Here is a 121,896-nt window from a genome sequence, read left to right on the forward strand (position 1 = left end):
TCTTACTTAGGCTACTTACGTCCTACAATTATTTCGCTTTTAATGGTCAGTGCTACGAACAGACTAGTCCACAGCTCGTGGTAGCGTTCTCGCTTCCCGAGCACGGGGTCCCGGGTTCGATTCCCGGTGGGGTCAGGGATTTTCACCTGCCTCAAGATGACTGGGTGTTATTGTGTCGTCCTCATCATAATCATTCATCCCCATTACGGTTAGAGGAAGGCAATGGCAAATCACCTCCACTAGGACCTTGGCTAGTACGTCCCCTACACTCTGTCAAGGAGTAAGGGACCTCATTATCATCACAAACAGACTGGTGATCTGGCCATGGGCAATTATTTAGCAGTGATATTTTTGTTAATCATCTGGAATCTAAATATTTTAGACAGAACAATGTTCTCTCTCAACAGGTACTATTTTATCATCAATATGTAGATGACATTATTATTATTACTGGACCTTGCCGTTGGTGGGGAGGCTAGCGTGCCTCAGCGATACAGATAGCCGTACCGTAGGTGCAACCCACGGCCCCCTGTATTAGAGGCCGGAGTCGTCAAGCTGACAACGTCGTAGCCTGTGACGTCAGTAGGCCGGCTAGCGTGACCAGCTAGGCCCAGACTGAAGCTTAGATTTCGCCGATTGCAGACGACGTGTCAGATATAAATACGCAATCACTTTCTTTTTTTGTAGATTTGGTCCCTATAAATAACACAGTAACCTAGAAAAGCTAATTTCTCGCAGTATTACGCCGACTTTATGTCGGAATTACGCATTTTATTCTCGTTTCCTTGCAACGATGAACTTTTAAATAACTCACATGTGCTTCATAGCAGTATATTATGACGTTTCTTACCCGAGATTTGGAGATACAAGTTCAGCAAACAATTTTGTGAGGTGCCTAGTAACATTATTTGCAGACTTGCAATTATTTCAGTCTGTTATTTGAAATGTATTGTCATGTTCCTTCCTATATAAATGACAAACTAATATAAAGGTTTCTGACAGCTGCAACATATCTTTCACACCTTTATATATGAGGGTGGCATAATAATAATAATTTTTAACGAACGTTTTTTGTGTATTGTTCATTGGTATGTTAGATTTCTTTTAAAATCACAGGTGATACACAATCTATTTAAATACTTTCACACATCTTTCTGAGTCAGAATGAACTGGGGACCTTGCTGTAGGATTTGCATAAGAAGCATGACTGAAATTTATCAGTGCATTAAAGTTTATTTCATAGTGGCCACCTCCTCCTTGCCAGTACTAATCGGAGTATTTAAGGACTGAGGTTATGGGTAAGAAAGAAATTTCATAATTTTGTGTCAAAAGTTATGTAATGTTTTTAATTTTCTATTAACTCCCTCCTTCTTGGAACATATTAAATGATCATTTTGGAGTTTGGTATAATTATTTAACAATATGTTACACATAATGGAAACCAGCTTTTTGTAGATATCAGTAAGTGGCCTTCCACAGAGACATGAATCTGTTACAAATATTTGCAGAGAAACATGTGATTTAACTCCTTGGCCAACCAGATTGAGTAGTAACTGCTTTTGATTTTGACAAGTGAGGAATTTTGTTTCATACTCTTCAGATATTAAAAGCTGCATAACTGTATATACAAAAGTGCCAAGTTCCACAACAATATCTGATGGCACAGTCAATCCACTTCAGACAAGGTTATCAAAATATTTATCTGTGGTATGTGTGCCTAAAACAAAATCAGTGCATGTTGTACAACTGAGCAATTGTGTTGTTTTGTGTGCTGCATAACCACAAACATACAGAAGCACAGATTGGTGTACATCAACAGTTTCATTGCCTATGTAGTTCAAAACACTAACAAACGGATTCACGTCAACATCTGTAGACATTACATCTGAGATGCTTATGTCATTCATTATTTCTGGAAAAAATTTTACTGGGCCATATTTTGCAGACTTTATTCCCAAAACACTCATTATACGCAACTTCTTTTCAGATTCAAATACCTGGGTTACAGAAACGTTATAGTTTCCACCCGATAATTGACGATACCTACTAAACCTTGATTCCAAATTATCAGTTTGTAGTTTTCCCATGAGAAGATACTGCACACCTACACCACTGAAAGAATATTCAACAACTTCTGACATAACAGAAGTACTCTGATACAGTGCCTGATGTGTGTCTGTGGTCAGACAACTGGTAGTGTCCAAAGCCCTCCATCTCTCTAACCAAGCCAAAAATTTGTCAAGAAATTCAAGCCTGTCATCAGAAGCACTAGTGAAAGGCAGACACAATTCATTTTGTTTGTGAATTCCCTTTGTACAGTTCTTAACATTAATAATATTCCACCAACGGAGAATGATTTCAACAAAGTGTACAGTTCCTGAAATTTCACCATATTCAGCTTTTAAGCCTGCAAGTGTTGTCTCATTAAAAATATTTCAGACAAGACTGACATTTTGTCTTTCTAAGCTACTGGGATACACTGACTTGTGAGTCAACCGAGGAGCTAATTTCAAAAGCTGGTCGAGTTCCTTTTTGTATAGGTTCTCAATATCTGAAAATTTTGCCATTAGCAGATCATTGGATGTTGAGTCAAAATGGGGAAATTTAAATGTTCTGTCAGTGTCCCTCTGGTTCAACCAGTTGTTCCTAATACTTTTTAACAAATGAACTGTGTCAAACATTACAAATACAGGGGAACCACGTGACAGAAAGGAATATGGACTGCTGGAATTTTTTACCAATAGTGAAAACATATTCCTATTAATTCCGTTGTTATCAGATATAATAACAACAACAGTCAGACCACATGAGGAAAGAAACTGCAACACATTAAGTGTTAATTTATGGAGATCTGAGCCTGACCAAATGAACAACTTCTTTGAAACTGCCATATGAAGATGATGTGAGAAAGGCAAGCACAGTTCTTGCCTCAGATGGGGCATTATTTTCTGCATATCCACGGAGTTTCCCCCCTTTAAACTGAATACATGGCTTAACATAAATTTCATCCACTTGCAGAATTACAAATTTTTCTCTCTCATCTAATTTATCCACAACAATTTTAAGAAAATGGGCATTTTGTGATTTATTGGTTGGACAAATCTTCAGTGAAGATGAAAGCTGCTGAATGTGTTTCACATGTGGTAAGGTAAGCAATCCACTTGACCGGAGTGCTGCATAGCATGCTGGAGATTGGTTGTAGATGATAAATGCATGCATCATCATATCAACCAAATATGTCCGCTTCTTCATTGCTAACAAATCTATCTGTTCCAACAGAAACAAGAGTGTGGCACAGCAATTTGGATTAGCTTCTGAATGCAGAGTAAGTTTCTTTACAATATGCTTTAATTCATTTAAAAGAGAACTAAAGGTGGGTGTGTAGCTATCACAGTTGATAACTCTACTCAAAATATTTTCAATTTGTGACCATCTGGTTACTCTAAGTGAGGAAGGTAAAATCCAGCTGAGCTGCTCATGTGACAGAATGAAACCATTCACACACACACTTGAAATGAGTTTGTCATTAATTTCCATACTCGCTTTGACCTGAGGAATGTCTTCAGAAAAATCTATAGTATAAAAGAATAGCTTATTCTCTTTAACACTAACACTCCACTTTCCTACACTGTTTATTCTATCCTGGTACTCAGCACACAAACATTGAAAATTTGCAATAATGTCCTCATTTAGCATGGCTTCATTCTTCTCCTCCTCTTCATGGCGTGCACGCTTCCTTCTTATTTCTGGGTCACACCTTCTTGGAGGCTGCACCTTATTTAAATACGATGGTAACGCAGGGAGTATTTTTGGCACAGCTTCTGGTAAAAGCAATGGCCTTTGACGAGGAAACTCGTGACAGTTCCCATCAGAGTCCTTGTAAATCTCCACTCTTGATACATCACATTCTTCAAAATGTTTAATGCAAATGACACTTCTATTTGATGGAGTCCAGTCCTTTCTGGGGATATTTCTTGTCCACCGTTTTCTGTTTTCCTCTTCAGTAGGGAATCTGAACACTGAGATGTAACCCTCTTCCTTGCTGGATTTGTAGTTGCTGTTGCAACCAGGAACACAACATTTTTCTGGCATTTGCAAATAGAATGATGCATTAATTGCTAACATCTTAAATCAAAATACTATTATGTAAAAATAGCAAATGAGAATTTGAGTGGACTGGTTTTTTTCTACTGCTTGGATATCACGAAACAGAAGTCTACAAACAGAATCAAATGTGTAGAAATATTCATAATATTAACACAAAATCACTTAGGAGAAGATTCTGATACTAAACTTATGAATTCAAAACTTTATTTTCAAATTGTATCTAGAACATAGTAGAACTTTTCTTGCAATTGTGTAGACGAAAGTCGTCCACGTAGCACACTTGCACATATACATGTAAAAACACTACGAACTTCACAGAATTGTACACTTACATTGTGTTATATCTTCAACTGTAGCCACGACTACTTGCTATAAGTCCAGTATAGCGTAATTACACTGTAATTTCGGATAAAACAGACACCTTTAAAGTATGTAAACAACTACTTCTGTTCGCTACCTTATAGTCACAGCCATGCGGTAGGCCTTAACGTAACGTTGCCACATTTCAGTCCTCCGGCCTCTAGTACAGGCGGCCGTGTGCAACCACAATGGAGGGGTATCTGTTGAGAGGCCAGACAAACGTGTGGTTCCGGAAGAGCGGCAGCAGCCTTTTCAGTAGTTGCAGGGGCAACAGTCTGGATGATTGACTGATCTGGCCTTGTAACACTAACCAAAACAGCCTTGCTGTGCTGGTACTGCAAACGGCTGAAAGCAAGGGGAAACTACGGTCATAATTTCTCCCGAGGGTATGATTAAATGATGATGGCCTCCTCTTGGGTAAAATATTCCGGAGGTAAAATAGTCCCCCATTCAGATCTCCAGTTGGGGACTACTCAAGAGGACGTCATTATCAGGAGAAAGAAAACTGGTGTTCTACGGATCGGAGCGTGGAATGTGATCCAGTAATCGGGCAGGTAGGTTAGAAAATTTAAAAAGGGAAATGGATAGTTTGAAGTTAGATACAGTGGGAATGAGTGAAGTTCGGCGGCAGGAGGAACAAGACTTTTGGTCAGGTGAATACAAGGTTATAAATATAAAATCAAATAGGGGTAATGCAGGAGTAGGTTTAATAATGAATAAAAAACTAGGAATGCGGGTAAGTTACTACAAACAGCATAGTGAACGCATTATTGCGGCCAAGATAGACTACTACAGTAGTACAAGTTTATATGCCAACTAGCTCTGCAGATGACGAAGAAATTGAAGAAATGTATGATGAAATAAAAGAAATTATTCAGATAGTGAAGGGAGACGAAAATTTAATAGTCATGGGTGACTGGAATTCGGTAGTAGGAAAAGGGAGAGAAGGAAACGTAGTAGCTAGGTGAATATGGATTGGGGCTAAGAAATGAAAGAGGAAGCCGCCTGATAGAATTTTGCACAGAGCACAACTTAAATCATAGCTAACACTTGGTTCAAGAGTCATAAAAGAAGGTTGTATACATGGAAGAAGCCTGGAGATACTGACAGGTTTCAGGTAGCTTACATAATGGTAAGACAGAGATTTAGGAACCAGATTTTAATTTGTAAGACATTTCCAGGGGCAGATGTGGACTCTGATCACAATCTATTGGTTATGAATTGTAGATGAAAACTAAAGAAACTGCAAAAAAGTGGGAATTTAAGGAGATGGGACCTGGATAAACTGAAAGAACCAGAGGTTGTACAGAGTTTCAGGGAGGGCATAAGGGAACAATTGACAGCAATGGGGGAAAGAAATACAGTAGAAGAAGAATGGGTAGCTTTGAGAGATGAAGTAGTAAATTCAGCAGAGGACCTAGTAGGTAAAAAGACGAGGGCTAGTACAAATCCTTGGGTAACAGAAGAAATACTGAATTTAATTGATGAAAGGAGAAAATATAAAAATGCAGTAAATGAAGCAGGCAAAAAGGAATACAAACGTCTCAAAAATGAGATCGACAGGAAGTGCAAAATGGCTAAGCAGGGATGGCTAGAGGACAAATGTAAGGATGTAGAGGGTTATCTCACTAGGGGTAAGATAGATACTGCCTACAGGAAAATTAAAGAGACCTTTGGAGAGAAGAGAACCACTTGTATGAATATCAAGAGCTCAGATGGAAACCCATTTCTAAGCAAAGAAGGGAAAGCAGAAAGGTGGAGGGAGCATGTAGAGGGCCTATACAAGGACAATGTACTTGAGGACAATATTATGGAAATGGAAGAGGATGTAGATGAAGATGAAATGGGAGATACAATACTGTGTGAAGAGTTTGCCAGAGCACTGACAGACCTGAGTCGAAACAAGGCCCCGAGAGTAGACAACATTCCATTAGAACTACTGACGGCCTTGGGAGAGCCAGTCCTGACAAAACTCTACCATCTGGTGAGCAAGATGTATGAGACAGGCAAAATACCCTCAGACTTCAAGAAGAATATAATAATTCCGATCCCAAAGAAAGCAGGTGCTGACAGATGTGAAAATTACCAAACTTTCAGTTTAATAAGTCACGGATGCAAAATACTAACGCGAATTGTCTACAGACAAATGGAAAAACTGGTAGAAGCTGACCTCGGGGAAGATCAGTTTGGATTCCGTAGAAATATTGGAACACGTGAGGCTATACTGACCCTACAACTTATCTTAGAAGCTAGATTAAGGAAAGGCAAACCTATGTTTCTAGCATTTGTAGACTTAGAGAAAGCTTTTGACAATGTTGACTGGAATACTCTCTTTCAAATTCTGAAGGTGGCAGGGATAAAATAAAGGGAGCGAAAGGCTATTTACAATTTGTACAGGAACCAGATGGCAGTTATAAGAGTCGAGGGACATGAAAGGGAAGCAGTGGTTGGGAAGGGAGTGAGTCAGGGTTGTAGCCTATCCCCGATGTTATTCAATCTGTATATTGAGCAAGCAGCGAAGGAAACAAAAGAAAATTTCGGAGTAGGTATTAAAATTCATGGAGAAGAAATAAGAAAGTTGAGGTTCGCCGATGACATTGTAATTCTGTCGGAGACAGCAAAGGACTTGGAAGAGCAGTTGAACGGAATGGACAGTGTCATGAAAGGAGGGTATAAGATGAACATCAACAAAAGCAAAACTAGGATAATGGAATGTTGTCGAATTAAGTCGGGTGATGCTGAGGGAATTAGATCAGGAAATGACACACTTAAAGCAGTAAAGGAGTTTTGCTATTTGGGGAGCAAGATAACTGATGATGGTCGAAGTAGAGAGGATATAAAATGTAGACAGTCAATGGCAAGGAAAGCGTTTCTGAAGAAGAGAAATGTGTTAACATCGAGTATAGATTTAAGTGTCATTAAGTTGTTTCTGAAAGTATTTGTATGGAGCATAGCCATGTATGGAAGTGAAACATGGACAATAACTAGTTTGGACAAGAAGAGAATAGAAGCTTTTGAAATGTGGTGCTACAGAAGAATGCTGAAGATTAGATGGGTAGATCACATAACTAATGAGGAGGTATTGAGTAGGATTGGGGAAAAGAGAAGTTTGTGGCACAGCTTGACTAGAAGAAGGGATCAGTTGGTTGGACATGTTCTGAGGCATCAAGGGATCACCAAGTTAGTAGTGGAGGGCAGTGTGGAGGGTAAAAATCGTAGAGGGACACCAAGAGATGAATACACTAAGCAGATTCAAAAGGATGTAGGTTGCAGTAGGTACTGGGAGGTGACGAAGCTTGCACAGGATAGAGTAGCATGGAGAGCTGCATCAAACCAGTCTCAGGACTGAATACCACAACAACAACTATCATCTTCAACGGCCCTATTTCTAACATTACGTTTCTAGTTGAGGAATTTAGTGCCTTATACGAAAAGATGATGTTCACTCATGAAGCGATGAAGCACAAAAGGGCACTTAACTATTTTAGACCTACAACTTCAGCTTGTTGAGGGAACTATTCGGTTTGACACCTATTGTAAACCGATGACTAGTGATTTTATAATCCAGTTTCACCCTCATCAATACAAGTTACATTTTTTTTTCAAATCTATGGTGCACTGCTGTACTGAGATACCTCTCAGCCAATCTCCAATAGAAACAGAGTTGGCAAATTTGAAATGCATTGCTGTAAACAATGCTTACAGTCCTGCAGTTGTTGATAAGCTACATACAAAAAAAAAAAAAAAAAAAAAAAAAAAAAAAAAAAAATCATCAGTAACAGAGCATAGGGGTCTTCCCGTCTCATAGTTTTCGAGGTCCGAATCTGTGAAGATCCTGTTTGTAGGGAACCTCTTTTACGATTTAGCTAATTTCTTTAAAAACCAGGATATATGTGTTGTTTAAACTACTGATATAGTAGTCTCAGTATAATTATATTCACAATGACTGCCCCAGACAGATAAGTATGCAGGATTGAGCGTATATAAATTGGAGTGTAGCACTTCAGAAGTCATATAAGATGATGTTTTTATAAGACTGGCAAAAGGTTCAAGACCAGCTTCAGGGAGCACTTTTTAACTGAGAAAAGTCAGATTAAACAAAATTCCACATTTTCTGAGCATCGAAAGTCCAGCGGGCACCAGTCCCCCACAATAGAAAACCTGAGGATACTGCACCTTGCTTGGAAGGGGAAGAAGTTGAATCTACTAGAGGAGCTGGAAATTGTTAAAGATCTCCATGTTGACAAAGACAGGGTGCTGAATGGTGAACTGATTACAAGTAATCAGTTATGATACAATGTTACCAGTATACCGAATTTTGCTGCAATGATTATTTTATGTTGACAGCATCACTCTCAATTTGTTGGTTTTTCAGTGGGAAGTTGGGGGAACTATTTTAACAACTAAGAATATTTTTGTCTCTTGTTTGCAATGCTTAAGACTGCCCCCAATCCTGGTGTCCTTAAGTTTTATCGATTCAGAATGCATACACTATGAATGTACTCCAAAATTTAGCTGTTTTACTCTGTGTGATGGAGTTTTAAAAACACATTTGGTTTCGCTGTTTTTCATGTAATCATTTTACCTAATCTTAAGTGCTTTATATGGGGGGGGGGGTACTTTTATTTATTTTTTGGCTTTTATGTGTCTGTATTGGTTTGCTTATACGCATTTTAATTACTAGTTTTACGAACTTTAATTTTTCAAAAATGTGCCTTAAGCTAGTCATGTGTGCCACCAGGGTACTTCTTGCCACACCATACGTGGCACCTGTATCTCAATTTGTCATAGTAATATTTGTGTGCATGCCAATATAGACATTGTGCCATGTACAGCTTGTACAGCGTGGCCGTATCTTGCACTGCCACGGTGGAATTGGCTGGTGTGCTCAAGGTAACATTTGATAACTGTGCAAAATTTTTCCACTTTCTCGGTGTTATTCTGGTTGTTTCTCTCCTTTCACTAGGTCCATTGCATGGTTTAGATGTTTCATGACAGATGGATTATATATCAAGTTACTTTGGTTTTTACATTACATTATATGTGGTTCCATGAGTGATGGGTCACGTATCCAGCTACTTTTATGTGAGTTTTTAATGCTTTTAGTTCACATTGTCTGCGTAGCCATACAAGATAGAACCATGCCCTTTTCCTCCATTTGTATCTAATTGATTGATTTCTTATTTTCATAGACAATCTGATGATCCCCCAAAAGGGTAAAATGCATTATTGACATTAAATAATTTCACAACCAAGACTGTTTTTGTTCGGAAATGATCTAATTTATTCATTTTTTATGCTTATTTCAGATGGGAAAACAAAGACTGGAAACCTGAAGCAGTACTTCTGGAGGTGTGACAAGGATGGCTTTTCAGTTATGTGGCACACAATTAAACAAATCAATTTTGTATGGCAACACAAAAATCTGACTGAAAGTGGAAGAATTTTTTTCTAAAAAGGCATCTCAAATTTCGCATGAGAAGGGCAGAAAACCTGTATATGGCCCAATTTCAGAGGTTTACAAAGGGGAAACGTGGACACGTTTGTATTAATTTTAAAAGCAGAACTTAATAGAATTAATTATGATGCAATGAGACTGTTAAACATAGACAAGACTGGAATTTTTGTTATCAAACAGTAAGTCTAGAAGAGTCATTGCAGCCAGGGGCAAAGAGCAAGTACAAAAGCTTGCTTCTGCAGGACGTGGAGCAACAATCACTGTAATCACCAGCATGTCAGGTGGTGGGCAATATGTTCCACCAATGCTAATCTTCCCTCAATAATGGTGTGAGCATGAGCTACTCAATGGTGCATCTCCTGGCTCAAGTGCTTCCTGCTCAGAGTTCAGATGGGTCAAAGGCACTCTTTTTATCAAACTGCTTAAGCACTTTATTAACACCAAAAAGCCTACAAACGACAAGCCACTTCTGCGAATTCCAAATCGACACTATACACATACTCATAATATAATCATCAACTAAGTTTGTGCAAATGAAATTTCAATAGTTTGTCTTCCACCCGACTTCACCAAGTAAAAGCTTCTCTTTTTGCATAAGCCTGCAGAGATATTCAGCAATGTGGATTACCTGAGTCACTAGCAGGAAACTCAAAACCAAGTCAGAGTGGCAGAGTCAACACAAGAGGCCTTAATGGCACTTCTAGGCTAGAAATCCCTGGTCCAAGTGAATTCTCTGAGCCATCTGTTGTTAGTCCAAATGATAGGTTTAGGCCTATCAAAATTGTTAGCCCGCAACTACCTGCACACTACGAGGTTCACCATTTCTCGTAATTGACTCTCTACACAAAATTAATGTTCTGGAGTCAAATGGCAAACTTAATGGGCCTAATCCTCCCACATCGGTAACGGTAAAGATTGCAAAACAAGGAACAAAATGGAAGCTGCATATGGGAAAAACTGCAGCTGGAAATAAAACGAGAACTCCTAAACCTAAAAATCAAGATCTCGTAATAGAACACCTTCAAAGAAGGACCTAGAACCAGATTCATCAAGTGAATGTCATGTCCCCCGTGTGTCAACAGATGATGAGGATGTAGACTGTCATATGTGTGGTAAACCTTCTGAAAATATATATTATGCCACTTCTTCCTCTTCAGTCAGCTTGGCAGATAACTGGCTTCATAACAACTCTTTGTCACTATCAGGTTCTGGATCGTCCATAAGTTTTTCACTATCGCACAAGTCTTCTATGTATTCACATTCTTCAATATAGTCTATTGTATTTTTGTGATGTATATTATTGTGACTGGTTGCCACTGCTTCAGCTTTTACAGTTGCATTTCTCTCCTTTACTGTAATTTCTGCGGATCTTCTTTTGTGTTTGTAATGGCTAACAATCATGCTCACTATATTTGCAGGATTCATCATCACACAATTACGTTTACAGTGAGAATAATGTGACAGTATACCACAGTATAACAGATCGATTAACTGCCAATGTTGATGCAATACAGATAGGAGTCACTATTATACTGGTTTCATTGCTCTCATGTGTAATGTCTGTCTGGTTCCCCTAGATGCTGCATCGGACACTTCATCACACGACTTTCGGTACAGTGCAGTGTGTGTCAACCACAGCATACACTGCAAATAACTACCTTAGCTACTAGAGGGACACTGTTTACAATGACTACAGTTAGCAAAGTCACGATATCGTATCAGACGCAGCCCACTATGAGCAGAATATCACATCTCCATAGCTTACACTGTAACTGCAATCACAACTTCTGTCAACTGCCTTGCAAGCATTCATGATGGAGGCAGGTATATTAAAAGTATTTGCTGGGAAAATGGAACAAGCAATCGTGATACTCAGAGGAAAATAAAACAATAACAGCACTGTATGGTAAAAAATTTTATTGTGCATACACAAAACACACAATGAAACGTAATAAGATAACAGCTAAAACTTGGGAATGTGTTCAATCTGCAATAGGACAACTGATATCATTCATATTGCAGAAGGGAGAAATTTTGGCATAGTCTAGATTTCTCTGCAAATGCCTAGCACTGAATATTTGCACTGTAAAGGCCTTTTAGATGCCCCTCTTAACCGGTTTTGGTGAAACGTACACCTTGACAGGCTTGCAGAGGTCTAGAAGACACGGGTCAGCATCGGCAGGGGCACGGGCACGTCGCGCTGCTGTGGCAGCGGCAGTTCCTCCCTCCACAGCGGCGAGGTCGAGAGCTAGTCCTATGTGCAAAGCACACGCCTCACTCCACACCTGGTGAGACACGAGTGCACGCGTCAACAAACGTGAGGTGCCTGCAGTCGTCCCTGGCCGCAGATCTCCTCGTGGTGGGACGAGCAGGTGAGTCTGCTGGTCTGGATAGCGTACCTTGATACGCAACAGCTCGGGAGACTGGAGGTACCGCAGCTCTGCTTCGAGAGGCACACCTAGTACGAGCCCAGCAGTGAACTTAAGTGGTGCGTCTGCATCACCTCCAGGTTCACATGCCAAGGTCGCTGTAGTCATCTGAACCTGTGCAGATTTGACAATCTTCAGATTCATATTAATTTCACTCAAAAAAATAAATAAATAAATAGATCTAAAAATACAGATGTTGTGACTTACCGAACGAAAGTGCTGGCAGATCGATAGACACACAAACAAACACAAACATACACACGAAATTCAAGCTTTCGCAACAAACTGTTGCCTCATCAGGAAAGAGGGAAGGAGAGGGAAAGACGAAAGGATGTGGGTTTTAAGGGAGAGGGTAAGGAGTCATTCCAATCCCGGGAGCGGAAAGACTTACCTTAGGGGGAAAAAAGGACAGGTATACACTCGCACACACACGCATATCCATCCGCACATACACAGACACGAACAGACATTTGTAAAGGCAAAGAGTTTTCCCACGTGCATTGTTTCCCTCTATTATATTCATATAAATAAATAAATAAATAAACTTAAATGTGCAACAATATAATCTAGGACATTACTGATTAACAATAAAGCTGATTGATGTCAAATACTTGAGTAAAATCTTCCATGGCTGTACTACTTTCAACTGATAAAGTCATTCTAATAAAAGCCTCCCATAAGTGGTGACATATTCTGTTACAGCCTTGGGCCAAGAATTACCCATACTCTATCTGAAATGGATAATCAGCCAAATTCAGTTTAGTCATCGAAGATTTTATGTATGTATTTGACTGCAATAAACCTTACTTTTTTTTCCAACAGTACTTTTCAGCCAATTGTGAGGAAGTGGCGAATACAAGCAGAACTGATACTTGCAGACATACAGATTTGATTAATGAAATAAGCACAGGGAAATGGACAAGTAAACAATGGGGTAAAATTGGATCCAGAAACAAACAACACATTTCTGAAAGAGATGGAAATCACAACATTTCTAAGACTTCTAAAGTTTAGACAGGTTTATAAGCAATTTATAAAAATAATTAAACCAACAAAAATATGGTAAAGACTATCAATTACATTTTCCAATACTCACACTAGTCGTAGGCCTTAACTGTGGAACTGGAGGAGCATTCTGTAAGAGCGGCAGAAGACAGCGTGCCACAGGACCTGGCTTTGTCTCTTCCAACTGAGACATCTCCTTAACCAACGAGGCAGTAAAAGCCTCAGGAGCAATGCCTCGTTCCCCAAGATACCTATACAACGTTCGTAACAGGAAAACAATGACTATTTATATGAAAGTAACTAGCGTTTCCAAACAAATTAATTTTAAATTGAGGAAAATGAAGATAAAAATAAAAACATGCAATATGCAACAATAGCATTTCCCTACAGAATGCTAAAATATGAATAAGTAAAGCTGGATTGACAGAATCTCAGGCAGAAAGCGATATCCAAATACAAACTTAGAGAGTGAGAGAAGAAAAGGAAATGATGTATAAGCAATACTTTCTGTAACTTCTCTTTGGTTGTTTTCATTGTAACATTCGCAATGTGAAAAATTTACTGCCTTAGTTTACGGGCTTATAGTAGTATGCTAGGGCATACAGCCTGAAATAATTAACTACTGAAATACAAGCTATGTCACGTACCTAGAGGTATATACAGTGCCCTTAAATGGCCACTGTTCGCTACAGTCATTCAGCAATGAACTGGTATAAAGAGTTCTCATTTAGTTTCACATGCTTGCAGTTACAGCTAAAGCTTATAATACACAAATGTATACTTAAAAAGTTTTAGTTGTGAATAGCATGAAAAGGCTAAAAGTTAGCGAAATAGATCCAGCTGTGATCTTCTGAACACTATAGTTATCAGTGAAGTTACATGCAGAGATGATTCTATGTTTCTTTTGCGAATGTTACAATTCAGTGACAACTCTGCCAACATCAGAGGAGATGCATTACTCAAAATCACGAACATTCTCTATAAAGCTATTGCAACACTCTGCTGTGTATTTAATCTGCATCAGTAGCTTTGAGCTGACAAAAACCTATTATTATTGAAAGGCACTTTATCTTTCAAAACAATCATTCCATCAATACAGGGATAACAACAGAAACTGGGTTCTACAATTAGCAGAAAAGTGGTGATATATTGGCAAGTCTTATGAAGTCCCAGCTTAAACAAACACATGGTCTTTAGATCAACAGTTGGTATTCAAGCTCAGATTTTCCCCCCTGTCTTCACAACTATGAGACAAATGCATGTATTACTGTTCATAGGAAAGATCAACCTGCCAAAATTTCAGAAGTAGTTGAAATGAGAGATATTTATTTTATGTTCACTAATATTATGCTTTACATTACATTAATACTTGTTCCATATATCATGAGTACAACACTTCATAATGATGTGGAACGTGTCAGTTTAAATAAGGTTTTATAATTACTACTTCATATCTAAAAATTCATCTTTAGAGTAGAAGGATTTGTCATTCAGAAATTCTTTTAACTTTTTTTTTAACTGTTGGTGTTTGCCCACCCTTACCCTTGGTGACAGCTTCCACTCTCGCAGGCATACGTTCAATCAGGTGCTGGAAGGTTTCTTGGGGAATGGTAGCTCATTCTTCACGGAGTGCTGCACTGAGGAGAGGTATCAATGTCGGTCGGTGAGGCCTGGCATGAAGTTGGTGTTCCAAAACATCCCAAAAGTATTCAATAGGATTCAGGTCAGGACTCTGTGCAGGCCAGTCCATTACAGGGATATTATTGTCGCGTAACCACTCCACCACAGGCCGTGCACTATGAACAGGTGCTCGATCGTGTTGAAAGTGCAATTGCCTTCCCCAAATTGCTCTTCAACAGTAGGAAGCAAGAAGGTGCTTAAAACATCAATGTAGGCCTGTGCTGTAATAGTGCCATGCAAAACAAGGAGTGCAAGCCCCCTCCACAAAAAACACGACCACACCATAACACCACTGCCTCCTAATTTTACTGTTGGCATTACACAAGCAGGCAGAAGTGCTAGACGTCTCCATTCATGTTTCCACTTCACTATCACATCGGAAACAGTGGACCTTGGGATGTTTAGGAATGTGGAGATCTTGTGTACAAACATATGACACAAGTGACACCCAATCACCTGACCATGTCCGAAGTCCGTGAGTTCTGCGGAGTGCCCCATTCTGCGCTCTCTCAATGTCTAATGATTGCTGAGGTTGCTGATATGGAGTACCTGGCAATAGGTGACAGCACAATGCACCTACTTGGAAAAATGTATGTTTTAGGGGGTGTCCAGGTACTTTTTATCACATACTGTATGGTTAAACTGATGTGAAAAACTGATACATTATGAAAATTTATTTTTTCACATTGCTGACCTATTCATTTTAAATGCTTATGTTCTATATTGGTCAGTAACAGGATGAAAATTGTGAACAGCGCATTTAGCCTGTGGCCTGAATACAATAAACATTGGCCTTTGGAGGGGAGGGGTGGGGGGTGTATGGCAATTAGGTTCAAATGGATGTAGGATATGTAGAGATGAAGAGGACTGCACAGGGTGGACTAGCATGGACAGCTGCATTAAATCAGACTTCAGACTGAAGAGCACACCACCACCACCTCCATGAACAACAACAATAACATGCAACAGACTGCAGAAAAAAAATGGTTCAAATGGCTCTGAGCCCTATGGGACTTAACATCTGAGGTAATCAGTCCCCTAGAACTTGGAACTACTTAAACCTAAGGACATCACACACATCCATGCCCATGGCAGGATTCAAACCTGCGACCGTAGCGGTCCAGCGGTTCCAGACTGTAGCGCCTAGAACAGCTTGGCCACCCCGGCTGGCGACTGCAGAAAAGCCTGCAGGAAAGGATGCTGGGATGATAATCTTCTATGATTTTCGGGGATGCAATTTCCAAATGTCAGAACAAATGAGCACTCCATGAAAGATACCCTAATGGGTAGATGCATGGTTTGCTGGAAACACAAAGTGTGGCACCTGTTTTGAGCCTTACCACACAAAGACAAACAATTAATCATCAGAACAGGATGAATGAAAATAGAATAACAAGAATCAATACATTTCTTGGGGGGAAGGGGGGGGGGGGAGGAACAACCAAGAAAAAGATTAAATGTATTTTTAACTTCGCCATTGCTGGTTCAAATTCCAGATAAAAAAGAAGAAGGATGTAAAATATACACACTGCATGTAAAGATCTTTGCACATTTGCTTTAAAACTTTGGAGTTTGTCCCAAGATAATTACTGTGCTGACAAATACACATACTGCAGATGTCTCTTTCACTTGTGGAGTACATGTTAAAATATAGCCTACATTGTGTCAAATAGACAAAAATACTAAATGATCGTCTATTTATTATACAGAATTATTCATGTATTTACAAAACTTGTTCATGCAACTTGATTTCCATGACCTTGAAGATTTTATTGTACAACTGCAGATAACTTGTCATTCATTTCCAATCGACAAGAAGTTATCAGAACTTTACAAGATGCACTGCCAAATTCCTCGACAGGATAAGAGCAGTGCCATAAATGTACTGTTTACATAGTGTACTTACAGACAGGAAATCTGTCCTCCTCTAGTAACTAAGCACTCAATAGTCTTGAGAAAAATCATTCATGAAGCAATCAAATAAATCTTGCAATACAATAAAAGCATGTTCTTAATGTGATTCAAAACAAATACCAATATTTATATAGGGTGGTCCATTGATTGTGACCGGGCCAAATATCTCACAAAATAAGCATCAAACGAAAAAACTACAAAGAACGAAACTTGTCTAGCTTGAAGGGGAAAACAATATGGTACTATGGTTGGGCCACTAGATGGCGCTGCCATAGGTCAAACGGATATTAACTGCATTTTTTAAAATAGGAACCCCCATTTTTTATTACATATTCGTGTAGTACATAAAGAAATATGAATGTTTTAGTTGGACCACTTTTTCGCTTTATGATAGATGGCACTGTAACAGTCACAAACATATGGCTCACAATTTTAGACGAAAGTTCGGTAACAGGTAGGTTTTTAAAATTAAAATACAGAACGCAGGTACGTTTGAACATTTTATTTCGGTTGTTCCATTGTGATACATGTACCTTTGTGAACTTATCATTTCTGAGAATGCATGCTGTTACAGCATGATTGCCTGTAAATACCACATTAGAGCAACAAATGCTCAAAATGATGTCCGTCAACCTCAATGCATTTGGAAACACGTGTAACGACATTCCTCTCAACAGCGAGTAGTTCACCTTCCGTAATGTTCGCACATGCATTGACAATGCTCTGACTAATGTTGTCAGTCATTGTCGGTGGATCACGATAGCAACTATCCTTCAACTTTCCCATAGAAAGAAATCCGGGGACATCAGATCCGGTGAACGTGCGGGCCATGGTATGGTGCTTCGACGACCAATCCACCTGTCGTGAAATATGCTATTCAATACCTTTTCAACCGCATGCGAGCTATGTGCCAGACATCCATCATGTAAGTACATCGCCATTCTCTCATGCAGTGAAACATCTTGTAGCAACATCGGTAGAACATTACGTAGGAAATCAGCATACATTGTACCATTTAGATTGCCATCTATAAAATGGGGGCCAATTATCCTCCCTTCCATAATGCCACACCATACATTAACCTGCCAAGGTCACTGATGTTCCACTTGTCACAGCCATCATGGATTTTCCATTGCCCAATAGCACATATTATGCTGGTTTACGCTACTGCTGTTGGTGAATGACGCTTCGTCGCTAAATAGAATGCGTGCAAAAAATCTGTCATCGTCACGTAATTTCTCTTGTGCCCAGTGGCAGAACAGTATACGACGTTCAAAGTCATCGCCATGCAATTCCTGGTGCATAGAAATATGATACGGGTGCAATTCTCAACACCGACGCTTTTGAGATTCCCGATTCTCACGCAATTTGTCTGATACTGATGTGCGGATTAGCCGCGACAGCAGCTAAAACACCTACTTGGGCATCATCATTTGTTGCAGGTCGTGGTTGACATTTCACATGTGGCTGAACATTTCCAGTTTCCTTAAATAACGTAACTATCCGGCAAACGGTCTGGACACTTGGATGATGTCGTCCAGGATACCGAGCAGCATACAAAGCACATGCCCGTTGAACATTTTGATCACAATTGCCATACTTTAACATGACATCGACCTTTTCTGCAATTGGTAAACGGTCCATTTTAACATGGGTAATACATCACGAAGCAAATACCGTCTGCACTGGCGGAATGTTACGTGATACCACGTACTTATACGTTTGTGACTATTACAGTGCCATCTATTACAAAGTGAAAAAAGTGGTCCAACTAAAACATTCATATTTATTTACGTACTACACGAATATGTAATAAAAATGGGGGTTCCTATTTTAAAAAACTCAGTTGATATCCGTTTGACCTATGGCAGCGCCATCTAGTGGGCTAACCATAGCGCCTTCTGGTTTCCCCCTTCAAGAAGAGTTTCGTTCTTTGCAGTTTTTTCGTTTGATGCTTATTTCATGAGATATTTGGCCCCGTCACTATCAATGGACCACCCTGTATATGAGACTGATATCACAGACAAGCAGTGTATCTTGTTCACCATACAAAGTAACAGTATGCATTTGCTTACATAAGTACCACAAATAAAAATTATATCACAGATGGCCTATATCTCTCATCAACAAAGAAACAGCGTAATCTACACACCAATGGAAAATATTTCATAACATGTGCTATAGAAATAATCATTTAACTTAAATCAAATTTGTTTATTTCTTGTTTTAGTTGAGTGAAGAATAGATGCAAATAGCATATTAAATATCTCAAAAACAAAGATCAAAATATGAGTGCAACAAAAGGTATGTTTATTGTTAAAGCTGTAAGAATTTTGTCCAGAAGTTCGAAACAGTTCAAAAAACTGCTAAGAGATGGTGCTGTACACTGTGCGGCTCAAACGGTATCAATGTGTGTAATTAAACTCATGTAGCACATGCAGTCTTTGCAATTATCTCATAATCTTTTCGAAATGTCCACCACTTTCAGTAGAGAGGTTGCACAAACGAGCAATGAAATTTACCATAAAATCGTGTAGTGTCTCAATGTAATCGTATTCAGATGTCACACAGATCGCTGATGCAAGCTTGTCCATCATGTTGGAATGGTTCCGGCAAACAGTATCTTTCAATGTGGCCCCCTAAAACGTTGTTGGAGTCAGATTGGATGAATATGGATGCCAAGCCATCTGTGCACCAGTAAGTTTACAATAATCCAATGCAACAACTCTATTCCCGAAGTATTCATCGAGAAAGTAATGCATCTATTTGGTCCAATGTGATCTGACCCCATACTGCATGAATGACTCAGTACCTGGTTGATCCTCCAATGCTAGCTGTATGGCAGCAAAATGATCCAAAATTGCAATGGAACATTCACTACTGACCGTTTCTCACAAGGAAAAAGGGCCAATAATGCCTCTGCTGCATATCACATCCCAAACAGTAACTTTGAGAGAATACAGTGGTTCTGCTTCACACAAAAATAGAGATTTTCAGAACCTCAACATTGTCAGTTTTGTTTATTCACAACCCCATTCATGGTGAAGCTGTTTCATCTATGAACCAGATGCAATCAAAATCAAATCCTTCATTGTCAATCATTGTGAGAATCTGGGTTACAAAGTCAGCCCTTAGTCACACAGCTCATATAGGTATGTCCTGGTGGCTTTATATTTTGAATGGAAACTTGTAGGCTCTGTCTCAGTACTTTCTGCATGCTGGAATGCTTCAAATCAGTCTCTGCTGCATTTCTTTGGAAGGATTTCCTTGGATTTTGCTGAAAAATTCCAGAAACTGAGGCGATATTTTCAGGAGTATCTCTAGTTTGCCAGGGTCCAACACTACCTACTAGAACATCAGCCAAACTGCCTGTCCATTGGAATCTGGTGAAGAGCTTGCAAATGGTTTTCACATTGGGTCCTTTTGGAAGATTAAATTATAACTGAAAACTGTGCCTTGATGCCGTAGGACTTCTTCTGATCTGTGGTATTCCAGTACCAGAAAGACACATAGTTCAGTGGAAGACATGACTTCAACCTCTTCCCTCGATATGTTAACCTCCTTTCATGTTTCAATTGTGGAACTAATTGCTCTGAGTTGCAGTACACATTTACAGGCACTATATTTGCAATTACAGCCTATCCATTAGCAGCCTTCCAAACTATTTTGAAACTTCTGTACAATTACTGCTTAAGTCCTTATAGCTTTCCTAATAAATATATCATTTGTTGCACTCATCTATCACTCTTAGTTTTCAAGATATTTAATTTTGAAATCAGGGACTTCTTTGCTGGACAACCCATATGAAGGGACACCACACTACTGGTGTATATTGAAAGCAACACATAATTTTCTAAATGGGTTACCAGAATTGGATCAGAAACTATTAAAGGAAAAGCCATGTTTACATATCTGTGGATTTGTAACTACCACAACTTCGCAGTGAAGTTCAAAGCCCGAAACTAATTTTTATGCTAACAATAATGCTCATCTCGGTGGGGAAAAATCTTAGTGGCAGAAGAAGACATTGCAGAAAGCACTCTAAAATGTTCACCACAGAGCAAGGTAGGCTACTTTGGTAACCCAAGCCCTGGCAGAGGTCCAAACAAGTAGATAAGGATGCAGTGCTCAGTTCAGCAGCCAACGTTTTAAATGTCATATCTTTTAAAGAATGGCACTTAGCTGGACATTCAGGGATTTTATACTAGTTCAACTATCTGAGAAAGACAAAGCAAACATCTGTTTTTAAATGCATGTTATCTATGTTAGCATAAAATGACATCTTGAGACAAAAAACAGTCATATAGCTTTTTGTCTTTGATGTTACGCATCTCAGTGACAATAAGAAAGAAATATTAAGGTCACTGCAAACACAAATTGGAATGAATGAAGACCCCCTTTTAACACTTTGAGGCTGTTTCAAACAACGTCATCTTTTACCTCGCATGATTTGGAACAACTTTTGCTTCCATCTAAGCAGCCTCGTACTAATGAAACAAAGCTAACAACCAATAACAAGAGGATCCTTTCTGCACTGCCCACTTCAATGACCCAGCAACAATTATAATTCATATTTTACCTCGTATGATCTGGAACAACTTTTGCTTCCATCTAAGCAGCCCCGTACTAATGCAACAAAGCTAACAACCAATAACAAGAGGGATCCTTTCTGCACTGCCCACTTCAATGACCCAGCAACAAAACTGTGTTACTGTAACGGGTACTTCTGACTGTATCTTTAGTATCCCCAACCACAGAAATGTTTACCTGCAGGCAGCTGTAAGCCGAGCATCCCATGGATGTCTGCATGAGGGTTTGGACTTTCTGCTTCCAATCGATTGACTCACGAAGCGAGTTTTCATTTCTTCCCATGAGGTTCTGCTCCATGCCATTATTGTGCCACCATCAGCTAGTAAAGTGCCCAACTAACAGAGTAGAGTAGTAGCGTCCTCATGACAGTGCAGATATTAAAGTGTCAAACAACAAGGAGAGGTAGCAGTATGCTATCATCATGTAGATTTCAAAATAAAATCTAGTTTAATTCATTACATAATTTAAATTTTCAAATGAAAACTTACCTGTGTACATCCTCAACTTGCTCAAGGAAGTGGTCACAAAGAGCAAGTGCAGATGAATTACTGCAACGTACTATGTATACTAGCTGTAAAGCTAGTGCCTTCAACTTCAACTGCTTTACAAGTGCCAAGTCGTCTTCACTCACTCCTATGAAAAGATATTGTAACCTGCAATGACAATGGTGGTTAAAAAGACGAGTTAAAAAAATGTTTGTATCAATATTTTCAAGTGGTAGGTTCAATACATACAACACGAAACTTCCAATAATGTGTGCGCGTGTGTGTGTGTGTGTGTGTGTGTGTGTGTGTGTGTAGTGTGTGGGAGGGGGGGGGGGGGGGAGGGGAGGATGAGGTTTCAGCAGGCCAGTACCTCTCAACTCAAAACAGCATAACACAGGCATTCTGGAACTCTCCTTTTTGTCCCCGAGATTCAGTTTCTACAAAACTCATCTTGGAAGCAAAGGGGAACCAGTAAAATTCTGTAGAGCATAGGACACAAGTGTAGCTCGTTTCTTCAGGATCTCCACATGTCTCTTCATCGTATTGGCAAGCAACAGAAGAGAAATTGAAACATAGGAAAGCATATTCACATCAGCTTTTGAAATCAGAGTTTGTATGTCAAGGGACGAGCAGGGAAACTGAACTTGTCAAATGTTCAGAGGGGAAATCTATTCAGCATCCAGTATCATGTGAGAGGTAGCCAAATACGGTAAGACAAAGCAATAATTAATTAATGCAACTGGTCAGGTATGAAAATGTGGGATATTAAAAGTGACAGTGGGGCAGTCAATTATGTCAACTTTTGGGTCGTACAGACTGAGAAAACAGATTCACAGAGACACTTGATGAAGAGAACATGAAAAATGTTCCAGGAAACTACATACAACTAACTGCATTAAAAACAGTAAATATGTTTAATACACCACAACAAACTACGTGATGCTGTTCCTTACACAACAAAGTTACATTAATACTTTGTGAGTTTAGATTTCTACAGAAAAATCTCTCAATATTGCAACATATCAATTCCTTTTTCTGATTAAACTGTGTTCAGGCTGGTTTTCAGGGTAATATTCCTGCCTTCTGCAGAAAAGTCTCTTATCCTCATAACTACAACCATGACTTATGGCCCAGCTCAATCTTGCTAGGCTAACACATGTTGTACAAAGGTTACATAAAAGTGGCTTGGCCATGGCCAATTGCTGAAATGAATCTTTCTGAAAATAATAACTGTGTCCTGGACTGGGACTTGGAACAGAGAGCCTCCCACAAACCAAGAATCAATACAAGATGTAATTTAATTGCTTTATTCTAAACTCTAAACTAAAAGTTTCAACTTATCATAATAGTGGTTAAATTTATTTGATAATTCTGTTGTGAATAAAAATTTCTAAAACAGTTGAAAAATTATAATTAATGAATACACGAGAATAAATCATTACAGAGAATTTAACAACATAGATTCATTGAAGAAACAATACAAAGTCTGTGTCGATTTGCCAAGCAAACGAAAAAGTGTGTGCAGCCACAGCACATTGTTACTGCTTGTTACATCTCTCTCCATACTGGTAGGCAGTTCGAAAGTCAAGACTTAAGTTGATGGAACTGGATAGTGTTTCACAAAACAATCTTTTTTTTAAAGAAAGAAACTGTTGCTCACTTGCAAGTAGTGTATAAAAACAGAGCTTTTTGTGAGTGTGTGATTGGCAGTGCCAATCACTGCACCCATCATTGACTTATGCAAGTATTATGTCAGCTTAATGTTCATTTGAAGCAGTTTAAAGCCCATTATTCCCTTGAAATTCATAGGTGCACATAGTCAAGTATGCCAACTGACCAAAAACTGGAAAAATCAGTTATTCCATGTTGTTGCTTTAACAACAACAGTCTGAAAAAAAAGACTTGTAAAAATGTTTATTTGAGCCATGTTCATTACTTTCAATCCAGCTACGAATGTGAACACTTCTAAAGAAGACAAAGTAATTGTCATGCCACACTCACTGCATTAGATCGCAGAATCTAAACATGGTACTGGGCTGCTTCTCTTACTGTAGTGCACAGTTTTTTTCCCCACTGTCCTCGAGTTTCTCTTTCCTTCTTCCTTTTTGACAAAGCAACAGCTCAATCATCCTACAGCTCCTCTTTCACTGTCCCAAAGAATGAACCTGTGGTTCTGCGTCCTCAAATTCCTCAATCATTATACTTCTACTACCCAACAAGCAGTCCTCATTTTCATAAACTGTTATGCAATATATGTTTTTACAATATTTATGTACAACAAAGTTTCATATATTCACAGACAGTTGCTCACCTAAGACAGTCATGCAGGAGCTGTGTGATGTTTGTGCGGACAGCAGCGCCCTGCTGGCTGGCAAGCGCTCCTGGACTAGCCCACAGGCGAGACTCTAACACACGCGCCAGCATAACTTGGCAGTTGACATGAAGAGCTGACATACGAGCAGCATCACCAGCTGCACCACCAACCTGCAATAATACACATTTAAAAATAATACAAGTATACTGACACACTTGAACTGTGACTTTCAGAGTTTTACTTGTGTTAATTAATAATAAAATATTAGCAGTAACTGAAAAATAAAAAAAGTTCATAAATGAAACCAATGGGTTTAATTCCATGAACTTTCTCAAATGAATGAGAAGTAGCATGACTGATGATAGAATGCTCCCACAGCTTGCCTTATAAAATGCTTCTAAACTTTTATTTTATTGGTTCAATTCATGGTAAAGAGGAAGAAACCATAATTATTTACACTGCAGTATTTGCTAATGGCATAATGATATGGAGAGAAATTAAAGCAGAAGCCTAAAGTAAACCATAACTTTCAACAATGATTATTCCCAAACTGTCAAATTCTGATCATCTAGTTTACTCAATACATTTGCCTACTGACCATTCAAATCTTCATACAGGCAATCTTGACAAATCAAAAAATTTTTATGGGGTTTGAGCACTCAATAAATGAAAGTGATTGTCAAGACAGACCAACAGCAAACACAATACAGTTCAAAGTCATGGCTGTCTATCACTCAGTAGTGGTATTGCTTTGCCATTCACTTCTTTATTGCACTCAACAATGGTTAACACAATTAAATATATAAATGAGTTCAAAAGTATAGCTTTCAACTTGATACTTCTATGTATTCCTGAGAAAAATAGACAGACGGTTGGACAACAAACGATATTTTTTCCCCTATATAACTACAAATTAAAAATGTTCTAATTTTTTCCTTTAGCTGTGCTATGAAACCGCATTTCTTGCCACATTTTATGGTTCTAGGCCATTTGGAAGAACCTGATAGGTTCTGATGAGTGAGTTTGCTAGTATCAAAAGATGTGACATTCACGGCCATATCTTGTGATTGGGTTGACTTGGAAACTTCAATCTTTACACTGCCAAGGGGCCGTATATCTGTGACACAAATTTCAACTTGATATATCTACCCTTTCCTGAGAAAATGGGTTTTTAACAGTAAAACAGACAGACAACAAAGTGATCCTATATGGGTACCATTTTTACCTAATGAATAACAGAACCCTAAAAATTAGATAGACATGATACAACTTTTAAGAAAATATATGGAGAAGTTTTTTTTCTGTTCTTCAAAGATACAGATAGCCGTACCGTAGGTGCAACCACAATGGAGGGGTATCTGTTGAGAGGCCAGACAAATGTGTGGTTCCTGAAGAGGAGCAGCAGCCTTTTCAGTAGTTGCAGGTGCAGCAGTCTGGATGATTGACTGGTCTGGCCTTGTAACACTAACCAAAACAGCCTTGCTGAGCTGGTACTGCGAACGGCTGAAAGCAAGGGGGAAACTACAGCCGTACTTTTTCCTGAGGGCATGCAGCTTTACTGTATGGTTAAATGATGATGGCGTCCCCTTGGGTAAAATATTCCGGATGTAAAATAGTACCCCATTCGGATCTGTGGGCGAGGACTACTAAGGAGGACGTTGTTATCAGGAGAAAGACAACTGGCGTTCTACGGGTAGGAGCGTGGAATGTCAGATCCCTTAATCGGGCAGGTAGGTTAGAAAATTTAAAAAGGGAAATGGATAGGTTAAAGTTAGATATAGTGGGAATTAGTGAAGTTCGGTGGCAGGAAGAACAAGACTTCTGGTCAGGTGAATACAGGATTATAAAAACAAAATCAAATAGGGGTAATTCAGGAGTAGGTTTAATAATGAATAAAAAAAATAGGAATGCGGATAAGCTACTACAAACAGCATAGTGAACGCATTATTGTGGCTGGGATAGATACGAAACACACGCCTACCACAGTAGTACAAGTTTATATGCCGACTAGCTCCACAAATGATGAAGAGATTTATGAAATGTGTGATCAGATAAAAGAAATTATTCAGCTAGTTAAGGGAAACGAAAATTTAATAGTCATGGGTGACGAATTCGATAGTAGGAATAGGAAGAGAAGGAAATGCAGTAGGTGAATATGGAATGGGGGTGAGGAATGAAAGAGGAACCCGCCTGGTAGAATTTTGCACAGGGCATAACTTAATCATAGCTAACACTTGGTTCAAGAATCATAAAAGAAGGTTGTATACATGGAAGAAGCCTGGAGATACTGACAGGTTTCAAATAGATTATATAATGGTCAGACAGAGATTTAGGAACCAGGGGCAGATGTGGACTCTGACCACAATCTATTGGTTATGAACTGTAGATTAAAACTAAAGAAACTGCAAAAAAGGTGGCAATTTAAGGAGATGGGACCTGGATAAACTGACAGAACCAGAGGTTGTAGAGAGTTTCAGGGAGAGCATTAGGGAACGATTGACAAGAATGGGGGAAAGAAAAGAATGGGTAGCTTTGAGAGATGAAATAGTGAAAGCAGCAGAGGACCAAGTGCGTAAAAAGACGAGGGCTAACAGAAATCCTTGGGTAACAAAAGAGATACTGAATTTAATTGATCAAAGGAGAAAATACAAAAATGCAGTAAATGAAGCAGGCAAAAAGGAATACAAACGTCTCAAAAATGAGATCGACAGGAAGTGCAAAATAGCTAAGCAGGGATGGCTAGAGGACAAATGTGAGGATGTAGAGGCGTATATCACTAGGGGTACGATAGATACTGCCTACAGGAAAATTAAAAGAGACCTTTGGAGAAAAGAGAACCACTTGCATGAATATCAAGAGCTCAGATGGAAATCCAGTTCTAAGCAAAGAAGGGAAGGCAAAGGTGGAAGGAGTATATAGAGGGTCTATACAAGGACGATGCTCTTGAGGACAATATTATGGAAATGGAAGAGGATGTAGATGGAGATGAAATGGGAGATATGATATTGTGTGAAGAGTTTGACAGAGCACTGAAAGACCCGAGTCGAAACAAGGCCCCGGGAGTAGACAGCATTCCATTACAACTACTGATAGCCTTGGGAGAGCCAACCCTGACAAAATTCTACCATCTGGTGAGCAAGATGTATGAGACAGGCGAAACGCCCTCAGACTTCAAAAAGAATATAATAATTCCAATCCCGAAGAAAGTAGGAGTTGACAGATGTGAAAATTACCGAACTATCCGTTTATTAAGCCACGGCTGCAAAATACTAACACACATTCTTTACAGACGAATGGAAAAACTGGTAGAAGCCAACCTCGGGGAAGATCAGTTTGGATTCCGTAGAAATGTTGGAACATGTGAGGCAATACTGACCCTACAACTTATCTTAGAAAATAGATTAAGGAAAGGCAAACCTACCTTTCTAGCATTTGTAGACTTAGAGAAAGCTTTTGACAATGTTGACTGGAATACTCTATTTCAAATTCTGAAGGTGGCAGGGGTAAAATACAGGGAGCGAAAGGCTATTTACAATTTGTACAGAAACCAAATTGCAGTTATAAGAGTCTAGGGGCATGAAAGGGAAGCAGTACTTGGGAAGGGAGTGAGACAGGGTTGTAGCCTATCCCCTATGTCATTCAATCTGTATATTGAGCAAGTAGTAAAGGAAACAAAAGAAAAATTTGGAGTAGGAATTAAAATCCATGGAGAAGAAATAAAAATTCTGAGGTTTGCCGATGACATTGTAATTCTGTCAGAGACAGCAAAGGACCTGGAAGAGCAGCTGAACGGAATGGACAGTGTCTTAAAAGGTAGATATAAGATGAACGTCGACAAAAGCAAAACGAGAATAATGGAATGTAGTCTAATTAAGTCGGGTGATGCTGAGGGAATTAGATTAGGAAACGAGACACTTAAAGTAGTATAGGAGTTTTGCTGTTTGGGGAGCAAAATAACTGACGATGGTCGAAGTAGAGAGGACATAAAATGTAGACTGGCAATGGCAAGGAAAGTGTTTCTGAAGAAGAGAAATTTGTTAACATGGAGTATAGATTTAAGTGTCAGGAAGCCGTTTCTGAAAGAAGTTGTATGGAGTGTAGCCATATATGGAAGTGAAAATGGACAATAAATAGTTCAGACAAAAATAGAATAGAAGCTTTCGAAATGTGGTACTACAGAAGAATGCTGAAGATTAGATGGGTAGATCACATAACTAATGAGGAGGTATTGAATAGAATTGGAGAGAAGAGAAATTTGTGGTACAACTTGACTAGAAGAAGGGATCGGTTGGTAGGACATATTCTGAGGCAGCAAGGGATCACCAATTTAGTATTGGAGGGCAGCGTGGAGAGTACAAATCATAGAGGGAGACCAAGAGATGAATACACTAAACAGATTCAGAAGGATGTAGGTTGCAGTAGGTACTGGGAGATGAAGCAGCTTGCACAGGATAGAGTAGCATGGATAGCTGCATCAAACCAGTCTCTGGACTGAAGACCACAACAACAACAACAACAACAACAACAACAACAACATGGGGAATATTAGTGTGTTGGTGAGACACTTTGTTTAGCCTGGGAAAATGAACTAGGGAATTTGCTGGCAAATTACGTGCCATGGAATATTTTCAATACTGAGGAAACATGACATTTTTTTCGAAGTGTCCTCCTGATCAGACACTGATATCAAGGGGGAAAACAGCAAGAAAGAGATGTGGTAATTAGCTCTGAAGAGGCACATTGTACAAAAGCTTAAAAACATTATCAGCCTTGTTTATGCCCCTATCAAAGAATCAACATTTCAACTATACTTTGTTATCTTAACTCCTTGAATATTTGTATTCCACCAAAGATTCCCCATCACTAAATAATCTCAATGATGTTAGAGAGAGAGAGAGAGAGAGAGAGAGAGAGAGAGAGGGAGGGAGAGAATTAGAGAATGTAAGGAATAAAGAAATATATTGGTACAATGAAGGATGTACATGGTCCAATCACATTAATGTGAGCACCTGCCCAAAGTCTGAACGACGACCTTTTGTAGGGCATGTGTGCAGGAAGAGAGACAATGAAGGTTCTGGATGGTTAAGGCAGGGATGTAGAGCATGCTAATTCCAGTGCCATGGCCAACTGCACTAGGTTTCTCAGCTGGGGATCCCTGGCGTGAGCAGCCCGACTGAGGTGGTCCTACAAATTCTCAATTGGTTTTAAATTCAGGGAGTTTGATGGCCATGGCAATGTGGTAAAGTTATCCTGGTGCTCTTCGAATCATGCCTGTATGCTACCAGCCGTGTGAAATGTTTCATTGTTCTGCTGGTTGGTGCCATCGTGCCAAGGAAGAAACAAACTGCATGAATGGTTTGGCATTATCCCCAAATGATAGATGGATAATTGTGTTGATTCATTGTGCCTTCTAGAATGACTAAATCACCCAGGTAATGTGATGAAAACATTCCCCACACTATAGTGCTCCCTCTTCTGGTCTGGACCCTTATGACAATTGTTGCAGGGCCTTACATGCCAAAGGTCATCTGCCCAATGGATCATAAGACGTGATTCATCTGAAAAGGCCACCTATTGCCACAAAATGGAAATATAGTTGCGGTATTAGTGCGGAAATTTCAGCCTTCATCGTCGATGGGCAGCAGTCAGCATTGGTGGGTGGACCACGTGCCTGGTGCTGAGCCCCATACACAGCAACATTCGTTGAACGGTCATTGGAGAGACACTGTTAGTAGACCCTTGGTCCATCTGGGAAGTCAGTTGCTCAACAATTGCACATCTGTTCACCTGTACTCATCTCTGCAGTCATTGCTCACATCTGTCATCTATAGCCCGTGGTACACCACAGTTGCCTTGGTGCTGGTTTTAGATAGCGGCATTTTGCCATGTACAGTATACTGTAACAACAGCGGCACGGGATCAGTTTACAAACTTTCAAAAAAACTTTGACCCTTGACCCGAAAGCCAAGAATCATACCCTTTTGGATGACAGACAGATTGCTTTCCATTCCCGCATTACACCAACAACTGTACTGATTTGCACCCCCCTCCCCCCCCCCCCCTCTCTCTCCAGGACACATTTTCTAAATGCTCCACTGCTAGTTCTGCCACCATCTGTCTGTGAGAGGTTATTGCATGTTAATATCAAACACAGGTGGTGGTTACATTAATGTCACTGAATTGTGTAATACAAAACAAAAGCACATGGGCTTTCAGGAGAAAGCACTTTCAACTATATATAATTTGACTGAAAGAGATAGAACATGTCTTTACACGCACACCAAATAAAAAACTAAGCTACAGCCTACAATAACAACACTGTAGCATATGAAACATTTCAGATTGGCCTACATGTTCACATCATTGTTAAAAAAATACACTTGTTCATAAAAAGCACCATAACCACAAAGAGAGATTTATGCATTTTGTGGCAACTTTTACATTACTCTGATCCAAAGTCACAGTGCTGACAGGTAAACACAAGTCAGCAAATGCGAATAGGCTCTGCAGTTTGGGAAATGATAGGTATCCATTTTGTTACAAATGTGGTTTGGGAATTCTGAAAACATGTAGTCTTGTTGAATTCCCTTTCCCTTCTATCAAGATGGCAGATGATGTTGAGAGTATTAGGGAAAAAAAAATTCCTTCTTCAGAAATAGAAAGACGTCATGCAGGTGTGCATTGCTGTACCATAGATTTGTTTGCAAGTGATGCCTTCAAAGGAGAAGTAATTGCAGGTGAGGATATTGTTGGTCATAGTGACTAGGAAGCAGATTGTGGGTTTGGATTCAGTTGGGTATTGGGAAAGGTAGTGTTCAATGGTGATAAGGCCATGAGCATTGGGGATGTTAGTGTAAGGGAGCTGGCATTGACACTGATGAGCAGGGCGTCATGTGGTAAAGGAACAGGAATTATGGAGAGTCGGTGAAGGAAATGGTTGGTGTCTTTTTATTTACAAGGGAGGGTTACTTGTAATAGGCTGAAGGTTTTGGTACACAATATCAGAGATTCTCTCTGCAGGGACACAGTAATTGACCACAAACTGGCATTCTGGGTTGCTAGGTTTATGGACTTTTGGAAGTGCATAGAAGGTAGTAGTGCAGGAGTTGTGGGGACGAGAGGGGACAGAACTTTGGAGACATGATCTGGGATGGGCCTTAGGATTTGAGAAGGGAGATACTGTTGGATTTCTGGAATGGAGTCACTGTAGCAGAGTAGGAGGACATATCTAACAGTTGGTGAAGTCCTCTGCCAGGTAACCCCTGAGGTTCATAACAACAGCACCTTTATTAGCAGAAAGGATTATCAGGTCAAGATCGGTTTTTAGGTAGTAGATTGCATTTCCATGGTGAGTGACTGATTCGGGGAATGATGGTGAAGTAAGGTTCAAGGTTAGGAAATTCTGGAAAGTTAATATGGGGTGAAATACGGTTGGTTGGAGGAGTGAACTGAGTCGGGCAGGGTTCAATAACAGTTTCAGATTGAGCCTGATTGGAAGGATTGGTGGTGAAAAAATGTTTCCACTATAGGGACCAGTAGAAGAAGAGATGGGACAAACGTTAAGGTCTTTGGAAATGACAGATATTTCTGTGGGACAGAGAATTTTGGAGGAAAGTTTCATGACTGTGTTATCGGTCTGTTTAGCCTTTTGATTCTGTATGGTAGTGGGCGGGATTTCTGAGGGTGTCACAGATGTGTCTGCAAGGATGGGTTAATTAGCTATGAGGGGATGCAGGAGAGATTACAGGCTCTTGTAGAGGTGGTGGATACTGGTAGTCCACAGCAGGAGTAGGTGCTGAACAGATTCGAGAGTTTTTTTAGGTGGCATTGTGCACGTGTTTTCGTTCCTGAAGGGCAAGGGTTTCAGTCTGGGAGATAGGATGCAGGAATTTGAAGAGTTTTGGACCTGATTTATATGCTTTTACAGAACTAGGTTGGTGAGGGCTACCTCTTTTCATGCACTGAAATGAGGAATTCTCTATCAATATCCTCCCCACCTGTCCCACAATAGCATTCTGTCATCCACCGAACCTATGCAATATGGTTGTCCATCCTTTCTCCATTCCTACTCCAACCCCTTGACTCATGACTCGTACTGCTGCAACAGACATGGATGCAAGACCTGTCTCATACATGTTCCCATTACCACCTAGTCCTACCACCTAGTCCAGTCCTGTCATAGGGATCTCCCATCCTGTCGTCACAAGCAGGCCTATCTGTGAACGCAGCCAAGTGCTCTAAAAACTAAATTGCAACCACTGTACTGTTTTGTACATGTTTTGTACTGACAAGCTGTCTGTCTGCACGAACAGCCACTACCAAACTGTGGCCAAGAGACAACTGGACCACTCAGTTGCTGAATGTGATGGGCTTCACCTGAATGACTGCTTCACAACTTGTACCATCTGAATCCTTCCCACCAACACCAGCTTTTCTGAACTGTAGAATGGGACTTTCCTTGCAACATATCCTTCGTTTCTATAATCCCCAGCCTCAACCTTCACTAGTTCCTATTCTCTGCCTACCTATTTACTTACCCACTCCCACCCAAGCACTACACGCACCTTCTATTCCGCCAAAGCACCTAAAGTCTTTGCCCCTTCTCTACGTCTCTTCTCTCCCTACTCTGCACCTAGCAGCCCTATCCCGCCCCATCATGCCCCTGCACACACTCACAGGCAGCACAACATCGTTCCCCACCCCTACCCTGCTATCCCTCTTTCTCCCCACTCCACACCTCCTCCTTAGCCCCACCACACACTTCATATTGCTGCTTACATCAGATGCAGTCACAGTCAGGCCACAGTGGCTGGAGACAGTGGCCATACGTGTGTGAGTTGTGCTTGTGTGATGTGTGTGTTTTCTATTTGCAAAGAAGGACTTTTTTTGTCTGAACGCTTAAATGTTTAGCAGTCTGTAACTCAATGCCTCCTCTATATGGAGAGCAGCAATCTACCCCTGTCATGATATTGTTTTGTTATTCCATCCTGGACTTTCCACTGTTTAACACATACACTATGTGATCAAAAGTATCTGGACACCCCCAAAACATACACTTTTCATATTATGTGCATTGGGCTGTTACCTACTGCCAGGTACTCTGTATCAGCGACCTCAGTAGTCATTAGACATCATGAGAGGGCAGAATGGGGTACTCCGTGGAACTGACGGGCAGGGTCAGGTGATTGGGTGTCACTTGTAACATACATCTGTACGTGAGATTTCCACACTCCTAAACATCCCTAGGTCCACTGTTTACGGTGGGGTACTGAAGTGGAAACAAGAAGGGGCACTTACAACACAAAAGCCTACAGGCCGACCTTTTCTGTTGACAGACAGAGACTGCCAACAATTGAAGAGGGCTGTAATGTGCAATAGGCAGACATCTATCCAGACCATCACACAGGAATTCCAAACTGCATCAGGATCCACTGCAAGTACTATGACAGTTAGGTGAGAGGTGAGAAAACTTAGATTTCATGGTCGAGCAAACCCTCACATCATGCCAGTAAATGTGTAAGGAGCGTAAACACTGGACGATTGAACAGTGGAAAAATATTGTGTGGAATGATGGATCACGGTACACAATGTGGCGATCCGATGGCAGGGATGGCGAATGCCAGCGTGTGTGGTACCAACAGTAATGGAGGTGGTTGTGTTATTGTGTAGTTGTTTTTCATGGAGGGGGCTTGCACCCCTTGTTTTGCGTGGCACTATCACAGCGCAGGCCTACATTGATGTTTTAAGCACCTTCTAGCTTTCCACTGTTGAAGAGCAATTCGGGGATGGCGATTGCATCTTTCAACACGATCGAACACCTGTTCATAATGCACGGCCTCTGGTGGAGGGGTTACACGACAATAACATCCCTGTAATGGACTGGCCTGCACAGAGTCCTGACCTGAATCCTATAGAACACCTTTGAGATGTTTTGGAATGCCAACTTCGTGCCGGGCCTCACCAACCAACATCAATACCTCTCCTCAGTGCAGCACTCCATGAAGAATGGGCTGCCATTCCCTAAGAAACCTTCCAGCACCTGATTGAAAGTATGGCTGTGAGAGTGGAAGCTGTCATCACGGCCAAGGGTGGGCCAACACCATATTGAATTCCAGCACTACCGATGGAGGGTGCCACGAACTTGTAAGTCATTTTCAGCCAGGTGTCTGGATACTTTTGATCACATAGTGTAGTAAATTGTCGTCTAATGATTATGCAGCCCTAATTACAGTTCAAAAGAAATTTGGTTCATCCAAAACTATTATCTGTTGTCAATCTGCGAGCCACTGAATGCGCTGTCACCTCACTAGAATAATTAAATGCCCTATGGCTCATACTGCTGCTAAACTGATTATTTGACACCATCATATCTACTTGCATGCCAGTTTCGTTTCTTATGTAATCAAGAAGCTTACCAGCTGGTCAAAGAATACCGAGTGTATTGTATTATAATCTGCTCCATTGCATGAAAAGTTACTGAGAATCAAAGTCCAAAACCCAGATAGGTAGAGAATACATAGAGGGACATGTTATTCAGCCCTTCCTGCAACGCCATGCGTGCTACTAGCTGCCATGTTTTGGGAAATCATTGTGCTGTGTATGATTTTTTTGAAGAACACAGTTTCTGAATATCTTTTTGAAATCATGACAGCCATGTACTCAGAGTATAAATGCATGCACACAACTTGAAAATAGATTGAAGATTGGTTTTTGACAGTAGCAAGAGGCATTACTCCAATAATGTTTTTGTTGCTTCATGGCAGATTAAAACTGAATCTTGAACCAAGAATCAAACTCGGGACCTTTGCCTTTTGTGGGCAAGTGCTCTACCAACTGAGCTACCCAAGCACAACTCATACCCCGTCCTCACAGCCTTACTTCTGCCAGTACCTCGTCTCCTATCTTCCATTCTGGAAATTTTTTTATTGCTTTCTATAAATTTTAAATGAAGTGTGCTTTCACATTAGGAAATATGGATTACAGACAAAAAGGCCTGTAATTTTCTGTGAACAGACAGTTACTTGTTTTAAATTATAACTTCAAATTATAACAGAACCCCTTGGACGCAAAGTAAGAAGTGCAAATTACTCTATGAAAGTATGCTTTTATATGTGGACAATCATTTTACAAAGTTTGGGTCTACAACAGCTAGTTATGTATTTTAATTCATAGCTTAATCATGCAAATAAAGTAAAATGTGCAACGTTTAAATTAGTCTGATGCTGAATCTCTGAATTCAAATGTAGATGGGAAGTCATGAGGCCAGAGTGTGATGCAATACTAACTGTTATTTTAATAAACCTATGATCAACCAAAAGCTTCTTGCTTCTTTGACTGACTGAGTGGCTTAGATCGTAATATACCTGCTGTGTGGAATGGTATTTCCTTGCCCAGTGCTACACAGCTTTTGTTTTGAACTTGATATGAATGATACATACAACTGAAATTAATGTAAACTTTCTACAGAACATTTGTCTCCAAAACATTTGTTATTCTTTGAAAGTTTTCAGTAAAAAAGGGATCCTAAACTAAATTTTAGCATTATATTCAGAGCTATAATTACTAAATGCTAACAATTGTAATTTTGTAATTTCCTTATACACAATCATGTACCACACCCCTTTCTTTTGACTACCAAAAGCATGGGCAGTATTGGCTCTCTAAAGCCAAGCGTAAATTTTGACATGTCACATAAACAAACGGTGATAGGTACCACTGCACATCGTAAATGATCCCAAGCTCATACATGGATTTCAGCATTTTAGTTACTTTAACAATAAAGTAAACATTTGGGAGGTTGGCGAGACCAAAGGCGTACCCATCTTATGACGCACCTCTGATACAACATTCCAAGACAAATGGATACTGTATTGGACCAATGAGGCATGCATTTTTCAGCTTCGCATGCTATACTTCTTCCTGTTTGACTGATACACCAATCCGTCAATGATGTCTGGCGCAAATATAATGTAGCTTCAATTTTCTGACAAACTGGCTCCTTTGTTAAAAGCTACCATATATGACACTCAATGAAGATCATGACATGTTCACACAAAATGCTGATCTTGTGCTAGGAATTTGGATATAATGACATGAAATGTGATGATTTGGCTTGTCAGTCCTAATAAAGACCAAAAATTTTCTCATGCTTCTTCAACATATGACATTTTCCTACCCAGACAGTGCATTTTTGTTGTAAATATCTTTTAAAAAAGCTACTACTGAAAATTACAATAATATCATATGTTTTGTAGAATGCAAATGCATATTTTACATAATAGTGACACCTCTAGTGTCTTATACCTAAACAAGTTCCATCCAACATAATATGGGAGTAATATTTCATGTGAACAAAAAACTGAAGTCCCTAAATAAAGGTCCTGTTGGAAACATTGCTGATGTAAACAAAGTTAGGAGATGGCCATGTAAAGGTGCACTTTGAACAGACCTCTGCCAGCCTTGCAAGGTCTCTCTGAGCAGCAGCCAACAGCTCCGCTCGCACACGAGCAGGACCTCGACGTGCAGCTTCGAGTCGGGAAACCATGGCTTCCAGAAATCTAACAGCAGTGGCATTGGCTTCCTCATCTGCAACTACCTCACGAACACCAGAGGATCCTCCCACCTGTAACATCACAATTACTGGCTGTATGTATGTACAGAAACCAAATTGTAAAACAATAAACAAACAAACATACAAATTAAACCACTGACGCAAACCTTAAAAAAGTATGTATGAAGTTACAGTCTCTGAATGACAGTTACCACTTGGTGGAATTCCTGTTATTTTAGAGTGGCCAAATGTTCACATTTCCTTATGTGATTTACTGCACGAACTGACAAAGTGGAAAATTAAAGCACTGAGAAACAAAGTCTTCAATCCGATCAGTCCGAGTCCTAGGAAATCTAAAAAGGTATCGTTTTAGTAAAAGGCTAACCATTTGTATACAGAATAAAGCAGGAGGAGGGAATCAAAACCATTTTTATGGGAGAATGTGGTCACATATGGTCAGTTCAATCAAAGAATTTGAAGACTAAAGCTTTTCATTTTCAGGATAATCTAGCTCAATAATACTATTCTTTCTCATTTTCTTATTTCCTGACATAGCAGGAAAACTTGTGGTAGTGAAGTGTACTTTGTAAGAGGCCAGCCAGTGGAAGTTACAGTTACCAGATTCACAAAACTTATGTTGGCACCATTGATTCTACAACTGTTTTGCTTTTACTTGTGAGCTGAACTTCAGATACAAAATTATCTGATCACATCTTCATTACTGTTGATCATTACCACACTTCAGGTCATAGAATACTCCTCAAAACGATCTATACTATAATGTTTTACAGCCTAATCTTATCTGCCATCACACTTTGTCATATGATTTACGTTCTTCCGTAATCTGTTTCTGTCAATTATGATACTCCGGTTTTGCCTTTTCACTATCATTCACATACATTATTGTGGGTGGGCAACTTTGACCACTACAATTATCAGCAGTAGTAAAAATAGGAACTTTTGTGTTGTTCTAGTGCCAGAACAGCTGCTAAAGTCTTCAAGATTGCCAGTGGGAAAGCTATTCAGAAATATAGAATGGTCACTACAAAACATATGAGAAAATACAATATTTTCTAAAAAATTGCCTCCACAGCATCTTCAAATATTTCCCTAGAAGTTATATCTGCTACTGCATCCTCTCAAGCTCCTTAGTGAAAGATAAAAATATGTGTTCTTGTGATAGTTGTTCAGGAATGGTTCACAGAGAGATATAGTGACTTCCAGGAAATAAAAAGGATACTCACAGTTAACATTTTCATTTTTGGGAAAACAAATTTGTGGAAATAGTGATAATGGTTGCTCTTCCTCACAATTTTGTAAAAACTGCACCACCATTCAGCCTAGCTTGTTTCTATTGATTGTCTTCACTGGGATTGTGACAATGGACCAAAATAAAGTCATTCTCAATACTCATACTTTAGTGTGGTACTCAAACTTTCCAACTTTTAGCAATAAAATAAAAATTCTAACTGTAAATGTGTGTGTGTTGATGAATTTCACCTCTTTTCTACCAATGACACATCAAAAAATTGATTCCATTCAAACACATTTAAAAGCATCCATTGTTTTAGGCATCATGCGACTCAAATTATTGCGATTTAATGGATTTACCACACAAAGGAACAATAATGCTTTTCCCCTCAACATCCCACAGATGCTAATGAGTACCTCTGGTTCTTTTCAACAAATCTAATGTCTCCTCCAGTTAATTATGGTAGTGTATTATCCAATATGCTTCTGTAATTGCTAACAAAACTCCTACCAATAGCTAGTGAGCACATAATTAAACATAGGTGGTCACAACTGTACTGAATGAGATCTTTAACTGAGCATTCGTGAGATAGATACAAAATTATGGCTGAAAGGCCTAAGGGTTCTTACACCTTTAAATGTGAAATATATCATCTAATCAGGCACTGTCTTTCCTACTCACTTCAACATCATAATCATCAATCTGTCTTTATTGAAGGTAAAACGGCAATTGAGATTGATATGCACATGTAAAAGCCTTTCTTTCCCATTGCAATGGAGTCATTAAGAACTCCTGACAGCCTTCAGCTTTCTAAGTTAAATGATAGCATGTAAAAAATGTATGGTTGCAAGTTAATATGGTTTACCATTCTGAGACAACAAAGTAAGGTGAATAAGAAATGTTTAAAGAACAGTTGTGTTGTGAAATCATTGTAGCATGTTTACACTTTCAGGTGGTATTCTGTTTGCATTTCATCATTTCAAAGAAAAAAAAGAGGATAACATTATTTTCATACTCCCCTACCAGACTCCTTTTCACTCTCATTTTGAAGATAAATTTATTAGAAAGAAAAGACAAAGAAACATCAACTGGAGAACCACAATAGAGTTCAATTAAAACAAAAAATTGAATTCTTTCATTACTGTGTTATGTGCATCACTATCCTCCATAAGGCATCCAGAACATCAAGAAAGTTCTCTCTCTTGTAAGAGAATAACAATGAAGTTTACGCTACGAATAAATTGCATGAAAACAAATGTCAAGAAACTAATAACGAAAATACAATAATACACAATCCAAATACCAGACTAATCAATAAATCATACTATGACAGAAACTGTATAATAAATCTGATTAAAACATACCTTGAGTGCAGGAACTAGATGAGGCATTGTATCTCGGAGATAACAATAATGCTTGAGTGTGTGTTCTTCAAACAACTGCAACATTGTAGGACAATGCTGTGCGGCGTTTAGCACGAGAATGAGAATACTTACATCTAACTCAACATTAAAGAAATATATGGTCTTGGCAATTTTCACACAACTGAAGTGTTAATCCGTTTGGATGAAATAAATTTAAATTACTGCACTGTGCATGAGCAACATGACAACATTGTTTCGGAAGGTACAATACTTCTAAAGGTACTATTAATGATGGCCAGATTTCTTTTCATAATAACAATTTTTGCAATCAAAATACCTGTAATTTAGGGATTACATTTAATTTGACATATCACTCATGTTTTTCAACTTAAAATAATGTAAAAATATTAGTTCTGGTATAGCATTTATATGACTGAGAAATTAATCACACATATATTCAATTTGTCTTATAAAAGTTGCATGCAAAATTTTGAAGGATGGAAATTCAATAATTTTATTTATTTGGACATTTGTCAGGCTATAATGATAATCTCAGTGGTAGTAGCAGAAGTCGGCAAATCTCCATATTTCTATGCAACATAAAACACTGGAGGTGACTGGAAATCCCCATAGGAGAAAAAGGAATGTACTGTGAACAATTTGGGCACCATAATGAAAGATTAAATTAACACATAACAAACAACTGAAACAAACTACAGATCAAATGAAAGAATTAAAGAGGAAGAGAATAATATTACTTCAATGGTATTGACGTTTAATAAAAGAAGCTTTGGCCATTTTGCCCAAGAGAAAACAGAGGCAAAATTGTTTCATGACTGCATTAAAGAAAAAGGCAGAGTGGACAGACAAAAATGAGTTCAGAGGTTTTTCTGAAAAAGGTGGAAAAGACAACGATGCAAAGAAAAAATGGGGAAGGGGTGAAATGATACAATCAGAAATTAAGGGTGTGGTTTGCAAAATGTTGCTCTCAAAACTGTCAAAGGAACCACTAATGACATAAAGTGCAGTATAATAATCAAAAAAATTCTAATAAAAATTACATCAAATGACTTCGATACACTTGTCACCTAATGTGCATCATTTTGCAATACACCAATAGGTCAAGCTGACTGTGTAACTATAATGTCAAAGAAAGGTAGCTTTCCTCCATTATCACAAAAAACTTAAATGTTAAGAAGGATGCTGCTCATGTGATCACTGAATTTTTGCAATGTTCCCTTGTCATACGCCCAAATCAAACAGTAATCATCAATAGATGGATTATTCACTATAAATGGTGCACACTAATATTAGCAGTGGTATTACCATTAATTATTGTGGTGGTAGCAGTAAAGATAAATAACAGTGTTTCTTCTGACAAGGATACAAGCTGGATCTTCAACATCTGGTTCTGGCATATCAAAGAATGGATGTATGGCAAGCAGTTCTGGCACAAGAATTAGTGTCAACTCTGGGTGCTGCTGCCCAACTTTCTGCAGGCAACACCAAGTAGACTTGCGATCCTGTAACATAACCAGCATTTAATGATGTACTAGATTCATTAATGACACAGGGGCTACAGATTCTCAAACACTGCGCACACACTGGAAAGCTATCTAAAATGGCATTTAGGCAACAGCAATGTCAATGCATATAACTAAATACTCAGAGGCTACATGAGCATCTAGTTCAGCTGTTGCATGTATCACACAAGATGTGTTCTCTGCTTTTCTCCAGCATTTGGTTTTAGTTACCACTCTGCAACTGCTAGGGTTTTGTAAGGAAGGAAGATTTTTGATAACAATTCAAATTCCTGTGTCATCAAAATAAAACACTATGTCTGCTTGTGTCTGTATGTGTGGATGGATATGTGTGTGTGTGTGCGCGAGTGTATACCTGTCCTCTTTTCCCCCTAAGGTAAGTCTTTCCGCTCCCGGGATTGGAATGACTCCTTACCCTCTCCCTTAAAACCCACTTCCTTTCGTCTTTCCCTCTCCTTCCCTCTTTCCTGATGAGGCAACAGTTTGTTGCGAAAGCTTGAATTTTGTGTGTATGTTTGTGTTTGTTTGTGTGTCTATCGACCTGCCAGCGCTTTCGTTCGGTAAGTCACCTCATCTTTGTTTTTATATATAATTTTTCCCACGTGGAATGTTTCCCTCTATTATATTGACACTATTAAATTCAGTATATACATCACCACGTTTTGTTAGGTAGAATGCTAATGGGGTTCCAATATCCTCATCCTTCTCTGATGTATGCACTTGTCCACACAGCCAATTATTGAATGGTTTAATACATACTACTGCAGAATCCTTACCTTCAACTAAGGTATTTTTAAAATACATAAAATTATTTGTAATTCAGATATTGGTTTAAAATCCCAGATCCAAGTATTATCACCATGTTACAGTAATTAATCACTCTGCTGTACACTGTTCAACTCTTATTCATCACATCTAAACTGATTGTATGAAACTTTTAATTCCACGTGACAAGGAAAGAGCAGAAATCATCTAAATGACACACATGAAATGGCGAACAGCTAACATCAAGAGTAATATTTCTGGTTTTCAAAAGGAGTTAGTTAGTTAATTTCATGTTCCATGGGGATCATTTGTATGATAAATCATAATGACATGGAACGATCACTTTACATCCATATTGCAAATTAATTTGTAAAGATGGCTATGTCCTGAACATTTATAAGTTTAAAAAAATATATACAGATATCAGTTAGTAATTCCCATCCACTGCCTTTTACACATTACAGCAATAGAACATTTTCTACGGAATAGAAGGAACTGTCAATGAGAGACTTTTTCAGTTTGTTTTTGCTGCCTGTCAGACAGTTTACACCACTGGGTAAGTTGTCAAAAATTTTAGCTGCAGCACGGTGTACTCTTTTTGTGCTAAAGGAAACCTTAAAGTGGAGTTTTTCCTTCTGGTATTGTAATTATGTGCATCATTGTTCCTTTTGAACTACAGTGAATTATTTACAACTAACTTCATAAAGGAATAAATGTACCGTACTGTAAAGCAGTAGCCAGAATTCCCAATTCCTTAAACAAATCTCTACAAGACAATCATGGATAAGCAGCATATATTATTCTTACAGCACATTTTTTAACAATGAAGACTGCCTTTCTTAAAGATAAGTTACCCCAGAACATTATTCAATATGACATTGTTGAATGAGAATGTACAAAATATGTCAACTTCCTGATTTGTTTCGCCCCAAGGTTTGCAATGATTCTAAGTGCAAATGTGGCTGTACCAAGTTGTTTTAGGAGTTACAAAATGTGCTTTTTCGCATTTAAATTCTCATTGGTGTGGAGACCTTAGAATTTTGGCATTTCCACCCTTTTCTTATTTCATTGTCATTTGTTATAATCGGTGTAGTGCCCCTAAATGTGCAGAACTGAATATGTCTGATCTTTTTAAACCTAAGGGTGAGACCATTTGCAGAAAACCAATCAATGATACTTTTAGAAACATTGTTTATCATTTCTCCCATTTCTGTATGTATTCTTGAACTGATTGCAATACTAGTGTCATGTGCAAAAACAACTAATGCTCCTTGCTGTATATTCGACGGAAGATCGTTTACATATGAGGAACAATAGTGGGTGTAAGGTTGAGCCTTGATGAACCCCATATGTGGTTTCTCCTCAGTCGGAATAATAGCCCCTACTTCATTGGTTGAATTACTAAGTACAGCTGTCTGCATTCTTTTGGTTAGATATCGTATTATCCATTGGCTTGGTTTAACACCAGCCCAGCAAAGCTTCAATTTTTCTAGGAGAATACTATGATTCACAGTCAAATGCCTCAGATAGGTCACAGAAAATACTAACTGCCACTATTTTATTATTTAACGCTTGTAAAAAAAAATGGCTCTGAGCACTATGGGACTTAACTTCTGTGGTCATCAGTCCCCTAGAACTTAGAACTACTTAAACCTAACTAACCTAAGGACACCACACACATCCATGCCCGAGGCAGAATTCCAACCTGCGACCGTAGCAGTCCCGCGGTTCCGGACTGCGCGCCTAGAACCACTAGACCACCGCGGCCGGCTAACGCTTGTAAAACTTTGTGAATGAACATGTAAAAGGTATTCTCAGTAGAGCAAGTTTTCTGAAATCCAAAATGTGATTTGCTGAGAATATTATTCTTGCTCATGTGAGATACTATTTTAGAATACACCATCTTCTAAAATATTTTGAAAAATGATGTCTTTAGTGAAACAGGCTGGTAGTTATTCGCATCTCTCCTATCACTTTTCATATGGAGGGGTTTGATAATTGCACATTTCAGTCTCTCTGGAAAAATACCTTGATTTAGTGATGCATTACATATTTCAAATAAGACAGAGCTTATTATATGGGAACAAATCTTAGGTACTCTTCTGAAACACTGTCAACATCATAAACGTTTGTTACACACATTTGCTACCTGCAACATATCATTTATAGCCCATCCATCCCATTCAGAAGTGATGTTATTCCATTCTGCGGCTAACTGTCCTGTCTCTCATGTGACTACATTCCATACAGCCTTAAGTCAAATGCTGGAATTACTGATTTCTGACATTATGTGCACGTTCTTTGATTTTTTAAATGACTTTTCTTAGTAATTTTTCTAGTGTGTAACTACTACTTGACCTCCACTTGTTCTTGCCAACAGACACATTTCCCTTTTCCTTTCACAAGATACTTTAATCCCTTTAGAGAGAGAGAAATATGTGCTCCAACTTCTCTTCTTGTATAAATCTGCTCTTCCATTCCTGCTCTGTGGCACTCACTTTTAACTCCAATAGTGTCCAAGTTGTTCAGAGTTTGAATATCAGTTTAATACCCAAGATATGAAGGATTTATTTTTTGTGACATATAAATGTTGATCTTCGAACTTTATTCTTATTCTGTGAAAAGTTTCATAAAAATCCACCGATCCAATGACAGTAGATGAGCAGTTTACTGCAGAAGAGCTGTTACACTCACAGGGGAAGCAAAAATGTGTAGAAAGATTGGAGTGACATAACAAATGAGTAGACACGTGTAGACTCAAACGGACAGTATCAACTCTGTTTCTTTACTATCGTCCCTCAAACACATTTTTTGGTGAAGCGCAAAATCATGTATTTAATAAACTGATCATGCAGTTGATAAAACTTGTCGCAGCACTATGACAGACTTCAGGATTAAAAAAAAAAAAACCATTTGTGCACTAAAACTCCATTAGAAATTGTTCCTCAGTAACTGGGCAATGTTGTTTATTTTGTGTTGAGGTATTATAAAATATTAGACATAGTGTCAATTTATATGCATATTTGTATTCATTTCTATCCCACCATGACTTTTCACGTGCTGACATTATAAAACAATATGAAGACAAAGCAAATCAAAATAAAAAGATACATTACAAATATTTTAGATTTCACTTTTGTTGGTGATTTAAGCTGAACCAATTAAAATACGGCTGAATATAGAAGCCCATTCTGAGTGTCCAGGCAACATTTACAACTCCAAGTTATGATTGTTATTTTCAACAATATATATCCAGTTTACAAAAATCCTTATTTTACAGAATTTTGAAGAAACTTACAACTGGGTATTTCTTCAAGTTTTCCAACAGTGCTTCAACACACATCTGCAAGCAACCTTTGCTGGAGAGGCGGCATGAGGCAAGCATCTTATGTAGTCCTTCCCTCACATCAATGGAGAAATCCTACAAAGAAAAATAAAATTATGTAGTGTAGTTAAAATGTAAACAAATTACAATACACCAGATGTGGCACACAGTGTTATTGTTAGGGGGTGCCTACAAATTATGTACAGTGCCAACCAGTTCCTGTTGTCAGACTGATTATGCCGAGTGTCAGACATAGGTAAAGATGATAGTCAAAGTAGCTACTTATTGGTGGACTGAACTTAAACACTCTAAAACTACAGTCTATATTGAAATTCGGTTAGATTAGTCAGCAATCAACTGCTGTGTGAAGTTAAACTATTTTCAGAACTTTCCTGCAAGCAAAAGCTGAACATACTTTTATGTAGATTATTTTAATAAATAGTTGTCTTTGTTACTCCTGTTTATCACAGTTATTCTGCCACATCTACATCGATACTCTGCAAGCCACAATACGGCGCGCAGCAGAGGGTACCTTGTATCACTATTGGTAATTTCCTTTCCTGTTCCAGCCGCAAATAGAGTGAGAGAAAGAGGACCCTCTATATGCCTTCATATGAGCCTTAATTTCTCGTATCTTATCTCAATGGTCATTACACACAATGTATGTTGGTGGCAGTAGAATCATTTAGCAGTCAGCTTCAAATGCCGGTCCTCTAAATTTTCCCACTAGTATTCCAGTTCCCAAAGCATCTCGGTAACACTTACATGCTGTTAGAACCTAATGGTAACAAATCTAGCAGCCTGCCTCTGAAGCAAATCTAGCAGCCTGCCTCTGAAAATACTTCAATGTCTTCCTTCAATCCAACCTGATATGGATTGCAAACATTCAAGCAGTATTCACAAATAGGTTGCACCAAGGTCCTTTTTGTCTAAGTCATCTTGTATCTTCCTACAGTCACTCAACTTTGACACTTGACTGTACATCACAGCATCATCAGTGAACTACCACAGATTGCTGCCCACCCTGTTCACCAATCATTTATGTATATAGATAACAACAGTGGTCCTATCACACTTCCCTTGGGCACTCCTGACAATACCCTTGTCTCTGATGAACACTCGCCATTGAGGACAACATACAGGGTTCTATTACTTAAGAAGTCTGTGAACTGCTCGCATATATGTGAACTTATTCCATATGCTCATACCTTCATCAACATCCTGTAATGGGGCATTTCTGGAAATTTAGAAATGTGGAATCTGCCTGTTGCTCTTTATTCATAGATCGCAGTATATTACGTGAAAAAAAAAAGGCAACCTGAGTTTCGCATGAGTGATGATTTCTGAAACCGTGCTGATTCATGGATATAAGCTTCTCAATCTCAAGAAAATTTATTATATTCAAACTGAGAATATGTTCAAGGATCTGCAGCAAAACAAAGTTAGGGATACTGGTCTGTAATTTTGTGGGTCCGTTCTTTTACCTTCGTATATACTGGAGTTGCCTGCACTTGTCTCCAATCGCTTGGGACTTTGTGTTGGGCAAGAGATTCACAATAAATGCAAGCTAGGTAAGGGGCTAATCCCATAAAGTACTCTTTGTAACACCAAACTGGGATACCCTCTGGACCTGGTGACTTATTTGCTTTCAAATCTTTCAATTGTTTCTCTATGCCAGAGATGTTTATTACTGTGTCATCCACATGGGAGTCTGTCCGATGGTAAAATGATGGTAAGTTTGTACAATTCCCCTGCATGAACTATTTCTTGAACACAAAATTTTAAACTTCAGCTTTTGTTTTGCTATCTTCAACTGTCACACCAGACTGGTCAACAAGGGACTGAATGGAAGCCTTAGACCTACTTAGTGATTTTACACAGGACCAGAGCTTTCTTGGGTTCTCAGCCAGATCTTTTGTTATGGTATGATAGTGATTGTTGTACGATTCATGCATAGATCTTTTCACAGATGCATGAATTTCTACTAACCATTGCTCGTCATCATTTGTGCATTCTGTTTCAGAAATACAGCTCTGTGACGTAATGGTAAGCATGTAGTAGGCCACTTTCCTACAGCCATGGAACTCCACAGCTGGCGGTTCACTTCTTGTTACCTTTAATTTGGGTGCCTAATTTACTGATAAACACAACAACAGGACACCAAAATAATATACGTCTAGGAATTTTACACAAGACAAAAGAAGAGTGCTATTTATAAGTCGCTGAAAGTAGAATACTGTGAGCAAGGTAAACAGAATCACAGAAAAGTGTCATACTCATACTTTTGGACATGGTATTCTGTGTTCTTTCACTGGAAGATGAAAAACAAAGCGATACGTGAAAAAAAATTAAAAAGGATTTACAAATGGTGCAGGAGATAAAAAAATTCACTAAACTGTTTTCAAGACTTCTCTTGAGCCTCCATTTGTTTTCACCATCAGATGATTGATTTAGTCATCCCGGGTACCACCAAACTATCTTACCAAGTTAATTTATTCAAATAATCTACACTGTGAGTCCCTACTTTCAGCTGTTCTGGTTTCCTTTTTACAGAGTGGATGCAGATAATTCACTGTACAAAACTACAAAATTACAAAGAGAGAGAATGGCTGATCAGTACTTCAGTAGTTACCTCTAGGACAAAAATTGAAGCACTGTCAATACACACTTTAAAAGTGAAAACATTAATCCTAGCTTTACGATAATATTATTTCCTGCTTCAGAGAGTTGGTCCCTTATCCTCATAAGCAATGGCCCCCTTATACTGCAGTCCTATCTTTCTTTCCTCTCTGACGGAGGAACTAACAGTTTCAAAAGCTAGGGTCCGTGTTTCCACTAATAAATTATATCTCTATGTCACCTTATTCTAGGGGATAGGTTAGGAGCACACATGTCACCTGAAGTACCATACTATTGAAAGACTTGTCTGATATGGCTCAATTTCCCTCTTTCGGGACTCCACCCAATCATGCCATACGAATATACTGGGTGATCAAAAAGTCAGTATAAATTTGAAAACTTAATAAACCATGGAATAATGTAGATAGAGAGGTAAAAATTGACACACATGCTTGGAATGACATGGAGTTATATTTGGGTGGGTGGGTGGGGAGGGGGAGGGGGGTTGGGAAGGGGGGGGGGGAGTTCACAAAATGTCCGACAGATGGCGCTGGACAGCAAAACTGATACCATGACGGGTGAGAGGTACACCGATATGTTACAGAATCGCATCATCCCCAGCCTGGCTGATAGTGCCGTTCACAACATTATTCCTCAACTACAGCTATTGTTGAGAAATGATGGTGGACATATTGAGCATTTCCTGTAAAGATCATCATCTTTGCTTTGTCTTACTTTGTTATGCTAATTATTGCTATTCTGATCAGATGAAGTGCCATCTATCGAACATTTTTTGAACTTTTCTATTTTTTTGGTTCTAATAAAACACCATGTCATTCCAAGCATGTGTGTCAATTTGTACCTCTCTATCTACATTATTCCGTGATTTATACAGTTTTCAAATTTATACTGACTTTTTGATCACCCAGTATATTTTTAAATTTGTAATTTTAAATGCTATCTTTATTCAATGCATCCGTTGTCTTTAATATTGTAAAATAACAGCCGACTAAATCGATCAACTCATCGAGGTTAAAGTAACTGTATTATAGATGTGAATGTGGTCAAATTAAATCAGATTATGCTGAGGGAATTAGATGAGGAAATGATACACTTAAAGTAGTAGATGGGTTTCACTATTTGGGCAGCAAAATAACTGATGATGGCCGAGGTAGAGAGGATATATAATGTAGACTGGCAATGGCACAAAAGCATTTCTGAAGAAGAGAAAGTTGGTAATATCAAATATAGATTTAAGTGCTAGGTAAAAGTATTTTGTATGGAGTGTAGCCATGTATGGAAGTGAAACATGGACGATAAACAGTTTGGACGAGAAGAGAATAGAAGCTTTTCAAATGTGGTGTTACGGAAGAATGCTGAAGATGGGTAGATCACATAACTAATGAGGAGGTACTGACTGGAATTGGGGAGAAAAAGACATTTATGGCCCAACCTGACTACAAGAAGGGATCGGTTGATAGGACTCATTCTGAGAAATCAAGGGATAACCAATTTAGTACTAGAGGGAAGTGTGGGGGGTAAAAATCATAATGGGAGTGCAAGAGTTGAATACAGTACGCAGATTCAGGAGGATGCAGGTTGTAGTAGCTATTCAGAGTTGAAGAGGCTTGCACAGGATAGAGTAGCATGGAGAGCTGCATCAAAGCAGTCTTCAGACCAAAGACCATAACAGCAGGTGTGAAATATGTCTTTGTGGATGTGAATGATGTGGATACACAAAGGAGGATGAACTTGTGATACTATAAGCTGAAGTAGTAACAGCGAACAGCATCTACACCAAAAACATTATTGTACAAATGCAGAAAATGATTTGATGTGATCCAATATTAAAGCTGCTAAGAAATGTATCAAAGTAGGCATATCTGTATAAGCACCCTTCTCCTTTCCTTTGTAGTAACCCTGAGATCAAGACAGTTTTTTACAAGGACTAACATATTCCTTATCATCTTGGGTAGCCAGAAAATAGATCAAATGCCCTGTCCTGTGCATCATCCTTTCTCAATTCAGTCATCCAGGAAGATGGTGAGATCTGACTTTGCAACAACAACTTTTATTAAGATAGTGGCTATGCCTCTACTGTTTCATGGTAGCATGCACCTGTTACTACAGAGAAATATGCCAAGTATTTGCTTACTAACGAAACCAGTGGCACTATGCATTTCTCCATCACAGAAACTGAAATAATCTCTGGTAGCATAAGTAACTTCTGTGACTGCTGAATGATATTTCAATGTAATTCAGCCACTTATAAAATACAAAATACAATCACAGCATCTGTTATGATGTTACTGATGATGAAAATGGAGGAAGTTGCAGAAAGTTTAAATGGTCACTCATATATGACATCTCAAAAAACTAATAAAATCCACTACTGCTGCTCACTATATAGAGGAGACCTTAAGACACAGACAGGTACAATGGAAAGACTGCTACACATTTTAGCTTTCAGTCAAAAGGCCTACCTCTCAAGAAGAAAATACACACACATTCACAACCCACCACTCAACATCTCCTCTGTATGATGAGTAGCATCTATCCTTTTTATCAGACTATGTCAATCCAAAAATTATGTTCCAATGTAGTAACATCTTCACTGGATACAACTCATGATAAACGGCATTATCCACAACATTAGTAAAAAGCTACTCAAGTGCTGGTTGAGGACAAGGAAAATGCATGAAGTGTTTGTTTCTTGCAGGAAACAAAATGATAGTTAATACACCATGGCAATTAATTAATGACCACATTTACATTGAACATTATATATGGTACCAATTTGTTTTTCTTTATCTGTTTCCTTTCAGATGAAAAAAAAAAAAAAAACCAATATTTGCAAAATTTAGTGGTGTAACATGGAAATTTGGGGCACACAACAGTGAGGACCAATAGTGGAATTTTATTTCACGCAATTTTTCAGTTATTATTACTCAAAGAAGGTTTCCCATTACATTTGGTGGGTGTGTGTATGTCCTTCTCAAAAGTCAGTTCTGGGATATGTTGAATGTCACAGAAGCAGTGACAGTTTAACTGATGCTAAACCTAATAAGTAAGCATTGATCTGTATGCAATGAATAAACCGTTGAAAGTGTATGAGTAGTAACCACAAACAGCGGAAAGAAACATGCAAGAAGTTTATTATAAGAAATTGGTTCAACACAGACACAGTGTGCAACATCTTGAGACAAGATCTGAACTTGTATCCTTACAAACTTCAGGTATCTCACAAGTTGAAATAGCTGATTTTCAAAGTTGTTTTTATGCAACAATACAATTAGCTTAAACTTAGACAATCAGAATTTTGGAGAGCGGTTCATAATATGTGATGAAGTAAACCTCCATTCACTCAGTTACATGAATTAAACAAATGTGAAGTTATGGACTGGACAAAAATGTGAGATTCATGAAAGCCCCCTAAGTAGTGTAAGAGTATGATGTGCAATATCAAGATCATGGACAAAAGAACCGTATTCTTTTTTTAAAAAAATGAAAATGGTGTTGCTGTAATTGTTCATGGCAAACACAACAGATAAATGCATAGATATTGTTTTACTCTTGAGTTACAACACTGAAACCCCAGTTTTGGGGACAGCAAGACAGTTGAACAAGGAAATTATTGCAACAGACAATTCCTTATCAAGTTATTTCAAGGTTTGGTGACAATGAATGGCCTACCCATACCCCAGAGTTAACTGCTCCGAACTTCTTTTTATGGGGTTACTTAAAGTATATTTCAATAAACCAAACAACACAGAAGACCTAAAGGGAGCCATTAGAAATGCAATTCAATTGATATCAAATAATACACTTCCACAAATTATGAACAAAGTATTAGTTCTGTCAGGAATCTATATGATTCATGGAGGATATCTAATGCTGTAATTTACAAAAAATAGGCAATGTTTGTTAGTTTCCTATATTTTTACCTATTACTTCAATCTGAAGTTGAAAGTTTGACACAAATAAAATACACTACATATAAATGTTATTAATTAATTGTCACCCTGTATTAATATATGAAGGAAAAAGCAAGGAGGCATAACATCAGCCAGTGTGAACAGAATAGCAGAAATAAAACACGAAGAACATAACAATGGCCTTGTTTTAGAAAACAAATGTTAGATTTATAAACTTATTTCTGGCCAAACTGACCAGGTGTGACTGACTCTTCAAATGCTGCAGGCCTCTTTGTAATGTTATGGTTATTCAACAAAAAATCTAAATGAACCAAAACAATATATCATCTTTTGCAGTTCAATTGACTTTATTTGTACATTACCTTAAGAGCACCAAGAATCGTCTCCAGCTGATCTTCCCGTAGTATAATGTGTCTGCTAATCTTTGTAAGACTATCTATAGCTTTAAGCCGAACTTCTTCAATCTCATCATTAAACATGTCCACAAGAAAGTCCAAAGACATTAGTGCAAACTGTGGATTGTTCATTGCCAATGAACACAGTGACTCCACAGATGCATTTCTTACTTCTGCGGAAATAAGGAAATAGTAATCTTTAAAGTGTGAAGAAAATAAGCATGAAATCATCATTACAGTGATGAAACAAGTTAATTTAATTGCTTATTAAAATCACTGTTGTTATTTTAAAATAATAAAAAAAACGTTATGTCAATGATTCTAAACAGCAGATCTCAATATAAATTTTTGTTACATTAATAAATTTGACATTTGATTTTACATTACAACTCTCTCCCTTCTGCTTCCCTATCACATTCCAATTTAGATGCAGAACATTACAACAAAACAAAAACAAAAAGAAAAAAGGAAAAGGAGATCACTTCAAAGATGACCACCTGAATGGGTCATTTAATACTTATCATCATCAACAACCACAGCTGCAAAAAGGTTGCCTCGTGACTTCTTTGTTCATTATGGTCTGCATCCATGTTGCTCCTGTATAAATTCCCATATTGATGATTCATACTGTTAAAACTGAACTATTAGTTCCTTTCCCAGAGAGGAAAAGAAGGATAGGTTGGGAATTGTAAGAATCGAGTCTAAGTCACTCAAACCTTAGAATAAGAAGCATTCTGTCTCATAATTTTATGGTGTATTTTCCTTTTAACAGAATTATATTGCCCCCCGTGAACCACTGACCTCGTCGACGTGGGTGGACTGGGTCCACAAATGATACCTCAGGTGGTACCACAACAGAGGAGTATCTGTGGAGACGTCAGGCTGAGGTTGCCTGAAGAGGGGCAGCAGCCTTTTTAGTAGCTGCAGGGCAAGAATCTGGATGAGTGACTGATTTGACCTTGTAACATTAGCCAACATGGTTTTTCTGTGCTGGAACTGCAAACGACTGAAAGCAAGGAGAAACTTCAGCATTTATTTCTTCCAAAGGGTATTTAGCTCTACCTGTATGTTTTAGTGATGACAGCATCCTGTTGGGTAAAATATTCCAAAGATAAAATAGCTCCCATTTCGTTCTCTGGTTGGGGACCACTCAGGAGGGCATCAAGTGCAAAATGCCTAGAGGAATGAGTAGAGGACAAATGTGAGGCTGTAGAAACATGCAGGAGAAAAATAGATTCCACATACAGGAAAATTAAAGTGACCTCTGGGGAAAAGAGAAGAGCTGCAGAAATATCAGCAGTTCAGATGGCAAGACAGTACTCAGTAAAGAAAGGAACACTGAAAGGAATATATACAAGCTACCTATAAAAGAGTGTGTGTGTGTGTGTTTGAGGTTTACGGGCGCTAAACAGCGTGGTCATCAGCGCCCAAACGCATAAAAACAGGAACGCATGCAGTGAAGGGACTAAGACGGACAGCAAACAAGGAGAACGACTAAAAGACACAGACCTGATGCAGTTCCACATCCTCACATACAAAGGCGAAACGAGAGGAGAAGGAACGCACTAAAAAAGGAAAGGAATCACACGGAAGGGAGGACAGAAACCGAAGGGAAACAAGGAGGTATTTGTGACTGGCGGGCCTCTCACCTAAAATCTGAAGGGAGGACAGAAACCGAAGGGAAGGAGGTATTTGTGACTGGCGGGCCTCTCACCTAAAATCTGGGTGAGCCAGTCACCCAGCAGCACATTAAAACCCTCTCCCTAAAATCTGAGGCAACAAATTGGACAGGACACAAAACCGTAAGACCTTAACCACAGTCGTTGTGTCGTCTTGCAAAATAGAGGGCAAATCCGGTGGCAAGGACACCACCGCCCTCTGGTCAGAGAATAAAAGACAGTCAAGTAAAATGTGACGGACAGTAATCTGGACGGCACAAGCACTGCAGATTGGGGGGTCCTCCCGCCGGAGTAAAAAACCATGTGTTAAGGGACTGTGCCCAATGCGGAGGCGAGTGAGGAGAACCTCATCCCGCCTGCATGACTGGTAGGACGTACGCCATGGCCACGTGGTGGCCTTGACCAGACACAGCTTATTGTCACCGACTGCCAGCCACTCCTCTTCCCACTGACGCATAACACGAAAACGCAAAAGGGAGGTAACATCATGGAGGGGGACGGCACATTCAACAACGTGAGGGAGGGAACATGCATCTTTGGCAGCAACATCCGCCAGTTCGTTTCCCCTAATACCCACGTGCCCCGGCACCCAGCAGAAAGAAACCTCCTTCCCCTGCCGTTGCAGGTGGAGTAGGGCATCATGGATGTTCTGGACGACCGTATCCGCTGGGTACAAGTGTTGCATGGTCTGAAGGGCACTCAGGGAGTCAGAACAGATGAGGAACTTAAGACTGGGAACACATCTCATCTGCTCCAAAGCCCGCAAGATCGCAAACAATTCGGCATCAAAGATGGTAAACGCCGCAGGAAGTCTTAACTTGACGACTTGATCAGGGAAAACAACAGCACAACCAACAGAGTCCCCCTGTTTAGAGCCATCCGTAAATACTGGTACATGGTCGGGATGCTGGTGTAAAATATCGGAATATAAGGAGGTAAAAACAAACGCAGGAGTGCAGCTCCTCCGGTACTCCGACAAGTCTAAAAGGACGCCGGGCCTCTGGAGCAACCAGGGAGGCAGGCGGGTAAAACCTTGTCGTTGGGGGGCCACACGCTCCACACCAAGGGACTCAAGCAAATGCTTGGCACGAATCCCAAATGGTCTCGTTGCCCTGGGACGACTGGAAAAGAGACGTTCCATAGGCGGTTGGCCAACGGTAGGGTACGTAGGTAGGACAGGCAAGAAATTGACACACCCGTCGCACCATGAGGAGTTTTCACCGGATGGCGAGCGGCGGTTCCCCTGCCTCAGCACACAGGCTGGGGATGGGACTGGTATGGAAGGCACCAGTGGCCAGCCTGATACCCTCATAGTGTACTGCGTCAAGAATCTTCAGATACGAAGGCCTTGCTGACCCATACACGGTACAACCATAGTCAAGAAGCGATCGGACGAAAGCCCTATAAAATTGCAGCAGACGCGCCCGATCTGCTCCCCAGGATCGATGGCTCAGACACTTCAAAATATTCAGTGCCTTCAGGGCCCGCACCATGAGGTCTTTAAGGTGAGGCAACCACGACAACTTGGAATCAAAAGTGAGGCCCAGGAACCTCACAGTGTCTCTAAAAGGAAGAATGGTGTCCCTCAGACGCAATTCAGGGGAGGTAAAAGGACGTCGAGAACGATTAAAATGAACACACACACATTTGTCTGCAGAAAAGGTAAAACTCATCTTCGCAGTCCATGCCTCTAATCGCTTTATCGTAAGCTGCAACTGCCGACTAGCAGTGACAAGACTAGAGGAAGAACAGAAAACACCAAAATCGTCCACAAACAAGGAGCACTGGGCAGGACTCCGGATAGTGGACACGATACTGTTAATGGCGACGGCAAAGAGGGTGACACTTAAAACGCTTCCCTGAGGAACACCATTCTCCTGCACGTACAAATCCCGATATCGAAAGAGGCGGTGGGAAAGAAAGGACCGAATGAAGATGGGGAGACAGCCACAAAAGCCCCACTGATGGAGTTGATTGAGGATAAGGTGGCGCCAAGTAGTGTCATATGCCTTATTAATATCAAAGAATACACCTAGACAATGCTGGTTACGTAGGAAGGCCTGCTGGATGGCCGCCTCAAGCAGGGTCAAGTTGTCTATAGTGGAACGACATCTCCGAAAGCCACACTGAGAGGGGCTAAGGAGCTGCCTGGTCTCGAGCAGCCAAACCAGGCGACGGTTGACCATGCGTTCCAACGTCTTCCTGACACAGCTCGTCAAAGCATTACTCCGATAACTACTGGGATGTGTTCGGTCCTTCCCCGGTTTGAGGAGGGGAATCAAAATCGCCTCCCTCCACGAGTCAGGGTACGTGCCGGATAACCATATCATATTAAAACAATTCAGGAGAACTTCCTTGGAAGGCAGTAACAAGTGCTGCAGCATGCTGTACCGGATTTGATCATGACCAGGCGCAGTATCATGAGCCACAGACAGCGCCAAATCCAGTTCCCACATTGTGAAGGGGCAGTTGTAGGGTTCAGAATTTGGAGACCAAGTGACCCCTCTCGATGGCAGTGCGGTAGCGGCAGAAATCTGGATCACAGTTAATAGGGGCGGTAGATGCCGCAAACTTCATGGCCAGTGTCTGGGCAATGTCTCTCGGCGCCGTGAGATTTCCCTGATGCAGCAACGCCGTGACAGGTAGCTGGCCGAGTTTCCCGGAAATCCTCCTGATGGCTTCCCATACTTTCGTAGAATTAGTGGAACGGGAGATGGAGTTCAAGAACGATTGCCATGACCGTCATTTGCTCTCTTTAATCACTCGCCGCGCTTTGGCCCTTGCCACCCGAAAGGCCGCAAGATTGTCAGCTGAGGGACGGGACTTGAAGCGGCGCAGAGCTGCACGGCGGGCTCGGATGGCTGAGCGGCACTCAGTGGTCCACCAAGGGACAGGACGCCTCTTGGGATAACCGGATGACCGTGGGATTGACAATTCAGCAGCATGGGAGATCACGGCTGTAACATGGTCTACCCATTCGTGGACACTGGCACGGTGTTCCAAAACAGACAGTTGGCTGAAAAGTGTCCAGTCAGCTCTGCAGAGGTGCCACCGGGGCGGCACTGGTAATGCCATAGCCTCAGCCAGGAGGCGAATCCAAAGGGGGGAGTGGTCACTAGAATGGAGGTAAGCAGCAACCTCCCACAGAGCAGAATCCGCGAGTGCTGGAGAGCAAAAGGAAAGGTCAATAGCTGATGACGACCGAGAAGCAGTACAGAAATGAGTGGGAGCACCAGAGTTGAGGATGCACAGTTCTTCAGACATCATGAGGTTTTCCAGAATGCGTCCCCTGGGGCAAGTAGTCGAAGAGCCCCATAAGACATTATGAGCATAGAAGTCCCTCGGAAGAAGAAATTGGGAAATTGGCGGGGGAGTTGGCTAATAAGGTCTGTGAGAGCCTCAGAGTCTATCGCAACCTGAGGTGGTAAGTAAAGTGAACAGACTGTGAGCCTCCGACCCACAAGAAGGTCAACTGCAACTGCTTGCAAGTCTGTAACAAGAGGGAGCTCAGATGAAGGGTGCATGTCACGGACAAAAACCGCAACACCACCCTTTGCCCTTTCTCCCGTCAGATCATCTTTCCGATATACGGTATAGCCCCATAAAGAAGGAGCATCAGTGGCCCGAAAACGTGTCTCTTGGAGACATAAGCACAAAGGACACTCTCGTACAAGGAGTTGTAATTCGGCCACATGCGTCCTGAACCCATTCAGGTTCCACTGTAATATGGGAGCCAGCGATCAGGGTGGCTAAACTTTCACCCTGCCTCTGTGTTTTGGAGGAGAGCCCGTACTGGCCAGAGATTTATTCCTGGGGCGAGAAGATCGCCCCCGGTCGACATCAATGTCCATCAGCTCCGATGACGACCCACGGGAGATGTCAGACAGTACGATGGCCTCGTCATCGGACCGACCCTGACCAGTCTCCTCAGGTGGCAAAACCTTCACCTTCGGCGTCTTTGTCTTGGGAGGCTTAGAATGCAGAGCCTTGTCAGCAGTTGGAGCTTTACTCGCCTGGGCAGAAGGCACCATATGGGAAGAGGCAGGAAGTACCCCAATGTCAGCAACCACGGCCTTGTCCGACGTTGCGGGGAGAGCCACAGGTTTCATAACAACCGCAGCAGCACAAGTGCACTGGCAAACACAGGTATTAGTACTAACACTAGCAACCTCTGTTTGCGTAGCAACAGTGGCCATTTGTACCGGTTTTTTCAGAGCGGAAGCGAAAGATGTCGTAAACACAGGAGGTTGCATGGCCTTAAAGAGCTTCTTGGCCTCACCATAGGGGATGCGCTTAGATGTTTTGATCTCCTGTATCTTCCGTTCTTCGAGATAGATGGGGCAGACCCGGCTCCAGACAGGGTGACTCCCAGAGCAATTCACGCACTTCACAGGCGATGAACAATCGGCTCCTTCATGGGCAGGCTGACCACATTTACCGCAAGTGGCTATCCCATTGCACCCCAACATAGTATGCCCAAAGCGCTGACATTTAAAACAGCGTATTGGGTTGGGGAAATATGGTCGTACTGGCAAACGTAAGAACCCCGCTTTAACATGCTCTGGGAGTCTCGGGCAACTGAATGTGAGAATAAACGAGTTGGATTTGACGAGATCCCCATCGACTCGTTTCATAATATGCTGCACGTCAACAATACCTTCGTCAGCCCACTCAGATTTTAACTCGTCTGTGGAGATATCCACCAAGTCCCTACATGTCACAACACCCTTACTATTATTCAAAGTGGAGTGGAGCTCGGTCTCGATAACGTACTCTCCGAGACAGGTTGCTTTCTGAAGAGAAGCGACTTGACGGGAACTAGAAGTCTCAACTAACAGAGTCCCATTGCGCAGTCGCTTCACAGATTTCAGTGTTCCTGCAATACCCTCAAGACCCTTGTGGATGTAAAAGGGAGAAATCCTCTCAAAGCTACCCTCCTTCCATTTAATAATCAAAAACACATTCTGATTGTCAGCATGTGCTCCGTTACGACAGTCTGATAAATCTCTAGCAACACCAGGAGCTGGAGGACTCGCAGCACGAAGTCGCTTTTTCGATGGGGTGTGTTTTCCTACCAGTGGCCCTCCCAATCCACTGGTAGGGGGAAATGTAGAGGTCGAAGGGTCCATTGCAGTCCCACGAGCAGGTAGGGAACTAAAGGTCCGCTCAGACAGAGCCCCGCGTGCCTGAGTAAGCCGTATACAACTGGGGTGCGGCAGGTGCCCAAGAGGTTGCCCGCTTGCGACTGTTCCACCCCAACAGCCATGCATCTCATAGGCGTGGAGCACACCGTAAGATTGATGGGTTTTTATAGAGGTTGGCCTTCCTCGCAATCCAGGCGGTCAAGCCAAGATTACCATTCCCCGCAGCACACAACATTCCACCGCCGCGCCATGCGGTGGTCGCTGAAGCATGTCCGGGGGTTACGGTGACAGGAGACTGGCGGCGCAGACCAGTCCCCAGCTCAGGACCCCGGAGTCGCCAAGCCCGTACTCAGCAAATGAATGCTGAGCTCCCGGGGGCACCTATAAAAGAAACTTGACAATGATACTATACAAAGAGGAGAGGAAGTAGGTGAAGATTACACGAGAGGCACAAGGATGCTCGAATTTGACAACGCACTGAAGAATCTAAGTGGAAACTAGACCCCTGGATTAGAAGATATTTCCACAGATTTATTGAGATCTTTGGGACAGTCAGTCATGACGGAATTATTTCACCTGGTAAGCAAGAGGCCAACGGTCTTGCTGCAGTGGTAACACCGGTTCCCATCAGATCACTGAAGTTAAGCACTGTTGGGCTGGACTAGCACTTGGATGGATGACCATCTGGTCTGCCGAGCGCAGTTGGCAAGCGGGGTGCACTCAGCCCTTGTGAGGCAAACTGAGCATCTACTTGATTGAGACGTGGCGGCTCTGGTCTCGTAAACTGACATACAGACAAGAGAGTGGTGTGCTGACCACAGGCCCCTCCATATCCGCATCCAGTGACGCCTGCGGGCTGAGGATGACACGGCGGCCGGTCAGTACCATTGGGCCTTCCAAGGCCTGTTCGGATGGAATTGGTGTGCAAGACATATGGGACATGCAAAATACCCTCAGACTTCAGGCAGAATGTAATGATTCCAGTTCTGAAGAGGGTAGGCTGCAGTAGGTGAGAATACTACTAACTCTTCAGTTTAATACATACTGCTTGCAAAAGATTGACACGCATTATTTAAAGAAGAATGACACAAACTTGTAGAAGTGGTACTCAAGGAAAGATCACTTTGGCTTTCAAAGAAATATAAAAACACACGGTGCAATAATGACATTATGATTTATCTTAGAAGACAAAATAATGAAAGGCAAACCTTTGTTTATAGCACTTATACATTTAGAGAAAGCTTTTCACTATATCGATTGGAATACACTGAAATTATGAAGGTAGCAGAGATAAAATACAGGGAACGAAAGGCTATTTTCAACTTTTACAGAAACCACACAGCAGTTATAACAGTCGAGGGGCATGAAGGGGAAGTAGTTGTTGAGACGGAGTGAAGCAGGGTTGTTGCCTATTCAATCTGTACACTGAGCAAGCGGTGAAGGAAACAAAAGAAAAATTTGCAGCAGGGATTAAAGTTCAGGGAGAAGAAATAAAAATTTTGAGATTTGTTGATGACACTATAGTTCTGTCAGAAAGGGGAAGGGGAACATAAGATGAACACCAACAAAAGCACAACAGGGGTACTGAAACGTAGCTGAATTAAATCAGATCACACTGAGGGAATTAGATTAGGAAATGAGACACTTAAAGTAGTAGATGAGTTTTACTATTAGGGCAGCAATATGAATGATGATGGCCAAAGTGGAGAGGATATAAAATGCACACTGGTATCAGCATGAAAAGCATTTCTGAAAAAGAGGAATTTGCTAACATCCAACATAAATTTAAATATTATAAAGTGTTTTCTGGAAGTATTTGTCTGGAGTATAGCCTTGTATGGAAATGATCATGGATAATAATCAGTTCAGACAAGAAGAGAATAGAAGCTTTTGAAAATGTGGTTCTACAGAAGAATGCTGACGATTAGATGGATAAATGTAACAAATGATGTGGTAGTGAATCAAATTGGAGAGAAAAGAAATGTATTGCTCAACTTGATTAAAAGAAGGGATAGATTAATGAGACACATTCTGAGACATAAAGGAATTGCCAATTTGGTAATGGGAGAGTGGGGGTAAAAATCAGAGAGACCATGCAATTCAGATGGATGAATGTTGTGGTAGTTATGAAGAGATGGAGAGGCTTGCACACTAACTCAGTGAACTGCATCAAACCCATCTTCGAAGTGAAGACAACAACTACCACCACCACCAACAACAACAAAAACTATATTTCATCCGTGTCTCTTATAAGTCAGCTGCCCTTCTGTAGGAAACCAGATATTATTTTCATCGAGTTTTAAATTAACTACTTTCCAACTCCCCTCTTCAGATTTTTTTACATTCTCTTCAAACTGTTGGTTTCCTCTCACTGTGTTCTATAAAACTTGTACCACTCCGCCAGCACTAATTTCCATAGGCAGCATGAGAGCTGTTTCCGAAGTCAATGTTTTGTGGTGTGTGAAAGATAAAATTTTGTGTTGATTTATTTGTTCCATATTTTGCTACCTCTTACCTACCTTGATACTCATCTTCAAGTCCATGAACAAATGCCCCACATGAACCACTATTAACAAGGCTCACTGATTCTGCATCAACCAGTTCACGTGGGGCATCATCTGCCCAGTTGCGGCCACTGGACCACTCTCCAGAAGTTATTGATTCCCAAGCACGTTCATGGGCTGACCGTTTCCGCTGCAACATAACAGGGACACCTTTTGCATTTTACATTCCTGCACATACGTAATACTGATGGTTAGAACCAAACATCATGAGCAATAATTATACAGAATATTTTTATTTCTTCATTTCAAATGGACATCATTAATTTATCGTGTCACTCAATAAATGAATAGTTCCTGTCTTCGTTACAATCACAAAAAGATTTTCCTCCATTCATCTTCCCATCTGACATTAACTTCTTACAATTGCAGCCAAAACATGTATGTTGGACTGCTTTCATTATAAACAATGCTAATTTAACAGTGTGAGTAGCGAGCGCCTGTGTAAATTAGAAGGTGGTTCATGCCAAAAGAGTTGTAGGAAAGAGGTCTGCTGACACACTGTCATAGACAGACAGGAGGAGGATGGGGAGTGGGAGGGTGGGTAGCAGAAACCATCAATGTTCCCAGAAAAAATTTTACTCTTCAGCAGAGTGCTTGGTATTTTGGAATATCCTGCCAGATTAAAACTGTGTATCAGACCAGCACTCGAACCTTGCCTCTCTGACTGAGTTATTCAAGCATGACAGGGCCTAACAGGTTCACTTCTGCCAGCATCTCTCTCCTATTTTCCAAATTTAACAGAATCTCTCCTGCAAACATTGCTGGAATAGCACTCCTAAACCTAACTAACCTAAGGACATCACAAGCATGCATGCCTGAGGCAGGATTCGAACCTGCGACCGTAGCAGCAGCGCGTTTCCAGACTGAAGCGCCTAGAGCCACTCAGCCACAGTGGCTGGCACAGCTTTAATTTTCCAGGATTCAATGCCATTTGCATTTTCTCTATTGGGCAAACAATTTCTGCAGCTGGGAAGCACTTTTTATTCAGTTGCATGTACTTTCTGGCTATTTCTTAGAATGACTGACTCATGTACATTTTGTGTTTCCATGAGAATTAGTGTAAAATGGAATCATAAATTAGGCTAGTAATCTGAAAACAGATTGTTTCACATAATACAGTTCATGATATTTCACACCTATCAATTACAGCAAGAAACACAAATTTTGTTACTGCACTAGAAGGAATCATGCTGAACTTTATATAGGGTGTTTCTAACATTTCTTCCACCAACTCTTAGGACACAGAAGAAGGTGAGCTGATAATGGTTTGAATAGAATCCCATGTGAAGAGAGATACTGTTCACATGTCACAAGAACCACAGGAAAAGATTATAACTCAACACCATGTTGTCAATGAGGTATCAGAGACGCAGCACAAGCTTGGATTAGGGAAGAACTGTTGATGTGCCCTTTCAACGGAATCATATCATTATCTGCTTTAAGGAATTCCGGGAAATCACGGAAACAGTCTTACCATTCCACCACCTTGCTCAGTGCATGGAGACAGAAATGAGTGACTTAGATAAAAAGTACACATAATAAATCTTTATTCAGGTAAGCAAATACGCATTTAGGAAGGGTCACTAATGGCAGATCAAAATGGAGGGAACTTGGTTCTGACACAAGTCGATGCTTTGCCTAGAAACAGTGAAGAGGTTGAGAAATCTGCAAACTGGGGGAAAAATGGACAGAGACAGAGAATCCAAAGATAAATATAGTTGAAAAAGTTGAATTCAGCATGGGGAGGGGAGGGATTAAGTGGAGCTATAAAATATAGACTTGACGAGGGTAAAAATTCTAGCAGATAAACAAAAATGGACTCTGGACTTGTGCATACGAAAGAGATGTGAGGAAAGTATGGCAGTAGCAATGTGAGGGATGTTACTAGTCAGTAAATGAAAACAAATTTTGGATTAAAGAAAATGTTCAAATGTATGTGAAATCTTATGGAACTTAACTGCTAAGGTCATCAGTCCCAAAGCTTACGCACTACTTAACCTAAATTATCCTAAGGACAAACACACACACCCATGCCTGAGGGAGGACTCGAAACTCCGCCGGGACCAGCCGCACAGTCCATGACTGCAGTGCCTTAGACTGCTCGGCTAATCCCGTGTGGCAAATTTTGGATAATCAGCAACTGAAATTAAGGACTGTCAAGTACAGAAATTACTGAAAATTCAATGTGGCTTCAGTTGCCTGAAACTGTGTGTGTGTGTGTGTGTGTGTGTGTGTGTGTGTGTGTCACCTATTTTTGACAAAGGCCTTACTGCCCGAATACTCTATTTGTGAGTCTTTTTGTTGTGCCTATCTGCAACTTAGCATCACTGCTACATAGTAAGTAGCACCTTTCATTTCCATAATACTGTTATATTCCATCCTGGATTTTCCATTGTTTGAAAATTCAGACAAATATTCAGGGCACTACTGGTATGTTTTCTTTCCTTGAACAAAATGTCATCCAAATGAGTGTGTTTCATTTGTATCATTGTGTTTACAGACATTTTATTTGAATGATTGGTGTTAATTTTTATGCCAAAGTTCCTTGGCATTATCTTTCTGAAATCTGAAAAAAATTTAACAGAAAGTAAAGGCATATAGACTTACCCTCATATTTGACATGAGTTTCTTGTCTAGTGTCTGCTGGAGGAAGCGAGGGCTGATTGATGTCATTGAACCCAGCAGACGAGCTGCCTGTGTACGAACACGCATTGATAAGTCATTAATCATGTGACATATTTTCCCAAATGCATCATCCACCAATCGAATCTCCTCATCGCTGTCTGGTAGTGTGACAAGGCTGTATTATTAGAGACAAAATTAGTGTATACATAAATTAGCGTCACTGCTATCACTGAACATGACTAGTGAGCTATACAGACAAACATGGTAAGTACACTTTGAATGACGAGCATTTATAAAGACTCCTTTCTTACTTGCTATGATACATTTATTGTAAATACTTATTTTTGTGAATTTCTTTTGCCACTATATCTCTTCTTTTATCGCCAGCAATAATTAAATCTCTTAATTACATCATATTCCATCGACAAAATTTATCTGTCATTCTCTTGTACCTAATTAACAAACAGGAATAAGTAGGTTGCCATAAATATTTAAAAAAAACAGGCCACAGGTGCGTATACTTACAGCAAGCAGGCACTAGAACATGGTCTCAGGTGCATATAAAGCGTTTCTAATAAAGTTGTTCTTTAAGAAAGGAAAATATCAGAGAGTCAACTCACAACCAAATTGTCACCTTTCAACCTAACCTAGGCCTTGCGCTATGCTACAAATCAGTCTGTCACAACAACTTAAATTCCAAAGTGTAATATAGACGCAAAAAAATATTGTCCGCATTCTGTTCTCTTACTGCTGGTGCATGTATGATGACACACACCTCACCATCATTACATCATAGGACGAAGCTGACAACCGGTATCAATAGGTTCAGTTGAACTGACTTTTTCATTTGAGTCCCAATGATGCACCGTTACACAAGCCCCAGTGAAAATGAATCTCCAGACATTTGGGCATGAAACCGTTTTTGGCAAATCTAAATAGCTGAAGAACACTTTTAGGAAATAAAGGGTGTTTTTAGTACTCTACCAATTACTCATTAGTCACAACAGCACTGACATAAACAGCTGCATGATTTTGCATACTTACTTTTCTGAATATGTTTGTCCCAGAACCCACACAATACGAAGTGCAACTTGTCGAACAATTTCATAGTCATCTTTGAGAGCCAAGCACACTTCTGAGTAGACAGAAGGATCTAATTTCAGACCACGCTCATGCAATCTTAGCTGCAAACAAAATAAAAGCAACACTTTTTTTGTAAATATTGCATCCTGCAGGGTATCATTTTCATTTGAACAAATCTGCTGATTAAGTATATGCAGGCAAGGTAAAAATGATCAATATTTATGACAATATAAAAGTATATACTTCACAGACACAGATGCTGTCATGTGGCTAAATAGAACTAGACATATAAAATACAGTTAAGAAACATAGCATTTTAGTATTAATTGTAGCAATTTATTTGTCAAAGGATGGATCATATTACAATGTTTGGCAAATGGAACATCTAATTTGGCAAAAAAGGTAACAAAGTATTTGGCAAAAAATAACTAAGACTCTGGCAAAGTAGTAACACTGAATATGGCAAAAAATAGCACCAAATCTAGCAAAAAATAGTAGTGATATGGCGAAAAATAACTGTCAAAAAATAACACAAATTTTGCAAGAAATAACACCAAATTTGAAAAAATAACACCAAATTTGAAAAAATAACACCAAATTTGAAAAAATAACACCAAATTTGAAAAAATAACACCAAATTTGAAAAAATAACACCAAATTTAAAAAAATAACACCAAATTTGAAAAAATAACACCAAATTTGAAAAAAATAACACTAAATTTGGCAGAAAATAAAATCTAATTTGTCAAAAAATAGCTCCACATTTGGCAAAAAATAATGTCAAATTTGGCAAAAAAAAAAGAGAAAAAATATGCAGTTGAAAAATAAAATAACAAAACTGGCATAAAAAACCTGTAATTGGCAAAAAACACTGAAACTGGCAAAAGACACTGAAAGTGGAAAAAAAAAACTTTAGCAAACACAGTAACACCAAATTTAGCAAAAAAAATGGAGGGCAACACCGAATCTTGCACAGAAAAACACTGGATTCATCAAAAAGTAACACAGAATTTGACAAAAAAATAATACCAAATTTGGCCAAAAATAACAGCGAAATTGGCTACAAAATAAAATGATTTTCTCCTGTCCCAACTGATAGTACTGCAAAACAGACACAAAATTCATGAGGGTATTTTTGATCCAGCAACGATTTTTTTCACCAGACGTGTTTCACTTTATTGAGATAAAGCATCATCAGTGGTCTGTAATTAAGTTTATTTACATTTTGATTTGCTTTTTAGATCAAAAAACAGTTCGTGACGAATAGGTTGGTTTGTACTTATGGTGATTTTTCGACTGTTTTCTCGCTTACATCAGGGTATGCTGTTAGACACCGATAATTTTCTTCTACTTTTTAGATGTTCTGCAGCACTATGCATTTCTCACAACGCACTTTTATGCACACCACTGTATTCTGTTTGTTTTTGTACTTCAAGTATGTGTTGATGTTTGTGTTTTGTAGTCTTGTCAACATAACATGTCCACTACTTTGTCTTTGGCTCACAAATATTCTTTTTTAAATTAGATTATTGTATGTGTGTAATTCTATTGAAGTACTGTATTTGAATGCTCTGATGTGTTCTTTATATCTGTAATAACTTCAAGTTGAACAAATATATTTCAAGGAAGACACTATACATGAAAGTCACAGATCAAGTAAACAGAGTAAGACGTGTGTACACTTTAACAGTCAAATCATAACTGAGTCCAAGTCTAGCGGCCGCTGGCTGGCTGGCCGCTTAGGTGGCGCTGCTGCTGCATGGCTGGCAGACAGCGCTGCATGTAGAGGACGTGCGTAACTGCGCTGCGGCACTTTGAAAGATCGGTGAGTCACAACACTTTTCCCCCCCATTGAATTTTTTGCACAGGTCTTGATGGAGGTGGCCTGTAGATTACTAACGTCCATAGGTGTTGTTTGACTGGCCGTAAAGTCTTGAGGAGGAGGCTTCCCGTACGGACAGAAGTGTCCCCGATGATAACGGGTCAAGATGACAGGAGACGTGGGGGTCGAATCTGCTGGGGCCCTGTGCACCAATCGGCTGTTGCGGCAAGTCTGGTTGTTTTAACAGGAGACATGGGCGATGTGTCCGCGTCCGTAGGAGAAGGAGGCGAGTAGAGTTGCTCCGACAGGTGATGGTCATCTGGTTCCTGCCTGGGCATGTCTCCTGGTGGCATTAGTTCTTGTGCTGGCACCGATACGATGGTGAGAGGACTGCGTTGTGAGTAATGAGAGATTCCAGTATCCCGAGCGTCAGGTAGAGCCGAAGGTGGTGTAGCGGCATCCAGAACAGGCGTTGCCGCCACACAAGGCCGAAGGTGGTCCGAATGACGCGCTGCAATACCCGTGTCCGTCTGGATTTCATACAGACGTTGGCCAAGGTGTCGTAAGATGCAGCCAGGACTCCATTTTGGTCGCCTGCCATATCCCCATACCCATACAAGGTCATCGGTGGTCAACCGGCCAAGCGAAGGCACCCATGGCCGTGAGGTGAAAGGCTGCAGAAGATGAAGTAGCGTGCGGGGCTGTCGGCCATGTAAGAGCTCAGCCAGGCTGTGGTCGCCCATGTGGGTGAAACGGTAAGAAGCCAGAAATTGGAGAAGCACATCATCAGCAGAAGAAGTCAGGAGTTTCCTCATCTGAGCCTCAAATGTGCGGACCAGTCGTTCAGCCTCACCGTTTGATTGTGGATGGAACGGAGGGGCCGTGACATGCATGACCCAATGACGGGCACAAAAATCCTCAAAATCGGAAGAGGCAAATTGTGGACCATTATCATTAACAAGAGTAGAGGGAAGGCCTTCCAAAGAGAAAATGCGAGCTAGAGCATTGGTGGTTGCCACGGTGGTAGGTGACATGCAACGGACAATGAAAGGAAAGTTAGAGTAGGCGTCAATAACGAGAAGCCAATAAGTACCTAAAACAGGTCCCGCAAAGTCAGCATGAATACACTCCCAGGGCTTCTCAGGCGAAGGCCACGGTGACAAAGATGACTTCGGGGCGGCGGCCTGTGACGCACAAGGGCAGCAGGCAGCGACCATGTGTGCGATTTCAGAGTCGATGCCGGGCCAGTACACATGACAGTGCGCCAGAGATTTTGTGCGAGAGACACCCCAGTGCCCTTGGTGAAGGAGGCGCAAGACTGAAGCACGCAACACGCGGCGAAGCATTTTCGGTGGAAAGGAGGATAACACCATCCCTAGCCGTGAGGTGGTAACGCAAATTGTAGTAGTTCCGCAATGGGTCAGAAGTCTAAGCAGACGGACGATCTGGCCAACCCTTTTGAATACAGTGTAAAACCCAGGAGAGGGTAGGGTCAGAACCCATAGCAGCCGCCAGCTGGTCCCCGGTGGAACCCATCCACAACCCGCTGCTCGGCAACATCCAGGTGGAAACACAAAAGTTTGTCCCTATCGAATGCCAGTCAGGACCCATGGGAAGGCGAGACAGTGCATCAGCATTCGCATGTTGAGCCGTCGGCCGGAAATGAACCTCATAATTGAAACGAGACAAGTAAAGAGCCCAACGCTGGAGGCAGTGTGCAGCCTTGTCGGGAAGTGACGTTGATGGATGAAACAAGGAAACGAGTGGTTTGTGATCTGTAACAAGATGAAACTTGGATCCATTGAGAAAAACACCAAACATATGAAGAGCATGAATAATGGCCAAAGCTTCTTTTTCAATTTGAGAATACTTTTGTTGGGCATCCGTGAGCGTTTTGGAGGCATAAGCAATGGGTTGTTCAGAACCGTCAGAAAAACGGTGCGCAAGGACTGCACCGACCCTGTATTGAGAGGCGTCCGTGGCAAGAACAAGACGTTGGCCAGGTCGATAAGTAGCCAGGCACGGGGCCTGTTTCAGCATAGTCTTCAATTTCTGGAAAGCCGCATCGCATGACACAGACCAGTGAAAAGGCACGTTTTTATGCAACAGGCGATGCAACGGCTGAGCCACCGAAGCAGCAGACGGTAAAAACTTGAGATAGTATGCTATTTTCCCCAAGAAGGCCTGCAGTTTCTTAACAGATGTAGGGCGAGGAATGGCATCGATCGCAGCGACAGTTTGCTGAAGTGGACGAATACCATCCCGAGAGAGTTGAAACCCCAAGTACGGGATAGATGCCTGAAAAAATTTTGATTTCTGAAGATTACACTTAAGACCAGCAGTCTGCAAGACATGAAAAAGTGTCCGGAGATTTTGAAGATGTTTGTCAGTGGTGGAGCCAGTGACAACAATGTCGTCCTGGTAATTTATACACCCAGGGACAGTGAGCAATAATTGTTCCAAGAATCGCTGAAAGAGAGCAGGGTTGCTGGCAACCCCGAATGGCACAGGGTAAGTGTTGATAAGGCATTGAGCATTTACAGTGGCTTTGAAATCGCTACAGAGATGAATATCACCATTTGGCTTAGCAACGACAATGACAGGAGAGGACCACTCACTGGAAGTGACAGGAATCAAGACCCCTGAAGCAGTGAGACGATCCAGCTCCCATTTGACCTGATCACCAAGGGCCACAGGAATGGGCCGAGTCCAAAAAAACTTAGGCCGAGCAGTGCGTTTGAGCGTGATACGAGATTCAAAGTCGTTTGCACGGCCTAACCCAGGAGAAAAAAGGGACGAAAATGTCGTCGACAAGGAATCCAATTGAGCATAAGGAATTTCATCAGAGATGATATTGACAGAGAGAGTCATCTATGGAGAACCCAAAAACGCAAAAGGCATCGAAACTAAAAAGATTCTCCGCGTTACTATGGTCAACCACAAATATGGGAACAGTGTGAACGACAGATTTGTAAGATACCTCAGCATCAAACTGTCCCAAGAGAGAAATCTTCTGTTTATTGTAAGTCCGTAATTGCCTAGTGACAGGTGACAGGATTGGAGAATCCAACTGAAGATACATCTGAGAATTGATGATAGTGGCAGCAGAACCAGTACCCACCTGCATGCGAACATCTCGACCAAGTATTTGGACAGTGAGGAATAACTTCCCCGAAAGGAAAGAAGTACAATTGACAGACAACACAGAATCAGAATCAGTGTCATGTTCATGAACATCATGTATGCAGTCGGATTTGCAAATGGATGACACATGATGCTTTTTTTTCCATTTGTGACACACGGCCCAACGTTGTGGACAATTGTCTCGTGAATGATTCGTAAAACACCGCGGACATGAAGGAAGTTGCTGTGGATTTTGCAGCAGTTTCTTAGAGGTTAGTTTCTGGTAAGGCCAAGGCTGCACTTGGGAGCGTACTGCGGCCACGTCGGCCGGCGGGGACACGCCACACGCTTCGTCAACATCACACAGAGGTTGTATTTCCCCAACGTCACCCCATGCCTCTATTTGCGCTCCAGCGGCGCGAGAAATTTCAAAAGACTGAGCGATGGATAGGACTTCATCTAGAGTCAGATTTGCCAACTGAAGGGCATGTTGCCTAACTTCTCTGTCAGGCGCCGATCAGATAATAGCATCCCATACCATGGAATAAGCGTAGGATTCTTTGTGAACTTCAGTAACAAACTGACACTTTCTACTGAGGCCGTGAAGTTCAGCAGCCCAAGTGCGACAGGAATGATTCGGTTGTTTTTGACAACGATAAAAGGCAACACAAGAGGTGACCACATGCGTTTGCTTTTGAAAATGACGGACAGAAGTGAGCACATTTCAGCAAAGGACAAAGACGCAGGATCTTTCAAAGGAGCCAATTGCGACAACAACCGATACATTTGAGGTGAAACCCATGAAAGGAACAGAGACTTAAATGTTTGTTCGTCCGTGACATGAAATGCCAAGAAGTCTTCCGCCGTCTCGTTGTGAGGAGGAAAAGTAGGTAGAGACAACGATGAGAGACACCCTGTATTTGATGCCACGATGAAATCACGAATCGCATTTGTGAGAAGTGTTTGCTGTTCTATGAGACCTTGCAATAGTTGCTCTAAAGTAGCCACGGAAACATGTGGGTCAACGATGGAAAAGAAAAATCCCATCCTCGCCGCCAATAAGTAATAACTTCAAGTTGAACAAATATATTTCAAGAAAGACGCAATGCATGAAAGTCACAGATCAAGTAACAGAGTGAGGCGTGTGTACACTTTAACAGTCCAATCATAACTGAGTCCAAGTCTAGCGGCCGCTGGCTGGCTGGCCGCTTAGGTGGCACTGCTGCTGCGTGGCTGGCAGGCAGCGCCACATGTAGAGGACGCACGTAACTGCACGGCGGCACTTTGAAAGATCGGCGAGTCACAACAATATCTTTGTGTCAAATGTCCTGCCTGTTATTCCAATGTATACCTTCTCACAATCTCTGCAACTGAGCTGATGGATACCACATTGTTGGTATCTGTTTAGTTTTGGTTTTAATTTTGGGATGTGCTTTTGTATGGAACTGTTTGTTTTGTAAGCAATGTTTATGCCTTGTTTTTTGAATATGTTTCCTATTTTATGAGTGAATTTGTTGTGGTAGGTCACTGTATGCCATTTTTTTGTTACACACTTCTTATAATAGAAAATTGATGCAACTTTCCGATATCCTCAGTGCTGAAAAGCATTCTTTTGGGTCTTCAGTTGTGAGTTCTTTCAGAAGCACAATGGATGCTCCATGCAACTCTCTTTCCATTTTAGTACTCACTTTGTCTTTCTCTTCCTTGCAGTTTCAATTTTTACTTCCACCTCTTCAAGTGCAACAATTGCAGCAAGATGTATGGCTTGGTTAGCTCTCGCGCTCTGAATCGCGTTGCAGTGCAAACTTGACAACACGCAACACTTGACTGCCAATTAAATCAAGAGCAAATGTGTATTTACATACTTGCTATTTTGCTTTCAAGCAGAGCTACTGAATCACTTGGTACTTGACTCAATTATTCGTCAAGTGTGAACCAGCCTTTAGTGTACCATCATTGTGAGAAGGAGGTGAGGCTTTTTCTCCCAAACAGTTTCTTTCCTGTTAATGGGCATCTAAGTTCTCATTTATTTATGCTTGTGGCCATCTGCCAAGTTACAATGTCCACACTACACTACTACAGTTACAGTAACAAGAGCAACAATATTAACAATAATTATTCAACAATGATTGCTTTCTGAATAGACAAATTTTGAATTATCCTACCAGAAATGGAGAATATTCTGGAGGATCAGATACCATTTACTTAGTTCTGTGGAGCTACTGCTGGATGGAGGCAGGAGAAATATCTACACACTATAAGTAAAAAGGATATGATTTATGTTTTCATGCTCTGGGCCATATTAGGTTCACTGAGGAGTATGTGTCAGTGGCTGGTTCACAGTAGCAAAATTAAGACATACACTCATAAGCCCTAATCTTCCCTGCATTTACAACTGACCAGTTGTAGCTGTCATATATTTTATAAGATTTCATGTAGTACTCAGTGATACTTATTAAAGACATGAAGAACCTCATTTCGATTGTACTGGTTCATACTGCAAAGTTTTAAGGAAAAAATGAATACTGGCTGTTCCAACAGCGAAAGAATATTTTATGTAAGGAACTCAAGACAACCAACTATGTGGTCCAATAACTCATCTTTTGAATTTTCAAATGCTAAATGTATGTACATCTTACATTCATTTCGAATATACAGAGTGTCCCATTTATCTTGACCACCCTAAATAACTGTTTGTCCAGATGCAAATTACAAAATGTTTCAAGCAAATGTTCTTTAGCCATCAGGGGGACATCAATCAGCATGATTGCCTTCGTAGTAGCTTTGTTTTTTTTTTACAAAGATATGAACAGCGGTATGACTTTTTAAAATGGCACCCTGTATTTTTTATTCAGTAATTCATTTGCTCTCCTACAGACCTATTAAAAAAAGTATCACAGTGTACCATTCACTGAAACACAACATTATTAATTACATAACTTAACACTGACATTGACGCTCCCAGCGCTTAGTGCAGGTACTGGCGGTAATGGAACACATCCATGTGCTGATGTTGACAGGGGAAAAATGTAGTAGAATGCACACCACCCATCATTCTGTCAACCATTGTCAGCTGAAGAGTTCTGTGAGTAGAATGTACACCAACAAAGAGAAGATAGAAATGCTGCTCATCTATGGGGAATGTAAGTTAGCAGAACAGTAATTGCAATAATGTTTGTACATTAAATACAGTAGTTTAGTCCTTTTAAATATTGTTGTGTAGAGTAGTCATACAGTACAGGCTGCCCTACCTACAAACTGCATCAACATTATGTTTCTTTTATTGTTGTTGTTGAAGGTAGGCGAAATGCTATGCAGGCAGCGGAACTGTACAGAGAGCGATATCCTGACAAGAACCCACTTTCCTGACAGATGTTTTCTCGTCTTGTTGAGAGGCTTCAGGAAATGGGAAGTTTCAACCCATGACAACGCAATCGTCGTAGCACTCGCACAGACGAAGCTGACAAAGTTACTGTTCTTGTTTCTGTTGCTATGAATCCACATGTGAGCACACAACAGCTTGAACACGAGACTGGCATTCCTAAAACCAGTTTACACTGTATTCTTACACGTCACCAGTTCCATCCTTACCATGTACACCTACATCAAGAATTGCATGGGAATGATTTCCAGAATCATGTACAGTTCTGTCAGTGGGCACAGCAGCAAATCCTTGCCAACCCAAACTTCTTCTCCAATATTCTATTTATCGATGAATGTTCCTTCTCAAACAAAGGACAGGTAAATACAAGGAACATGCATTATTGGTCCAACGACAACCCACGATGGCTTAGACAGGTGGAACATCAGTGTCAATGGAGAGTTAATGTCTGGTGTGGGATGCTTGGTACTACAATTATTGGCCCTTATTTCATCAATGGTAGTCTAAATGGCACAGGGTATGCCAACTTCCTCAAATGAATTCTTCCTCCTCTTCTGGATGAAATGCTGCTAAGAACCAGAATGCTTATGTGGTATCAACACGAAGTATGTCCAGCATGCACGTAGCGTTCTGAACCGAAGGCATACTGCCAGATGGATTGGTCGAGGACGAACAGTTACTTGGCCTGCTAGGTCTCCTGATTTAAATCCTCTGGATTTTTTGATGTCCCCCTGACAGCTAAAGAACATTTGCTAGAAACAATTTGTAATTTGCACCTGGACAAACAGTTATTTAGGGTGGTCAAGATAAATGTGACACCCTGTATATAAGAGAGAGAGAGAGAGAGAGAGAGAGAGAGAGAGAGAGAGAGTAAAATCTTCAACACAACTTGGACGTTGATAGAGACAAGTTATAATAATACAGGCTTCTTGGGGCGCTAGGGAGTACAGAACTTCCACAAGAATCCCAATTTGCTTTCCTCTCAGTATTACATTATGAGAACAGGATCTAGCTTACACACATTTTGATGATCTAAATGAAATTCAATAATAGTAAACCATTAAGGAAAGCAACATCTGCTCACCATAGTATTGAAGGCAGCGCTGCGGACACGAGCTTCCTCACAATGGGTGTAGTCCCCAACAAGTCTCAAGAGTGGTTGTATAGTTCCAGCATCAGAACTTATAGAAACTAATTCACCCAGCAGCTCCAAACATTTGCATTTTACAGAATGGCTGGTATCTGAAAGATACTGCAAAAATATGCATGGTAATTGCACTTTATATATACAGTAGATACTTTTAATTAACAAGTGGCAGCTGATATTACTATCTGCTTTGCTAAATGAATTATCAGATTGAAATTTGTATAAATTCGCTTTTTCATTTATTTATAAATCAATACTAACTCATTATCTACTTTAACATACAGGAGAAACTTAGGCTACATATAAAAAAAGGATACTTAACAGTACGCAATTGTTGACTCTACTGCATACTGTCCAAAATACTTTTAAAAGGTGTTGATAATTAAATTTCAAATGTAATAAAGTTTGGACAATTTCCAACTTACATTAATAGCAAGGGAAGCAACCTTGGATATATATTTCAACACCAAGGTGATAACACGAAGGTTCAGTGACTATAACTTATCGATATGATACAAGCTTGAAAAACAAATTAACATGACAACTTCTATACAATACATATACAAGAATTACAAAATCTTCTCTATAAACCTCCCCCCTTTCATTGTTTCCTTTGCAGAGATCCAACAACTGTAGCAGAACTTCGAACCTGTTGTTGTTTCTAAACTTCAGAGAACAGTTTAGACACAGGTTTCCAAGTGAGCTTCGTATTCAAATGGCATTTGAAACTGTGTGCTGATCCAGGACACAAACTCAGAATCTTCACTTTCATGGACAATGTTCTTACCAGGCATGATTCATTACCCTTTCTTCACAGCTTCAATTCTGTCAATAGCTTTTTCTTACATTCCAAACTTTATAGAAGCTCTCCTGCAAAGCTTCCTGGACTAGTACTCTTAGAAGAAAGCATATAATGGAGAAATGGCTTAACCAAAGCCTAGGAATTGTTTCCAAAATGAATCCTGCATTATGCAGTGGAGTGCGGACTGTTGTATGAAAAATACATTATGAAGCTTTTCTACTGTTATATGTTCACATGGAATGTGTATAACTCACTCTTCTGGGAAATACAGCAATCTCTTTTAACTGTGGTTGTCGCATTAAAAAATACCTCTTTCCTTAGAATCACAATCAACAGACAGAATGTTTCACTTCCAGCTACGTATACACATTATTTGTAAACAAACTCTTTGCAACTCACTTGCGCAGTCCTAATCAGCAGAGGCTGGCAATCCCAGAGCAAATACCACAGAGAGGTTGTCAAATATCAATTTTTAATTCCATATTTTTGTAAAAAATAACCTTTACACTGTTACAATACAATGGATGTCCCTCCTAAGAGTCATAATGCGCATTTTTTCTGGTGTTTTCGTAGATAGCTCCATTGTAATTTTTGCAATGGAGTCATCCCAAACAAATTCTGCTCACCACGTCTTTCGTGCAGGAAAAATAACCAGTACCCCGACAGCGACAGAGCAGAGCTGCTGCACACTTTGTGTTTTAATGTCCCTGTTAATACATACCAAATAAAACAAACACAGAAATAGATTAATTATTTGGGACCAGTCAATCAAATGTGTACATTAAATTCCACTTTAAAAATGATTTTGTTCATAATGTGAAACAAACCAATGCTTTCTGTCAACAACGGGCACTGCACAAAAGACGTGATGAGCAGTTTTCGTCTAAGGTGACTTCAGCTACACACTGCAAAAACAAAATTGCAAATATCTGTTGAAACACCAGAGAAAATGTACCTGATGACTCTTAGGAGGGGCACCTTATAAACACACACACACACACACACACACACACACACACACACACACACACACACACAAAAAACCATGCTGTCAGTTTTTAAGGAAATTCAGAAGACATATCATCAAAGTTACAGTACACATCTAGATATTTTAAATGACAGTTTCTATAAATAACATTAAACATGAAATACAGCCACCCATTATACCACAGGTGCTCCTGCCCATCTAGCATTAGAGTTCAAGGGGTTGTGATAGATGCCTGAGCATTCCAAATAAATTAATATCATACCGCCACAAACATACTTCACTGAACTGTATTACACTTTCCCGTCATTCCATATAATGGAATCACTGCACCATCTTAACCTTACTGCAGGGCTCCTACTGGTAAATGGACGTTCTGAAGTTGGCACTGAAATCAAATGTGACAAGAGAACACCAGCACCTCGCAAGACATAGGGCAAGGCCCACTTACATCACTGCCACACTCAGCACTTCCGCTATGCTGAACGGCTTAAGCCTCACCCAGTACTAAAAGACTCCCACATACTACTCAAATTTTAGCAGTCAGTGCCACCAGCATTTCTGCTTTCTTCAGTCCAAGGATTCTCTCATGTACATTAGAATGGCACAAGGAGAAGCATAACGGCGTGACTAACTTTTTAGCAATACCTAAATGCCTATACCACAACAAACACAGATATTCATCAGTTTTCTTATATTTTGCCAGATCCCCTAATACAACAAACAATTTGCCATCTTTGACAACTTGCTCCAATTAAATTTTTTCAGCACTCATAAGTGAGCTGCAGTGCAAAACTTACTATATCTCTTAGCATAAATAATACGTAAATTTAAAAATAATAAATGACCAATGTAAACACTAGCTCAGAAGTCTGAATTCAAAAGATACACTGATTTCATAATTTTATTATAAACCATAATTTGTTTCGGAAATTTTTCTTTGATTGCACATAACTGAAATAACAGTTCTTTGTTGATGAAATCTGAAATCAGATGTGGGTTATCTTTAAGCACCCTCAAGCAGCTACAAAAGTGACAGTGGGCTAAAGAAGTATTTTGTGAAGAATTTTTTGTTGGCTATTGAACCCACTGAAACAAATTCGGAGGTAATTTCATATAATATGGCATTTATGAGGGCTATGTTTAAAAATTTTACAACAAAATAGACACTCTTTGATACAAATCACTTTATTGTTTCTCAAAATATTCATGTTTAAAATTTACTACTTCTGTATGTGTTCAAACCAATATTGGAAACGTTTTTTTTTTTTTTTTTTTTTTTCACTCTGATGTTGGTACCACAAAGGCATGGTTTTTGTAGGATCGAGCACCTTGTTAAGGTGGTGATCACTGCCCAAGCGTTATACAATAATCATGACAAGTACTGCACAAATAAAGAAAGAAACAATCTATTTCTTGGAAGCACTTTGTGAAAGAACCTCTCATGCTGCTTTCAATTCATCTTCAAAGATCTTAACAGTCAACTGCTCCTTAATCTCCAGCTCATATAAATATATCAAAGGTTTGTCTCATGTTACAATAATGTACACTCTGACATACTAGTCTGCTATTTACTGCTACAAATCATTAATATTGAGCAAGACCGAACCTGTGTGAAATACAAGCCTGGTTTTTCTCTCTAGTAATTGTTTGTTTACTTCTGGCAAAGACAGCCAAATGGACCCAAGATATGTGGTTGAATTTTAAAATTATTTAACTAAGTTCTGGTGCCTAGGTGTCAAGTACAGACCCATTATGTCACTCATTTAATCATCACACAGTTTACAAAAATGTAAGTAGAATGCAGGCAGGAGTGTGATAATTTAAATAATGTTTGCAACTTACACAATTCTGACTGTAAAACAAATAAAGTTTATGGCAATCTTTAAGTTCCTTAATTCACTCAACTAAAGGATGAATGAAATCACTAAAAGCAGCACCACATTAGTGTTTGCTACTAAGTTCATTTAACTACAGGAAATCACATGCAGGTCCACGGCTAGGGTACAAATGTAAATGTTCTGTTGGAGCAGCTACAGCAATATGTGTCCTAACTACTTGTGCTCAGGTAAATCAGCCTTGATAGCCACAAATTATTTGCACTCTTATAACTCTGAACAACAAACATTTACTTACAAATACATGTTGATGGTAAGTAAATCCTAAATTAACTAGGCAAGGCATGTCCCCTAATCAGCAAAGAAGTTCTGACTCTCTACTACCATGGAGCATTGCTAAACAAAACAACTAGCGAGGCTGAATTAAATATCTTGTTGGAAAATGAGTTCAATGCCCAGAGGGTATTCTTCAGTCACATTGTGAGTCTGTTTTGGTTGGTAGTACTTGTGTTTGAGTCTGAGGCCAGCTTGGAGGCACAAGTGTGGGGGGCAATTCTGGAAATAGGTATGTCTGTTTTATCCTGTCGTTTGAGACAGCAGTATTTTACCATTTGGTACAACATCCTGTGTTTTTTCTCCTCTTTTGATCAATTAATGTGTGCTTTTGTACAGAGCTTGTAAAGGGACTTTGACATCATCTGTACACAACATAACACGCACGTATGTTTGAAGATCGCAATGCATGAAGGTAGATGCTGTTCCGTGTTGGAGGCTTGATGTGGGTTAACACGTGCAATGTGGTTCCTCAGGCAACAAATGAAATCTGATGGGTCCTGGTCTGGTAGCTGTGAAGCTCTCGGATTGATGTACTTGCCGGGCAGTCAAAACTTTTGCCACATACGAGCTCCGCTGCCAATGAATCTAACTCAATTTTGTAAGTAGAGTACTGGTCAAGTAAGACCATAGGTATTGCAGGTGCCCAGCAGGTGGCATGACATATTAATGCAGCCTTTAAAGAACAATGCCATTATTCGACCATGCCATTACTCACCAGGTGCACTTGGGCGATGCACATTGTCATGTCTGGAAATTCTCCAATGGACACACCCACATGACAGGCTATTTTACTGTGCTGAAATTGATGGCATGCACTAGCGCACTAATGACAATCCATCTGCAAATCAGGCCAGACAAAACGTTTTGACACAAGGTGAGTCGATGCCAGCATGTCATAGGTCGATGAGGCTGTTGAAAGGACGTCTGTGGGAAGTGGGTGGCAGAGAGGGGTGAGACCTTCCACTGGAAGTCACAATATAGTTTGATATCAGAACCAAGAACATCAATAAGTTTTAACTGAAGGCTAGACGATATATTGTGAAGTAGCTTCTGCGGTTCCTCATTAGATTCCTGTGCAGTTGCAAGCCGAACAAAATAAACAAAATTTGCCACACTGTCAATCTGTGACAGACAGTCAGTGACCACACTGTTTGTGCCTGAAATGCAGCAGATATCAGTGCTGGATTGAGCAACAAAGTCCAAATGGTTGTACTACCATGGTGAAAATTTGTCGTCGTTCTGTCCAGAGGCATAGATAAGTGGCTTGTGATTAGTAAATATGATAAATTCTCTAGCCTTCAACAGTGGTCAAAAGCATCTGACTGCTTCAAATGGCTCTGAGCACTATGGGACTCAACTTCTGAGGTCATTAGTCCCCTATAACTTAGAACTAGTTAAACCTAACTAACCTAAGGACATCACACACATCCATGCCCGAGGCAGGATTTGAACCTGCGACCGTAGCAGTCTCGCGGTTCCAGACTGCAGCGCCTAGAACCGCACGGCCACTTCGGCCGGCTCTGACTGCTTCATATACAGACAAAAGCTCACAATCATAAGAACTCCCGTTCCGCTGAGAAACAGAGAGCTCATGCACCATCAACTAATGTAGCGAATAAAACAGCTGCTTATAGTGTTTCATAGATGTGAATGAGATCGTGGGCCAGCCACCAGAGATGTTCTGGATTTGGCATCAACAGTTGTTTTGTTCAGTGACACTCCACGCGAGAAGAGAGAGAGAATATCTTCATTGAAAAGGGATGCATCTTCCCTAGTGTTAACTTACCGCAAATTTCTAGGTCTTGCATATCATCAACATGTATCTGTAAACATATTTTTGTTGTCCAGAGTTATAAAAGTGCCAATAACTTGTGTGCTATCACAACAGTTTGTACTAGTTCTTCTAGTATCTGTATGCTTATCGCTAAGGATCACCAATGTCCGAACAGCTATGACGATATCCTTCAGAACTACTTATATGCATGTGTTCAGGCAAATCAGCCAAGATAGCACAGAAATTAATGAATGCTAAAAAAAACACAATTATTTACAGATACATGCTGATGATAAGAAAGACCTTGATACTTGCAAATTGAAGTAAAATTAATGTTAGGCAAGATGTTTGTCTATACAGCAAAGAAGTTCTCACTCTTTACTCCCATGGACCGTTGCTAAACAAAACAACTGCTGATGCTGAATCAAGATTGCCCCTGGTGGCTGGTTCACAAACTATGACACTACAAAACACAGTAGCTGACTGTCTTATTCGATACAGTACCAACCAAACAAGCTCTCAAAAAATCAAAGTTAAATCATGTTCACTTGCATAAATTTATAAGTCCAACTGTAATTAACAGAAGATAAATTGCAAGATCAGCGTTACTTTTCAAATTTTAAAGTTCTTCTCAAGGCAACTCATGGAAGTATAAAAGTTTAACACTACCCTTCAAAAAAGTCAGAAAACTACTGTCTGATGAAAACTGCTAAGTTTCACATGAAAACTTTTGAATACTACAAGTCCATACTGTTGTATCGAGATATTTTCAAAGTCCTTCGTTGTCAACAGAAAAATTCTAAGTCCACAGAGCTGTATTGCGAAACTGAACTCTGAAAAATTCCAATACTTTCACGAAGTAGCTCACTATTCATGTATCCTCTCTTCACGAAGTAGCTCACTATTCATGTATCCTCTCCTAAAGCTTGATGTAAACTGATTAGGAGCTTAGATGGCTGCTGGCTTTCATAAATTTTCTTCTGTCATGGCAAATTTCCAAAAATACATTTATCATACAATATTTACACATGTAAAACACTTATTCCATCACTGTTCTGGAGTGCATCTGGGATATTATTAACTTTTGTGCCGATAGTTTGGCTGACAACCTTACAGCCATTCTCAAGGCAAGCACTTGCAAGATTTTTCAAGCACTTTACACTATGGAGTAAATGCACATGCTTATCTACTCCACAGTGTAAAGTGCTTAAAAAATCTTGCAAGCCACTCACCTTGAGAACGGCTGAAAGGTTGTCTGCTGAAATTTTGGTGAAACAATTAATAATGTCCTCGATGTGCTCCCGAACAATGGAATATTCAACTGGGAAAACTTCAAAAAACTTATTTACAGTAACATTTTCTCAGCTTTACAATGCTGTCCTCAGAATTACAGTGGCTAGACTAGTTCCAGAGATATTAACAGTTTTGGCAATGTGGTATCTAAATAATGCAAGTTTGTTACTAAATAATTAAAAACATGATGAAATGAACAAAAATACTGGAACATATCTTAGCCTAATTTAGCATACTCCAACTATCATTTTTATTCATACTTTGTTGTACATCAAAATTGAGGTTTTTCTGTCACAGAATGCACCTTCTCGGTTATAATTAAAATTTTATTAAAGTTACAAAAATCATTAAACAAGCTTTGAAAGAGTTCCTCAAGTGCTTGGTTTGTAAGAGTCAGCCTAGTTGTCATATAGTTGCTAACTTTAACATTTCATGAATTTCTATAAAAAAAAACTTTGGTGAGAAATAACTTGAGAAAACAAATGGTCCAATCGAGGGTCTGTTTGGGTGCTTGTACTTGTCTTAATTTCCTCTTTCCATTGGTATATTTATATATTTTCTGGCAGTTTTAAATCATATTTTGCTAACGTTTGGTCTGTTCAATTAACAATAAAGTCTCTCATTTCGCCATGATGCAGCTTCACACTGCCATACACTCTTAACAGTTGCTACAGCCATACACTCTTAACAGTTGCTGTCCTAGGCTTTTTTTCCGGCATCAGTAAAGCTGGCAGTAATGCTTTCTTGCTACCCACTGGCCCCAATACCCTGTATCATGTGCTCTAGTGTCCGCCAATTACAAACTCAAACTGTCATATGCTAACCACCTGACCCAAGCTAAGCAGTTCAAAACAGAGCTAATGTGTCAGAAAGGATGCAAAGAATGTGTCTGTGTCTGGCCAGCCTAAACTGTTAGCTGTCATAGAACCTTGCATGCCCCCAAGTCCATCCTAGAGTGGCCAAGCATCCATTAGGTCAGTACAAGGCACTTGCACACAGCTGCGTCTGTCATTAAAGTTCTGGCATTTAGCCACATCTGGCTGTCATCTCACAATATGGATATTGCATTTCCTTGGTTGAATTTATTTAAGATATCTTTCCCTCAACTGATACAAGTATATTTTCGAGTTTCAAGCAAACTGTGCAAAATCGCTGGGAATAGATCTTGTTCACATCTAAATGCTTGTGAAAAATCAAATGTACTGCAGTCTTCACCAAGCATAATGCTGTCTCTAGCTCAAAGTAAATCATATGCTGATCCAATTGAATCACGCTGCACACAACACTGATACTTTCTGAGCAACAACTGATTTTTTTGGTTCTTCATGCAATTCATCACTGATGGAGACATGAATAAGCTGAAACTATGCAAAACAATTACCCTCTGCCATATAGCATATGATGGCTTGCAGAATATACATGTACTTTTCTGAAGACAATTGATCACTACAATCTGACCAAACTGATTTGAGGCATTGTTTAGCTTGATCTTTATGAGGGGAAAAAAAATCATCCAACAGTAACATCCATGAGAAATTTTCATTTTTTTCACAACATTCTTTCCTTAAAGTCCCAATGTAAACAAACTATTCAGACAATTTCCGAGTTGCTATTATTTTAACACTAACAAATTACAAATGTTAAAACAATAGTAATGTCAGGTCACAATGGCACCATTTAGTGGTTACTGCAATTTTGAACCTTCATTAGTACTAAATGAGAAAATAATTCCAAGCAACTGTGAAACGTGTTCCAGTTCTGTTACATCAATAAAACATATGTTTTGAGAAAGTGCCCTGTTCCTTTTCACACTGTGCACAATGAATTTATTAGCAATACTGTCGAAGCCACACCTTTGCTATTAAGCTGACAGTATATTAGACTGCTGTTAAGCAGCAATAACAAAATTTAAAACATTATTACCTGTTTTACAAAGGAGACAAGCCTGTGATGTGTTGTGACATTGTCTGGCAAAAGCTTTCCAAGTTTCAAAAGTGATGATATGCCTTGTGATATAACTTTATGTGACTCCTCATTCTTCATAGCCTGCATTACTTCTTCAATTATAACCTGCAATAAAAAGTATTTCATTCATCTGATACAGATCAAAATTATAACTAAGAATAAGTAAAAAATTTCCGTTATGACAAAGCTAATATCTTTTTCCTCTTATTATCTCTTGCATTGCAACTTTCTAATAAAAGTATACTGTAAATGATTAGGCATAAAATTCTATTTCAAAACTTTCAGTGAATCACTAGGCTCTCACAAATACATAAGAGACAACCGCCAAGGAGATTAGTCATCTGAATTAGCAGCCAGAAACACTGATTACCAACATTCAGACATAGTCAATTTAGTTCACTAACATCTCAGTTAAGCAAAATCAAATAACAGGAAAGTCCAGGTCAGAATATCAACAATTATGGAAAGGATAGATTGCCACTCATTGTAAAGATGACATGCTGAGTTACACACAGGCAAAATGGAAAAACTATTACATATTAAGCTTTCAGGCAAAGCCTTCATCAGAAAACCACCCACGCAGTCACAAAAGCAAGCACACCTCGGACACTACTGATCACTATCTCTGGTTGCTCAGGCCATACTGAACCTGAAACATGTCGAATGGGAAAAACAATCCATAATGGAGCGGGGAAGGTATAGTGGGGTATGGGTTGGGTAAGAGGGAAATGTGCTGCCTGGCACAGTGTACAGGCACTACAGGTGGCAGACAAGGCTACCAGGTGCAGCATCTGGATGGTGGATGGTGTACGCAAAAGGGGGGGGGGGGGGGGAGGGGAGGGTAGTAAGGAAAAAAGGAGAGAGGAAAAGAGAGGAGCAGAGAACAATATAAGATCAGTGTGTGCATTGCCAGAGAGCAATGCACAATGAAAGTGAGGAGACCTGAGTTGGGAGGAGATGATGGGGCAGAGGGTATGCGGACAACAGATTACTGTAGATTGATCCCATCTGCGCAGTTCAGAAAAGCTGGTCGTAGATGAGAGGGTCCAGATGGCCCAGGTTGTGAAGCAGCCATTGAAATTAATCATGTTGTGTTCAGCTGCATGTAGAGAAACAGGGTGGTCCCGTTTGCTCTAGGCCACAGTTTGGAGGTTGCCATTGATCCTGGTGCATAGCTGGTAGGCACTCTTACCAATATAAAAAGCTGAGCAATGATTGCAGCAGAGCTGGTATGTGACATGGACATATGTTTCAGTTTCAGTCTGGCCTGAGCAGCCAGAGATAGCAGTCATGTGTAAGTGAGGTATGCTTGCTTGTGTGAATGTGTGTGCATGGTTTTCTTATCTAATGAAAGCTTTGGCCGAAAGTTTAATGCAAAACAGTATTTTTGTTGTGCCTGTCTGCAACTCAACGCCTCATCTTTACTGTGAGTAGCAGCCTATCCTTACCATAATTTTTGATGTCTCAGTTAAATACTCAAAACTATAAACATTCATTCCCAGTAATCAACAAGATTTAATGGTGAGATTAATATTTTACCTGTTCTTTTCTGGTTCTACTGGAAATGCACCAGCAAAACAGTTTAGAATAAGTGAAGTAGTCTAATGATTGAATGATTTTGGCTATGAGATGAGGATGGCATAGTTTACCTAAATGTACGCAAATCTTCATTTTATTTGCCCTGTACACCAAATTATCACTTTAATAAGTCATGGTTGTAAAATACTAACACAAAAGTTTTACAGATGAACTGAATAACTGGTAGAAGCCTACCTTAGGGAAGATCAGTTTGGATTTTGGAGAAATGCAGGAACACAGGAAGCAATACTGACCCTACGACTTATCTTAGAAGAAAGGTTAAGGACAGACAATCCCACGTTTATAGCATTTGTAGACTTAGAGAAAGCTTTTGACAATGTTGATTGGGATACCCTCTTTGACTTTCTGAAGGTAGCAGGGATAAAATACAGTGAGCAAAAGGCTATTTACAACTCGTATAGAAACCAGACAGCAATTATAAGAGTTGAGGGGCATAAAAGAGAAGCAGTTGTTGAGAAGGGAGTGAGACAGGGTTATAGCCTATCCTCAAAGTTATCCAATCTGTACGTTGAACATGCTCTAAAGGAAACCAAAGAAAAAATTGGTGTAGGCATTAAGTCCAGGGAGAAGAAATAAAAACTTTGAGGGTCACTGGTGACATTGCAATTCTGACAGAGGCAGCAAAGGACTTGGAAGAGCAGTTGAAAGGAATGGAAAGTGTCTTGAATGAAGGTTATAAGATGGATATCAATAAAACAAGGATAATGGACTGTAGTCGAATTAAATCAGGAGATGCTAAGGGAATTAGATTAGGAAATGAGACACTTAAAGTAGTAGCTGAATTTTGTTATTTGGACAGCAAAATAATTGACAATGGCCGAACTAGAGTTGATATAAAATGTAGGCTGGCAATGCACAGAAAAGTGCTTCTGAAGAACATCAATTACAGATTTAAGTATCAGGAAATCTTTTCTGAAAGTATTTGCAGCCCTGCATGGCAGTGAAACATAAACAGTAAATAGTTCGGACAAGAAGAGATTAGCTTTTGAGATGTGGTGCTATGATTAGATGGGTAGATCAAGTACTGAACAGCACTGAGGAGAAGAGAAATTTGTGGTTCATACTGACCAGAAGAAGGACTCGGTTGATGGGACACAAAGCATCACCAGTTTAGTACTAGAAAGAAGATTGAGTGTGTGTGTGTGTGTGTGTGTGTGTGTGTGTGTGTGTGTGGGTTGGGGAGGGGGGGGTGGGGAGTTAAAAATCATAGAGAGAGATCAAGAGATGAATACAGTAAGCAGATTCACTAGGACGTGGATTGCAGTAGTTATTCAGAGATGACGAGACTAGCAGAAGACAGAGTATCATGGAGACCTACATCTTACCAGTCTTCAGAATGAAAACCACAACAACAACACTTTAACATAACTTACTCAGTACTGGTAAAGTGTTCCATATTAGTAGTTACACGATCTTTGTAATGGATGGGTAACAATGTCATTGATCAGTGAGCGTAGTGGGGGGTACTGAATAGTTCAACTGAGATGAATAGTGCATATTTCTTTCTAAACAGAAATTATACACTGTATTCATTAAAAAGATGAACAATACGTGCACATTATTCAGACACCAAGATAGCTGGGGGTTTGGCGCAAGTGGTACTTATTCATACCAGCAGACACTTGATGTCAAAGGGTAGTGATGTCACAGTCATCATTACAATGCTTTACGAAGTACTAAGCGTTAGTAGTGATTATCTTTATCTAAAATAAATAATTAAAAAAGTGCTGTTCCATTGCTGCCCTGTAGGACACAGCTGCGCCCAGGTTCGTGACAGCTTGCCCACGGGCGCAGCTGGGGTCAGTTACCCGCTACGCAGCCCTAGCGTGTACACAAGCAAATCGGCACTGCTGCCCACGTATGCTCGGCCAGTGCAGTGTGGTCACGTACGTTACTGCCCACCTACCTGAGGGCCGCACGACAGTGTGACGATGAGCCACCGCGCTGCATCCCAGCTGGCACTAGAGCTGGAACAGCCTGCACTGCACCTTTATTTAATGGTAAACCTAATGGTATAAAAGTTTATATAATATAAAAAAGGGCTCTCAGTTTAAATCTGCCTAACACATTTCCCAGCAATGATAGGCTTATCACAGACCTCAGTGATGCTATCGCCACTGTTGGTTCGCGTGTTACATAAAAGAATCAGAGTCCATAATTTATTCTTCAATTATAACACAAAGCATTTGATAACTTTTGAAAAAAAAGTAAGAAAGAAAAAGGTCCAAATATACCTCAATTGTTACACTAGGATCCTGCTCTCAATATACCTAAGAAACAGAGGGAACCACCAGAGAACAGGAAAATGTCAAGTGACGACATGAATAGAGGAACATTGGGGATGCTGGTTATAATGACAGCACGCCAAGTGCGGCACTGAAGTGCGGATCAACTATGCTGCAGTGGTTCCCAAACTGGGTGTAATTACCCCCTGAGGGGTGCCATAAAACTCTGTGAAATGTACATGGTGACAATTACTAAACTATATGGAAAAAAAAAATGTAAATTAGAAACTACAGTGTGAACACAATTTATAAAACATGTAAACGACACTACAGATATTCAGATTTAGGTTATGACATGTTTGACAAGCCTGCGATCATTCAAGATGATGTGGCTCAGGTGAATAGTGAAATTCTGCGTGACCTGCTGAAGTCTCAGAACATCGATGCTGTTGGTGACCTCCTGAATGGCTGCTTTGGTTTCAGGGTTATTACTGCACACCTTGTCTTTAATATGGCTACACAAAAAGGAGTCGAATGTGTTCAGATTCGGACAATATGGCGGCCAATCGAGGCCCATGCCAGTGGCCTCTGGGTACCCCAGAGCCAGAATGCAGCCCCCCAAACTGCTCCTCCAGAACATCACATACACTCCGGCTTCAGTGGGGTTGAGCTCTGTCTTGCATGAAGCTCATCTTGTCATAATCAGATTCACTTTGGATAATGGAGATGAAATCATCTTCCAAAACATTCACGTACCGTTTCTTAGTCACTGTGCCATCAAGGAATATCGCACCAATAATTTTTTGATTGGACATTGCACACTACACAGTCACCTGCTGAGAGTGAAGAGACTTCTCGACCGTGAAATGCAGATTCTCAGTCCCCCAATGCGCCAATTTTGCTGATTGATGAACCCATCCAAATGAAAGTGGGCTAAACCAAACCATACATACTATACTGATTGCCATTACGCCCTGTAGCCAACCGAGCAGTTTCAATGTCCTAACTCAAATCGTGCAGAAGTTATGATGATTTTATTTCATATAGTTAAATAATTGTCACCCCGTAAAATAAAATGTGTTTGATGAAGATTTAGTGACCACTCTAAATGATTTTTTTAAATAATTGCTGTTTTAATATACGGGGTGTTCAATTTATCCAAAGATATAGAAATACCTCTAAAACAACACATTGGATCCAAGAAATTTATAATTAAATCAAACAGTGGAAATTCCAGCCCTCTCAGGGGACACCGCCTTATAGTAGGCACCTTCAGTGCCGGGCGGGAGGGTTTGCGTGCTTCGGTGAAGTCGAGAGCTATGCCGGCGGTAGCATAGCTACTGGCAGGGTCTCCCAAGCCGGACTGGTCCCAACAGAGGAGCCAGACAAAGTGTGTCACACAACATAGGGCAGGGAGGGCTCTAGAGGCGTAGTGAAGCCAGCTTCCCTAGAGGAGTAAACCTCATACAAATCCTGGTCCTCCAGTTTGGGGGTTGGGCATGGGGCTAATAACCTCATACTGTAAAAAAAAAGAATATTACGGAAATTCAACAGAAGCCTCGGAAACTGGATGGAAAGCATGTATCACGACCCCGGCAAAGGAAACTGATAAAGGATCTAACAGTAGCATCATGGAATGTGAGGACAATGCTTCAGCCTGGAAAGATGAAAGAAATAGCTAATGAAATTTTAAAATTCAAATATGATATTGTAGGGCTACAGGAAATAAGATGGCAGGGGAATGGGCAGATAGATAAACCTGAGTACTCGTTGGTATATAGTGGACCAGAAGAAAGAACAGGCCAACTTGGAACAGGGTTGATAATAACTAGGGAAGTTAGGAAAAGCCTTCTAGAATTTGAACCCATAAATGAAAGGATGTGCAGACTCAGACTAAAAGGTAAATTTAGAAATATATCAATAGTTAATGCACATGCACCAACAGAGGAAAAAGAGGATATAATTAAAGAAGATTTCTACGAAGACTTGGAAAAAGTATACGGTGCAGTACCTAAATATGACCTGATGCTAGTAATAGGAGATTTTAATGCAAAAATAGGGAGGAATGAACATCTGTATGGAGTTTCTGGAAAATATTCACTACATGAAGAAAACAATGAGAATGGAGACTTATTATGCCAATTCGCAGCAAGGAATAATATGATTATTAAAAGTACCTGCTTTCCACATAAAAGGATCCATCTGGGAACTTGGAAGTCTGCAGCCAATGGAGTAGTCAATCAGATTGATCATATTTTAGTGATTGCACGCCACTCCACGTCAGTTACGGATGTACGGAGCTGCAGAGGACCAAACTGTGATTCAGACCACTTTCTGATAAAATCAGTCTTGAGAGAGAAACTGTCACTAACAAATGGCAAAAGAATGGGAAAGATGATGAAATGGAATACAGACAAACTGAACATCCCCGATGAAGTAAAAAAATACGAAGCAACACTAAGCAGAAAGTTGAGCAATGAAGAGACCACAGAAGGAGTAGATGGAAGGTGGAACAGGTTTGAAAAAGCCATTAAGGATGCTGGAGAGGAAATAATAGGCATAAGAAGGAACAGAAGAACCCAGGAGTGGTTTGATGAAGATTGCAGGTCAGCAATAGAGGAAAAGAACAGGGCAAGAACAAAAATGCTACAGAGAGAAACCAGAAATAATGTGGAACAATATAGAGAATTAAGGAGAAGGGCTAACAGACTGTGCAAGAGAAAGAAAAGAGAGTGGAATAAGAAGAAATTTCAAGAACTAGAAGAACTAAAGGAACAGAGTGAAATAAGAAAGTTCTATCATGCCATAGGCAAAATGAAGAATAGATTCCAACCAAAAACAATGGCCTGTTCCAGTAAAGATGGGAAAATGATAAGGGAGGAAGAACAGATAGTGGGAAGATGGGCAGAATATTTCGAAGATACACTAAGCACCAGCCTAGAAGATGAAGAGACAGCTGCACAGGAGGGAAGAATGGAGCTGGAAGTAGACAATGAAACCAATGAGGCAAGAAAACCAACACTACAAGAGGTCTCCCAGGCTGTGCACAAGTCAAAAAACAATCGAGCCCCTGGGGAAGACAGCATAATTGCTGAATTAATAAAAACTGGTGGTGAGGCTGTAATAAAGGAACTGCACACATTAATATCAGATATATGGGAAACAGAAACTATGCCAGATAATTGGAAAATTGGAATAATAGTCCCCATTTATAAGAAAGGGGACAGAACAGCATGTGAAAACTATAGAGGTGTAACACTCCTAAGTACAGCTTATAAGATCTTCACAAGTATATTAAACGAAAGGATACGGAAGTGTGCAGAAGGCATACTAGGGGAATATCAGTGTGGCTTTCGACCGGGCAGAGGAACAACTGATCAAATATTTGTGATAAGGCAAATGATGGAAAAGTTCTATGAATATGATATAGATCTGCATTTCTTATTCATCGATTTCAAACAAGCCTTTGACAGCATAATTCGGCAAGAACTATACAGAGTACTGAAAGAAGTTGGTATATGTGCTAAATTAATAAGACTAATCAGAATGACAATGACAGAGACAAGAGCAAAAGTAAAGGTCCTTAGCAGAACAAGTGAGAGCTTTGACTTTAATAAAGGTGTGAAGCAAGGGGATAGCCTCTCCACTGTCCTATTCAACATTGCCCTGCATAGTGCAGTAAATAAAATCAACAAAAGAGGCACCATAATTATGAAAACTAGCCAGATATGTGCATACGCTGATGACATTGCTATAGTAGGAAGAAATACCAATACACTCCTAGAAACATACCGGGCAATGGAAACAGAAGCCTTAAAAATTGGCCTCATAGTAAATGTAAACAAAACAAAATATATGGTAATGTCACAATCTGAGGCCAGAAGAACCCCTAAAAATCTAAACATCAATGGGAAATGCTTCAATGGAGTGTCCTCTTTTAACTATTTGGGAGCCCTAATAACAAATGATAACAGTATTGGAAAGGCTATAAGGGAAAGAATACAAGCAGGAAACAGAGCTTACTTTGCAAATATGCAGCTTTTCAAAAGTAGCCTTGTTACAAGAAAAACTAAATTGCTAATATATAATTCCCTAGTCCGCCCAGTTATCACATACGGCTCAGAGGTATGGACATTGACAGAACACGATAAAAATGCTCTAAGAAGCGTTGAGCGGAAAATACTACGCAAAATCTATGGGCCAATAAGGGAGGAAGAAGGCTGGAGAATACGCTACAATGCTGAATTACAGGAGTTAATACAAGGCAGGGACATAGTAAAATTTGTTAAATCACAGCGAATACGATGGCTAGGACACTTGGAGAGAATGGCAGAGGATAGAATGCCAAAGAAAATGATGAAAGGTATGATCTATTCAGTTAGGCGAAAAGGGAGACCTAGAAGAAGATGGATCGATGAGGTAATAATGGATATCAGCAATATGGGAGTCCGGGGGTGGAAAAGAGCAGCAAATAACCGAGAAGTGTGGAGGAAGATTGTTGAAGAAGCTAAGGCTCACCAAGGGCTGTAGAGCTACTGAAGAAGAAGAAGAAGTGGAAATTCCAGGATGGAATGTAAAAATATTATGAAAAGGACAGTTGCTACTCACCATATAGCGGAGATGCTGAGTTGCAGATAGGCACAACAAGACTGTCACAACAAATTAGCTTTCGGACAGTATGGCCTTCATCAAAAATAGATGATGACACACACACACACACACACACACACACACACACACACACACTGCAGTCTCTGGCAAGTAGTGTGGCTTCAATTGCCACAGACTGTAGTCGTGTGTGTGAGAGTTGCATTTGCGTGAGTGAGTGAGTGCGCACGTGTGTGTGTGTGTGTGTTGCCTACTTTTTATGAAGGCCATACTGACTAAAAGCTAGTTTGTGACAGTCTTTTTGTTGTGCCTATCTGTGACTCAGCATCTCCATTATAAGGCAAATTACTAATTAAAATTTGTCTGTCTCAGAGGAGACATCCCTTGACACTGGGGCAACTTTAATATCTTAAATTGGAATGCCCATTTTTTATTGGAGATTTGGATTCTATGAAAGAAAACCTAAGTTCTGTCTGGAAGACATTTTTTGTTACATGACACATAGTGCAATAATCAGAAAAATCAAACTGGGTGGAAAATTGTATGTTTCAAAATGCTGTCCAATGGTACATGAATTAACACCCCAACTCCATGGAACGAGAGTGGCGCAGGCAATTATTTCATAACATTTAATGGGACTATACTGAGTGTTGTGATAAGTTGTAGCTCGCCACATGGCCACACCAGCGCACTCACCAGTCCCCCGTTTGTTTTGTCAGAGGAATACAATGTTGACAATGGGTTTCCCATTAAAAGTTATGAAATAATTGCCTGTCCTACCCTTGAAGTGTGAAGATGGGGGGTTAATTCAAATGTCATTGGACGGAATTTTGAAACATACAATTTTCTACCCATTTTGGTTATTCCAATTATAGTGCCCTCTACTGCCAAATGAGAAGAATGTTTCATACAAAAATTATATATTTTTTTTATAGAATCTGCATCTGAAATAAAATATGGGAGTTCCCATTTAACACTTCAAAACTGCCCCACTCAGGATGGGAAGGCTGAGTTTGGTATCACTGGATGTCCCCCCTCAGAGTTGAACTTTTTTTAACTATAAATTGTTTGGATCCGATGTGCAGTTATTGCGATATTTCACTGTCTTCACATAAACTGAACATTCTCTATAACTGATCATCGTCATCAGCAATCTTATATCCACTGATGGATAAAAGCCTCCTCTAGACATTTCCATGCACTGCGAGCGTCAGCGATACAAATTACCATTATGCCTGCATTTTTCCTAATGTCATTCTGCCTACCTTCCATTAGTCTGACCTCTCAGTCTTCTGTACTTTCTTGGAATCCAAAAAACAACTTCCTCTGGTCATCTACCAGCCATCTTCTGGCTAATGCTCAGCCCACCTCCACTTTTCTCATCACTATCATGGTTATGTCTTCCATTCTGGTCTGATCTCTAATCCATTTATTTGCATTTCCCATCTCTCCCAATAATTTACAACATGCACCTCTCTATTGGTCAATGAGCCACCACTAAATTTCGAATGATTTCCATGTTAAAAGGCCATGTCTTAACACAGTGAATAAAAACTGTGTCATACAAACCATTTGTGAATGTTCAGTTTCATACACACTTAAAACTTCATTTTGAAAACTTATCTAGCTTACCAAGAGGATTCTAGGCTATTTTTACTCTTCTGTTTATCTGTCTATCTGTTCATCCAATGGTGGCAGTTTTTGTGCGTAATCAGTGATATATTCTAATAAAAAAACTGTTTCTGATTTGGAAAACAGACAAATAAATATCTGTCTGCAAAGAAATTTTTTTGTGAAAGAAGGAATATTTACAGATAATAAAATTCAAGTGTAAGTACAACTTCTTTGATCTCAAGAAGGCAACATATTATAGAAAGATTTTCATCACAGATAACTGGCCTGATTTTAGCATAAGGTCTGTCATCAATGAATGCATTACTGAAAAAACTCCTTAAGAATACAGATGCCATTTGCCATGACTTGACCTTCGACTACGGCAGCAATGCAAAGAAAAGTGGAAAACTGAATGAACTTGAGCAGGATTTATGATGTGGAATGGCAGACCATGAACCAAAGATTATTTAAAACAAACTATTAAAAATAAGCAAAACGAAACACCCTATTGACTCCATATTTCTTGGTTTCGTGAAAAAATATAATAAAAAATGGGTGAGTTTCAGCTGTTTGAATACTAACTAAGTACAGTTATTATAAATAATTTGCCACTTTAAAAACAAGAGAGTTAATTTTTTACAATCTGATGTTTAATTAGGTCCCAAACTTTATTCAGGTATTGTATGACATCTGATCTCATTCTGGGGTAATGGTCTCTAAAAGGTTAGAAACCACTGAACCATGGAATGCCTGACCTACCAACAACACCTCCTGCTACAAATATTAGCTTCTTCTGTCACCTAGTATCAGTCCATCAGCATGCTGGGTGATGACTCTTATTCTGCTGTTAAATACTGTGCAAGTCTGACAGAGCGACCCGTTTTCGAAAGCTACAATAACACAAATTCCCACAGGGTATAACTTAGGGCTTCCATAATTGCAAAGTCAATGAACCTCTCAAGGAAGGTGGTGAATACACACACTTAATCAGCTGAAATAGGAAAATATTATCCCAATAATATGCTAATTTCTCTAGCTCATTATTTTACTGTCAGACCAATGGACATGCCAGAAGCATGGTACTGACAGCAGTCTAAAACTCTACAGCAGATTTCCACTCCCTGATTTAGAAAATATTGACACAAACATGTTGTTCTGTTGCCATTCGGCTGTTGAAGCCATACATGTAACAATAAATATCACCTACAATTTCCCAGTATATAACAGGTTTTTCATCAGCACAGCAAGATACTAAAAGCAAAATAATCCAAATTGACACTTTATTGTCCCAAAAACAAAATCTAACCAGCGGTGAGAACACTAACTCTCTCAGCACTAGAGACTTGGATACTGTCCCACTGAGTTATCATGAGTATGCAAGTGGGCTCACATTGCTGAGGACCATAGGACTCAGTTCATCTTGATTCCAGTAAAATGTAAGTATTTAAATGCGAACATTTTTAGGTTAGGCTTTACCATGACTGTTACTGACATTAAATAAAAAACAAGTTTACTGTTACCAGTCACCGTGTTATTTTTTCCACGACGGGTTTCGAAGGTTTAAACCTCCATCATCGGGTGGATTTACATTAGTTAGTATTACATATGTGTGTATGTTGTGTTACGATTTTGGAGTAACTTGTGGCACTGCCTAGTGGAGAAACAAGACACTGTTTCAGAATATGGTTTTGGATAACTTTTGACAAAAAATTAAACTGATATCTAATGGTAAACTTTAATAAGTAAACTAGAGTACCTTCAGTGGTCACAGGTTCCTTCTCTGTCGTAACACTTCACATGTATACTGCCACATTTGTAAACAAATATGGCGTCTGGAATCAGCTGGGTGCAAGGTTCGTACAGCAGAAGAGAAGACATAAACGCAAAGTGCAAAGAATATACATCGTAACAACATTATTACAGAATAATCGTTTAAAGCATTTGGAGGTGTTTGTTTTAAGGTGTCGAATATGTGTGTGTGTACTTCAGGTGGTATATAAATCCAATTTTGAAAGGTTAAAACAGCTAAACATTCGTACTCGTTTATACAATCAGGTGAAATGTTAAAATGGCTTGAACTTCATACTTGCTAATAACAATTAGGTGAAATGTTACCGGCTTGAATTACAATGATCATATCGGCTACAGCAGTAAAATCATACATAGATGCCACTCTTTGAAGAAAAAGAGAGAGAGAGAGAGAGAGAGAGAGAGAGAGAGAGAGAGAGAGAGAGAGAGAGAGAGAGAAGAGTGATTATATGAGAGCAAACATTTACATGGCAAGGAGTCTTAAGATTACATGTTGCATATATTAGGTGCCTAAAGGTTGGGGTAATACACTGGTCAACACTATAAAATATGCAGATAGATATACATTTGTGCCAGTAGTTGATGTACATACAGTTTTAAGCTGACAAGGGGTATAAGCTGTTGGTGTCATGAATTATCTGTGAATGAGGTCAATCTCTTGTACTCTTGGCGGCTGTCAATATTTATGGTAGATATTAGGATGTGTGTGTGTGTGTGTGTGTGTGTGTGTGTGTATTTTTAAGAGTGTAGGCAGTTGCTGAAAACAGAGATGATACTATTGTAAATATTGTCATTTTTGTCATTTAAGATGGATTCTGGTTGATTCATTTGGTGTTTGTATATTTGGAGTGTTTCAAGGATGTCTAGTTTTCTGCCTTTTGGTTGGATGTGTAGGATGCTAATACTTGTGTTGTTAACATGGTGTTTTGTTTCATGCAGGTGGATAGATATTGCTGATGTGTGGTATTTTTTGTTTTTTAGTGCTGCCATGTGTTCCTTGAACCTAATCTCAAATGATCTGCCTGTCTGGCCTATGTAGAAGCAGTCACAGTCCAAACATTCAATTTTGTACACACCTGTGTGATGAAGTGGGTTTTGTGTGCCGATGTTGTGGGGTAACTTCTGTCAATCCTTTACAACAGACAACAAGAGTGGCATCTATGTATGATTTTACTGCTGTAGCCAATATGATCATTGTAATTCAAGCCGGTAACATTTCACCTAATTGTTATTAGCAAGTATGAAGTTTAAGCCATTTTAACATTTCACCTGATTGTATAAACGAGTACGAATGTTTAGCTGTTTTAACCTTTCAAAATTGGATTTATATACCACCTGAAGTACACACACATATATTCGACACCTCAAAACAAACACCTCCAAATGCTTTAAACGATTATTCTGTAATAATGTTGTTACGATGTATATTCTTTGCACTTTGCAATTATGTCTTCTCTTCTGTTGTACGAACCTTGCACCCAGCTGATTCCAGACGCCATATTTGTTTACAAATGTGGCATTATACATGTGAAGTGTTACGACAGAAAAAGGAACCTGAGACCACTGGAGGTACTCTATTTTACTTATTAAAGTTTACCATTAGATATCAGTTTAATTTTTTGTCAAAAGTTATCCAAAACCACATTCTGAAACAGTGTCTTGTTTCTCCACTAGGCAGTGCCACAAGTTCCTCCAAAATCGTAACACAACATACACACATATGCAATACTAACTAATGTAAATCCACCCGATGATGGAGGCTTAAACCTTCGAAACCCGTCGTGGAAAAAATAAAACGGTGACTGGTAACAGTAAACTTGTTGTTTCATTTAAAATGTAAGTAGCTACTCAAACGGTTCTGTGATATTCCACACGTGTCACACAGTCATTACAATAATACTGCCATTAGTCAAGACATATGTGTACCTGTGAAAACAGTTTACAGGGATGTTAGAATAATGTCAATTTAAACAGGATCACAAAAAAAAAAGCCATTGGACTAAAATCTGAAATAAGAAACTCTGTTGCTGATTAAAGAGGTCTTTTTGGATAAGGTGTACAACTTTGCTTCCACCATTTGCCAATAGGTGGCGACAACCGTAAGTAGCAGTCGAAAGAAACAGATCACAGACGTCAGGCAGTTAGCTTGGACCTTGGTTAACATAATCTCATTCAAACATTAGTCGATTTGTGTCTGCATCATAAAGTTGTTCTTGACTGAAAATGTCAGTTTACAAGCCTAATTCTCATCATTTGAGAGAGGTGTTACTGTTTTGTTTCAATGTGATAAAAACAGCAGCTGAGTCTCATCAAACGCTCTCAAGTATGTATGGTAAGGGCACTATTAGTGAAAGAATGTGTCGTGAGCAGTTTCAATGCTTCAAGAACAGTGATTTTAACGTCATAAACCAGCATAGTGGTGGAAGAGAGAATGTTTTTGAAGATGCAGAATTGGAGACATTGCTGAGTGAAGACTCGCAACAAACTCAAAGAAGAATTGGCATAATTAGTGGGAGTGACACAGCAAGCCATTTCAAAATGTCTCCAGGCTATGGGCATGATCCAGAAAGAAGGAACTTGCGTGCCGTGTGAGCTGAAACCAATAGACGTTGAACAGCATTTGTGTGTTTGTGAACAGTTGCTTCAGAGGCAAAAATGGAAGGGATTTCTGCATTGCATTGTGACGGGGACGAAAAATGGGTTCATTACTTTAACCCTAAACGCAAAAAATCATGGGGATATCCCAGCCATGCTTCCATGTCGAAGGCAAAATCGAATATTCATGGCTCCAAGATCATGCTCTGCATTTGGTGGGACCATATCGGCGTCCTGTACTATGAGGTGCTAAAACCAAGTGAAACAATCACAGGTGCTCGTTACTGAATGCAATTAATGAGTTTGAGCAGAGCGTTAAAAGACAAATGGCCATAATAGAGTGAGAGGCACGATAAAGTGATTTTGCAGCACACCAACACTCAACCCCACTTTGCAAAAGGTCTTGGAAACATCAAAATGGGAAGTCCTACTCCAGTCGCCGTATTCTCCAGACATTGCTCCCCCTGACTATGACCTGTTTACATCAATGGTGCATGGCATGGCTGACCAACACTTCTGATCTCACGAAGAAGTCACAAATTGCATTGATTCGTGGATCACTTCAAAAGATGAACAATTTTTTCGACGCGGGATTCGCAAACTGCCTGAAAGATGGGAGAAAGTAGTAGCCAGCGATGGAAAATACTTTGAATGATACATGTGTAACAAATTTGTTTCATTAAAGCCTCAAAAGTTGGGGGAAAAAACAGCAGAAGCAAAGTTGTACACCTTGTAGATTAAAAGTAAACTAAGATTCTTATGGTTTCCTGCACCTATTTCAGATTTTACATTGCAAAGAAAGAATGCAAACATACAATCAAGTAAATGTAGCCACGGACATACTCACCTGTACATCTGCACCTGACTCTTTCCCAATATCACCAAGCAAAGATAAAACTTTAGCTCTCACAACAGATTCTTGCTCTCTCTGGAAATGCTCAGCAAGCTTCTTTATTGTGTCTGGTAAATCTTTCTCCTGTAGTGAAAAAGAATGACTTGTTACTGAATGTGCACAGAGGTTTATAGAAATAAAATTATATTTCCTAAACTGCATGTAGAATATTAAATTGCTACTCCAATCACACAATAACAATCTGTAATAAATGAAAATAAAATATCAGGATCTCATCCATACTATATGTTGTTTAAGCACTGAAAGTTTACTTATGTAGCACTACACAATATACTGATACTACAAGTTACCAAGTTGTTGTTCAATCAAACAACAGCAATTACTTTACAAAACCTGTTCTTAAAGAACAATCCTGATGTTCAAGAAAACTATGGAAAATATGTAAAATGCTGACCTGAACAGAAACTGAACAGAATTTCTTATCACAAAAAGCTGCTATGCTATTGTTGAGCAGGTGACTTGTTCCACTGTTTCAATAGTACTAAATTAACACCAGTAGGTGGTGGCAATAAGTGTAAGTCAAATGTTTAAAACATTCCACAGCTCAGTGATTAATGTATTTAACACACAAAAAACTGACGAAATAAATGTAAGCCAATGGGTCAGCTAAAGCACTTAAATGAAATAAATACTAGCCAAAGAATTCTAGTCATGTAATATGCACTGCTATCCCATCTATAATGTACATACCACATACAATGTTCCAATTTTGAGTTTCATCAATGAACTGGACTACAAAAATACTATAAAATTCACTTTTCATAAAAATAGAGCCATATAAGCAAAAGTTCAGACACCTGATGTTTCTAAGCTCTCCCTAATGTAATTTATAGAAAACCAAGCAATTACTAACACTTATCAGTCAAGTGCTCACTGAATATGTCTTAATTACTATTTCCTCGAATACATACTGAAAAACAAATTTGTGTCTCAGCCTTAACACAAAAAAGGAACTCTTTCATTTGTGATTTTCTCATATTTTGTACTCACAGATCATTTTCTGCATACTGTAACCCATTGCCCACTATAAAATGAAAGGTACCTAGCATATTTATCTTGTCCCTATTCAGTTTCATCTAGAATGGAATATCCGAGAGACAACCATGTTATCGACATTGACTTTTCAATTTATTTTACTGTACCGAACTTCTATGTGCCCCACATTAATCATCATAATAATCTTGACAGAGAAAGTGTCACACAAATAGCAATAAGTGAACACAGACTGTATGCTCACAGATGGTGAGTGATCAAGACTGAAGATTTCTCGCTATTTTCCCTCTTACATAAATTACATTTTTGTTGTTCATGGCTGCATTTGCAAAGGTTTGCTGTTATCAATGCACAACCTATCTTGGCCTACTGCACTCATGAATACAAATTGACAACGAATTTAGATTGATGTTAGTACCACATAAATGGGGAAAACAGATGATTGCGTCCCATTCTTTGACAAACATGGAAATAATTCTGCGGTCTAAGGGCAGTCACAAAAACCCTGAGATCTGTATTGTTTGGTATCATATAACGGGTGCTGATGCATAATCTCAAATCAATCCTTTTCCCGCAATCTAGTCACCAGAAAAAGTAATCTGGAGACACTGGAGTTTGAATACACCTTTATTACAGTAAGTAATAATCAAACAATAGAAAATCCAAGGGGATTGTAACAATATTATGAAAAGGAAAGTTGCTTCTCACCATACAGCAAAGATGCTGTGTGGCAGATAGTCACAATAAAAAAACTGTCACATATAAAGCTTTCAGCCAGTAAGGCCTTCGTTAAAAATAGACTTTTCACACACACACACACACACACACACACACACAAATGCAACTCACACACGACTGCAGTCTCAGGCAACTGAAACCACACTGCGAGTAGCAGCACCAGTGCATGATGGGAATGGCGATTGGGTGAGGGTAAGGAGACTGAAGCAGGGAGAGGGAGGGATAGTATGGTTAGGGTGGTGGACAGTGGGGTGCCACAGGTTAGACAGAGGGCAGGGGGATGGTGGAAGGGGGGGGGGGGGGTAGCAGAGAAGGAGAGAAGTAAAAAGACTGCATGTGATGGTGGAATGATGGTTGTGTAGTGCAGGAATGGGAACAGGGAAGGGACTGGAGGGCGAGGCCAGTGATTAACAAAGGTTGAGGCCAGGATGGTTGCAGGAACATAAGGTGTATTGCAGGGAAAGTTCCCACCTGCGCTATTCAGAAAAGCTGGTGTTGGTAAGAAGGATCCATGTGACACATGCTGTGAAGCAGTCACTGAAATGTCATGTTTAGCAACATGCTCAGCAACAGGGTGGTCCACTTGTTTCTTGGCCACAGTTTGTCGGTCGCCATTCATGCGGACAGACAGCTTGTTAGTTGTCATGCCCACACAGGATGGAGTACAGTGGTTGCAGCTTAGCTTATAGATCACATGACTGGTTTCACAGGTTACCCTGCCTTTGATGGGATAGGTGATGCTTGTGAACGGACTGGAGTAGGTGGTGGTGAAAGGATGTATGGGTCAGATCTTGCCAGGGGTATGAGCCATGACATAAGGGATTGGGAGCTGGGGTTGTGTAAGGATGGATGAGTATATCGTGTAGGTTCGGTGGACGGCGGAATACCACTGTGGAAGGGGTAGGAAGAATAGTAGACAGGACATTTCTCATTTCAGGGCACAATGAGAGGCAGTCGAAGCCCAGGCGGAGAATGTAATTCAGTTGATCCAGTTATGGGTGGTACTGAGTTATGAGGGGAATGCTCCCTGTGGCCGGACAATGGGACTTCAGAAGGTGGTGGAGACTGGAAAGATGAGGCACGGGCGATTTGGTTTTGTACAAGGTTGAGAAAATAATTAAGGTTTGTGAAGGCTTTAGTGAGAGCCTTGCTATATTTCGAGAGGGACCGTTCATCACTGCAGATGCGATGATCGCAGGTCGCTAGGCTGTAGGAAGCGACTTGTTGGTATGGAACAGGTGGCAGCTATCAAAGAGGAGGTATTGCTTCTGGTTAGTATGTTTGATATGGACGGAGGTACTGACGTAGCCATCTTTGAGGTGGAGGTCAACATCTAGGAAGGTGGCTTGTTTGATTGAGTACGACCAGATGATGCAAAATGGGGGAGAAGTTGTTCAGGTTCTGGAGGACTGCGGATAGCATGTCCTCACCCTCGATCCAGATCGCAAAGATGTCATCAATGAATCTGAACCAGGTGAGGGGTTTAGGATTTTGGGTGTATAGAAAGGATTTCTCTAGATGGCCCATGAATAGGTTGGCACAGGATGTTGCCATGAAGGTGCCCAAAGCCATACCCCAGTGTAGCCTGTGCCAATATGGATCCTTCCCACCAACACCAGCTTTTCTGAACTGAACAGGTGGGAACATTCCCTGCAATACATCCTATGTTCCCGTAACCCTCCTGGCCTCAACCTTCGTTAATCACTGTCCTCACCCTCCAGCTCCTTCCCTGTTCCCATTCCAGCACTACACAGTCACCATTCCACCAACATATGCAGTTTATTTTTACTTCTCTCCTACTCCGCTACTCTCCTCCCCCCCTCCCCACCCCCTCCCCTCCACCATTCCCCTGTCCTCCATCTAACCTGCAGCACCTCACTGTCCACCACCCCTACTATACAACCCCTCCCTCTCCCCGCCCCAGCCTCCTCCTTACCCCCACCCAGTCAGAAGGAAGGTACGCTGCTCAGCATAACTCAAATTTTCATGTAACAGTAGTTACATAAGTCACTTTCGGCTACCATAAAAATCTGTTTGAACATGTAACAGTAGTTACGTAAGTCACTTTCGGCTACTATAAAAAGCTGTTCGAAATTACTCCTCTCTTTCAATGTTGATCCTTTTACTAGTATTTATTTTATCAGCTTTCTTCATATGATGCAAGGAAGTGTCCATATTTAGTTTCTATTTTAGAAATTATCCTTAGCATTTAACATGTATTGGAAATGAGAGCCGCTATGGCACCTCTTGTTCAGACTGACATAACAGCTTTTGCAGAGAGAAGTGCCCATGAATTAATTCTGTGAAGCATGATATGAGAGCACTGCTCAACTTATTTTTTGACAGTTTCTTCGAAAGTTTCCGAAGTAACTGTAGGATCACTTTCGATCTACAATATCAAAATACCTCAACACAGTAAATTCATTTCACCAAACAACAACGTCTGCATTTATATCAATTAATTAAAAATACTTAAACAAATGTAATGAAAGTTTGCAAGAAAAGTTCCCCTGGAAAAATCCAAGTTCAGATATGTAATATATGATTAGAATGCAATCTTCTGATACATACATGAAGCATATATTGATTTTGAAATTTTTATTGTGATTTCATTTCTTTGTGCTTCTCAAACTTTTATCCCCCTGTTAACCCGTCTGAAGCAACATATTACAAACACCAGCTGAATGTCCGGTGTTGCCCAGGTATTTATTTATTTCAATTATAGTACTCCATGTTCTCCTGCCCCCTCACACTGTCCATCTCCTCCGCCCCACTCTGTCCATTTCCTTTTCCCCCTTCTTTCTGTCCACCTCCCCCCCCCCCCCCCCACCGTTCTTGTCCATCTCCTTCCACACCTCTCTCCATCTGCTGCTCTGTCTTCTTTCTATCCATCTCCCCTTCACTTTCTCTGTCCATCTCTGTCTCCCCCCTCTCTGCATCATACAATGGTATAATTTTTTATGTACCGGGTGATCAAAAAGTCAGTATAAATTTGAAAACTGAATAAATCACGGAATAAAGTAGATAGAGAGGTACAAATTGACACACATGCTTGGGATGACATGAGGTTTTATTAGAACCAAAAAAATACAGAAGCTCAAAAAATGTCCGACAGATGGCGCTTCATCTGATCAGAATAGCAATAATTAGCATAACACAGTAAGACAAAGCAAAGGTGATGTTCTTTATAGGAAATGCTCAATATGTCCACCATCATTCCTCAAAAATAGCTGGAGTCGAGGAATAATGTTGTGAACAGCACTGTAAAGCATGTCCGGAGTTATGGTGAGGCACTGGCGTCGGATGTTGTCTTTCAGCATCCCTAGAGATGTCGGTCAATCACGATACACTTGCGACTTCAGGTAACCCCAAAGCAAATAATCACACGGACTGAGATCTGGGGACCTGGGAGGCCAAGCATGACGAAAGTGGTGGCTGAGCACACGATAATCACCAAATGACGCGCGCAAGAGATCTTTCATGCATCTAGCAATATGGGGTGGAGCGCCATCCTGCATAAACATCGTACATTCCAGCAGGTGTTTATCAGCCAGGCTGGGGATGATGTGATTCTGTAACATATCGGTGTACCTCTCACCTGTCATGGTAGCAGTTACAAAACCAGAATCATGCATTTCCTTGAAGAAAAAAGGTCCAATAACGGTAGATGTGGTAAATCCAACCCATACTGTGACTTTCTCATCATGCAATGGAATTTCCACGACAGTTCTAGGATTTTCGGTAGCCCAAATTCTGCAGTTGTGGGCGTTGACAGACCCTCGGAGCGTGAAATGAGCTTCGTTGGTCCACAAAACGTTACTCAACCAATCGTCATCTTCCGCCATCTTTTGAAATGCCCACACCGCAAATGCCCTCCACTTCACTAAATCACCAGGTAACAGTTCATGATGCCGATGGATTTTGCACGGATAGCATCGGAGGGTACGCCTAAGTGCCAACCAAACAATAGTGTATGGAATGCCGGTGCGACGTGCAACTGCACGAGCGCCGACTTCCCCATGCATAGATGAACCTGCTACAGTCTCCATTTCTTTCTGAACTGTCTCAGCAGCATTACGCCTTGTGTTCGGTTGGCCACTATGGGGTCTATCGTCTAAACAACCCGTGGCTTCGAACTTCGAAATCATTCTCGCGACAGCTGCATTTGTCAACAGACCTTTACCCGTTCGAATCCCCTTCCTATAGAGATAGGATCGTAATGCTGAACTAGCACATTCCCCATTCTGATAATACAGATTCACTAAAAGCCCCTTTTCAAGTAGCATCAAAATGCTGCAACTGCTGGCGCATCTGATTCTCTCTCTCATTACAGCTCCTTTTATACACGATTGTCATGCGCAGTCACTGACGTATGCTGACTTTTTGATCACCCGGAACATTCACCAGCACATGTGAATGTCGTCTGCTAAATGTATTGCGCATAGAGTTAGTAGCAAAGAAGTAATAAAGTTAAACATCATCATGTCATGCCTGATGCGACAATTTTACTGCGTGAACAGTGACAATATAACACTTTTTTCCTTTCACCATTTTGTTGGGGTTGTAAGTGAGAAAAAGTTTTGAAAGGTTTGAAATTGTGCAAAGTTTGTAGCAAGTCATTCAGTGCTCTTGTTCTCAAATAATGGATTGCGCGCATAACACAATGTAGAAGTACAGATTAAAAACATTGAATATTGTACAAACATTGTATTCATTATTCTGAATAGTATCACACAGCACATGTCAACCAACAGGAGTATTTTCACACATATGATAAAGTTCAAAAGTCAAAAAGTAAAGTTTTAGTTTTTTCAAGCAGTAAACAGTATATGTTTTTCCTTAATTCACACAATATTCTTCAAAACAACATGTAGTACCTTCTGCTACACACTTTCTAAAGTAGGCTATGGTCTTTTTCAGGACTTAACCTACCTGATTATCAAATTTCACTGAAATCGGTTGAGTGGATTAGTAATAATAAATTTAAATGTCATACGTGATGTGGCAGTTCTTCACATAGGCCTATCTCAGTATTTTTGATGTTGTGTACCTCGATCTGCATGTTGTACAATCATATAATTTTGCAGGTGCATTCTGTGGTATGTATCAGGGGTCACCAAACTAAGGCCCGCTGGTCAGATCTGGCCCATGACATCAGTTCATCTGGCCCGCTACTGCTACTTAAATATGCTTCATAAAATGCATAGAACACAAGATGATGTGAAACAATTTTAACTTAAATATTATACTTAGAACAAAAAGAGATATTAAATATTATTTTCGGAATAGCAGGACTGGCTGCTATGTGACTTAAGCTTACCATTTTCAGTTTTAAATTATTGTATCTAGATATAGTACAGAACCTTGGTGGGGCACACGCTCGTTATTTTGTCAGTTACCCAGGCCACCATGAAAAAGTTTGGTGACATCTGGTATATATGAATGATGTTGTTGTTGTTGTGGTCTTCAGCCCTGAGACTGGTTTGATGCAGCTCTCCATGCTACCCTATCCTGTGCAACCCACATCCTTCTCAATCTGCTTGGTGTATTCATCTCTTGGTCTCCCTCTACGATTTTTACCCTCCACACTGCCCTCCAATACTAAATTGGTGATCCCTTGATGCCTCAGAACATGTCCTACCAACCGATCTGTTCTTCTAGTCAAGTTGTGCCACAACCTCCTCTTCTCCCCAATTCTATTCAATACCTCCTCATTAGTTATGTGATCTACCAATCTAATCTTCAGCATTCTTCTGTAGCACCACATTTCGAAAGCTTCTATTCTCTTCTTGTCGAAACTATTTATCTCCATGTTTCACTTCCATACATGGCTGCACTCCATACAAATACTTTCAGAAACGACATCCTGACACTTAAATCTATACTCGATGTTAACAAATTTCTCTTCTTCAGAAACGCTTTCCTTCCCATTGCCAGTCTACATTTTATTTCCTCTCTGCCTCAACCATCATCAGTTATTCTTCTCCCCAAATAGCAAAACTCCTTTACTACTTTAAGTGTCTCATTTCCTAATCTAATTCCTCAGCATCACCCGACTTAATTCGACAACATTCCATTATCCTTGTTTTGCTTTTGTTGATGTTCAACTTATATCCTCCTTTCAAGACACTGTTCATTCCGTTCAACTACTCTTCCAAGTCCTTTGCTGTCTCTGATAGAATTACAATGTCATCGGCGAACCTCAAAGTTTTTATTTCTTCTCCATGGATTTTAATACCTACTCCAAATATTTCTTTTGTTTCCTTTACTGCTTGCTCAATATATTGATTGAAAAACATCGGGGAGAGGCTACAACCCTGTCTCACTCCATTCCCAACCACTTCTTCCCTTTCATGCCCCTCAACTCTTATAACTGCCATCTGGTTTCTGTACAAATTGTAAATAGCCTTTCGCTCCCTGTATTTTACCCCTGCCACCTTCAGAATTTGAAAGAGAGTATTCCAGTCAACATTGTCAAAAGCTTTCTCTAAGTCTACAAATGCTAGAAACATAGGTTTGCCTTTCCTTAATCTTTCTTCTAAGATAAGTCGTAAGGTCAGTATTGCCTCACGTGTTCAAACATTTCTACGGAATCCAAACTGATCTTCCCCAATGTCGGCTTCTACCAGTTTTTCCATTCGTCTGTAAAGAATTCGCATAAGTATTTTGCAGCAGTGACTTATTAAACTGATAGTTCGGTAATTTTCACATCTGTCAACACCTGCTTTCTTTGGGATTGGAATTATTATATTCTTCTTGAAGTCTGAGGGTATTTCGCCTGTCTCATACATCTTGCTCACCAGATGGTAGAGTTTTGTCAGGACTGGCTCTCCCAAGGCCATCAGTAGTTCTAATGGAATGTTGTCTACTCCCGGGGCCTTCTTTCGACTCAGGTCTTTCAGTGCTCTGTCAAACTCTTCACGCAGTATTGTATCTCCCATTTCATCTTCATCTACATCCTCTTCCATTTCCATAATATTGTCCTCAAGTACATCGCCCTTGTATAGACCCTCTACATACTCCTTCCACCTTTCTGCTTTCCCTTCTTTCCTTAGAACTGGGTTTCCATCTGAGCTCTTGATATTCATACAAGTGGTTCTCTTTTCTCCAAAGGTCTCTTTAATTTTCCTGTAGGCAGTATCTGTCTTACCCCTAGTGAGATAAGCCTCTACATCCTTGCATTTGTCCTCTAGACATCCCTGCTTAGCCATTTTGCACTTCCTGTCTATCTCATTTTTGAGACGTCTGTATTCCTTTTTGTCTGCTTCATCTACTGCATTTTTATATTTTCTCCTTTCTTCAATTAAGTTCAATATTTCTTCTGTTACCCAAGGATTTCTACTAGCCCTCATCTTTTTATCTACTTGATCCTCTGCTGCCTTCACTATTTCATCCCTCAGAGCTACCCATTCTTCTTCTACTGTACTTCTTTCCCCCATTCCTGTCAATTGTTCCCTTATGCTCTCCCTGAAACTCTGTACAACCTCTGGTTCTTTCAGTTTATCCAGGTCCCATCTCCTTAAATTCCCACCTTTATGAATATATATGAATACTGTCTGTGAAATGTCTCTTGAATACAGTAAATGGTAAAGAAGTAATAAATTAACACTAGAAGGACCGTACCAATCAATCTGACCAGTGAGTGTTGAACATTTAATACATAGTGTACATTTTAATTTATGGACGTTATTTTTCATGACTATTAATGTGCCTTGGTGGTTTGTAATTTCTGTAAAAGACAAATGGCTATTACAAAAACTGAACAAATTGTAGACACTATTACCTTAAAGGACTGCAGCCAGTCATTCTGGTGAATGATATATTTTTTACATTTCATGCTTGTAAAGGTGCAACAATGGATTTTTTCAGCCACTTGACTGATTTCGTTCTCATTGTTGTGATCTCGTACCTGTCCTCACTCTCTTTATATTTAAATTTATTCAGTGGAAGAGCGGTGTTCTCTGTCAGTATGCTGTTGTCTTCGGCAGAAGTTTAGCGCTTCTCCTCATTATTATGATGCGACAATGTTTTTGTTCAGATGAAGAATTACTGAATTACGTGAATAGTTTACCAGAAGAATATTCTGAAGGGGGAGGTATTTTTGAATGTCATGAGTGGGTGATACAGTTGGCAAAGATTATAAAGACGACACGGAATATCAGACCCACAAAGCAGAACAAGGCAACAGTCAGTTGCAGCAGACAAACAAACACAAAAGAAACTCCCTGAAAGTGAGAACGGCTACAATTCCACTAAATTTAGAGCTGATATTCTGGACCAAATGACTAGTCTTTACACTAGCCAGTTTGGCTGCCACAGATGGCCTATGCACTTGATTTTCAACATCCTAGATCTCGCTAGAATCAATGCCTGGATCCTCTACAGAGAGACAACAGGAGAAAATGTCAGTCAAGGAATGTTTCTTTTCAAATTAGTGGAAGAACTCTTTCTGTGTATTTACGATCAAGGAAAGGAGCTACTCATACATTCATTGCAATCACTGAAATATGTAAGGTACCGGTACAAAAGACGTGCCAGGCAGGAGAATGTAAAAGTTCGAACAAAACTAAAAATCTGTGAGTGCAATGCAAGAAATTCATATGTAGTTCATGTGCTGGAAGTGTTCAATACATGTGTACAGTGTTTTGATGAAGATGGTGGCTTTGGTTGAAAAGATGTCATAGAGAGGAAAAAAATGCTATTTTCTCATTATTACTACAGCAATTTGTGTCCATTTTTCTTTATTTTTTGTACCAAATATAGGTTTATGACCGGTTTGTGGCTTTGACTGAGTGCAAGTCATACAGATAAAAAATGTACTTGTATAATTATGTTTTTTTGCACTTACAACATATTCTTTATTTCGACCTTTTGTATTTAATTAACTATACTTTCTATAGAAAATAACTTAAGAAGTGAAACTGAAAACAAAGAAAAATATCTTCACTGGTCAAAATGACTGGTAGTGGTCCTTCTAGGTAGTTCACTAATGCCGGTTCTCCTCATGTTCAGTGTAACGCCTGATGTGAAAATGAACAGGAAAATGTAGTACGGGATCAACTTCTTTCGTACCTTCATTTTGTGGGGTGTGTTGCTGAGAAAAAGTTTTGTAAAGGTTTGAAATTATATCTAAAGATTGTTGGAAGTAACTTGTTCTCAAACACTGGATGAATACAATATTGGTCATTTGTGCGCCTTGGCCTACATTTCTTTTCCACCCCCATTCCTCTAATAGGCAGGTAGTTCTTATCTCCACAGCAATTCTCTCCAGGTAGTACGTGATATGCATACCAATTCTTGCTGAAGTCAGTTCAGTAGTTTTGGAGGACATGTGGAACAAACATACATACACACAAATATGCACACATACATTTTTATAATATGTATGGCTTTCTTTTTTTTGATGAAATAAAGCCCATATGGTGCCCAAAGCTATAGTCAAGTTACTTGCGAAAACCCATGAAAATTTGTCTAGTAGTTTTGGAGATTAGCGTGTTTTAACAGAGACACAAGAAAATTTTAGTAAAACTTTAAATTACAATGTCTTTTTTTCTGTGATCTAGTTTTGACGAAGCAAAGTCTATACATCGCCCCAAGCTACAATGAAGTTACCAGTGAAAACCCTATACGAATCCATCTAATTTGGAGATTAACGTGCGTTCAAAGATAGATACATCGGTTTACAATTTTATTATTAGTTTAGATGATTTTTACGTAAACACAACCAGCAATCTGTGAGGAGCCCCAAGTACTATTTTGATCAACAATATCATACAGAAAATTTGCATTCAATGTTTTTGCAAATTACAGAGATATTAATTTTATTCGTAATACATTTAATAATCATGATGTTGGACATTTTTGATACCACAGGAGAGACGGTACAAACCACTACAATAAAAGGAGTTGCTTCAGCTGAAGGTTGACAGTTGTGGACATCTCTGGAGTGTGGAGAGATAGTTTGCGATTCTGGTAATTTGATTTTTATTAAATAGTACTGTGGCTACACTGACCATGCCAGACGGAAGTGGAGCAAAATGTCTTTATTTTTGTACTGGATAATAGATTACAAGATGTTTTTGTTAATTGTTTATAAATTTAAATATCATCTCAAACATAAAATGAAATGATGGGCCTGTAATCTTGGACAAACCAACAACCAAAAGATTGCTATATCCATGGGAGCGGTGGATTTGAGAATTTTCTGATGATGGCTCACTTTTTAGGGTTCCGTACCTCAGTCAGTAGAAACAGAACCCTTATAGGATCACTCTGTTCTCTGTGTGTCTGTCTGTCTCTTAAAAGCCCTTTTTCTCAGAATGGGTAGAAATATCAAGTCGAAATTTACGTAACATATTAAGGTCTATGTTCCTTGTTGGGGTTAAACATTGAATCTTCTAAGTCAATGCAAACAAAAGATAACAGTCAATTATATCACGTATTTTAATATTTGCACACTCACTCATCAAAACTATAAGATACTTTCCTTTCCACTAGAATCGTGGAATTTGGCAAAAAGCATGGTTTCACAATACAAGCAAAGAAACAATCCAAAAATTGTTGATTTGTAATTACATGAGAAAAAAAATTTTTTTGGTCATTTGTTATCCATCTGTCTGTCTATGAAGACCTCCTTTTCTGAGGAACGGGTAGATGCACCAGGCTGAAATTTATGTCGCATACTAAGGTCTATTGTTCCTTAGCAGAGCAACAAATGTAAGATAGTAAGGCAGAGCAGTCAAAAGATGTGGCCATTTATGTCTCATGTTTTGATACTAGCAAAATCACTGATCATACTTCCCATTGACCTTTTATTAACAAAACAACTAAGTATAAGCAGATCTCAAGCTTCCAGTCTCCTCACCACTCTTCCAGTCTCCTCACCATTGCAACTAAATTCCGCCACTTTCTTTTTGCGACTTTTACAGCAGTCGTATATTTCTTAAATTACAATTTTGCTATGGTGAAAAAGCTTCATACAGACTATGTGAGTACATCTACAAACTCTACCCAATCAGCAAAATTCAGAGCCGTCACTGTAAAGTGGAAACTTTATGACTTCACTTTTTAATTATTATTTTTTTTTTCCCCAAATTTCCGTGAAGTATAATCACTTACCTGAAACTTCTGGGAGTCAGATATTCTCAACAAAATCTGCAATGCATCATTACTGGTTTTACTCTTCTCCAACAAACCAACATAGGCAGCTGCAGAACTTCCTGGAGTGATCTTCTTTGCTAGTCGTAATTTTTTTAATGGTTTTGGCTGTTCCTAAAAACACGAGATAATAAAAAAATGAGATTAGTCTTCATATGGTGATCAGTGGGGGACAGTTCATCATCATTACATAGTAGTCATATCACAGCAAAGGGTGACCCAGTTTCATTTTTTCTGGTAGTGATTTATAAAACAAATAAATGAATTCCTTTGGATAAAGCTCCAGTGGTTTTGGTGATATTTTCTGCAGTCACTCGTTCAAACTGAAATTCATTTAAACTATGGACAAAGATAAGCAAATAAAATATCTTCGGAAATGAACTCCCACTGTTGAACTTTTTTAGTCTCCCTTAAAATTTATCTCTCCTCGTCTTTCACAAATTGGTTAATGGCACAAAGTAATGCTAATTCCATATATGACAAGATAATTATGAACAGAAATAATAGGATGGAAGGTACCACCATACATCAACATTAATTTCTCTCTTCACATCTGCAGCACTCCGAACTTTTTCCATCTCTAGTCAATTCTAAAAGTAGAGATTGAAAGATCAGCAGTGTTTTCAGTTTTGTTTATGTCCCTGTCAACTAATCAATGCCCCAGCTACATGATGAGTTGTTACCTTTACTCTTCATGTTATAACTAACATAATTTGTATTTCACAAATGACACAAGGAATTGTAAGGAAACAGTATGCACTACTATAATCCTCTTCTTAATGGAATGTACAAGGTGTAGTCATAGAGTTTTAATTATCACCTGAAAAAACAAAGCTATGTAATTAACATCTTTGTTTGTGTGCAGGTACACACATCTGCAGTCCTGATACAGTCTAAAATGCCCACACCCAAATACCACAGACCAGTGCTAGAGGGCCAGAGCAAGAAGGCACATCCCATATCCACTTCATCAGTGGATTTCACACCCTTTCCCCCTTTTTGGAACATGCTATGATGCTGTGGCACAGGATTTTCAACGTGTACCAAGACTGTATGCATGTACCTGTAACCAAAGTAAAAGTTAATTATGTAATTTTTTATGATAATTTAAACTTTATGATTACTTCTCATATTCTGTTCTCTCTGTTGCCAAATGTGTGGCACCTAAATACAGAATTTAGAGTGTAACGAGAGGAAGGTCACCTCCAGACAATCTCAATAATTCCTGATGTTGCTTCAAGATATGAGGTGCAAAATCTACATGCAGCAATTCAATGCTACATTTCGCTGGAATATCCAAGCTCTCCCTGGCAAGAAAGGACACATTTATCAGCATCTGGCAATTACCTGTATGTGATAGTGCATAATCATTTAAAAAGTCTTCAAAGTACTTGGTCTGCTTAGAACTGTATTGACCAGAACACACAAAATATATCGACTTTTAGAATCTGAAAGGAAATGTGTTCAAAAATTTAAATATGCTGATTATCTCTCGTTTGTGCAATATTTTCTAAGTGTGAGTCAGTCCAATAAGGATAGTTTTCATTGAAGAAAAATGTTTCATTGATGCCAGTCTCACTAAAGCCAGAGCACTAGTTCAGTTGGAGGAGCAGGGTGTTGGAACTGACCACAGTTTGTTTAAGGAACCATCCTAGTATTGACCCAATGCTATTCCAGGAAACTACAAAAAATCTTAATTGGGTTGGTCACATTCATCCTGAATATTTGGTCTATGCCCCTTCCCTTGATGACTACAGTAATATATGGTGACTATCTAGTTAATGTGTATGTTAGCTGCTCTGATTGTGGTCTTAAGGATAAAGACTGGGTTGATGCAGCTCACCACACTAGTCTTTCCTGTGCACACCTATTCCTCATTAGTTATTTGATCTACCCATCTACTCTTCAGCATTCTTTTACAGTATCACATTTTACATGCTGCTATTCATTCACATTTCACTTCTGTACAATGCAACATTCCAGAAAAATATCTTCCGCAAAAACTTCCTAACACTTGAATTTGCATTAGATGTTAACAAATTTCTCTTCTTCAAAAATGCTTTGACAAACCTTAATATTTTCATTTCTTTTCCCTGAACTTCAATTTCCTTTTCAAATTTCTTCTTTGATTCCTTCACAGCTTGCTCACTGTACAGGCCATAAACCTGTACCACTCCCTTCTCAATCACTACTTCCATTTCATGTCTTCAACTCTTACAAGTGCATTGTGGTTTCTGTACAGTTCGTAAATAACCTTTCACTCTTTTATTTTATCCCCGCTACCTTCAAAATGACAAAGCACGTAGTCCAATCATCAGTGCGGGAAGGGGGGAACCTCCATGCACAGGCCGTGGATAGCTCATCAGTACTGACTGACTGCCGTGTCTTCCTTTGCCAAAGGCATCACCTAGATGTTGTATGGAGGAGCATGGGATCAGCACACCACCCTCCCGGTCACTGTCAGATTTCATGACCTGGAGCTTTCATGACCTGGAGCTGATACTACTTGGTCCAGTAGCTCCTCAACTGGCATTATGAAGCTGAGTGCCCCAGTCCTCCCACCAAGGAAAAATCTCTGGCAGTACAGGGAATCAAGCCCATGTCCTCTGAACGGCATTCAGCTGCACTGACAACTCGCTATGGAGGCAGGCAGCATTGCGAAAAACTTTCTCTAAATCTACGAATACTATAAATGTAGGATTGCCTTTCTTTAACTTGTCTTACAAGCTAAGCTACTGGAACAGTATTGCTTCATATATTCCTGCATTTCTCCAGAATCCAAACTGAACTACATCTTCATCCATACTCTGCAAACCACAATCCTTAGGGGAGCAATACGTATGGGTTTGTAGTATATTCATAGTTGTCATTTAAAGCCAGTTTTTGAAGCTTTGTAAGTAGACTTTCTCAGGATAGCTCATGTCTATCTATAACAGAGTCTGACAGTTCAGTTTACACACAGCTACTTGTATGAGTCGACCATTTAGAACAATGACTCATTGGTATTATAGTCATAATACACTAAGTATTTTCATTCTGTGAAGTCACAAATTTATATTTCTGAACATTTAAAGCAAGTTGTCAACCTTTGCACCACTTTGAAAACTTACTGAATATTTCTGGATCTTCTTTCAGACTGTAATTCATCAAAGATAACTGTATCATCTGCAGAAAGTCTGAGGTTACAATTAATACTTTCCAAAAGGTCATTAATATACAAGATGAACAGCAAGGGACCCAACACACTTTCGTGGGCACACTCAAAGTTACGTCTACATATGTCAATGACTCTCCATCCGAGATAATTTTCTGCGTAGTACCTACCAAAAAACTCCTCAATCCAATCACAAATTTTGCTTGATTCCTCGAAATCAGCTTCTATCATTTTTGGAATTATTACATTATTTTCCCCTCAGTCATGTATCTTGCTCACCAGGTGGAACAGTTTTGTAATGACTGGCACTGCCAAGGCTATTAGTAGTTCTTACAGAATGTCTTCTACTATAGCGGCCTTTTTTCTACTTATGTTTTTTAGCACTCTGTCAAATTCTTCTCGCAGTAGTATATCTTTCATCTCAATTTCACCCATTTTCCCCTCCCCTTCTATAATATTGTCCTCAAGCTTGTTTCCCTTATAGGGAATCTGTATATTCGCCCCACCTTTCAGCTTTCCATTCTTTGATAAGTACTGGCTTGCTTTTCTTTTCTTCAAAGACTTCTTTAATTTTCCTATTGGTGGCATCTATCTTTCCTGTAGCCATGAATAATTCTAGAGCTTTGTATTTGTGCTCTTGCCATTCCTGCATAGCCATTCTGCATTATCTGTCAGTCTCATTTCTTTGACATCTATATTTCCTTTTGACTCCTTCATTTGCTGCAAGTTTTTTTTTTTTATTTTTATTTTTTTATTTTGCCTCTCAACAATCAAATTCAGTATGTTCTGTGTTTTCCACAGATTTCTACTAGGCTTTGCATTTTTACCTCTGTGATCTTCTACTGCCTTCCCTATTTTATCTCTCACAGCAACTCGCTTGTCTTCTACTGTATTCTTTCCCCCCATTTCAGTCCAATCTTGTCGAATACTCACTCTAACACTCTCAGAAACTTCTGGTTTCTTCGATTTATCCAGATCCCTTTGCCTTAATCTTTACAGCTTTTTACAATTTTTTTGCTTTTAATCTGAATTTCATAAACAATAAATTGTGATCAGAGGATACACGTGCTCCCAGAAATGTCTTGGTCTTATCATAATACAAAAAGTATGAAGTCTTTCAGTGTCAGCAGGTCTCTTCCTTGCATACAACCTTCTTTACCGATTCTTAAATTATGTGTTAGCTGGTAAGTTGATGTGGAGGAAGAGACCAAACAGCGACGTCATTGGTCCCATCGGATTAGGGAAGGACAGGGAAGGAAGCTGGCCATGACCTTTCAGAGGAACCATTCCGGCATTTGCCTGAAGCGATTTAGCAAAATCACAGAAAACCTAAATCAGCACGGCTGGACGCAGGTTTGAACCATTGTCCTCCCGAATACGACTCCATTGTGCTAACCACTGCGCCACCTCGCTCGGTGATGTGTTAGTGATTATTACACTATTCTCTCTGCAAAATTCAACCAAGCAGCTTCCTCTTTCATACTTTTTTCCTAGTCCATGTTCTCCTCCTATTTTTCCTTCTCTTACTCTTCCTACTACTGAACTTCAGTCCCCCATCACAATTACATTTTCATCTCCCTTAACTGCCTGAATACTTTCCTTTATCTCACTGTATAATCTTTCAATCTCTTCATCGTGTAAACCAGTTGGCGTATAAACTTGCACAATTGTGGTGGGTGCTGGTTTTGTGTCTATCGTTGCTATAATAATATATTCATCATGCTGTTGATAGTAGGGTACCTGCATTTCCATTATCTTATTCATTATTATGCATACTCCTGTATTAACCCTATTTATGTTGATAACCCAATACTGACATGGCCAGAAGTCATGTTCTTCCTGCCACCATATTCACTAATTTCTATTATGTTCAACTTCAGCCTATCCATTTCCTTTTTATATTCTCTAACCTAAGTATAGGATTAAGAGATCTAACATTCCACAACCCGCCCCATAGAACGCTAGTTTTGTTTTTCTTGATGACAAAGTCCTCCTGAGTAGTCCCCACCTGGATATTCAAATTACAGGCTATGTTATCTCCGAAATATTTTACTCAGGAGGATGCCATCTCCATTAAGCCATACAGCTGGGCTGCATCACCTAACAGGAAAAAATAATGGCTGTAGTTTCCCCTTGTTTTCATACAGTCGCAGTACCAGCACATTATGGCTATGTTAGCTAATGTTACATGGCCAGATCAGTCAAGTCATCCAGACTGTTACTCCCGATGAAAAGGCTGCTGCTCCTCTTCAGGAACAATGGGTTAGTCTGGCCTCTCCATACATACTCCTCTGTAGTGAGTGCACCCATGATACAGTTATCTGTATCCGTACCACAAGCCACCCCATCTCGACATGGTTTATGTACTTACTGTGTGTTAAATGATGACATCACAATGATATTACATGCACGAAGCTTGAGTATGTGTAGCAGTACAAAAAGTGATGAATTCTTCTCGAGTTATCAGCTCCAGCTTGTGAGAAGTCATATATGCTTCCCAACCTTTACTCCATTACTTACATTTATACACACTATGTGTTCTAAAAATGTGCGCAGAATATCAAAAGGAAACTACAAAATCAATATAATGACAATTGGCATAAAAATTCACTAATCTTAGAGATGAGTTAATAAATAAAGAACATAGGCAAAATCAGTGGTCACTGCAACTGCACAGAATACCCTAGCACACCTCCCATCAGACCCAAATTCTCAACTTACCCACACACTACAAATTTAGTGCCCTGGCCCATTATCCTCATTACTTGTGGTGTTTTACCGATTGCCGTAAGAGTTTGAGCCTGGTGTGCATCTGTGCTGGAGAGAGCATTGGTCATCTTGCTGGCTGCTGGATCGAATAATGGTGTCTGTTCTTTCAGACATGTGTCCGAAAAAACAGACACTATTAAATAACTTCTGTAATTTTTAACTGTCAATGTTCTGAAGGCATAACGGGAAATTTAAAATGCCACAGCATTTGCAATGTCTTGTGCAGTCCAGTGGCTGGATTTGCTGACTGGCAAGATGCAATTCTGGGTTCTATTCAAACTTCTTGGCAGTATTTGTGGTGTAATTTTAGATATATTCCAGATTCTGGGAGATTGTAGGTGTTTACTGGATATAATGCTAGGATCACTAAAGGAAATTCTGTGAGGAATGTAAAAAGGAGTATTGTTAGTTCAGGAGGCAGCCTGGCTAAATCTATACTCACATGTGTTTGGATAATAAACATACTATCAGAATTTGTATTAACTGTGTGCTCTATTTGATGCAATTACTGCATGTGACACATGTCTCTGGTGACTAAAAGACACAGCCAGTGCTGATACTTTGAAATATTAACACTACAGTGCATCCAAATTAGGTTATGAAAAACCCATTTTGCAAATGAAAAACCCACCACCTACACACCCAGAAAACTAAGTGCTAATCTCAGTTGCTCCTTACAATCCACGTTGGCAAAAGACAAAAGGACATAAAAATGCCGATGAGTCTACTACAAATCAGACATCCAACAATGTTTTCAGTAGATGCTGCTTAGAAACAAGCTGAATGTTTGAAAATTTACACTGAGTCTCCATACAGAGCAGGTATAATGAGACAATGTGCCTCACTAGTGCCTACTTTAATTGGATGGCTTGGGCTGGTAGTTGTTCAAAAACAATGAGGATATATTTAACTGGTGAGATATTTCCATGAAAATGAAGAAATTTTATGCAGATAACCCCCAGATAATCTACTTAGTAGAAGAACTGAAATAGTGTGCAGCTTTAGGGCAGAACTATGTGCAGGCATAAAACTATTGAATTGCTTCCACCCTCATATCTCCAAATTGCCCATTACAGAACTATAAAACAAGTTAAAATTATGGCTCCTAAACAATCCTACATATTCAACTGAGGAGTTTCCAGATTTAATACACTCATATGACGGAAGACCCTCTTTCTAAAAATATATGAATCTCAGATCTTAGACTGTGTCATAAACTGTAAATTTCTTTATCTATATATAGCAATAGCAAATTGTTTTTACGTATTGTCCATATATGTAACATTGTTGTCTCAACTAAATTTGGAAAAATTTGTGTAGATAATATGTAACTCTAGTAACTAAGGCTGCGACTTATCCAGAAGACTGGCACAATTTTTTTTTTTTTTTTTTTTGGATCCACTTGATGTTGGATCAAAAATAAATAATTAAATGAAGTTACAAAGACCGTGTTATTAATTTGTCTCAACAGTAACGAACATGTTAATGACGAGGCCCACGGTTACCTTCGGCAGGCGCTTAAGAGTGTACCATACAAGAAAATTGGTAGGATTATAACTCTTATATTCTTTGTCATCGTTTTGTCAGTCTCCGCTCATCATCAACGGTGAAGTATCCAAGGCTACAATGGAATGTCACTCAAATAAGGAATCGCTTTTGGATCCGTCCGAAAGCGTTCTGTATTTTACTAACATTAGCGCGAAGTTGTGATTATAAAAATGTTGTAGTTACCTGTATAACCTGGCTGTACTCAGCAAGTGCCCGCTTCTTCAACAATGCTGCCATTTCGTAACAGATCACTTGCAAAACTCACATACAATACCGGCACCGCATTACGGTATCAGATCACTTGCAGAACTCGGATACAATACCTCCACTGCATTACGATATTTCCAAAACATTCACTGAGAGCTCACGTCTAGTGCTGCTTCATGGCATTCTTCGTGGATGTTTTATAGTTAAATAATGTCACTGTACACAAAACACAGTGGGCTCATTCACAAAACATTACATAATACATTCAATTGTTTACTAAATTATTCTACTACAGTAGTGACAACTGTCCAACGACACCATTATGATTTTTTTCATTGCCTGGTTGCAGTAAAATCGCTGGCTGATATCGCCGATATTATGACTGGAAAAATCTCCAGGAAGTATAATTATTATACCTCCATGAAAAATCTATAGCATGAGAATTCACTTCAGGACATGGCCGTCTTTTTTTTTTGGAATGGCTAAAAGTGGTGTCACAGGAATTTGGGTGTATTCACGAGCAACTTCCGTGACGCCTCTCGATCGGCGGCAGAGTGGCCTCACTTTCGCTGTATGTGATAATAATAATAAATAATAAAAAATAAGATTTTATTGTAGTTACGCTTACAGAAGCAATAGACAACGTCAAATTACAACATATAAACAAAATTATATGCAGGAGTAATAGGTACAATATTACAATAGTTTTATAAATAGTCAATAGACAGGAGATACAATATAGGGTGCCCCAGCCAGTAGTTGATCATCACCCAGTAGTTGGTCAGTTTCATTCTAATCTTTAAATTATAGGAGTTGGCAGCACTGACACTTTTAAAAATGTAAGAGCATAATTATAAAGAACATATGTTGGCAAACCTGTTTCTTCTATTGTTACAGCAATTGGAGGGAACTGATAGCTTTGAGAAAATCTTTCCTTTTGTGCTGTGCTGAGAAGTGGAGTGTCAGAGCGTCTAGACTAATTGTAAGGTAGGTTACAGTGATACAGATATTTATTGACACAACTACTAAATACTGAAATATGATGAACTGTGTTAACAGATAACTCATTATGAATGATTGGTTGTATCATTTATCATAAAGGAAGTGTAAATTATTGCTTCAGTCGTTTATAAGGGGGGGGGGGGGATACCAACTACTGGAGTGCATGAAAGCATGTTTTCCAGTAGTTGGTCATAATGATCAATTACTGGTACTTTTTAGAATGTTGTCACAAAGAGTTGCTTTTAACCATGGACCAAGTAGGCATTCCTTTCTTCTGTCCCATACTGATGGAAATGTGAAATTTATATGGCTCCCAGTAGTTGATCGGGGTGATCATCTACTAGTTTACATATGATCAACCAACAAGTATTGAGGCATACAAACAGAATTTTTATTAGTCATTAATTTCATCCCTATGTTTACAGGAGTGAAATCTGCAGACTGAATTAATAAATGGTTCCAAAAGAAGATAAGTTGAAAAAAGAATTTTTTAAGTATTCTGAGGACGACTTAAAATGTGCAGTAGCAGTTCAAGAAGGTGGCAATAGTATGAGGAAAGCTGCAAAACATTTTGGTATTTCATTTAGTACGCTAAATAATAAAATTAAAGGAAAAGTACCTATGCAGCGTAATGTGGGACCAAGTTCAGTTTTGACAGAGGCTGAAGAGAATTTACTGGTTAGCTGAATCCATGCCAACGCTAAAAAAGGCTTTCCTATACAGCAAAGGACGCTGTATGAAACTGTGAGTGACATTGTTTTGGGAGTTGGAAGAACTACACCATTCAAAGATGGAAGGCCTGGTGAAAAATGGTTTAAGTCATTCATGAAATGCAATCAGAACGGCATGCTGAGAGCATAAATACTGCCAGAGCAGCAGTTACTGAGGAAAATATCAGGCAGTGGTTCAATGAACTTCATCAGCATCTTCAACAGGGTAATAATTTGGACATTTTAAATGAACCAGATAGAATTTATAATGCAGATGAAACAGGATTTGAAACATGTCCTAAAACTGGGAAAGTTCTGGGTCCAATTTCTTTTGACAATCTGTATTAAGTCAAAAGTGGCAATGAAAAGGATGTCATTACTGTAAAGACAAATTTCAATGCTGCTGGAGACACTGCACTCCCAATGGTCGTGTTTCAACTACAGAAAATTTCAAGGGACATATCCGAGAATTTGAACAGTGAATGAGGCGTTGGGCGGTCAAAAAAAGGCTGGATGACAGGGGCTCTCTGCTTTCAATACATTGCCAACATTTTCCTTCCATGGCTGAAGAAATAGAGAGTCAAATTTCCTGTTATTTTATTGGT

General features: G+C 39.7%; 1 protein-coding gene and 1 pseudogene across 1 annotated transcript; one reads left to right on the forward strand and one right to left on the reverse strand.

Moving 5' to 3' along the window:
- Positions 1-11,822: 11,822 nt before the first annotated feature.
- Positions 11,823-119,827, reverse strand: LOC124596391 (integrator complex subunit 4). Its single transcript, XM_047135516.1, has 17 exons — positions 119,556-119,827; positions 111,863-112,015; positions 98,948-99,076; positions 83,609-83,755; positions 74,595-74,762; positions 65,145-65,284; positions 64,083-64,275; positions 61,431-61,605; positions 52,056-52,261; positions 45,113-45,235; positions 40,896-41,031; positions 39,509-39,642; positions 36,791-36,964; positions 24,340-24,512; positions 22,032-22,196; positions 13,451-13,610; positions 11,823-12,468 (listed from the first exon to the last, which is right to left on the reverse strand). Exons 1-17 carry the CDS (start codon positions 119,607-119,609, stop codon positions 12,022-12,024), a joined length of 2,877 nt encoding a protein of 958 aa, XP_046991472.1. The 5' UTR covers positions 119,610-119,827; the 3' UTR covers positions 11,823-12,021.
- Positions 59,502-59,619, forward strand: LOC124596827 (annotated as a pseudogene).
- Positions 119,828-121,896: the final 2,069 nt, after the last annotated feature.

This window comes from Schistocerca americana, chromosome 2 (genome assembly GCF_021461395.2).
Source record: "Schistocerca americana isolate TAMUIC-IGC-003095 chromosome 2, iqSchAmer2.1, whole genome shotgun sequence".
Lineage (NCBI taxonomy): Eukaryota > Metazoa > Arthropoda > Insecta > Orthoptera > Acrididae > Schistocerca > Schistocerca americana.

What these genes read in the sequence shown, in the direction of transcription:
- LOC124596391 (XM_047135516.1), bottom strand. Translation starts at nt 119,609, where the DNA reads ATGGCAGCATTGTTGAAGAAGCGGGCACTTGCTGAGTACAGCCAGGTT. An exon ending in GCGCTGCCTTCAATACTATG is followed by an intron (nt 65,285 to 74,594) that starts GTGAGCAGATGT and finishes TTTTGTTTGCAG; the next exon opens with CTAAGATTGCATGAGCGTGG. An exon ending in ACTTGAAGATGAGTATCAAG is followed by an intron (nt 52,262 to 61,430) that starts GTAGGTAAGAGG and finishes TTATTTCCGCAG; the next exon opens with AAGTAAGAAATGCATCTGTG.